The 144,179-nt window shown below is 34.0% G+C and overlaps 1 protein-coding gene and 1 long non-coding RNA gene across 5 annotated transcripts; one reads left to right on the forward strand and one right to left on the reverse strand.

Annotated features, from left to right (window-relative positions):
• Nucleotides 1-2,134: 2,134 nt before the first annotated feature.
• LOC143223497 (sestrin-1-like) lies at nucleotides 2,135-92,404 on the reverse strand. Of its 4 annotated transcripts, none has more exons than XM_076451561.1 (11): nucleotides 92,281-92,404; nucleotides 87,039-87,370; nucleotides 49,833-49,898; nucleotides 47,342-47,371; nucleotides 12,589-12,759; nucleotides 10,831-11,013; nucleotides 10,112-10,315; nucleotides 9,522-9,782; nucleotides 8,283-8,392; nucleotides 7,037-7,262; nucleotides 2,135-3,324 (listed from the first exon to the last, which is right to left on the reverse strand). In XM_076451561.1, exons 2-11 carry the CDS (start codon nucleotides 87,357-87,359, stop codon nucleotides 3,238-3,240), a joined length of 1,659 nt encoding a protein of 552 aa, XP_076307676.1. In that variant the 5' UTR covers nucleotides 87,360-87,370; nucleotides 92,281-92,404; the 3' UTR covers nucleotides 2,135-3,237. The 4 variants fall into 4 exon arrangements, with proteins under 4 accessions (XP_076307676.1, XP_076307675.1, XP_076307678.1 ...); XM_076451560.1 differs by having other exon boundaries at nucleotides 92,238-92,374; XM_076451563.1 differs by having other exon boundaries at nucleotides 49,833-49,915; nucleotides 92,238-92,374.
• LOC143223499 (uncharacterized) lies at nucleotides 78,630-102,464 on the forward strand. The gene is made up of 3 exons (XR_013012940.1): nucleotides 78,630-78,792; nucleotides 100,878-100,962; nucleotides 101,489-102,464. It is a non-coding gene; the product is annotated as an uncharacterized LOC143223499 (long non-coding RNA).
• Nucleotides 102,465-144,179: the final 41,715 nt, after the last annotated feature.

Here is a 144,179-nt window from a genome sequence, read left to right on the forward strand (position 1 = left end):
ACCACAATCAAGTTAATTACAGCCTCACAAGTAGCACGAATAATAATTAGATTTGGCCCATTACAGATGATCCCTTTCCCAGAACGTTACTTTAGAAATTAAAATTTGGCATCAAACATTTTAAGTGAACCTCCAAGCTAATATTATCTGCTTTGTTTTTCGTTTACCGTATTCTTGGTTTGATGTTAATGTAGTCAGTTTGAAGACAATCCTTAAAAAAACTCAAGTTGAAGTTAGAGATAATGAACTTTGCTGTTACTTTTATGATGCGAATACAACTGAAAGAGCAGTGCATCTTCAGTAGCAACACGTCTGGAACTTTAAACCTATTTGATCTGCATTATCAACACATTCACTATGCCAAATTTTGTTTGAAGTGTATGAACTTTGAATTTTCAAATAAATAACTGTAGTATTCTAATAACGTTTCATTTTTTTAAATTATAGGTTGCTTACTTTATCGACGAATGATTACTTCTAGTCCAAGTTTCAGTTTTTCTTTATATGGCTGAAGTGTTTTGATAGTAACTTTTGTAGTTTAAGATAGCTTAGTTTAAGTTCAAAATAATACATAATATTGTTTTTTAATAATTCGAATTACAGACTTCTTGTACCATTCAACCGGATTGGGTTAAAATACTATAATTTTACCAGTAACTTTATATTCTTCCCCATTAAATTAATTCCAATATAAAACATCAGTGAAACTAACTGCAGTAATGATATTATTCTTGATAGTTTTTGAATAGCTTGAAAGTTACTGAAGGTCATGTAGTTATCAAAGTCAGACCTACAAACTAACGTGGTGCAAGAACAGTTTAGAAAAGACATTTAAAATACACGAGTAGTTTTAGAATTAAGCATGGTGACGGAACTGTTAAAGATTAATAGGTTAGAGATCTTAAATATTTTGGGGAAGAATTATTATTCTATTTATAATTAGCAAACACGATAAAGAAATTTTTACAATGAAAATCAGACTTCATTACACTTTCCTTCGTGAGTAAAGATTTTTTTTGCTAAAGTTAAGTACTGTTTTCTTTGTTTATGACAGCAATTTCTTAAAAGCTTTCATTAGTAGATAATTAAAAACTTGCATCACAAACTCACAATCCACAAAAAGATTACACTTAACTACCGAGAAAGTAATTGTTTTGAGAGACCTTTTGGCAGCATTTTCTTGTACGTTTTAAAAAAACAACCCATTTTCACTCACATTAAGAGTAACTGGACTTAGGCGTTTATTGTTGTCCTCGACAAATTTATGCTGTTAAAAGGTGTCAAAGTGGCTCCAAGTATTATACATTTTTCCACCGTGTAACTAAAGAATAATTGCCACTTTAATATTTAACTACTACCATACATAATCATTAAATGTGAACCAACTGCATTTGATTTTTGAAACAAAGTCACAATGGTCTGCCTGCTGTGTCCACCACAGTGAATCGAACTCCAGAAAGTATTGTAAGTCTAAACTTACCACTGTCCCACAGAAGGACAAATTAACTGGAAGCTTCACATTTTACTCTAGCTCTTATCACTTGTTTTATTACTTGAAATTTAGAAAAAAACCTTAGAACAGTATCTTAATAAAAACTTACAAAGCAAAATAAATTATTTATTATCATAGTTACAAACCTGTAAAGTGGAAAAAATTAAATATTTTACAAAGTTAATTACCTGAAAGTTAACTAGATGAGAAAGACTACACTTCATTTATTTAGTTCCAGAAAGTTGTTTAGAGTAGCAAGTAACAATTTAAGTGTTACATTATATATGAATTACTTTGTGATAAAAAAAAAAAAAAAAATGATAATTAGATCCAATCTTATTTGCCCTTTATTAAAACAATGAAGTATAACATTGGGTTAGTAGTTTTTATTGAAGAACTTCTTGGACAGACATGCGACACAAAAAGATAGGACTGCATTGTAATTATCTACTTCTATTTGAAATCTGTAAACGTGTGCAATATAAAATTATTTTTATTTTAAATATTAAAACTTTTGTATAATTTTATTTACACTTGTCTTTTTTTCAAACCCCTTAAGTCAAGCTATAATTTTAAATTTTTAATGATACATTGTAATTTGTTGAATTTCTTGAAATTAAAAAAAACTAAAAATACACTAGATTTGTTTATCAATTTATTTTATTTCTAGTTTCACTGGAAGAAAAGGATGCATTATTTGTATGATTAGGTTCTATATCACAAGCATTCATGTTTATAGATATGAATTTTCAGCATTTCAAAACAGTTGTGCTCTATAATAGCACCTCTTCCTCCTTCATGCAATCAAACTATACATGAATGACTGCTTGGAAACATTCAAAAAGTAAACAAATTCTTGTACATAATTTTAAATAGAATAATACTAAAAACAAAGAACAGACAAATCATCACAATTACAGGAGAAAAAAGTGAAACAGCTGCAGATGCTAATTCATATATGTTATTTAAATTTTGTACTATTTTTAATTAACTGTTGCATGTGCTTTAACATTGTGGCTAATTTATTGCTTTTGTGTTATTTCAAGTTATTCTTCCTTCAAGAAATCTTAGCAAAAATCAATGTTGAAGCTATATGAATTGATCAAGTAAGACAATCACTTACTTTGATTTACAAATTTTTATTATTTACAGGTTTAAAATAGCGAGTTTCTGTTTACTAGAAAGTTAATAAAAATTAAGTATTTTAATATGTATTTTTACTGCAATAATTATTTCTTATGCGGAAGACTCGTTTGTATAATTTGCCTGCAAGCATAGAGCGTGTATTACCAAACAAACAGTCAACCTTCATCTCACTATATAGGAGGAAGATATCTATTTTACCTGTAACATTTAATCAAGAACATTAAAATAATACAAATAGATTACATACGCACTTTTAATTTCAAGACTAACTGCCTTTACTTTATATATAGGACTACTTCCTTGCCATGTAACATGCACACATACCTACTCACATATCAAATCATGGGTTAGAAGCTTCATTGTTTAGTTTATAAGATATATCTGTATATAATTTGAGCAAAGACATTGCTCCAGTAGCAATGTCAATGAAGGGGATGCAACCCATAAACGTAGAGGACGAACAGTGGTGTAATGGCAATCTTGTGTTTAAAACCCACTTTAAGACACATGACACCATAAAAATTATGTAATGTTCTCTAATGGTTCAGAACTATACGAAGATGATCACAGCATTCTTGGAACTACTGAAAAGAACTGTTTCAAGTCATATATCTCATGATAGCACGTAATGCATAGAGTAGCTCTGCTTGCATTCGAGCTTCTAACATCATAAGATTCACATGAACCTAAATAAGAAAATATTGAATCTATTTAGGAACAAAATACACAATACAATAGACAATATAAACAAGATGTACTTGGATATTGAGCTGAATTGAAAGTCCAATTTAGGTTATTTTATACTTAAATTACTGATAACTTGAGAATAATGAAATACTGGAGAAAATTTCAAAATATATAAAACATCTAGAAGAATTTATCTAATAAACATTAAATTTCCATAGTTTTAAAAATAAGTTACTTTTCATTCTTTTAGTAGACACATCCAAGTGTACTCATTTTAGTCTCTTAATAATAAAAAAAAAACTTAATAAGATTGTATCAACGTAAAATGTTATCACCCAGTTTGCTGGTTGTTTGGTGCCTTCCAACACAAAGCAACTCAGCTATTTACACTAAACTAGTAAAAACGTTAAAGTGAAAGACTAAAATGTAAAAAAAATGTTAAAACTAAGTAAAGACAAAAGAAAAACAATCAATCTGCACAGTGTCACTATCACCTATGATACTGTCCAAAGTCATGGATAAAAAACTTAGAAATCAAGTTTAAAACAGTGTTGCAATTCATAGTCATAACAGCAACAAAATAGAAAATACACAACTGTAACTCAAATTTCACAATAGCTGCACAAATTGATAGGTCAGTAAAAGTTAAACTGATGAACATGTAACTTGGGTGAGAAATCTTCCTCCCTCAGATCCTTACAGAAATAAGATAGCCAGAGAGTAACAGTAGGTTACAACATTGTTCACTCAAAGCTGACTGTCAACTGTCATGAAACTGAGTCTTGAATAGAGTCCTGTAGTTCATGTTTGGAACAAACATGATTGAGATGGCATCAGAGCAGAGACTTAGTGATATCAACAAGCTCATTCCTGCATATATCAACATGGCAAGGTATTCAGAAAAATTGGATTGAAACAGAAAATATACAAAAATGGGCAAGACAAAAAGTGCAGACTGCCAATTATGAAAGAGCATAGCTCACTAAAGAAGAAAGACAATCACAGGTGGAATGCTTTGGTAAGAATCAAAGCTTGGTAATATACTGCAGAGAAAGTTATAAATGGCAGAGATGAAAAAGTTTCTGAACAAACCCTGGACTGAAGAAATGTGGAAAGCTCCTGTGCATAGCTAAAGTTCCATATTGGTTTCAACATTTTTAATGCAAAGGCCCTGGTACAATCATAGACCAGTTTGGATCGAATGAGGGCACAATAAATTTTGAGCATAGAACATTAATCCACTCTCCAAGAAGTTTAAGAGAAGACATGAAAGATTTTTCAGTGCCCTTGCACACATGACATAGCTGTTTGATGTGCAAAATGAAAGTAAGCTTACAGTCAAAGATAAGTCCCAAGAACTTTGCCTCAAGGACCACAGAAAGAACATCACTGAAATGGAGACTGGGATCAGGGTATAAGCCCTGTTGGTGGCAAGTGAATACTAATGATTTGGTGAAAGAAATGGTAAAACTGTTTGCTCTGGTCAACTTCAAGTGATTGTAAGCAGTTTGAAGCTGCCACTGTAAACATCATATTCTACCAAGAGTTATAAGAGGTTTCAGTTGTTGACACAGGCTGGTTGCATCTACAGAAGTCAAGTAACAGCACTGATTTATGTTGAAAAGATTGACACTCAAGACAGCTCTGAGGAACTCCAAGTTCCTATGTAAACAAATGAGAAAAGGCCAAACCCAAATGGGTTTAGAATTGCTTGTCAATGTAAAATATTACAAATAAAAATGGGCAGATGCCATGCAAACCACGTGAATGAAAGTCCTGCAAAAATGTTGTAACTAAGTTGTGTCATAAGCCTCCTCAAGACCAAAGAAGACAGAAACAAGATGTTCTCTCAAGGAAGATTTCCATAATTGAGATTAAGTCAAATGAGGTGGTCCACAGTGAATTGCTATTGATGAGACCCACACTGGGTAGGTGACAGCAAGACAAGCATCAACAGTCCTCTTGGAGACCTTACAAAGACAGATAGCCAAAGTAATTGGATGATAATTAAAAGAAATGTTAGGATCATTCCCAGGATTATAAAAAGGTAGAACAATAGCCTTGTGCCAACCATCAGAAAAAATGTTCTCATGCTATAACTGGTTAGAAATAACTAGAAGAGCAAGAGAGGCAGGAAAGAGATGGTGCAGCTTCTAGTGAATGATATTTGGTCCAGCTGGTGTACTGACAAACCAATGAAGAGCATGCACAAGTTCCATCAGTGTAAAGGAACAATTATAATTATACAGGTGATCAGCCCAAAAGAAAAGAGGCTATTACTGTGCCTAAAATGGCTGGGGAAAGAAATAAAAGTATAGATAAGCAAAGCACACCCAGAGAGCATCAGCAATGTTCTATATGTCAGTGACTTCCTGTCCATCATGGGCAAGACAGAGGATGGGAAATACCTACCAATGACATTTGAATCTTTTTCCAAACTGATGGTAGAAGAGATGCTGATCATGAACTTAATCCAAGATTCCTTTTGGGCTTGACATCAGACCTTCTGAGCATGGGCATGAGCTCACTGGAAAGCAATGCAGATAGGAAGTCTGTGATACCTTTGAAAAGGTATACTAAGCTCATTTCTGAACCTCCCATAATATTTGCAGGTGAGAAACGTCCATGAATGAGGATACCACAAGAAATATGTTGAGGTTTTGAGTATAGAACAGACAGCTGCTTGAATGCATTGACCACAGACAATTTCCCTATACTGTCCTATGACTCACCTTCAACACTCTAAAGAAACAAGAGAAAAGTGAAGAGGAACAATAAAATAGATCAATAGTAGTAAAAAAAAAGACTGAATACGTGCATGAAAATAGGAAGAACTATTATTATTGAGAGAGTTTGATGAACAAGCATATGCTCCACAAAACAGCCCTTCCATCAATATAAGGACCATCCCAAAAAAAGGATTGTGTACAATAAAGTCCACCAATACAAAAAAAGGGATGGCAACTGTTCTATATAAGCATCAAGATCTGTCTGATTGTAAATATCTCCAGGAAATAGGCAAAGAGAAGAAGCAGTGATATAAGAACCCGAGCAAATATGGATGACTACAGCGTCCAAGAGTGTAATGAGTATCGGACAAGGTGGGTAACATGATGGTCAAACTAGCAATGCCACCCTTTCATGAACTCATCCAACACACCCTGTCATTCCAGTATAATGAAAACTGCCAAAAGATGATAGTATCAACAGGTTTGAAGAATATTTCTTCTAAAGAGAGAGATGGGATAATCAGAATTGGTCAATGCCTTAAATGCCATTGAAATTTATTTTGCAGTGCCTCAGACAACACTGAATCACTGGGATCCTCTTTTCACAGATAAATATGCATGCAAACATGCAAGTGGATATTCAGATCACAGAGAAAGTAAACTGAAAATACAGAATCTTTTCTGGGAGGTCATCTCACTATGTAAAGCAATCAACCTCAAAAGGTGTCATCACCTGAATAATACCCAAAGTTTCGAAAAGGCTTACATCTTTACAATTTCCCCTAGGAAAAAGAGACTTGTTATTGCAAAATTGTACTTTAAGTAACAGGGGTGGGGGGGGATTACAAAATTTGTGTTTGAACCATATGCCAAAAACTAAGAGTTTACATGAATCCTAACACTAGTAATTTGCTAAGAAACACCTCAATCCAATAATTTGACTCCTTAACAAAGATAAGCTGGCAATTAAACAATACAGTACCTTTTCAGAGTGTTTAAATTCTTTCATAACACTGTCATAATCACTTTTTGTTGTTCTCTCTGGGTAGCAGCTAAGAGTTTTGATGTAAGCTTTCAATGGTTTTTCTAAAAGTTCATTCACTTCCCTGTAATCATAGTCATCATGACGTATTCCGTACATGCACTGGATGTAATTCCAAATGGCACGACGAAATGTTGAAGTATCCACATTGTTTTTAAATCCCATTCTGAAATGGACAGCAGTAAAATCAGAAACTTGGCATTTTTCATTTCAAAGTTTGAACTGCAAACCCAATAATGATGCTCTTTTAAACAGTAAAAATAAATTTCTATAGTTTAAAAAACACAGAAGTTAAATATATCTTCTGAAAGTACTCTATTAGTGAAACCTTTGTACAAGTCTCAAAACAGAAGTGAAATAACTTTCATATGTTAGCAGAATTGTTACTTTTTCTTACTATACCATGTTGTCCACTTTATCTAAATTATTTGGTTTCCTTGTAATTGACAATAATCATGAGTTCTAGTCATTTAACATTTAAGGAAAGTTAAACTGTACAAAATTTGACAAGAATTAAGCATTGTCTGTTTTCTATAGGAAAAAAAACTCATTATTAAATTTTCAAAGTTTTGTTCTGAAGAAATGCGAGACATACTATCTTTCTTCAAATTAGTTTGCCCACTCAAACAAATCAACTTTTACCTGTGAATTACACAAATGTAGTTTGGTTGTCAAAGATAACAGCTAGCACTTAAGCTCCACAAGTCACACCATGTTATTTATTTAGTAGTAGAGCCCATGCTGTTAATAAAAGCAACCATGTATATCAAGTATCATCACCTTTTATTTTGATTTATTTTGTTATAGGTATTTTCTCACACCAATAGCTTAATATACATGTATTTATGGAGTGGTAAGGTTTACACCTTTAAGTTAGTTGGTTTCCCATTTCAAAGCTGGGAACTCTATACTTTTAGTTGGAGAAAGAAAAAGATGTAAAAAACAACAAGTTGACCAAATATGTTAACATCTGATTGGAAGAGGTAAATAAAAGGTAAGGAACCAATTTATTTCTTTGTTATAAAATAGAACTCTTCACAGCTCAGCTGCAAATGTGCACTAGTTTCCACCACCAAAAAGTAATCTTTACTTGCAGTTTAAGCTCTAAAAAATATGAGGATCTGAAATGGTACTTAAATATCAGAAAACAAATGTAAGAATTAAGGTCATGAAAATTTGCACTTACGTATAATAAGTAAGGTCATAAGTGATCTTGAACTTTTCATCCAGTATCGTGCCAATATCATTATAAAGTCGGTTAAGTAGAGAGTATCCATAAACTTCCCAAGAATAGTCCTTAAAAACACAAGAAACACGTACACAATTAATACTGGTAGGCTTCACACAGTCAGGACTTAATCCAGGTCCCCCTTCAAACAATTTGCAAGTAATGATAAAAAAGAGGAATGCATCAATTTTGATGTTAACAGCCATAACACATAGGTATGTGAATTTCTTAAAACATCTATTACCTTTGTGTGTAACATTACAAATGTTTGCAATCCATTACATAATTTTATAAATTATTTGATGAACTACCAAACCATACACTATTTTCATGGAAAGAAATGATACTGTTTTTGATAATTGCTTCACATGGTGAACACTGTCAGGTACTTTATTGAACTCTTTTACTGAAACAGATAGCTCTCATGTACAAAGTGCTTCTAGAAACATTCTTTTAGCATCTGCAGTTAATATGTTAATCCTCATAGATTACTTTAGTTCTTTTTTTAATTAAAAAAATTTAATTCATACAAAGTTAGGAATTCATTTTTCCCACACCTTTGTACACAATGTTTGTGAATTTTAGGTTTCAGTTTAGTTCAAAAATGATTTTATGATGAAATCTTCAAAGTTAACCATTTTTACTTCCTTACTAAAAAGAAAAAATGGAGTAAACTGCTGGAGTAAATATGAAATACTGTCTTATATGTGCAATATATTTATTTCAACAAAAGATAATATTGATGGTTTTATATTTCTTAATATTAACTATTCTTGTGGTTAATTAACTGTACAGGTCAACATCACTGATATTTCAAGCAGATTTGGAACAACAGCCAAACGAAAAAAAACTTCTCAGAGATAAACAAACAATCTAAATAACTAGAAGATCTAACACTGAAGAGAATGATGTGGGATAAAAACCAATTTATAAAATGTCAGTCTTGAAAGCCAAACTTCATCAGCAGAACACCCAGGACAACACATTAAAAATCTTGTGTAATAGTATTGGCTGCACAATGAATATCTCATCTCATGTGATCAGACCCACAACTGGCAAAGATATACATATCACACAAGGTTTATGCTATACAGAGACTTAAAATCTTACCTCAACAAGAAAACAGTCATACTGCACTTTATGTAACCATATTTAGATAATATTCAGGACACACTTCAAACATAAAAATCAAAGCACCTGGATGCTGAATGTTGGTATTTCAGATTCTTGTTCACGTTTAGTGAAGTCTTGATAACTAAAATCTGGGTCATCAGTGTACCTTAAGATGTCCGACTTGGAAAGAGGAACATTTTCATTGGCAGTAATTAGTTCTGCACTTTGGCACTGTTCTTTTTGAAAACATTTTAATTTTTCTTCCTGAGATGCCTCTTCATGCTGTTCTGAAATAGTCTTCATTTTTTGCATCAGTAGTTCAACACCCGCTTCAGTATCAGATGCCTGTAAATTTCAAACAGCATACTTCATCAAAACAAATTAACATAATACCTTAAGATAAGAATAAATAATTGAAATTTTCTGTTAATAGCAAAATCAAACACTATGTAGACATTTTTCCAACAAAACTGAATTAACATTGTGTTATAAATTATGCAAATATTTCATAATTTCCTATATAAATGTTTAGAATCACGTCTTGATTTTTTTATTGTTTAAACATTCAAGTTTACCAAAGATGCAATAGAGGATAAGTGTATTGTTTGTTACTAAGCACAAAATATTATTTCACCATAAAAATCTGCCAGTTTAAAATGCACATAAAAACTAACCTTATGACTGTTACAGCTATTTTCAGCTGACAGGTTGTTGGAAGTAGATGCACATTTTTGAAAGGTGTGGCCATCACTGGAATCGATCTCAGCACTTATGCCACATCCGAAAACAAATGTTGACAGGCAGTGGAAATGAGCAAGAATAACAATGGCATGAACAACTTCTGATAATGACCAGTTATCCTTTCCTTTGGTAAGTTTCTAGAATGAAACAAGTAAATTACTGTTTAGTTACAAATATCCATATGAAAATAAGCTGTACAAACTGAACTAGCCAAATTCTCAACCTAAACCATTTTCAGTTACAAATGATTTGCATGAAAAATATTTGATGCTAATAGAGAAAAATCATGATTCAGTTTATTTCTTTCAGTAGTATTAAACTTCAAGCAACTTAATAGCAACTCTTAGCCCTGAAAGCTGATTAAATGTTGTAACCCTCCTTAAAAACAAAATAAGTGACTGAAGGTGATACCTTTTGTGTTTTCTAAGCTAAAGAAACACCTATTTTAGATATCATCCATCCATCTATACACTTGTCAGATAATCAGATGCAGTAATGAAAAAAACATTAAATTAAAATGATATTAAATATCTTTTAGGATTTTTTTTAAAACAAGGTTTCAATAAAATGATTTGTAAAATCTTACTCTCCTGTGAGAATTCATCTTCCTTAAGGTAAGAGCTATAAAACACTTTTTAGGGTATTAACAAACCTCTATATGAGACTTGTTTATCAGCCAGGGTTGATGGGCAAGAATCTTATTGAGCTCATTCAAATTCTGCAGTTTTTGTGGCACCCAATCCAGACCATTTAACCAGCTTTTACTTCCACCTTGCAGTAAAAATTCTTGTTTCTGTAACCTCACCAAATGTGTGCAGCGATGTCTGGCTGAAGCCTGAAAAAAACAACATCACATCTGTTTGTTTTTTTATTTTACAGGGAAACATCAATATACAGGCTTACCTCTATACATAAAAAGAAGGTTAAGATGTTTTTGTATCTGAAAAGGAAAAAAAAAAATGGCATAAAGTAACACCATTTCATTAGTTCAAGCTAAAATTAACAGGCTGAAACACAAGATGCTGAAATGCTAGTGAAATTTGTTAAGACTTAAGCGAGCAAGCTCCAGGCAAATTTCTGACAAATATTTTGCACCTTCAAGTATGTTAATGTTTCAATGATAATTTTCATGATCTAACAATTCACATTTTGCCACTGTTTTGTTGTGCTTAACAGTTACTTGCTCTTATTTCTGTATTAGCATATTATTGAACACGTACAATATTAAATTAATACGAGTACTTTGTTGACATTAATCAGTAAAATGAGAATAACTTACTTCAAACCCAAAGAATAAGTGAATAAAGTTGAATACAACATTCTATACCTCTACTGTAGAAGACAATAGTTAAAATCATGCCAGTACTGTTCAACAAAAGTAAATGAAAGAGGTACAACAGGTCTACATATAGTGGCAAATACACAAATGATATTGGTACCAGTGAAAAGTACCAACTAATGAGTTTCTCTTTACCTGACGTTTTTTTTTTAACACATGTTCATATTATTTGGAAGTACTATAACAGTATGGTTAATGGATAGAATTAATTATTATAGGGTAGATGCTTTACTTTCTTACACTAAGTACATACATTCTTCACAGTGTTACCTAAAAACTCATCTAAGTGAAGGGAGCTCACAGAAAGTATACATTACGGACATGTTTAATACTGATAACTGAAATACTTGTTTTTGCAAGACATTAATTGATTATACAGACACTAAAATTAATCCTTTATTTTCAGTTTTGAAAAACAAATTCACCTTTGTTATTAACTTTAATATTAAGGTTCAAAAATTCACATTTACCATAAATCAATAAATCACTTTTTTGCCTATGCCAACAAACATCATAAGATGAAAACTTGATTATGAAAATAAAATTGAGGAATTTCACACAAAAGCAGGAGTTAGGCTAAAAATGGTAAAAAAATTTATGTACATTTACAAAAATACAACTTGTGAAATACATTCAAGAGTGGAAAAAAAACTAAACATGTTGTGGCTCACATTAACAACCTGAAAATATTGCTGTATTCCTACTCACATTAGTTTTTAATTATTATATATAAGAGTAGGAAATACAGAAAGTTAAGAAACAAAAAACTGACAATAATGTTCAGGAAGAAAGATTTGTTATTGAAAAACTAAAATCTAACAATACTACAAAATCCAGTTATGAACAGTACTTTGAACACACACACACACACACACACACACTTGAGTGAATGTGATGCACAATAGAAATTTAAAATTTTACGGTAAAAAAAATTTAATCAATGTATTACAATAAATTATAAAGAAAGTAGCTATCAAAAGATAACAGATTATTATGAGCTAACTTAGAAGACTGGACCTAATTCATAAGATTAATTAACAATAGATTAGAATAAATACCAAACTACCATACCATTATAGCAATGTAGTTTCTGTAATCATAGGGTAAAGGTCCATCACCCTTCAGGATGTAGTTCTGAGTCCGAAGAAAAGGATCCAGATATTGTGGATGAAAACCCATTAACTGAGTAATGTGATCAAGTCTATTGTTATGCAGAAATGCATCAACAAAAAGATCATGGGTCTAATGGGAAAAAAAAAAATTGTTAGTGCTAGAAGTTAACTGTATACTCAACATAACAAGTACTGTTAAGTTACATTTTTCATATTGTAATTTGTGTTAGCTAAAAAAAGGTGCAAAACAGGCCTACGAAGCCTAAAACGTTATTTTTCCTGTACATTCAAAGCTATATTATGAATAAGATAGTTGTTTGTTTAAAGATAGTAAATGATATAGGTAAATTATTTGAAGATAATAGTTGATCAGTGTTTAAGATCTATGCTTTCTATTTTACTTAGGAGATACTTTGTACAAGTTAGTTTTACATTAGTCCAAACATTTTAAAAGTTTTGAATGCCGTGCATTGTAGCCATACAATTTGCAGTAGCAAACAAGCGTAGAAAAACTTGTTACAGTTTTAAGGATTTAGATATGGTGTTATTTTCACCACAGTTTAAATTTGACAATGAAAGAATGGTATAACGATTATTAATACAATATTAATACATTAATATTACACATATTACAACAGGTAATATGATGTAATACGAAAACTTCATGTAAACAGAATGAAAACCAGTATTACAATTCCTACCAATGACACTTAAGTGCAAAAGATTGGGTACTTTTTAGAAGTACAGTTTTCTAACAAAACACAAATCAACATGTAATTGCAAACACTGAAATATCTTAAGATGAAACATGCAACTTCAGGCTTTAGTCAGGCACAACTCCTGTTAAACTTCATGTAGTTACTCAAAGAAAGCAACCATACAGTTTGTTGAGAATTCATGTTAAAATTTGTGTATGTTCAAAAGAAATTAACATAATTTTAATGTCTGGGATATCCACATTTTTAAGTAAAAACAATTTTATATTCTAATAATTAGATCTAAAACAACACATTTAGAATATGAGCATGTACCAAGCCATCTTTTAACACTACTATTTTTACACAAGCTTTTTCCAAATTAAATTTACAGTCCAGGTTGACAAAATCTGAAAATCTCAAAAACTTACTTTACAACCATCTTTCAAAAATTTTGAAATAAAAGAAAACTAAACATTTATAAGCCACTAGTTAGCAACACATCCTTTGCTGCTCCAACGTTTGATACTGCCATCTTGTCTTATAAAATCACACAAGATAGGGATTTAGTCAAAAATTTGAAGATGAGTAACTAGTAAAAAGAAAAAATAAATTTAAAGTCCATCAAACAAAGTGTATCGAGCTCTCAGAGTCACAACATATACAACGCTCTTTTATTGTTACTACATTTGAAATTTAAAATAGAATAAGCTTTAGGAGTTCCTTATTAATCAGAGACTTTTCTGATGTAAAATAGTGAAACTACATTTCTCTGCAAGTTTATATGTCTGCTCTACAAGTGGTGTATAAAAACAAGAAATGCTTCTGTTTCAATGTTAGTTTTTATCAGGTAGTAGTAATTTCAATACAAGTGTCACTGTATTCTGACCTCTTCATTTATACTGAGCACTTTTGGGAGTACTTTGTTCGTACCATTTATTTTATATTTAATACGGTCTTCCGTTTTGTGAAGAAAAAACGGTAACGAGTTTACCTAATTGAATAGTTGTTTACCAAAGTACGAGTCGGTAAGACCATGCAAAGCAATCTTAAAACGATGCAAAGGCCGGGCAGATAACACAGCCAATCAGAACAATGGTTCTGTTGCTATGGTTAGGGCAGACCTTGGGATAATCTGCTGTGAATAACACGACGTAGCGGTCTCTACATCACGCCACTTTCTCTGACAGTCGTTGACGGGAAGGGAAGAGCATTCACGTAAGATAAATTTGTGGCCTTGGCTTGAATACCTTCACTTTAAAATTGTTGTGTTATATTACTGTTGTTGACACGACCCAAGTAGACAACTGTATCCATTAAAAACACAAAAAAGCAATATTTTTAACCGGATGCAAGAAATAAAAACGACAAACGTGAGTGCATTTTAATCTGTCGGATTAAACTCAACGGTGGTGTTATAGAACATAAACATGTTTACTAACCCACTCAATATTGAAGTTTAAAATAATTGTGCACATGTGACTTCATCGTACCATGCAAGTTTAAACTTCCGCACAGATTTAAATTTTGTGACTTTTGAAAGTTGAAAAAAAATTACGAATACGTTACAGGTTTTTGGTTTGATTTTTAATTTCGCGCAAAGCTACTTAAGAGCTATCTGCGCTAGCCGTTCCTAATTTAACAGTGTAAGACTAGAGAGAAAGCACCAAGCCATCACCATCCACCGCCAACTCTTGGGCTACTCTTACCAACAAATAGTGCGATTGACCGTAGCGTTATAACGTCCACACGGCTGAAAGGGCGAGCATGTTTGGTGTGACAGGGATTTGAACCAGTGACCCTCAGATTACGAGTCGAGTGCCTTAACCACCTGGCCATGCCGGGCAGTTACAGGTTTATGTAGCATGTTAACAATAAAACACCGGTATTCATTCGCCTACCAGCAAAATTAAAATTTCAAAGCTGGTAAACAAAAACATTCTAGAAATGTTTGAATTCAAAGTTATTTTACCTGATAAGACGATTTTAAAATCATTAAATAAACCACAACCTACTGACTATGATTAAACATCTGTCCCTTTTTATCCTTATAAAACTTTAGTGAACAGCATAATAAAGCTGCAAATAAATCTATTATGCAGTGATACTTCAAATAAGTTCTTGATTGGGTAAAAAGTGTAATCAAAAATGGTGCTGCTAAAATTGTGACATTTGTTTATACTTTGTAAAACCCAGAAATCTTCCGAGAACAAAAAATGTTCAATTGCATTATTAGTTTAGTATACAGATTTAGGACTAACGTAATTCTAGGCTGGTCAAATTTCGAGAAGATTAATGCCAAAAATAAACAATAACAAAGACGTCAAAGTTGGGAATCAACGCATTTTTTAATCATTACAAGCTATTAATTACATAACATTCGCTTTACTCGCTACTAATTAATCTGGTATATTAAATTAGCTACATTAATTACTGGGTTAGTTTTTAGCATGATCCCCATAAGTTTGTTTTTTTTAAAATCAGAAGTAATTCGTGTATTTGCAGAAAAGCAACACAAACTCCAGTTGTTTATACCTCATTATATTTAATTCAGAATTTCCGTGCAAAGCTAAACAGTTATGTGTATAGCTATCCCTAATTTAACTAACAAATTGAAAAGAAAAATAACTAGTTTTGGGGCAACTGAACAAAAGCTATGAACCATGACATATATGTTATGCACGGTTTAATACCAAACCATCACAATAAACACTTGATACCGTATCACTGAGTAACAACAAAATGCGATTTGAAATATTAGGGGCAGTACAATATTCCAAAAAATATTAGCCACACGTACTAGAGGTTATTTCACTATTCTTAGTGGCAGAAATACCGCCCTACCGGAGGCTGTTTACGCTAGTATTCACAAATCACAGTATTAATCTTTCACTGAAAAAAAATTTACAAAGGATTTTTTTTAACTGGACATAAAACGTGTGAATTGTGGCTTTCATACGCAATACATTGCATCAAAATTATTCATTGTACAGAAATCAAATTCTTTATAGTGACAATTATATTCAATGTTCTTATTAAATGTGGCATCATTTATTTAAAAAAATTGAATATTTAAAATACAAGTTAAACCTTCCCGAAAGTCATGTTACTGTTGTAAGGGTTGTACTTAATTAAAAATTATTTTATTAGAAATAAATTGTTGCATATAAATATATTTTTCTAATTGTCCAAATTTTGAGCACTCAAACATGTGAAATATTTTATGGCTTTTTGTTTGTAAGGCCATTCAACAGATGGCGCAGGAGTTTTGGTTACATAAATATTGATATTGACGCTCGTCCACTATAATTCGAGAGTTGAACTTTTTAATCCTGTTTCTATAATACTATGTAACAGCAATAATGATATATAACTTTAACAAGATATTGGAATGATTACAAATACACTTTAAATAAAATTTTATTGGCTTATGTATTACCTTAATATAACGTTATAAATCAAACTACTGTGATGACGAGAAACCCACTTAAGTCTTCGGCATGGATGCTGTTTAAACTGGCGCTTGATTCTTTTGAAATGATATGCATCGTGTTTCTATTGCCGGTCACCATTAAAGTGGCTAATTTGCAGACAGTAAAGTTATGAATGTTATGGTAATCACACAAATGTTACAATTATTTTAATTTCACACAAGCACGTAGTATTTAACGTTTTTCTTTTAAATACAGCTAATTGTAATACCGTAATTGATAATTTCCTTTCAAACTTGAACTTTACAAAAAATAACTGAAGATTGCCAGTGAATAAACGAAAAGAGAACTTAGGAAGGTGTGTGTATCTAACGGATTTGCACATTATCAGTTGACCAGATTTCATTGGCAGAAGTGGTACATTACGCGGTTTTAGGACATAACAATTCACATTTTTTTGAATAAGTTGTATACATTAACTGTTAATAAAATGCGAACCCACTTTCATATGTCTGAAGTCATTTATACAGTATTGTTACATGAAATTTTTAAATTAACCTTTTTAAATTTTCCACAAATTTAAAGGAAAGTTGAACAAAACAGTTGATTATTACAGATGCTTGTTGACTAATAAGTATGACAAAAATGTAGTTAAAAATTGATATGGGACCTTCCTAAAATTAAGTTTCCTAGGGCTGCACAGGCCCTGATCCTCGAATTCACAGTTCTGCTCACTTACTAAAAACAACCGTTAGGGGTAGGAAGTGATATTACGACGTGCAACTGAAAGTTAAGTGAAAATACGTCACATCTTTGTAACTATTTGGTCCACCATGCACAATTTTGCAGTTCTTTGTAAACCAATATTGTGTCTTAAAACAACTAACTGCACGTAGGAACTGGGCTTACACAAAATGTTTCCTCAAAGCGTTACATATTACAACCAGGAGAGAAAGAAAAAAGCTTGTTCCCATGATGTCTCTAAAAATATTATTTAGAAATAGTAGTTCACAAAAACTCAGTAAAAGTTGCTTTTGGTCAAAATAAATATTTATTGATTCAAACATCTGTCAAAACGCCTCCTACATATGGTTTTATTACCCCCAAGGATATAGCCTCGAATAAAGGACAGTAAGATTTTTTTTTTTTTTACAAAATACTTAACACCCGACAAGAAAATAAAAATCACCATAAACAATAACGTGAACAGGTTACATTTGATTCACCTTAAATACAAAACGAATATTTTTCTACTTCAACACTAATGTTTATAAATCTGATAATTGAAGTTAAGACAGTTTAATATCTCAATAAATGAAATTTTCTAATAAAAATATAATCCCAATTTCTCATATCTTGGACAAAACGTATGTCAACCGTTACTAATATTCTTATTTCAGTCTGTTTGGGTATATCAAGTACGTCATCCTATCAATTGTAGTAATTTATCATAGGCACCAAACATTTCTGCATTTATTAAAAAGGAAACATTTGTTTATCAGATTTTCAAACGATGGTGATATGCTTAGGAACACATACGTATAACTTATGAAATGAAGCTCTAACCCTTTACCTTTATATTGTATGTTACATTTCGTACAGGTAATCCAATTTTAATTTACTGAATGATATTTGTAATTACTCATTTTAAACGTGACGCAACGAAGTTTAGGACATGAAAGTACGGTTTTACTGTGATTTTTTTTAAAGATAGAGAAGTAGTTTCATAATCAAATTTTTCGCAAGACATTTTGCTAATTGAATTTTGAACATAACTAAGTTTCTCTGACTTGAATAATAAATAGTACTTCACTTACACTGTTCGTCAGACCCATTGCCTACAACATTTTTCAACCAATAAACGATATTATGCTGGCTGGGTTAAAACAAACAGACGTTCTCGGCTGTTTGTTGTTAAGAACAAAACTAAACCTGGGGCTAATCGTGTTGTGCCAATCACGGGTATTGAAATCTAGTTTTTAGCGTTGCAAGACTTCAAACTGACTGCTGAGCCACTGTTAGCAGAAGTGATCAGAACAGTATTTATTTATATAAGCCGTTTCCATTTGATAGAACAGTTAAGTATTATCTAATCTCTCCACAAACACTTTTTGAAATATAATAAAGGCACATCAGACCGTAAACTGCAACTTAAACTATTCCTAATCACACACTGATAAGTACCTACATCTTATGAATTTTAATACACGCAAATTTGTAAATGAAAAGTAAATAATACTAGTATATATTGCAGTGTATAAACTTATTTGATTGATTGGAATTAAGCACAAAGCTACACAATGGGCTATCTGTGCTCTACCCACCACGGCTATCAAAACCGGGTTTCTAGCAGTGCGAGTCTGCAATCATACCGCTGCGCTACTTGGAAATTAAAGTATTGGAGTAAACAGGGTCATTTTATTGTTTTAAGCGAGAAGAGCGTAGCTTCTAAATTAAGATGTTGAAATTAAAAGTTCACTAATTTCCACGTTAAAAATAAATGCATGACAACATTTATAATACATAAAAAACAAACGTATTTAATTCAACTTTATAACGCCAAGAAAACGAATGAACATGTTAAAATATACATCACGAAATTCTTATTGATTTAGAAAATATTGAATTTTCTGCATATACAATAAAACAACAACAAAAGAAAATGTATTAAATGGTTATTTAATAGAGAAGATTGAAACGTTTAGATAAAATAACCATAACAAAATATCAAAAAGAATTGAATTGCGAATCATAACTTGTCATCTCTATTCGTTGTCGAATTTTCGTACATCAAAATTCACTATTTTCCTTTATATATCAGTTGCAACTTGTATACTAATTTGACACTATTAGTCACTCGTTACGTAAAATGTTAACAATACGTAATATAAAATTACAAGATAGATACCAGACAATAACTGTATTAGTAATACATTTTATCAGCTAGCACAAATGCATTTTTGAATTGTAATTATAAATTATGGCTTTTGAAATTAATATAAAATAAAACTTAAACTGGTACAGTTGTAGGTGGGCTAGATAATAGCACTAAAATCTACGATAGAATTTAGTCACTTAACAGGTACATTTTCCTTGAGTTGTTAACACAAAGTATTCTGGGGTAAAAAAAATAGTAGACTAGTCTTAAAATGTAATTAAAAATTTAAACATCGTTAAATAAGAAAGAAAACGATGTTAAACGTTGAAAGAAGTTCGATTTCGCCAAGTACAACTAAAATCATAAAAGTCTTACGGTTTTATCCCCAATCTGTCCCATTGTTGACAGTTTTAGGTTTTCTTGGAGCAATGTCACACTCAGTTCTGTCAGTGTTACCGCCAGCCAAAACTTTTGTTCAGATCACGTACGTAAGGTTCAAACGAATCAAATCGAACAGCAAGGAAACTTATCTAAATTAAAAATATGATTTCAAAAAGTGTAGTAATGTAGGTATTACAGTCTCAAAATATGGTCTGTAATGGTTATATCACGAGTAACGCAATTTATAAATATACTTCTTTGTTTCGTTACCTAAACAAATTGCAAACAGAATTTAACCCTAACCACGAACATGTAACAGAATGCCGGTAACTGTAGCCAAGCAACAGCGACAAACAGCTGAGATAGTCTGCTGGATTCGGGTGGCTACGAGAAGCCAATCATGACAAAAGAATTATTTATTGTAGCCAATTGGAGGAGAGATGATGTCAATGACTAATATTGCGTTATTTGCCTGGTCGATGTTATATCGCAAGGGGAGAGAGCAGTTTATTGGTGTTATTCACCGAAGAAAGCGTTATAAAAAGGGAAGTAAATATGTTGATTTCATTTGTGTAGACTGCGATTATATGATAACCAGTGACGTAATAAGTAATAAAAAAACACAGTAACGAGTAGCGGATATTGAATACTTAAAATGTTAAAGTTCGGAAAGAAAATAACCCTCCAAAACAAAAAATTAACAACGTAATCCTCAAGATAAGTAAACACAAATATTTTGACAAAACAATTTAAGATGGAAGATTGTTAGAAGTGAGAAAATAATGCCAGTAAGTAATAATTAAATAACTGACAGTCTTTCATTTAAGATCTTCAAGTAGATTCATACAAGCAACATTTTGTTAGTACTGTTGCAATATTGTTAATCATCGATTATATAACTGTAGTAACAGATTTGTTAAACGCAAAGATGCACAATATGGTATGTTTTCTCACAGCGGGATCGACTGTCTGATTTCAGTATTACAAGCTCCGAGTTGCAGTTAAGAAAATGAGTAGCTAAACGTAAGAAAACGTTGAAACAGTTCCAGTGCTTCTAGTAAGTGAGTGAGAGTGTGTGTGTTTATAAACTTTAATTTTAAACTACAAGTTAATCTTTAAAGTCGTGCGTGAAATTTGAATACTCGTCTCGTATCAGTTAGGTCTAACTTTTAAATCCAATTAACTGCATTTTAAAAAGTTACATAAACCTTCTTTACAATGGTTTTGGGCAAGTGTATTGCTTGTATTTAATTTCACACAAAGCTACACGAAGGCTATTTGCGTTAGCCGTCTCTAATTTAGCAGTTTAATACTATAAGAAAAGTAGCTGGACATCACTACCCACTGCCAACTGTTGGACCACTCTTTTACCAACGAATAGTGGGATTGACATCCCATTATAACGTCCCCACTAATGAAAGCATGTTTGGTGTGATGGGGTTTCGACCCTCAGATTATGACATGGTGATTTTCATGTCTTGGCATGTTTGGTTTATTTGCATGTTCTGGGCTCGGCATGGCCAATATACATTAGAGACCTTAAACGTGTTAACTAATTGATACAGGTCCATCACAGGAAACTGGAGACGCACACGTTGAGCTTTTGAAAGTTAAATGCTTTGTAATAACCTAATTAAGTGCGAAGTTCTGACGTGAGTAATTTAATTACGAGTTTTAACAAATTTTATTTTTTGTAGTTTTTCGTTGGCGACTGAAATGTCCACTATTCCCTATGTCCTATAGTCAGATTTTTCGTTTTCGAAATACACATCAAAATTGAATAAATAAACAAACTAGCAATCTCAAATGAAAAGTTTAAAGGGTGCATCTCGCCGGGCGTTCGGGAAACCAGCATACCCTGAAGGGATGCTCTCGTCTTTAATGCAAAAGATATATTTGAATGGGCACTATAACATAGAGCTCATTGCACTGACTCGGTGTCAAGATAAGTTTAGTGACTGGAAGATTAACATGTTCAAAAAGTGTGGGATACAACATTTGTTGTTACAGCACCATAGAAGAATCCTAAATATCCATTCTCCTAGAAGAGGTAGATTCCCAAATTCACTTCTAACGCGTAAATATGAGGGCTCTATAGTTAACACTGTTTTATTGTGTATTGATACACATGTCGGTAATATTAGCATTTTAAATCATAGCCTGGAGAGTGATTTTGAAAAATTTCAAATTTAAATCAAAACAATTTAACAATTTTGGTGTTAAAACACATCTTCGAACAATCTAGCTTTCGGAGCAATGGATCCTCGAAGTAACGAACCGTTACTTTTGCGTTTACGTGTATAAACAAATTCTTCGTAAAATTAGCATAAAACACCCATGCTCAGCTGCGAAATTCTAAAGTCTCCACCACAACATTTACCGATCAACTGGGCACCTGTGTTACGATTGCTTCCTCATGGGTGATAGGCAGTGTGAACACAGTTTCTAACTTTGTATTCACGAGATCCATAGGTGGGTCTATGATATCAGATTCAAGTTTGGCGACCCTTGACACCTACTAGGATTTAGTCACGCCTAAGACATTCCGAGCACGTTCTACCTCTGAAGGGCCCTTTCTTGATACAGATAAAATATACCCCGCGAGCAATCTTCAAGTCGTCTGCCGACTTTAGTCATGTAATTCAAACTTACAATGTGAATTAATAATAGCATATGACTGACTGATTTCAACAGTTACCATTGGCATTTAAACAGTTTATATATGTTATTTCATACTTAACATTACTGGTTTGAAGCGTTGAATTATCTAAGAAACTGGGAACTTAATATTTAAACAATAAATCATTAATACGGTTTAACGTAGGAAGCTGGCTGCGAAAGGTTTATTCCTCCCAAAGGTGGGTCAAAGGCCGTCTGGAAAAGTTAGTTACTTTCTTTACCAGTTACAATTTTACACACTAGTGTAACTGTTATAAGTCAATCAGTTTACACTAAAATGGCAAACATAACTTAGGCTTAACATTACAATTTGTTCTGTCGTGACATTAAAATGTGCATGCTTCGAATCACGAGATAAAATTATGAAACTGTAGGCAAAAAACAGCATAACATATGAACTATAAAAGCAAATAAAATATTTGCTACTCTTAAGATATTTATTCTTAAAACGGAACGTTTTCGAGGACCCTGCACAAGTACGTCTATCTACTACTTACCTAGCTTTTATTTTTCACAGTTGAACTTAAGATACCACTTGAGTAGAATTGAAGTAATTAATTAGGTAATAACTCCTCTAATGTTGAAGAGTTTTTGACGCAGGAATCTTCCCCTACCCCCTTATGCGCTAACTTTATTCAACTTCACTCCAAAAACCCAGGCCAAGTGATTACGTAACCCAGATCACTGACGCCATACTGTAGTCAATTTTTATTCATTGTTATGCTAATATTTTTAATGTCCGGATCATCACCCTTTCTAATATATTTATGTTGAATTTGAAGAGCAAATTAATTCTAGTTTTAATTTAATTTTGGTTTACGACTTAAATGAACAATGCTTCGTTGTTTTTGTTTGTTTTTTTGTACTGACACCATTTTACATAGAATTCAGACGTATGCATTTGAAATTAAATTGATAGTTCATTGTGTAACCCCGTATCCGATTACATGCTGATAAAAGGTTTTACAGTTTAAAAGTATTATCTCCACCACTACATAATGCTTAGTTCTTTTAAACGATAATGTAGTTGTCTCCACAAACACGAGGTCCGTTGAAGGTGAACGACCTATGTCTTGTCTTTCAGTGCTCATATTCTTTCGTCATAACAGTTCTTATCCCTAAAGCATATTTATGATATGCCTTATAAAAAAGCTCATTTTTTACATTCAATTCAACAAAGTCATGTCCAGGATATTAAGTCTGTATATTAGTTTTTTAATATTAGACTTTAAGGACAAACAGACATTTATGCTGCACGTTCATCTTCTTCCCCCCACAAAATAAGTCCTATGAATTTGGAGTTAAAACAGATAAACAGATTATTGTTAGATGAGTCTCCTAGGCGTGAGAAATTCCACGATTAATTTGACCAATATTAATACTTTTCCCAAGCTGATTCATAATATTCTTCGTATTATCGGTTTCTTCGGAGGTTTTTTTTTTTGTTTTTTACGAGAATCGCATCCATCTGGTGTTAAGTTATAAGGAATATTTTAAATCACATACTTAAAACCACATTAATATACACTCATACTGCAATTCAAGGATTCCAGTTTCCGGGTTACTAGTAGCATTCTCACAAATATAAACCACTCTTTCCTTTGAGATAAAGGTTTATGTTGAATAAATAACAATAATACGGAAATATATATGTATTTTTCAAATCATAAGCAACTTTTTCATACATAATATACATGCGTGGGTTTGACTACGGAGATGAACCTTTAACATTTTTTTATTATTATTATTATTATTTACTCAAACCTCCCTTATTTTTCGGACGTTTTTGAGATTTAAAAACTAATAGGATCAAAAGAGCATACAGGCTTTGCTTTGTGTGTATTAGTTTTGGGATAATATTTGGGTAAACAAGTTAGGCTAAGACTATATTCTTTAAATTGCTGATGACGGGGTTTTAATAAATGGTAGCTGATGGAAGATACGTCCACATAAACACGTTGCTAATACAATTACGTGTATAGCGAATTCCAAGCACGAAGTGCAACAACGAGGAAGATTGCGTGTCTTCAGCACCTAGCAACGAACGAAGACTTGTTTGCTTAAAGTTTTGTTGATAAATTGAATTAGGTAACGTATTGTTGTTCTCGGAAACGATTTACAGTCTAACAATACTAATAATTAAAATAGCGCTAACACCAGTTTGCGCGATGATCAAGTTTAAATATTCTACGAAATTGTTTCACTATTTTATAAGCTGCATTTAGTGTAACTCTACATAACAAACCTACAGCATTTTTGTTGTTGTTGCAAGATACAAAAAGCGATTTTCAGTGTGTAAACAAATACGAGAAGTTTAATAATCTCATTTAACATCCGTCAAAATTTAATTATTTATTTTTCTCATATCGAATATAATACTGGAAATAACCTATCTGAAGTTTTCATGTCTACATCTCTATAGGACTTCAATAAAGCATATAGACTACCGAAATAATAGCGTAAACCGGGATTTCCCAAACGAAAATTGAGAATAGTGATAATTGGAACACTAGATGTTACAGATACAAGGAGACTGGTGGGTGGGACGTGTGTCAGGTGTTTCGGTTAAAGTTGAGAATCGTCAGCGCGTTTCTTGTGCTGGCTGTTAGATTAAAATCTTTCGGCTGAATTTCGGATTCTGTTACTGAGTTTAGGTAATGTTTGCAGTTAATCTAGGTAGCTTTCGGTAGTAAAGATCGGTAAGCGATAGGCTATAAAAGAATTATTTAATACTGTGATGCTTCAACCTTTGCATGAGGTCGTTTGGCATGTTGCACGTGACCATGCAATCATATTCAACGAGTGATCTGATATAGGCTTTGTAAATGGTTGTGATGGTACCTTATTGGTTGTTTAACAGTTTTCTAAACTACGAATTAAATTCTGAGTTCACGACTTTGTATATTACAACGTTTCTAACATTAATCTTTCACTCATACAAACAAAGGGAAAAAAATGAGCACTAGATAAATATTCACACTGCAATTATCCGTGTTAATTATTGTCGATGTTTGTTATTTAATCTTAGAGAATAAAGAATATACATATTTATATCAGTTCTTTAAACCAACTGCTGTAACGACACGAAACAAAACATGAAATTACTAAAAACGACGCAAATCATGGACCTCTCAACGTTGGGGAACGGTTTAAAAACAGATCTGTGGACTAATTTATATATTCTAAGTGTTTGTACACCGTTAACACTCCTACGAAAAGTGGGGCCTAATTGGCCCCAGAGCAACTTGAAAGGTTATTAATATTAGGCTAATAAATTTGTATTTAAATGAAATTGCCATTTACTCGCATCAGACAGATATCCAAACTGATATCCCACACTCTTCAGCAAACTCCCTGACAGTCAGACGTCGATTTGCCCGCACCAGGGTGTTGATTTTGTCGACGTGTGGGTCGTCATTATGAATACGTATTCATTTCATGTAATGAAATCAAATGAAATGGCAATTTCATTTAAATACAAATTTATTAGCCTAATATTAATAACCTTTCAAGTTGCTCTGGGGCCTATTAGGCCCCACGTTTCGTAGGAGTGTTAATGTATAAACTTGAGTGAAATTATATTCACGAGTGTGGTAGTTTCGGTTTGGTTATTATTAATCGTTATCGTCTGGTTTGCTGGCTCGCCAGTTTGTCTCCAACAGTAAATTTAACTAAAATACAGTAAGGTTTGCAAGCAGTATTCGAGACAAATGTTACTTTAATTCAGATTCGTAAATAACAATCCAATTTAATAATAACACTTATATTACATAACATTATGTAACACAATTTTGTTCTTGGATAGTATGTGTTATTTCTTAATTGTTAATGTAAAAGTACAGAAAATGGCCATTATCCCCTTCAAACTGTGCTTTTGTGACCTGGTTAGTGAAATTTAGAAATTAACCTATTTTCTATGTATATATGGGCAAATTTGCTTATTTTCATTCACATAAGGTCTGAATAAAACAACATATGAATCAAGATTTACATGTATTTATACTAAAATTATACAAAAATGAACAAAAATGTTTAGAAGTGAGTAGTTTTTCGAGATTGATTTGCAACTGTAATGTAAATCACTTTCACGTATCCCCCAAATAGTCTCCCATTATGTTTTCGTTATACGCTCCCAGGTCACAAAAGCAAATTTTAAAGAGAAAAATAGGTCTTCCCATTTACTTTAGGCATAAGCAAATGGGAAAAACACTTTCTACCCAGGAATAAGAAAGAAAAATTGTTACACGAGGGCTGTTCAAAAAATACGCGGACTGACGTCATAAAACAAAATGTACTTTATTTAGAAGTTACAGGTCTGGGACCCCTTCAAAGTACTCTCCTCCCCAACGCACACTTATCCCAACGGTGTTTCCACTTGTTGAAACAGTCCTGTACGCTTCTTTTGTAATGTCCTCCAGCTCCTTCGTCGCATTTGACTTAATCTCGGGAATCGTCTCAAATCTTCTTCCTTTCAAGGGTCTTTTGAGTTTGGGGAACAAGAAAAAATCGCAAGGAGCAAGGTCAGGTGAGTAGAGGGGGTGGGGAAGAACAGTGATCGAGTGTTTGGCCAAAAACTCACGAGTTCTAAGAGCTGAATGGGCACAACTTTCGCAGCAACGCGGTGCATCTTCAATTTTTCGGTCAAAATCTCGTAACAAGATCCAACTGATATCCCACACTCTTCAGCAAGCTCCCTGACAGTCAGACGTCGATTTGCCGGCAGGGTGTTGATTTTGTCGACGTGTGGGTCGTCAGTTGACGTGGAAGGACGTCCAGGACGCTCATCATCTTCAATGGACTGTCGACCATCCTTAAAACGTTCATGCCACTTGAAACATGCCGTACGCTTCATAGCAACATCACCGTAAGCCGTGTTAAGCATAGCAAAAGTTTCAGTCGCAGATTTTCCAAGTTTAACACAAAATTTCACAGCAAGTCGTTGCTCCTTCAGGTCATTCATTCTGAAATCCGCCAAACTAAAAAATCGCACTTCACTTAAAACCGCGTAGCTAATACACAAATGAAGATATCTGCAATCGGGAAATGGCGTCGTAATCAGCTGATCTGTGCAAACCTAGCGATACCAAGCGGATTCCCCTGGAACCAACTGGAGCCGCGCAATTCAAACAGTCCGCGTATTTTTTGAACAGACCTCGTATACTCCTTCCCAGCATAGAATAGTTGCGGCAATGTTATACGTTACACACAGTTTTACCTTCATATTTATAGTTTATCGTTTTTAAACTCATTTTGAGTAAAACTAAATGAAATGACAGATAAGGAAAACGAAGATTTTGGTAGGCTGCAAAACCTGCTACATTATAATAAAGTCAATTCAAAACTAGACACGTGTTCTAGCAACAGATACAGAAATCTAACAAACTAGAAACCAATAGAAAGACACGTGATTTATTTTTGTAAGGAATCCACTTGAATGTTTGTATTTTTTGTGCAAAGTTACACAACGTCTATCTGCGCATGAACATCAATAATTTTAAAATTACAAACTAAAGGAAAGGCAGTTAGTCAATAAGTTGCCTGTCCAAATACTTGGATTTGACCACTCTTAGATATCGTATCTAGATCTTCAAAGTGCAAAGCGAATCCTTACAGTAACGGGACGTATGCCATGAATCACTTTGTTCACAGTCCGGACACTAATAAACACAAGGCCACTGATTTGTAAACCACATAACGCGCAGACGAAGTATTAAAAAACTAAAAAAAAGAACAAAAACACACGTCTAACGTATTTTCTTTTTTTGCATGTTTGTTTGGTTACAGGGTAAAACTACAAAAATAGGACTAGTATCCATAATTCATTCATCACGCGAAGGCAGCCTGGCAAACATCTATAAAAAGGCGAGTATCAAAATATCGTTGTATAGTGTCGCTCCATTTTTAATGTAGCGTTAGGCTTTCACGAGTAGTGATGGATAATTTATTGTGCATGATCTTATTCTTTTATTTGAACATCTGGTAAACTTTTACTCACTTAAAGTGTGTTGGACTAAGTACTTTTTAGCACTAATATAAACAAATAAGTTTTGTAACAAATATGTATTATTTTAAATTACATGGTGAACTATGTTCTAAATTATAAAATTATGCACGTCACGCGATACACATCTTAAAAAAACATTTTTCTTGCGATATCCAACAACTGCAAATCCTAAGTTAACCCCTTTCCCATCGAAATGACTAAAATACACTCATTAACCAGTAAATAGTTAATACAATTCACTACTAGTAGAACACTTAAGAGCCATTACTGCAAAAAACGAAATGCACACATTTACACACACATATATTAAACCCAGAAATACTGTTAATACATTTTGTTACAATTTAGTTGAACATTTAAAAAGTTTAGTTACTAATAGATTTACTGTTGTACATTTATTTTAAATCAATGTTTCAATTTTAAAATATACTTAGAAGTGCGTATAACGTATATTGTTAAAATGCATATTGTGAAATTCCCGCTCGTTCTATAAATTTGTAGAAAATTTTCTAGAGTAAGAATCAACAATGCACTATGCATGTTAAGTAAGATTAGCGATTGTCAGTATTATTGCCCGATAAATTTTCGAGAATCTCACAATGAATCTAAAGAGACATCATAAAAAGCAAGGAGACAGTATATAGTATACAGACTGCAGCAGACCTTTATTAAACTTTGGAAGCTACAATTGTGATAAACGCTTTTAATCGAAAAATATATTTGACCAGAAACATGTATAGATTTCGAACATTACGAACAGTTTAATCCAGTGAATTGTGAACTTTATTTCCACGAGAACATTATATATTTACCTCGGAGAAGAGCCAGCTTATAAACGGCGCGAGGCTAGCCATTAGAAGTGTAAAAATAAACAAAATTCGCTCCTCGTGAACCGTCAATAAAATAATCAGTTCTAGAACAGCTAGAAGACTGAGTATAGTTTGTAAAACGTTATATGTAAATTATTATTTGTAATAACCGTTTGTGTCAATTGTATTGTTTGTATATTAAAATAAGAAAATTGTGTGTATCAATCTGTTGACAAATATAAAGTTGATATATACTGATATTGAATTAACTTTTAAATTAAAATTTGACTATTTGAAACCTTAAACCGTAACGCATACAACATAATTCAGACTCGTCCAAGGTAAGTTACACGACCCATTTAGACTTTCCACTAGATAAGTAGTAAATTGAACGCTAGATTTGAAGGTTAAAGCCAAACAAAAAAAAAAAAAAAAACAAAGTGACCATACAAGTTATTCAATAATTAAACAAAACTACCATTCTTATAAAAAGAGTTATACCACGTCAACGTAAATATTAACAAATAAGGTCATATATATCGGCTTTATTAAGACTTCATTACGATGACATCAGCACTTTTACAGATATTTTTTATTTTCCTGTTATCGTAGTATGACAAACATGATAACTAGGGAAATTCATGGTACATATGACACAAGAGAACATCAGGTGCAACAATACTCAGGCACTAAAAAATGCAACAAATGTTCCAATGACATGTATGATTATCTTGTAATGGAGCAGTGTTACAAGGACAAAATGAATGATTATGACAATGAATCCGATTCGTTATGTTGTCATAAACAAAAATTACACTGACACCAACGATTTTGCAATATACTGTCCCCTCCTCCAAAAATCAAATTTTGCAGTTGTATTTTCTGATTCGTCCTTTGAATTAGTTCTCTACTCAAACAAATTTGTCTTTAGAAGATCAAGACAGAGAAACTGCATTTTATTTCGAATATTTGTATAAGAACATGCAAGGAATATTTACAGAAGGAATCCTTAATTTTGAAAGTTAGAGCTATTTTAGCTTAATATTCATTTCTTTAAATTTATAATGCACTAAATACGTTAATATTTAGAAACGTAATGCCTTAAAAACTAAGGTATAACTAAAGTTTTGCTACCGTAATATTCCAAACTAACGTCATTTGTAGGAGGTACGCACGACATACAAAGTATGCATATTTTCTACAGTTCCACGAGTTTTCGAAAATTTTTTTCTTATGACAGTATTTTATTCAATTATACCGGTAACGTCGCTCGACAAGCCTTTGGTCATAGGGACAAAATGTATTTCTTGAACTATAATACTTGAAGAGAAAACAATGGTCACTTCTTCCAGTATTGATAAAAAAGTCGTATGCAGGTCGGCTGTTCAACGTTAATCAATCTCGCGATTAAAACAAGCACTATTCTTTTTGTTAAAATATTGAACTTTTGTGAATCAAAATATTTTAAGTCTGAAATAAGAAAACTGGAACTGAAACGAGAAATCAAACCCATTATAAATAACTCATATGAAATACAAATTGTAAAGTGTTATTTCATTGCACACTGTCTAGTACCCTAACTAGCAAAGTAACTTAAGAAATTAATACATTTCATTTCCCTCTCATTCTCTTATACGTAATGTGAAAAAGTTAGATAAATCTTCCTAATGTGCCAAATCTTTAATTCGTATACGCAGCGAAAATAACACCATAACTGGGTGATTTTACATCTTTTACAAAAAAGCGTGTTTGAATTTTTACCAGTTCTACGAGTTTACGGAATTACGGGGAATTGGAGGTTGATCCACAAAATAACGTTTTTGATATTTTTGGAATTTGTTTTAAATTTGAATAGAGTTTTGAGTTTCTTGCGACATACGAGATATGAGATGTCCTGCAGTGTGGTTGAGTTCGCACTAGTTTCTAAACTATGAGCGAGAAAACCTGAACTATACTAAAATATCACCTGAAACACAACAAAGTGGCTGCACATGTTGCGCAATACAATATCTGGTTCCTCGGCTCTATACAGTAGTCGTATTTGCATATTTCGTGAACTGTGTGGATAGAAATAGCCCAGAAAAGCTCAAGTTGAACGAACAGGTGGAATGTTTTGGTCAACCCCTTAAATTTCGCTATATTGGCGGTATTATTAAAAAGGCAAATTATTTTGACAGTAACATTTATTTTAAAATTAATAGATTAAAACACATTATTGCAGAACATTTGCTTTTATGTCTCAAATATCGGAGTCGGTGACATCTTTATAGCTTCATCTAATCCCCTGAGAACAATCTCAGTGACTCGCAGACTGGGTGTTAAAGCACAGGTAAACTAGACTTACAAATCCCATTATCAAAAACAAACAAGAAGGAATTTTCAATAGCCGAGGCTGTATTTGGATATAAAATCGGTCAAGAGACGAGTTAAAAAAGTTTGCAGTTGAGAAAAAGCAGAAACTAAAAACTGAGCCGTTCTACGAGCCGCGACTACAAAACTTGTGTTCAGGACTCATTTGGACTGATCCCTATCCCTAGGTAGCGATCCCGTCTGTAGAAGTGTGAAACTTGAAAACGTTTTATGCCAAAAAAATATTCTGGAAATTTTTCATATGCCACTCTCCTAAAAGTTATTAAAACACAATTGACAAACTCGTGAAAATGTAACAATGTTCAAACAGTGAACAGACGGTTTTGCTAAGTATTGGGAAAAACTATTTTGAAACATTTATATTATGAGCAAAAACAAGACCAAACAAAGATCAAAAGACGCTGCATAAATTTATGTGATCCCACGACACCAGGCTATGATGTGGGATATAAAATGTCCCCAGAAGTTTAGAAGTGACTGGGGAAGTTGTGGGGATACACCGTCTATCAATCTCAATCTCCGTTCGCCAGCGTCACACGAAGAAATTCATAAAAATAACTTAATAGAAATTAGAAGAGTGAGGTGTGGGTGCTTAAGCCTACGCTGCCCTCCATTTATATCCCCCTTCGCTTCCTGTGGGAAGATGACTGCTCAAGAAAAAGCAATAAAAAACAACACGAAATAAGGTAGTACTACCTTAGGGGGTAAACAAGATAAATTTACCTCTTAAGGTTGGTATTCCAGCTGCCCATTATAATAGTAAGGCATTGAATGGTAGCACAGTAGACAAACTATAGTACAATAACATAAAATCCCAATCACAACCAGCTTATATATTAATGTTATAAGGCTCACCTTTAGAAAGCACTCAGATTTTTGCCACTTCACAGACACGGAAAAAAGTTTGAGCCTTCTATAATTTAAATACTAAAGATAAAACTCATGAAAGCAACAATTTGGTAAAATTATGTACAATATCAATCCAAAGATACATGAAGCAATAGCAACATTTGTCACACGTAGAATTTAAGAGAATCAAAAGATAGATTATATATATACATGGAAGTCAATAAACAGAAGGAAAAAGGGCATTTCAATTAATGTTGTGCATAAATCATCAATACCAGATAACGATTACACGTATTTAAATCTATATATATATATATATATATATATATATATATATATATATATATATATATAGTTTTATTTGTCCATTTCCAATGTGTATAAAGACAAAACATGTCTTTTCCGAGCGTTCTGTTGTCAAAATTTATTGGAGAAAGGTTCCCTCCATTCAAGACTAAACCGTTCAGTTACACAACTGTTTGAACGCTAAGATAATTAACTAATTTGCATAAGTTATTTTATTTTCGAATAAACTGAAGCAGCAAATTAGGGCTAACTGGTGTAGGACAGTGTAATACAACATTAAAAAAAGTGTACAGCAAGAGCAGATATACGTACAAGTGCAAGTTTCGACAAGAAGCATATTAAAAAAAAAGAAAAGGCGGACCCCGGGAAAATCGTCTATTTGAACAGGGAAGTGGATTACTGAAACTCGTGTTCTGATAATGTTCACTATGTCAAACAAACACCGTGTTCTACTTCGAATGCTAAGAAAAAACCTGGTGGATGTTGTGGTTGTGTACTTGGATTGTATAGTACAAAAGTAAAGACCTCGATTAGGTTTAAAATTGTGATTTGTAAAATTGCTCTTCCACCCTTTTGATAAACATCGGCTAGAATTAGGTCTACGAAAGAGAAGGACAAGGGGCAAGTTAATATTTTAATTACTTCTCTCAAACTGTCAGCTATTTTACACGTATAATTTAGTTTTAGCTTTAAGTTAAAATTAACTGCGTAAAGGTATAAAATTCGCGTCTCTTGTATTTCCTTTTATCTCATTTCATAGTTAATAATACCGGTGCACAACTGAAACATTTGTGGTAAAACTAAGGTTCTAGCAATGTGACGCAATAATTTTACTACTGTAAAAAAATCACCAGTTTATAACAATCTACACAACGGATGAGTGGTAAACAAACTTGTCATAAGAACCACTTCTAAAAATTACCAAGTATGACACTCGCGCTATGTAAACTACGTAAAGCATAATGCTCACGTTAAAAACTTACATTTGTATATATCCAACAGTAGTACTTACATAAATGACAAACAGAAGCTACGCACTAGCAGTTTTTGTAAATTAATGCAGAGTAAAACATCAAGTTGGTACAAAACTGAAAGAATAAAAATGTCACAAATTGCGCAAGAAAAACAATGGTACAATGCAAGTATTCATGTTTTTCATGTATATTGATCTTTCTTAGCATTACAAATAAGGTTTGATAAATAAGTATTGAAAAAAAGTTTGTTTTGCTTTTCACTGAAAACTAAATCACATCGATAATTGAAGTATGGGTTATATCATAGAAAAGAAATATCGATCTTGAAATGTTTAGCAAACTATCTACGGATTCCTGGGTGACAGACTAGATAGTCAAGCCTATAAGGGGAACAAGTAGACGATTTAATTTATGCACGACTGATATCTGACTGAAGATAAATGTTTCGAGATTGTTTTTGAGCACCCAAATAGCAAAGATTAGGTAAAAGTTTGAGTTTGTAAGTTTGAAAAATTTATCTGGATGTATTGGTTAAAAAACAACTTAAAGATGGAATGAACATGTAAAGAATAGGGAAAGTAATTCAGACAAGTGGGTTTAGTGTTCGACAACTACTTCACGGACCTGTTACTATCCTCATCTTCAGGAGATTACAAGTATCTGATCACATTCTGTTGGATGCCCGTATGAGGAGTCACAGCTAAACTCTACTGGTGCTTTAAAGTTTTTGATTCTACATGTTTATAAGAAATCGTAATTCATAACTTGGACTCGCTGGTTAAAATGATTTACTGATTCCAAGCAAAATTCAGATGTAAAATTTTGAAAAACAGCTATTTGGTGCAGCATAGATGCGATAGTGTGAACGCTCTTGAACAGGATGAAGATTAGACTAAAAGAGAAGAAAGTTTCTTTATTCACCTGTACGAGAATGTTTTAATGACTGTTCAACTTTCCAAAATGAGTGACGTTGTTCAATGTAAAACTTCTTTTAAAGAAAGATAAAAATCTGTTTCAAGAATGAAGATCTCAAACAAACTTGATTTTTTCAAAAAGATGCTGTTGCCGGATCGAAAAAGTTTGTTTTTGTTTTAAACAATTACAACGAAATCCATACCAGTACAATTACTGTTATACCACATAAATATATAAGAAGCGCTCGATTTCGTAGAAAAATTTATGCCTCTGTAACGCGAAAATTAAAGAAACAAAAAGTAAACAAATTAGGCTGGAAATAGTGTCTACATTATTTTCAAGCTACGATATCGTATTTTGGCTCCACTAAAATTGATAAATACTGTAAATAGTCAAAACATCTAGTGTAGGCTTAAAAATATCTTTGCAAATTCATTCAATTTGTTTTTGTACTTTGTTTCATATTTCCCTCTTTAAAGTTAATTTAGTTATGTTTAAGTTTTTAATGTTTATTTATGGAAAATAAAATCTTAAGCTGCATACGTGCATATGCATTCATTTAAGTGTTACATTTCAATAGTTTACTGCTGAATTAGCTTTTCTTACCCAACCATTATTCAATGAGCCAGTTGGTTTTGTGTCCGCGGTTTCGTGTAAATACGCGTTTAAAAAGCGTCGAGTACACAGGAAACTGTTCACAACAAAATCGTATTTACTACACTCACACTTTTTTTAAATAGGTCATGGGCATTCAAAGTGTTTCATACAATTATCGGAGGTTTGGTGCAAAATGCTCAGCCGATTTTACTATAGGTCGTAAAACAAAAAGATAGTAAAATACGCATTTATGATTTCAGCAAGGTACGAAAGTCAGTAAAATTCACTCATAAGAATGAAGAAAACTACTATAGTAATCTTTTTAAAAAAACTTGCCAAAATAGTCGCAGAAAATCACGGAAAGTACAAATGCGAACAAGAAATGAACTTTCAACATGGCAGTTCCCAACTGATGCACTGTAAGGTTACACAATTATTTTCCAAACGATACATATTAATAAAACACCAAAGATTTTTAACGGCGGTAAGTAAAGGACTTACAAAAATTCTTTACGGTGAAAAAAAAAACAAACGAAAGCACTAAATTTTAAAATGCCCTACGACACAATGAATACATTCATTACAAATGTTCAGTTTTCAGTGAAACATTCGTAGTCGTCCCCCCTCTCGTAGCGATTTGTAAAACAATAAATCAAAAAAAGGGATGGAATTTAAAATATATACATTATTTACTCTAATAAAACCAAGCGTTTCCAACTGGTATAAAGATGCTTAAATGGCTTCGAAGAGCTGATGTTGATAGCGAGGAACTTACAAAATTTTAGAGGGTGGAAATCTCAATATTCAAAATTAACTTAATTAGTCCTACAACCTTCGCAAAAGTTTGTTCAATAGCTGTGCATAAGATTTGGCAAAGTTTACTTAATCGTTTTTGCTGTAGGCTTCGGTGCTCCAATGGGTTCGAAAAGAATGTTTGCCAGTAGCGATGAACATATTGAAAGAATCTATCCTTCTCTTTCAAGAAGGTACATCAAGATAGTTCTACGGCCCGCACAGGAGGTATTTCAAGTAGGTCTGAATAAAGTTGAGTTTTATTCTCTGTAGGTTTACGGAATAATAATAGGAAAAAAAAAAAAAGTTTGTTTTTGCTATTATTTCAGGAGCCTTAGCCATTGGGATAAAAAAAAAAAGTCTGGTGTGTTTTTTCAAGAACAAGTTGCTTTGTAAAAAGATTTTTGCCTCATGTCTTATTTTCAGTTGCATTTTTTGTAAAATTACTGGGCGATCCCTATTATGAACCACTATGATACATGTACCGTGGGGGAGAAGCAAGAGTATTGCATTTGTTTCAGTATGCATGTCTGTGGGGATATGCAAGGCATTTTTTCAGTTTATTGATACTAACTGTGTAAGAAGTGAAAGGAGTAGAACCAAATTTTATAGGCACATTGAAATAAAAATCCAAAATTTTGCAGCGGGATGAATGTATGCAATTTGCGAATGTTCTTGTTAGGATAGAGGTGACCAGAGTAATTAAGTAGCAACTATTTTACCTGTCCACCAAAACAATAATTTTCAAGTTTAAAAAGTTGAGCGTTATTTCTGTAAGCACCTTACCAATGGCTATTAAAAAAAAAAAAAAAAAAAACTGTTTATTTCTCCTTCATGGTCCCTCCACTGGCTCAGTTGCAAGTCTGAGGGTTTATAGCGCTAATACCAGGTTTCGATACCCATGGTGGGTAGTGTGTAGCTCTGCGCTTGAAGGATAGTGTTTGAGAATTAAGCACAAAGTTGCACAATGAGCACTTGTGCCCACGAGTATCAAAATTCGGTTTCTAGCTCACTTTCACTCTACTAATTTCTAAATATATATATTAGTTGTTTTTTTAAATAATAATTAGGATCTCTTCAAACATTTGTTCATTATTACATTACATATAGATTTACTGAACATGTATGGTATACCAGTACACAAAACAAGTAGTCATTACTTACGTCAATAGTATTCTACATGTGAAGATTTGTTTTGAAAAACAAAACACTTGCAACTGAAACAAAGCCGTAAATACCTTGCACGTTCATGATAACGGTTACTAGGCAACACAGTGCACTTTTTATAGTTTAAGTAATTTAGATTAGAGGTGGCTATCCAGCTATCTAAATATGGCGTAGTATACACCTTTTTGCTCAAATTTTAACCACAGAAGTGAAAGCCCTTCAGTTTCCCCTTGTTGCACGCATAGAGGGTTTTATAATTAGAAACAGGACTGAAAACCAACTAAATTTTCTGTTATTTTATTATCAAGCATAAGAACGTATTTTAATTTTGGACTTGAATTATCTGTACGAGTATATTCGTTAGGTCAGGTAACGTTACAAATATGGAACTAGTAGCTTTGATGGTAATAAAATACAGGGATATACTGAAATGTTTCATTTTGCTCATTGTTTCCTATGGCTAAGTATCCCCCCCACACACACACACACACAGACGATACAACCTTTCCAGTCCCAAAGTAGAATTAGAAAAGCATTAACATACCGTATCAGAACCCTTTTTGGCATTTCTGGAACCCTACTTCCTGCAATAACTACATTTAAAAGCCACTTAGGAGCGCACGTTTGATTTCTGCAGGAAACACAAATACCACGAACGTCGTAAGACAATGTTGATAGCATTCGCAAAAGATGACCTCGACTTTACACCAAAATACCGAACCAGGTCGAGACAAGAGAGCTTGTGGTGAAGGTAGCGTTGACCTTTAAAAGATCCTTAAATTTTAAAATATCCAATAAAGTAGGAGTTCTTTCCCTCTCAAATTACTCCAGACTAACAGTGAGGGTATAAAACACACTGGTAAGTGCAGTAGCAAAACGTCTTTCAACAATAAACACTGTCCGAATGGACGTAGCCGAGATACTTAACTACTAAAGAAAAGAAATAGATACTTGTGTAAACTTTATATTGTAAATCTAAAGCCATTCTGCTCTCCTTTATAATTCCTCTTCCCACAGATGTCTTTTTCAAGATGGTCGTATACACAGCAAAGTCACGAGAACTGTAAATTTTATTCCTCACGTATTACACGTACACGTTAAAAATTATACTTAATGTTGCTTCTGAAAGTTTATTGCTAAGCTTACGAAATAGGTATAATTTGTACATTTATGGTGCACGAATACAACACTGTATAAAGTTTATTACTTTAGAGACGTTTTATAGCTCACATTATAGAATACGACCAAAATATAAAGGTCTATTTTGTAGTAACATATTAGGCTAGGTTAGAAGGCGCATATTTAAAGTGATGGGTCTAAGGCTGAATATATTAAATTCGAACCATAAGATAGTTGTGAAAAAAGAAAAAGAACAATGTTCTGTGACATCAACGACCACACAAGACACGTAAAACTACATCTTAAGTTTTCCAAGATGCTAGCAGATGGACGTCATAGTAAGAACGTTTCGAAATACTACAAACATGTATAAAAGCTTCACCTTTGAAACAATACACCGTGACGTTTTATACAGAACGAAGTGCTACTGGTATATGTGCAAGGGTCATAATTATGAAACAATTCAGAATCGTCATAACCGAAGAAAGTGCGGTTTGCAGCTTATAAAATAAGTGTTGTAGTAATTTTAGATACTACACTATCATCGCTTTAGATATTACCATTGGTGTTTGGGCCTCGTTAATGGTGTTAGTTACTTCATCAAATGGGCGAGCAGCAGACACCCTAAAAAACTAACACCTTTTATATAAATAATTAAATATGAACTCGAACAGCGAATCACAGTGAAGTTGAAAACTACTTGCAGGACTAAATAACTGAACCCATGACCAGATACGACGACGAAGAAAGAACCATACACCATCTTTAACCCTTAAACAACGATCATCAGCAACTGAAACTGTTACCTACAGTATTCCAACTCTAAGGATTAAAGGTTTTTGTTGTTAAGAACAAAGTTATACAATTGGCCAACTAGGCGAGTTCTGCCCACCACAGATTTCAAATCACGATTTTTTTAGCTTTAAGCCCCGATACTTAAAGAAAACACGTTCTAATCCATGTAATCAACCTAATTGATGACGTGTGAACCATTAGCACTAGCTTCAGCTACATAATTCTTGTAAGAATTGGTCGCTTTTAGAATTTAGAAGTTTAAGTGAACAATGGTTTCAGTATACGTGTCTAGAGTTGATTTAACATGCACAATCTATACAGTCTATCCTAAAACGCTTGAGTTCCCAATTCACTTTGGAATTATCACTGAACAAAATCTAGTTTAGTGAATTAGGCACACAATATGATGAGAGTAATGCAAAAGTGCCGTTTAAAGTAGTTGCGTTTGTTAAGCCTTTACGAGTACATTATTTATTCCAATATCCCTAAAATGTAAAGATGTACTGTGATATTAGCCTTCAAGATTTTCCCAGCCAATAACTTGAAATATCTAATATCAATAACAAGTGTCTTCAACTAAAATGTCAAAGTTGTTTACTTTTAAAAACACGGGAATTTGCCAACTTTAAAAAGGTAATTAAAATATTGTTTAACCACCTGTTAGAATAATGCTCATTGGTTAAGTCTTCATCATCACAAGATACTGAAGTTGTTTGTCGATTACAGTGCTTGGGATCAAAAACAAATTGAAGTTGATTTTATATTCTCTTTGATAACCTCCAATTGCCTACCATCAAACAGTCATATTTTGTTCATTCTGTTTTTAAGTTTAGCATGAAGGGTATCAGTTTTTTACCTATTACGAGGCGAGGTACTAAGAAAGAACAGAAACTACAGTCGAAGTCTAACTCGCACTAAAACGGATTATAGAAGAAATACAGTGAGGAAACTAGGAGAGTCTGGGATATCACGATTTATTTTAATTTTTCGTGCATTGCACTTCCTACTGATATTTTAATCTATTTTTGTTAAAGGAAAAGCAGGCCTACTATGCAACTTGAACCAAAAACAATATCGCTAATCAAATAATTAGAAGCGGAGTTTACTAGTACAATAATTCATAACAGCATCCGGCTACCGTAAAGCTGTGCGAAATCTAAATTGATTTGCAGTAATTAACAACAGTATGCAGACATTTAGATTAAAAGTATTAAAAATTTCATATTTAATAACACTTGTATCCATTCTTATATTTTCTTCACGGTCGCTTATGGCAAGGTGGGTTAAGGTGTTCTACTCGGAATCTGAGGGTCGCGGGTTCGAATCCCCGTCCCACCAAACATGCTCGCCCTTTCAGCTGTGGGGGCGTTATAATGTGTGGGTCAATCCTACTATTCGTTGGTAAAAGAGTAGCCCAAGAGTTGGCGGTGGGTGATGATGACTAGTTGCCTTCCCTCTAGTCTTACACTGGTAAATTAGGGACGGCTAGCGCAGATAACCCTCGTATAGCTTTGTGCGAAATTCCAAAAAACAGGCAAATAAAACGTATTTTCTTTGCTGCTGTTATTTGAAATCATGCACTGCATAACATTCTCTAAACCTAAGTTTCGCGGCCGAATCAATGTTCCGGAGTACTATATCGAAGTGTAGTCCTCGCATGTTTTTTTTTTTTAAAGCAGAATAAGCCACATAGATGGCCAGAGAATGTGACAACATACAAAATGTTACTGTAGGTTGTATACAACCTTCTATACCAACGCTTCCTATAGTGGGAGCCAAAGAATCCATGGGGGCCGTAAAGCTATTGAAGGGCCGTTAAAAAGGAGCGAAAACAAAAAATGGTGAATTAATTAAGTAAACAAGTCAATAAAAATTGTTGAATGAATTAAATGGAGTATATCGGAAGGAGAGGCCATTGTTTTTACTAAAGTACCGTTTTTCTATCATCATGCTAAAGAATTTGGGGGAGTGGTATTTTTATAGGTTGGTTTGTTTTTTTAATTCGCATCACGGGAGGCTCCGATTAAAATAGGTTGGGAACCACTATCCAACCGAATCATAGGTACACTAGTTTCTCAGCGTTTTATTAATAAACTAGTCCTATAATAGTTATTTGCAAGCAGAGAACAAGCCTTTTAATTATTTGTGTGTTGTAAAACGTTTCATAAATATTTCATGTAGAAATCGATCGAGTCGCACATTGTTAATCATTCGGTCACACGCTACAACTAGACGAAAACAGAGTGCACATTAAACACTCGTATTCAATAACCTCCTAACCTTCGGAGATCTTGGTCCCAACGAAAACCTGTACAAACATTAGTCATCAACAAACAAAACAAGTACGATATCACTCATGAAAATAAATCAGGCGATGGAGGGTGTCACCAACTCGCCACAGTTGCAGACGCAGGAGGGAAGCGCTGAACTAACCAATGAAAATAATCCATGCTGTTGCTAAGGCGGCTGTTGGAAGCTACAGTACAAGTTGTAAACAGATGGCAAGTTCAACGCATTACACGGAAATATACGAGCTATGCTTTGATACGGTGCGCGTATACACATGCATTTTCAGATATCACGGAAACTGTGAAGACTAATTTACCATCACATTACAACTATTTTTTTACGATCAAATACTTGTGTATTTTAATACTAAAATTTAAAAACAGCTAAAATAAAGAGACATACATAAAAAAGTTTCTATCCCATTTTAGCTGTTTTTATATTGTAAACGTTGTAAAGTGTAGGATACCTGCAATATTTACATTTATAAAATACATAATAGATTATGTATATAAAATTATTGAAGTTTCACTAATAATTAACTACATATATAAAACAATTAAAAATTCATGCCATTTGTCAATAAAGTACAAAAGGAGAGTTTGTAAAAGTAAAGATGTTTGAGGTAATAGCACCCAAAAGTTATGGATGGTATGTTTATCAGACACATTATAACGTGCGCAAAGTAACGAGATAGTTACCACAGAAGATCATTCGGGGATTAGGGTGTTGGGTGCTTTAGCATAGCTTTAATAAGATAATACTAGCTTTCACTATAAAAAGAGACTAGTAGAAAACAAAGCACATTTAGCAACATATAATCACTCATGGATATATACTGGATTACCGCAGCGAACATTTGTCGTAATACTAAAAATCAGCCCAGATCCTATAAAACCTCTCGAAAGTGTCGTATTACAAGTATACCTATTGTGGTATTTCTGTTGAATATTAAGTAAACGAAAGACGACCTAAATCTTTAGTTATATCGCGTAATGTAGATAAGCATTACGAATACTAGAAGGTCACTACAAGAATAAGGAATATTAAAAACAACCAAGTTACATGATCTAGATAGGCTACGGTTATTGTTGTTGGGGGTTTAGTATTATAGAATAATAACCAACTGATCCACCTGGGAGTTGGAATCACAAGCTAGAGACAACAGAGGACAAGGTCATACTGTATGTGTTACTGCGTTCGATTACCTACAAGGTCTTCTCCCTCAGAAATGTTATGTACTGATAACTTGACAAAACAAGCCATGAACTGCAGTAGTCATTTAACAAAAGTGAAATGAAGATATCACTGTAGCATGAGAAATTAAACCAGCTGGTCTTATTATGAGTTGACCATAATAGATATCTGTAATACAAGTTGTCTATATTACATTTGTCAGTTCGAAGTACACATTCTGCATACAATGTGTTATTAACAACATTAACAATAGTAATAACAATAAGAAGAATAACATATTATTAAAACAGTTAAGAAAAAGTTAACTGTACTTCTAGATTAGTACTTCAGGAAAAAGATGCTAGCACCATCTGTCGTCTGTTAATTTGATCTTTTCACTACAAATTAAATTATCCATTCAAGATAAATCACTTTCAGGATCCTATTTCCAACAAAATTACCCATTACTTAAAAACGTTCCTGAAAAAAAAAAAAATGTAACTACTAACAGTACTTTTCACAGATATCTTTGTACTTAAAATCTTAAATTATGCATTCCTTCTAATTTCTCCTTTTTTAAACAACAAATACAGGCAAATAATAATGAACAAGTTTCACCCATTAACGTCTTGACAAATTCACATCTACTGTTCATAGTAAACTGAACAACAGATTTATGAACTGTTTGTTCAATTTTTTATTTTCGCGCAAAGCTATATTAGGACTATCCGTCCATAAGTTAGTGATTTAAGACAAGAGAAAAGGCAGCTAGTCATCACCACCCACCGCCAACTCTTGGGATAGCCTTATCAACGAATAGTGTGACTGACCGTAACCTTTATAACGTCCTCACGGCCGAAAGGGCGAGCGTGTTTGGTGCGATGGAAATTGGAACTCGCGACCCTAATCACCTGGCCTCATTCCAACCTTACTGTATCAGTTAGTACACAAGTGTTACAGATCTAAAGCTACTGCTCACACATTAAGGTTTACTCTGTAAAAATGCAGTTACACCTTCATGGCCTTCCAGTAAGTCTGGTGTTTCTTTAGTGAAAGATAATTGAAGTATTGATTGTGTTTGAAGTTTCACCAGAGATGAAATAGAAAGAATGCTCGAATAAGAAGCCTAACGCATTCCTTTATTTTATTAAGTTACTACACACACATTTTAATTTATTAGCATTTTTTTTTTTCTTTATTTTTAATTTGTCTCTTTTTACTTTATAGAATAGTCACTTTCCTACAATTGTCTGCAAACAGTGAAGGGTGATAACATACGGGACATAGTGAACTTGAGCATCCATATTTCGCTCTCCTAGTTTCCATTCCTTTACTTTATGCGAGGCTGGCAAATGGAGGTTAAGTGGGATAGACGGTGTATCCCCACCGCAATGTGGGTCCTACTTCCTCAGTCACCTCCAAATTAGGGTACATTTTAATTCCTACACTAAAGCTTGTAGCCTGGGTTCCTTTCAATTAATGTAGCTTTTATTTAATTTATTTCTGCTTGTTTTTGAAGTAAGACGAACTCAGTTTTGTCAGTAGTTAATCAAGCTACTGTTCACACATTATAATAGTTTACTGTAGAAATAGAGTACCACGATCTTCTAGTAAGTCGAGTTTCTATAACGACAGCTAGTTCACACATTTACAATATCGTCTTCCGGTTACTCTGGCGTTTATTTAATGAGAGCTAGTTGGAAAACAATACCCATTCCCCCAAGTCCTTGAACACAACTTGTATATTTCCATACGAAGGCGGTAGCCAACTAATGTATCCTTTGTCAACATAACGACTACTTTTTTTTTAGTGTTTATTTCTAATAACTATTTAAATCTTATCAGCAATGTGACCTTCGGCGATGATGAGAACTGGTTAGGTTTATTTACGAGCATATGTTAAAAACAAGAACCACAGCTTTTACTTTTTTGTTAAAGTTGTCAGAAGGAAGAGCATAATAACTATCGCAATAGTTTATACGTTATGTTTTTTTCCTCTCCTAACCTCATTCGTAACAAGATTGATACACGTGCGCTAGGACATCCTATAAACTTGACTGTGAATATTAATGTGCGTTCCTACTGTATCGTAAAGATCCATGAAATATGACCATCAAAACCTTCAATTCTAGGCTACAGTACCATCGTATTAAGTTGAACAATTTAGTACTGATGTCTTGTTTGTATTAAGTGTTTAAGCACTTACTGCACTGGCTAATGAATGGTAAAAGTGATCAAGTTATTGTAGAAAGCTGTTCACCCATGTCGCCTGTATATCCCTACTTTAATTCAAAAGAAAAAAATAAGATGAAATTTTGCATACAAGTTATTAGACTCAAACTCAGTTTATATGGAAAATTCATCATAGAAAATCGTCAATTTGGAGTAAGGACTAGTCACTAACTTTAAGTAAAACAATTAGTTTTTAGCAACTAGTAATTACATTTGTTTTTACACCGTACTGAACAGTTTTTCGGAGTACACACTACTCTTCAGAGTGCGCTAATAAATAAGCGTCACTGAAATAAACAGTATTAATATAACGAAACTTTAGTATCCATTACATTATCAGTGGCTCAAATGCTACGTTAACAGTTGTGTTTTCAGATAGCTTCCAAGAACATCAGTTTGAAAATTAAAACCTTTTCACTTTTTGTCAATTTCAATTTGTTTTCCGTTGTTATTGGTAACCGCATTCACTATGACCATGTACGGCGTTTGTAAATATTTCTAATAAATTATTTGTACACCATTCTCATGTTACTCCATTCATACACTTTTTGATAGCACGATGATCGATCGTATATACCACCTTGTAACACTTCCTTAATATCAATTAGTGTTCCTACCCAGTGTTTCAACACCATATGAAAAACTAATATCCTCTTAAATTGTGTTTTTAATTTTTATCCCCCTTACATTTAAGGACTTAGCTTCACGGCTACACTTCCCGCACTCATTTTGTTATGCAACCAGAAACGGTATACAAGGGATTCGAACCGAAGCATCCCCCTTCAGTGTGATTGGTTTTTCCATCATATCTTTCTCACTTCGATCTTCCAGATATGTCCTACAATAAAGTCATCTTTGAACACACACGATCTCTGCTACAGGTCCATTTTAAAACACTTAAACACACTGCAGGCCTTGAAAAAGCAATATCAGTGCTCCATAAAAAGTTATTCCCTATTCGTCTATATCAAATGACGATGAAGTGTTAGGAAACTGAATATTTAACGTAATATTTGGTAGATCCTTCACTTTTAATTTGCCTCCTCATCTCTGGTAAACGTTTCTTCTACATACTTGAAACTGTCTTTAGCTATTTATGCATTAATTCGTTATTTATCTTAGCAAAAGTACTGTTAACACTATGAATATACCGATTAATTTAGACGATAGAAAATAAAAGTTCATTTTATTAAAGCACATAATACAGTTTGACTGTTATAGCATCTGGTATTAAATGTAGGAATTTGTGATGCACGTACACGAGCTTCTATATAATTCACATAAGGTATACCACAGTATAAGAGTACCGTATTTATATGCATACACACACACACACACATGATGCAAACTTACTCGGTGCAACAAAACTCGGTCACGTCCTACTATTAAAGATAATCTTTCTTGTAGAAAGAACGATAATGAATTTTTTGTTTTGTTGTTACTGTTTTTAATCTAAACGCGATAAGTTCAAGCTTCCAACCAAGTGCACCTATTTATATCGGAATGCCATAAAATGAAGGTTAAATCATGCTTGGGAACAAACCCATCGCATGATAAAAGTATTAAACACCATCTGTGCTCCGTTATTTAATGGCCATCAAATTTCGAAAATCGTATTTAATTCTTCTACGAAAATTCTCTCTCGTATTTTATAAAGATTGATTAACAACGCGTTTCGAAGTATTTAAAAATAGAAAGTGCGGAAACTGTACAAAAAATGACCCAAGGAGCAACGACCACGTGCTCATATTCAAGATACGATGCAATGCGAGAATTATTAGTGTAAGCTTTAATTACGATACAACATTCTCTGCTACACAGATTATGACAGATTCTAATTCAAAAAATAATTTTAACAAAATTAAACGTACTTTAACCATCCAAAACGTTACCTGCTAAGATACGGGCGCTATATTCAAAAATTGCGCATTTCACGTAGGCATACATGCATGGATATATGTGCGTACGTATTAACTAATCACGCAGGTTCTAGAACATATTGTTTAGACTTTTACCATACTGATCCTAGAACAGCTATGGATTAAAAGAAAATAAAGTAGATCAAAGTGCTCGGTTATTCCTACCCTTAAAAACTAACAAAACATTTCAGGCAACAATGTTTAAACCTAAGTGGATTCGTCTTCCAAAGCAAGTTAGCTTTCGCACTTTTTCTAAAAGTAACAAATTCGCACCATCTTCAACACTTTCCTTGAATAACCCTTTTAGAAGTTACGAAATATGGGAAAGTAATACTTACCTCGTTGTTGTCAGTTGATGGATGAATAGCCTAGAAACAAAAAAAAAAAAAAAAAAAAAAGTTAGTTTTCCAGCAAAGTGCTAAGTTTTTTAAAACTAAATTCCACATACGTTACACGGTGTAAATTAAATTGTTGTTGAAACAACTCTTATCTATACCTATTTCTCCTACAGTGAATGTAATATTAGTCACTTAGTGTACCTTGGAGATTAAAATTCACGATAAAAACTGTTTGAAAGTACTTTGTAATTGTTACTTAATTTTCAAAGTTTCTCTTTTGCCTTTTTTTTCTGACATATAGGGGCGATTTTATTTACTTCGTACATTATCACTAATAAATACAGAAAATGTCTCAACGGACTTGAAAACAATGGATGGAAGTAGTCTGATTTCACTTAATATCAGAGTTTAAAAAAACAAACAAACTACATTAAATACTGAAGTGAGCGAACAAAGATACAAGTCTAGAATTGATACAAGGCTTATAAAAGTGTACTTAATCAAGTCCTTTTGATCCAGACGAGAACTGATTAGCTTTCGCTTACCATTTGTCGGAACTGAACCTTTGCTTTGCGTGCCGACTTAAAATGGTTAGGTTTATACACGATACATCGCGATTGCGTATGCTGAGTGTGAATTCTCTAGATTCAAAATTATTTTTGTTATCATTAATGCATAGAGGAACGTGCATTTAACGTTAAGTGGAGTCGAAAGAATTCCACACTACGAAGTAACTATATATAAACTCATTTTTAGTGCACAGAATTTCTATTAATAGAGACAAACTGTTTTACCTATCTGTCTAATAATAGGTCTTAATTCCAATCATTACAATTATCAATATACAAATACATATGGTTTTAGTTGGATTACTATCGATTAATGTAGGGTAATATCCTCGAGATATACACATCAACGCTTCGAAAAGTATGCCAGTAATTTTGGTAGATTTCTCTCGTATGCACTTCAACACTGAAACATGTACGGATCAATAAAAAAAATTAAGCGAGATCAAACGTAACCAACAAAATCACTTAAGATTTGTTGTTCATTATTCCACCAAGAGAAACATATACAACATATTTTGTTAGTGTAGAGACTTCCCACGATTAAACTACTGAGAAACAGGTAATGTTTAAACAGTAATGAAATTTTTTAACAAGAAGTTCTGCATCTTTGAGATTTGCAAAGTTACAATAATTTGTACAGAGGGAGTTTTAATCAAAGATGTTTAATGTAATAAAAACAAAAATTCGAAATGTACTAGCCATTTTTGTTCATACCTTAGGAAAATTAACTTCATTAATACATATTGGCTACATGTAAAACGTATTTAAATATAATTGTTTATTAAACATTTGAGACAAAGGATTCACATACAAACAGAATCTAACCGATGTTTTCTTTACACGACGTTTTGGTAATACAAATACAATATGCTGAGGTTTGTTTTTTCCTTGCTTCGTTTTTCTCTCGAATTGAGAAATGTACAAAGTAACTTAAAATATTGTGTTTCTTATAATCTACAGTCACTATATTTAGTTGCTTTTGCGTAAAAACGTTTCTAAAATTCTTTGTTAAATAATAGAGGGCACCAGCATATAGTAAACCGTGTACTGTGGTAATTTTGAATTCCAACGTTAGAGAGTTTATATAATTAATAAGGGAGGAAGAGGTCAAATGTACCTGACCCTCCTGGGTATTTAATATCAATACCCAAATACGTTCTGCTGATGTCGTTCAACAATAAATACAACATTCTTCGCAATTAGAGTTAGCAAAGGAAGAGTATTTTAGGGTACAAATATTGTACATTTATTTATTTATTTATTACAAAACATGCCCAAAATAAACGTTTATTACTTGTACTTTCTATAACTAGAATTTGCTGAAAAAAAAAAGTAACAAACTACACATCACAAAAATAAGGATAATTTTTAGCGTTAATAGGCCTTTGTCTTCAACTCCTTTTATTTAACGTTAGTGCACTTTTCCATTGTTTTGTCTAGCCAGGTTTAGCTACTGAACAAGTATCAATAGTTTACCTTGTTGTAGGAAACTAACTGTTGGAAGATTCACATTTAATAAAGTTTGTGCATTCATCACAATTTATACAAAGCATTTTTATAGAACTGGATTTGGTTTGCTTTGAATTTCGCGCAAAGCTATACGAGGGTTATCTGCGCTAGCCGTCCCTAATTTTGCAGGGTAAGACTATTGTGAAGGCAGCTCAATCACCACCCACCGCCAACTCTTACCAACGAAGAGTGGGATTGGCCGTCACATTATAGCGCTCTCATGGCTGAAAGGGGGGCGAGCATGCTCGATACGACGGGAATTCGAAACCGCGACCCTCAGATTATGAGTCGAGCGCCTTAATCACCTGGCCATGCTGGGCCTGTTATAAAGTTGAAATATTATATGAAAAATAACAAAAGGCCGTAAACTTAGTAACAATTATTTCATATAACTGTTCAAAAAAACAACTAACCTCATCCATTGGAATAAAGGAACTTGGACCAGATGATAATGAAGAAGGAACAGTTACATGGCACATCTAAAGCAGAAGAAAAACTGTTAAGAAAACTATTAATATAAATTTTTATATATTCAAAATTATACACGTTAAAAAACTATTTCTGGCACAGAAATTTCAAAATTCTAAAATAACTAAACAAAAAAATTATATGGATCTGCAGTTTAATGCTTTAGATCTATTTCACTGTTAGCCATAAACGACAGTTATATTTGAGTTCAATACGATAGTTAAAGCACGAGTGTTAAATTTTGTATTTTTTGAAGCGATAATTTATAGCAAATTTGATTATTTTTTTTTTACAAATTATTTGTTTATTAATTTAATTATTGCGAATTGAGGTCACTTATTGGAATCTTTGATTTTTTCTCATTGCTTTAAGCGAGTGTATAATATTACATAATGTTTCAGTACAAAATTTCCAGGGCTCAGTCGGGTAGTTTATTATAAAGCGTTAAAGCTAAACTAACAATCACGTTGTCTAACTTCAGATTTCTCAAGCGAGTTTCACAGCTTGTATTGTAACAGTAGAGGTGAATAATTTTTTCTTGTCAAAGAGTATTCTAAAATAACTTAATTACTTTAATATCAGACCAAGTTAACAAAAAATGTTAACACAGAAATTGGGACTAGTTGCGCATACGTTTAACTTAATCCAGCAAAACTTTAAAATATTAAAAATAGTTTATACTACAACCTTCTTCAGGGACTATAAAAAGTCACTTTAACTCAACTAATACAAATAAAACCAGTAAGTTGACTTTCTTCTCTAATTTTATTCTCCATTTTCTTATCAATATAATTTCAAACATAGTCATGGTGGATGACCTTTGACAGACTACTTCTAAATTCTGTAAACCACAATTTATTTTTTTCAGTACAACAGTATTTCCCAACATCTGCTTAATTTTGGATTTCATCCTTTCTTCCAGTGGGAATTGTACATCCATACCACATCATTAATGGAATTCAGTTTCATCAGTATTGATATCTTTGCTATACAAGTCCTTCCTTGATAAAATTATGTACGGCTCCAAGGATGCTTCTTACTTTCTCTATACATTATATGCAGTACTCTGCCAAGTGATTATCCTCTGGATGCAAATACAAAATGTCCAATGCCACTTTGTCCAATGCCACTTTGTCCAATGCCACTTTACGTTCTCTTCCAAAGATCAGTAAATATCATTCCAGAGTTTTAAGTATCGGAGAAAGATCTTGATCGCGTTTTCTAATTTACTTTCCAATAAATGGTTAGTTGACTTAATTGTATGGTGGTATGTCCATTGACAGGAAGATAGATGAAAGGCTACCTGTCCTGGTCTTTATTTCAAGAATTCGACCCACTTTTGCAAACAAGGCCGATTAAAAGTTACGTTCTCGTTATTAGTGAAGTTACACAGACACCCACATCTTGAAGTGAATTCAGTTTTGTCGAGGAGCTTTCTTGATACAGTTTAATTCTTGGTTACGGACGACAAATGCTTGTGGCCATTTTGTGAAATCGTTCATCATAATGATGTATTCATTCCTACCAGATATTCTGTTGCACAAGATCAAACATATCAATAGCAACTCTTAAGTAGCGTTCCAACACAGTATTGCTGTAGCTGGTCAAGTCCTCTTTTGTAACTACTTTCGGTCATAATAATTGAAACAATTTACTCCGCTTCTTTACAGATCTCCCACCAACCAACAAATCGCAGTTTGTTGTTGTTGTTTACTCTGTCTTCTTAACACAAGTGCTCAGCCGTTGGAAGGTTAGAGAGAACAGAGTACTTTTGAATGTAAAGGTTGTGGAATTGTTCAACTAGTCATTGTTTCCATACAATGGTAACTTCAGTTTTTGTCATTCTTCTTGACCTTTTCTTTGATCATCTCTCATAACGTTTCAAATTCGTTTCGTGATCAGGATGCTATCTTGAAATTTAGTTATTTTGTTTGTACAAAAATAACCTTCCTTCCAATACCAATGTTGTAACATGTTACGTTTATACAGGTTCTTTAGTATTATTTCGTAAAACAATTCGTTATCGTTACGTAGACTGAACCTGGCATTGTTAATTTGTTTATTCAATCAAGTTTGCTCCAAACAACTTTCACTTTAATACAAGTTCTAGGCAAACAGTTTCTGTTTGGGTTTTAAAGTAAGCTAAGATAAGGATTCTTTCATAGTAGGTGCCTGACTTGTTGGCAGTAAATTCCACAATAAACGAATGCCACTTGTTTGGAAATAATATATTCAGAACAAGTTAACCTATGAATACAAACAAATTCGTTACACTATGGATATCAGTCGTATTTCAAACTCTGAATAGTTCTATTTATTGTTAAAAGTCCACATAGACGGATTCAATTGCTTTAGGACACTTGTCAAAATTAATCTGCCATCTAATACCAATGTTGTAACATGTTCTGCCTTAGGACAGGTTCTTTTGGGTTATTTCGTAGAACAATAATACTAAGTTCAATCGACGTAACGATAACGAATTAGTCTTAATGGGTGATGTTTTAAAGAAAGTTTCACAGTTTAATGGAAATAAGAGGAATAATTTGAGAAACTCACTTTAAAATATTACCCGTTATGATTAAGAACTAGCACATCTGTTAACATCATGTTTTCTTTTGTTAAGTGAATTGCACTTAACTTTACATTTTACTTGATTTCACTTCTCATTTGGTTGTCGGTATATGCCGATTATTAACCCTCATACACACGGTGGGGGTCAAAAATGGGTCCACTTGTGTTTAAGTTGTTATAGAAATATCAAACGTGTGACTTTCGGGCCTAAAAATGTACCTAATTTAATCTATACTAATAACATACTATACTAATACGTTTAACACGTATTTTATGCAAATGGGGTAATACACCCCTTGTCTAATGTCGAAATTCACGTTTTCCACATTGGGGGGTCATTTTTGACCCCCGTTTAAAAAACTCAATTACATTTCTGGTAAACAACCAAATAATATATTGATATGAAATTTTGTGTTCTGGAACATTCTAGAACACTATAAATGTTCTCGAGCATTCTAGAATATTCTTATCTACGTTGCATAGAGAGCCCTCAATCGATGATGAATCAGGAAAACCTGAAATAATATCATTCTATAACTCCACCAAAGGAGGAGTCGATACACTAGACCAAATAGTTAGATTCTTTTCCACAAAAAGAAAGACCAGAAGGTGACCAATGGCACTATTTTATAACATCATGATGCTGCCGCATACAATGCTTACCTTCTCTATTGCCAGCACCATCCAGAATTCGCATCAAAGTACCAAAAAAGAGCAAGACGTGAATTTCTGAAGTTGCTTACTGATGAATTACTGCCTGAAGAAGATACAAATGAAGTGATCCCTCCAAAAAGACAAAAAGTTGCTGAAGAGAACGTTAGGAAATTGTGTCAAATATGCACACGTGATTCAAGGAAAAAAACTTCTTCAAAGTGTATCAAATGTAGTAAAATGGCTTGCAATGACCATAAAGCAGGGGTGTGCAACAGGCGGCCCGCGGGCCACAACCCGGCCCGCCAAGCCATTTAGTGTGGCCCTAGTTGTTGTAATCTAACCATGTAGCCTGATCTGTAATCCAACGCAAATGGAATATTTTTTAAAAGCATCGATCCTACGGGATTCCCAGGCTTCGACTCGACAAACTTCTAAAATTATCTTTGCTAGAGAGGAGCAGGCCGAATTCGATTGGTCGGCCTCCTTAGGGCATGAATAGGTGACGTGCACTAGCACTATTGTCTACGACTCAACGTCATGTCCTGAACCTCGCCTTCGGCCGCTGGCGACAATTTTCCCTAACCTCTGCTGTCCGTCATTCATTATTGGTGAAAATTTTTTATTACCTTTTACAGTTACTACAAGAGATTGAAGGTAAATTGATTATTATTTAGCATATTGTTGTGACTTTACTGAATTTATTAAAATTTTTGCTTTCAGATGCATCTGATTCTATGTACAGTGTGACCTCGTTATTCGCGGGGGTTACGTTCTTTACCCTCCCGCGAATAGCGAAAAACCGCGAATATTGGACGCAGTTTTAAAACGTATATGTATGCGATTATATACTATATGAAATGCTTCCCAAACACTAATGATACTTATACTCATTGATGCAGTAATAATGTAGCAATATTGCATACTGTTATGTATTTCACTAAATTGTACCGTGCGTTACCGGGCTGTGCTTTGCCGTTTGCGTTGTTGGGGAAGCTGAGGCAGTCAGCCAATAGCAGTCTAATCTTGTTTGGTGAAGACGACAATTGATAAAACGGCTTGATTGAGTAAATACAACAGAAATCTCCTCGAAAAGCCCTTTCAGTCTCTGTGACCTACAAAACGCAGTTCGCGCATAACCCGCGAATGGCGAACCGCGAATAGGCGAGGTCACACTGTATTTTGCTATTCTCAATTAATTTAAGTACCGGAAGGCTATGATCGGGATGCCAATTTAGAAACATGTGTTTCTGTCCATAAGAGGTTCCATGTGTAAATAAATTCTATGTTTTTTTCTACTTTGCTATTTTCGTGAGAATTTTTGTTTTGATTTCAGGGCTAGTAAAATGTCAGCAGTTAAGAAACGAAAAATTGATGATGAGGAAAGGTTATTCAACAGTGAATGGTGCACAAAATATCTTGTTGTCCCACATAATCAAGGTGTTGTCTGCCTCGTCTGTCAAACTACAATTGCAGTCATGAAAGAGTACAATATTAAGCGACATTACGCAACTAAGCACTCCTCACAGTTTGATGAAATTGTTGGTCAGGCACGAAAGGACAAAATTGAACATTTAAAACATCCATTGAAAAGCAACAAGGTGTTTTACCACTTTCAAGAAAAATTCAGAACTGGTGACAAAACTGAGTTTTAAGCTTTGTGAATGTATGGCAGAAAAGGAAAGCCTTTCAGTGATGGAGAATTTATTAAAAATTGTTTAACAATATTCACAGAATATGCATGTCCAGAGAAAAATATTTGGTGGAGCAAACTAGCCTTTCCCGCTTTACTGTCTCACGCAGGACAAAAGATCTGTTCAGAGGACATCAAAGAAACTTTGAAGAGAGATTGAATTCGTGTGAAGCTTTCAGTCTGGCTTTGGATGAAAGCACTGATATCAATGACACATCCCAACTTGTCATTTTCATCAGAGCTGTTACTGCAGGCTTTGATGTTTTCGAAGAGTTTTTAGATATGGCAAGCCTTTCCTCCACAACCACAGGACAGGATATTTGTGAACAAGTGCCTAAGGTTGTAGAAAAGTTTGAACTGAATCCTTATAAATTATGTGGTGTTACAACAGATGGTGCTCCTTCCATGACAGGTAGGACAAATGGATTCACCAAGAAATTTCTAACTGCAATTGGAGCACAAGACGTAGTTGTAAGCCATTGCATTATTCACCAAGAGAGCTTGTGCACCAAAGTTCTGGATTTTGCAGAAGTCATGAAAATGTCGTCCAATGCGTAAATTATATTCGAACACGAGGATTAAATCATCGACAATTTAAAACTTTTTTAGATGAGCTGGACAGTGAGTATTCAGATGTTTTGTACTTCTCTGCTGTACGTTGGCTTAGTAGAGCTGCTACGTTGAAGAGATTCTGGAATCTGCGAGAGGAGATTAAGTTCTTCATGGAGAGCAAACGTCAGAATGTGGACTTCTTGAGCAATGAGAACTGGCTGAATGACTTAGCATTCCTCACAGACATTACACAGCATCTGTCTGATTTAAACTTAAAACTACAAGGGAAAAGTCAACTTGTGAATAAGTTGTTTGAGCATATTTGTGCTTTTGAGAAGAAATTGGAACTTTTCCCAGGTTCAGTTGAGAAGAGCCATATTGACCCATTTTACATGTCTTGCAACCAGGAAACTGGAATTTCCTAATCTGGATTGCACCAAATATGGAACCAGTGTACAAAAGCTGCGTGATGAGTTTGCAAACAGATTTCCAGCTTTCAGACAAACTGAAATTAGATTGAAATTGTTCGCTCAACCTTTTGAATTGGCAGTGGAAGACAGTCCTAATGATTGCCAAATGGAACTCATTGAACTGCAGGCTGACATGGACACTAAAAGGAAATTCTCTGAAAACAGTTTGCTAGACTTTTACAAACTCTTGTGTACGTGAAAAGTTTCCCAATTTGTCCCGTCATGCACAAAGAATTGCCTCCCTTTTTGGTAGCACCTACTGCTGTGAGCAATTTTTCTCCAAAATGAAGCTCATCAAAACCAAATGTAGAAGTCAGCTGACTGATGAACATTTGACCAGTCAGTTAAGAGTGGCAACCACTTCTGTCAAAGCTGATATTGACAAGCTCTGCAAGGACTCTAAATTTCAAGTGTCGCACTAAAATGATCACTCATGCAAAAATATAAAATATTATTGCTTGCATTTTGAGAATTTTTTTTAATTTATTGTGCATGTACACGAATAAGCTTGTTTTTTAAGTGGCCCCGCTTGATTGATGAAGTTGGTTATATGGCCCACCGACGAAAAATGTTGCACACCCCTGCCCTAAAGTTACCCAGAGTGTATGCATAAATTGTATAGAATAAATATTTTATCCAAATTTATACTTTGCTTATATGAAAATAAAGTTAATATTTTTGGTGGGGGTCAAAAATAACCCCCAGTGTGGGCAACGTAATATTTTTGAGTGTGTGTACTAGGGTTAAGGAATTCTCCAAACTACACGACGTGATGCTTTAACAATACTTAAGGTAACGAGAAAAGTACTGAAGATTCGAGTAGTGTGACATCAACATTCAGTTAAGCATCGATATAACTGCAAACACAACGAACGACTCCTACCACGTTGCATAAAACTTAACTATCTCCTTTAGATCGATAAACGTAATTAACTGTAACTAAATCATTACGCATTAGCTCACAAAATAAGTTAAATAATAACGGCTACTTTAGACAGTCTTCTATGTGCAAAAATTCAAAATAAATTCTTAAACTAGTGGTATATGCACTTAACTCACTCAGATTTGAACGTTTAGATTATTCAATTAATCGATGGAGTTATTAACCAGCTGAGATAACTCATTACAAAACTGAATCACGATTCCTTAACCTAAATCTATCATTCCTTTATGTGAACATATTTCACGAACCTTCTCGATTATAACACTGACGACTTAAACGAACATCAGATATAGAAATTAGAAGATCCTTCTGGCAAATATCTATGCAGTGTATCAAAATACAATAGTATTTAAGAATTATAATGACAGGATTTTTTTTTTTTTTTTTTAATTGAGTTCTTTTGTATTATGATTATTAAAAATACATTACCCTGGTAGCAACAATACATCAAAAGAAATTTTGTATCTTGAAATAATAATAATAAAAAACAAATCACCCTTGAAAAACAAATCAGTGAAGTCATTTCTTAAAATAGTTCCCAATCAGAATTTTTAAAAAAAGGTATTTTATCCATTGGTAGAAAAAACAATAAAATACATTCCCCTAAATGAGCAACTAACTACTTAAACAATCCCAGCAAATACAAAATTTCTCTCAAATATCTCTGTAATCCTCCGCTAAAGTTTGAGATTCGAATCCCACAACTGGTACAGTACAAGTACCCCAGGGTGGTGCTTTTGTTTAAAAGAAATATTCAGCAGAATATGCAAACACACAAACTAACAACAAAAAACACCGTTTGGATAACCTAGTCCTCGAAATAAACCGAGACAGATCATAAAGCCGTTGCATAAAAAAACAAAAAATGAGTTTCTGCGGATAGTTTCAAAAGATTCAAATTGTTTAATATAAAACTGCTGGTAGAACTAGAATACTTAACAATACACTCAACCTACTCTGAAATATCAGTTACTACAAGATGTAGCGATTGTTAACGACTGTAGAAGTCCAATTGTGTGACGTACATGTTCACGCATTATGGAAAGGCCAAGAAAAAAAAAACACAGGTAGGTAAGTAACTTTATAAATCTAGTTTCTAAAGCACATTTTAAATATTGCAAAAGTACAAAAAACATATTTTCCGGTTTAGTAGCTTTTATAATGTACGCGGTTTAATTAATAAATTAAATACCATTAAAAACGAACTCGCCCTAATTTCTGTCGAGCCATGTGTAGTTTAAGTTAACACTGAAAGTTGCTTAAAACTAAAGTTTTTAGGTTATTTGAGGAACAAAAATCAATGTTTCAAAACCACACTTGTTAGTAATTTACTGTCGTCTTTTGTTAGGAAATAAAAAGTTATCTTTTTAATATTTTGTGAGCAAAACGTGACAGTTTAAACTGTATTGTAATATAAAATGTCAAAAAACTTCCAGAAGTTTGTACTAGAAGGCATATTCTCTGGAAAAAATTCTCTGCAGCACTCACAGGCGATACAGAACTTTAAATACAAAGCGTTCAGAAACGTAACATCCTAATATCCTTGTGGTAGTATCCTCAAGTTACTCAAATTATACAATTTAAGTTTCAAAGAAGCACAACATAAAGCTTGGGGGGGGTGAGCAACGTTTTCTATAGTATTTTAAAACATGACAATGTAAAACTGAGTGTATAGAGTTGTACGGGATATAAACGTATAAGATTTTTGCCATTAAGTGGAAACAATTGAATGCAGTATCGTGAAGAAGTTAAAGTTAAGATACGTTACATTTTATACGACAGAAAACTAACCTGTAGGCTGGTCACCCCGTCTCATAGAAACGAGTTTCTTTTAAATTCACAAATTACAATAAACAATTTACTTTTTAAACGTTTCGAGTGTAATTACCGAATTTTTACAAATCGTACACCGTGTACTTGCATTTAACTGCCAAATGGCGGACTGTACTCTACACGGATAAATAATTTCCGTGACACATCAAAAGACAATTCGTAATTTATTTTATTCTCAAACCAGCAGTCCACGAAGATTTCCTTCATCCAAACTAGCCATATGGTTGAAGTGCAATAAACTGTAAAAGAAATTAAATTTTTTATCTGGCTGAAAATGGTTGGAATTCAGCCTGACTTCAGCCTGTATGCGTGTTTAATGCGATTTAACTTGACATAACGAAACAAGTTTTTTTAATCTTTGACACGTTAGGATATCAACCAGACTACCTCAATTTAAGCCATACACAACTTGTCTAAGATAGAAATAAAGATTTGTTGTTTATGTATTTTGTGTACGAATTTTTTCCAGACTTACTCCAAAGCCTGGAGATCATTATACTGATTTTACGGATCACCGATATCTTTGTGAATAAACAGTAATGTATATTGCCTATAAGATACTAGGTGACGTATGTATATAACAATAAGAAAAAACAAAAACTTTGATGTCAGTAATAGAAGTTGTCGCACAAAAACAAAACTTGCAATCTCGTTTATCCGAGACCGCATGTACAAGTTCTAGAAACGTCCAAAACAAGTGAAAATATTCATATTAGCCAATACAAATGGAATCGTCACTTACGATATCAGATAACTATCTCTGTTGGTGTTGTCGGAAAATACAGACTAAACTGTTTACTATCATTAGTGAAAAAGATGATCAAAACATTTCGAGAAAAGTTTTAAACCGCCAGGGAGATGCAGGTTATGAGCATTTAGATACACTTTAATAACCGACTTGGGCATCAAATATTTCAAAAGTACCCCAGCCTAAGTACTCGTAAAGAAAATGCGATTTAAGTTTTTTTTTCTTTCAAACATATGCGCGAGATACTGAAAAATTATAAAAGTCATTAATTTAACAGTAAGGAATTTCTTGTTAATAGGTCCTTTCAACAGTTCATAATATTGAAGGTATTTAAAACAAAGGTTGTGCAATCTTGAAGAATCTGTCCACTCTCAGGAAAGAATATCAGTATCACTATTCGATTTAATTATTCATTCAGAAACTTCGATGAAAAGAATCAAGGAATTTCCACTATTGTATACATTGCAACGTCATCGTACCATCAGTCTTTATAAACGCCTTAAAACATTGTCACAGTTTATTAAAACTGGGTGAAATAAATTTAAAAAAAAACTCAAATATACCTGCGTGTCTAGTGTCACAAAACAGACAATTAAAAATCATAATAAATTATGTATTTTACTGAGGGAAAGGGGGAGGGGAAGACAAGGAAGGGTTGACACCGAATAGCACTAACATAATATCGATATTATAAATAAATATATCTGACGTACATAGAAGTGGTGTCATGCGACCGCATGAACTGTGGAAAAAATTGAAATAATTTCTATTAAATACTAAAAAAACCGAACAAAACACGTCACACAATGCTAATGGAAGTATTTAATGGTTAAAGAATTTTATCTCGTTCTGGTTCGTTGCAAATTCGTTAAGAGCACAGCTTCAGAATGGGCTATTCGTGTTTTGAATCCCTTAAGGATCGAAACGCAATTTTTGCGTTTGAAGCTTTAAGAATTACCACTGAGCTAGTGGGCAATGGTTGCGTTTTTTTTTTTTTTTTTTTTTGCTAATAAAACACGAGATATGTGAATTTCAACTGCCTTATATTTTACATAAATTACAACATTAAATCTTAGAATCGAACAATACATGCAGCGTGTTCGAAGAATAAATTTTCTATACACAAAGCACTGTTATCAACCGAAACTTATTTTGAATTTGGCTTGTTATGACTGATTTGTGAGAGTATAGTAAAATAACTTGTATAATAAAATTTTAGTCATGTTTTATCTACCACATCCAGCGCCAATGAGGCCTTCCGTTTAAAACCAGGATTCTTAACTAGTATCAGGGTTGTAGAGCGAATTTGAAGCATAAATGTTGGTGCACACACACACACACACACACACACACACACATTTTCATTTGTACGAGTAGCACTTAAACAGTTGAGTAATTATTTGAATGTTCACTATATATTCAATTGTCAAATATTTAAAGATTTCAAAACGTACACCAATAAGAATATTATTTAAAACAGTTAATACAATGAAACAAACAATGATTTAGACACTAAAGAAAACCCCGTACTGATGATTTAATGATTCCATTAAATTTGAATAAAGCCCAGAATTTAGGTTTACAATATAAATGATACGATATATAACGATGACTATCGTAATTTCAGTATTTGTCTTCCCCACGAATTAAAATCTAACCGATTTAAGTAGTTACTATCACATTTTAGCGTAAAGTCCATTTGAGCAAGCCAAGTATTTATGTAACTACCGGTAAAAGGTCGACTTTAGTCACTGTGCAGTTTTGTCTGTTAATAAATATACAGGTGCACAGCGACTTTCCGAACACCCTGTACAACTTTCAACGTTAAATATCAAAACTGTACGATAAAGCAATATGTTAAGAACAACAATATGGAACATGCTAGCACACATGTAAAGGTTCACACTAATGTTAACAAACTCATTTTTAAAACTTGACGCTTGTTTTAATACTGTGGCACCTCTTTCCTGGAGGGGTTCAGGAGTGGGTAAAAATGAGGCAAAACAAATACGCGCTTCAACGGAAAAAATGTGATATGCAATACTATAGTATTAGATAAGAAATAAGACTATGGGAATCGAAACCAGGTCAGGTAACTCACGTGTTCAAATAATTTAAGAACGAAAGTTATTCTTTCAAAAGAAAGAATCTTCGGTTCATGCTAACACGTTCTTTGCTTCCAGACACCACACAAACTTGGTTTGCTTTTTGTGAATAACGTAACATTGCTATGTATACGTACAATATCAGATAATTTAACTGATACACTGCATTGAGCAATAACTGTGCTAATTTACAGAGACAAAATATTCGCGTCGTGTTTCAGTTCGTTTTTCTTTTCTTGACGAAAGACGGCTCTGCAGATATTAAGTAGCCATATTAACGTATTTATGCATATCATTTAGTCCTGTTAGTATACATAAAGTAGCCATATTAACGTATTTATGCATATATTTAGTCCTGTTAGTATACACGAACACGAAGTATAAAGTTCAAGCGACACATGCCCTTCACGTATCGTATATGTACCCATGTAAACACCAAAACACAAAATAAACTAAAAACATGTGGATAAAATATACATAACTGTTTATTTTGAGTAGTTTCCCAAACTGCGGCTTGCGACACTATATTAAAGATTAATAAAATTCAATTTTACAACAGAAACCTATTTAAATGTCATCAACATCACTTATGTTGATTATTCTAATGTTTTGGTATATTGTATTATACAAGTAGGAAGATGAGACGACAAAAACGTTTTTTTTTTTGTTTTTTTTTTTTATAATAAATAAAAGGGTTTGAGATACAACAATTTTCAGGAATACTGCACAGCAACAACATATGCTAGTAAATCCTGATGGTTTCAATGTTTAACATTAATAGAATATAACTATTTTTCGAGACATGCTCATTTTTAAAAAACAAAACATTTCCAATGTTTGTATATTACTAGCAGCTTCAGTGTATCAAAATCACGTTCCACAAATTAAAGGGTTTTTTTTTTTGGAAAATTATCTTCATCTGTATCTGTTACATATAGATATATAAACTGTTTAAGTATAGTGAAAGTGTTAAATATAGAAGCAACATTATCATTGATTTGTTTACGTAACAGTGTACGAATATGTTGTATAGTTCCATCGATGCGATTTGGCGCTTTCATTGTTGCATCATAATCACTAAATAAGTTTTTCTTTGTTTTACTTTAGTATTATTGTACTATGTTATCGGGTATCGTGTAAAATTGTTTAGGCCTCTGTAACAATCCATAAATATACATACAAAATATGGCTCATGAGAAAAAAGTTAGAGATATATCCAAATAGATCTCACTAGGTGCTTACGAGTTCGGCCATAAAGAAGGTATAATGGCGATTTTAAAGTGAAATTATTACAGATTTGATTGTAATAATACAGTAGAGAAAAAAGCATCGAATTAAACTGCGGCAATGAATGGTGTAACGCAAGTTTATTGCTAGCATATCACCAACAAATCACGTTTTTTTTTTTTGGAATTTCGCACAAAGCTACTCGAGGGCTATCTGTGCTAGCCGTCCCTAATTTAGCAGTGTAAGACTAGAGGGAAGGCAGCTAGTCATCACCACCCACCGCCAACTCTTGGGCTACTCTTTTACCAACGAATAGTGGGATTGACCGTCACATTATACACCCCCACGGCTGGGAGGGCGAGCATGTTTAGCGCGACGCGGGCGCGAACCCGCGACCCTCGGATTACGAGTCGCACGCCTTACGCGCTTGGCCATGCCAGGACCAACAAGTCACAGTAAAGAACTTTGAACGTTGTCAGGTTTTTGCGTATTAAACAGGCGATAGAGATAATTTTCAGCTTAAATCATTCATAAGAGAAAACATTTCAAAATCTAAGACACTCGTGATCGAATTCTTCTGTTATTTAAAAACAAACAAGATATAAACTTCATTTCCACTTGTTCATTTTGAGTTTTATCAATGAAAAACAGCAGAACAGAAAGCTTTGCGTTTGAACTTTGCGTTATTTATTCAGTAGTGCAAGTATTGTAAACACTAGTTACAATGCGAATTATTAAACTTAAAAAAATAAATTATTTTCAGTCGGTAGCTTTTAACGGAATTATGCAAATATGAAGGAGATATTGCAAATAATTCCACGTAGACCCCTCATAATCCGTAACTACTGGACCAGCTGGTTATGAAAACTTGCTATGTCAATTTCGGAGTTTTGTTTGCGTATAGGAGGATATAAAACAGCAAAACCTGACAAATATTTCATGACTGCAAGAAAGACTTTCAGTATTTTATTCAAATTTGAACAACTTTGGTATTTGTAGATAACTGCACCTAAGAGGTTTTTTGTGTGTTTTTTTTTAAAGATTAAAAGATGTTTAATCCTAAGTATCAGTGTCTTATAGCATTTCTAATACTGTATTATATATATCCTCTTACCTCTGAGCACCCTCATTAGCATCCCAGATAAAATAATTCGAGCCGTCTACGACTTTAAATTCCAAGTCGTAACAAAATAATGTAACGATCTGAAACTGAGTCACGAAATTAAATAATTGATCATTAGGTTATAATCAGTGTTATAAATCTCCCTATAGTTATCCTGCTGAGTTCTAAGCAGGATTGACATAAGTATCTTTCGGAGAGTTAAAAAGATCTAAAAATCTAAGTAGGATAACACAAATTAGGCTAAAGTAAAGAATAATTGATTTCAGAATCCTCCACAGTAAGTTGTTAGGAGAGTTAATTTGTTTGCGAAAACTGAGCTTATGTTTCGATGAAACATTAGACACGAGACACGGTCATCCATACCAGAAGTTAAAAAGCACGTTAAGTTGTTGTATTACGACTACTGGTGTTTATATTTATGAATATAAATGCTAAAATGTGAGCAATATGGGAACTGACAATTAAGAAAGTTTATATGCTTCGTGTAATCGATTGTTGAATGAACTTTACAATCCAGAAATGAGGTAGCGTTTTAAGCCAAGTTTCTAATTCAGACGTGTGTATTGTTTAGCCAAACGGACTTTTGAAGCAGTGTTGCTTGTACACTAACAACTAGAACAATCTCGAGCATTTAAGAAACAAGACAAGTAACAAAATTTTAGTGAAGAATTATTGTTACTGTGGTTTATTAAAAACAGAGTTAGCGATATATTTACCTGTCACCTCAGTTAGGTCAGTAAGTTTAGGAAATATAGCTTAAATCTAAGAGAAAAAATGATGTACGTTCGAGAGAAGTTAGCAAGTACTGAATGCACATCTATGAAATTAAGATTACGAGTCAGGCATCTGTAGAGATTAAGTGGAAGACGATTGCTGTGGTCATCGGCAAGTCTACTGGACTTTGCATTCTTGTTAACAGAATAATCCAAAACGAACCAACCCACCTAACAATAAAAACCACTACAGAACACATTATACACAGCACACTGTAACAAACATTTACTTCTAGTCACGATATTCAACATTTTTGTAGTTAGAAATTGATAAAATACCGATACTTGGTAAGGCCAACAGATCAAGGGAACTCGTGCTTATTTTTTGAATGCGTGTCAATTACACGTTTGGTACATTTACCAAAAAATTAAATTTATCCATACAAATATCCTGAAATTCCAGTTTGTTTTTTTTTGTTTTGTTTATAAAGTGCACTACGTCATGACACCTTCAATGCTAGAGTTTTTAAAACTAAATTATTCTATCAAAGTCTCAAACTTGGTACATGCCCAGTAAATCAAGCAGCCGTTTTTCAGTTATTTCCAGATTAAAGTCGTTCGCCAAGTGCAAGTTTATCTACAATTTCATTTCGCCACAGAAATACACATGTATTACTTTATAATTTCCAGATGCTTTGATATAGAATATCAAATATTTTTTGTATCACTTTTAGGCCACCTTATATTATCGTTTCTGTTGAGTGTTCTAATAAGAGGTTTCCAATACATTTAATGTGAAGTACCACTATGTTCACAAAAGTTGAAAAATAAACATAATATTACGTTAGTAGTGATATCTACCGATACTACAATAACCACAAGAACTTCTAAAAATCCATTTTATTTAAATAGATATGTTAATAACCAACTCTGAATTGTTCACATTGAATGCTTTCTAAAAGTGAGTTGTTTTTAACACTATAATAATAAAAGGCAATACGGAATCCTTCCTAATTGCTGAAAAACTTAGACTTAAGAAAGTACATGTACATCACAAGTCTTCTGGGTGAAACTGTTTATTATTATTATTATTATTATTATTATTATTAATTATTTAACGAGTTGTGTAGAAGACGAGGTTTTCTTCAACAGCATATAAATTAAATAAATTTATGGTGTACGTGTTACGTTAATTATATTAAAGTTAATATTAAACCAGAACTTTACGACATTGTGATATAGTATATTCAAGTTGATGCCAGTTTTAATTGCCACAGAGTTAAGCTTTTCGTGCCTTAATATTAAAACAAAAATTACTTTACCAGAAGTTCTGTTGATTTTTCTAGTTCTCTTCCTCACTTTGTTGATTCGTTATACGAGGGTCACGGGTTCAAATTCGCGTTACAAATATGCTCGAGAGGGAGTTATAACGTGACAGTCAATTCCACTATTCGTTCGTAAAAGAGTACCCCAAGAATTAGCGGTGGGTGGTGACGGCTAGATGCCTTCCTTCGTCTTATACTGCTAAATTAGGGATGAGTAGTGCCGATAGTCCTCATTTAGCTTTGCGCCAAATTCAAAAGCCGAAACAAATGAAATTTAATATTTTTACTACAATTAACCAAAGGATGGATTTTAAAGGTTATTTTCATACACGCCTCTGGTTTTAAATTGAGCAAATTATGCAAGATAAAATAAAAAGCTATATGAAGCGCTAAATGCATTTCATTTCAAATGTCTGAAGATGTTATTGGAACAACCGAAAGCTTCCACAAAACATGCTAATAACCAATTATATAGCGCGTTTTCACTACGTATAATATTTACTCCCTAGTAATCGGCGACAATCTATAAACAGTTGTTGCACAATAGATTAAAGTTATTAATCCCAGAACATTGTATTGTATTCTTTTGTACTTTAATATTTGAATTATGCTGTCAAACTCCGAAATCCCGAATCTTCTATTAAAATTAAGTATACTAGAACAATGATGTCATTCACTAAAACAGAGGACAAAAAAAAAAAAAAAAACAGTAATATGCTTGTTATATACCTTTAATTAAAAGCTGCACTGTTGAATCGAAGGGTTAAACGTTGCACAATCCAAAACTAGCTCTATAGCACGGATCGGCCAAGAATAGAATAGCTCTTTGAAGGACATTAAATCAATAGCGATACCTTCACAAATATAATAAGCAACGGATTTGTCGTTTTGAGAGATACAGTAGCTTTAATTATTGAAGGTTTTGTCGAGTTCCTTTACACTTGTGAAAATAAAGCGCGACTGGGTTCAGAAACAAAGGGATCAGCTTTGTTTGGTTTAAATTTCGGGCAGAGCTACACAAAAGCTATCTGCGATACGGTCCCTAATTTAGGGGTGTAAGACTAGAGGGAAGGCAGCGAGTCATCACCACCTACCGCCAAATCTTGGGCTATTATTTTACCAACGCGTAACAGGATTGGCCGTTACATTGATACGCTCTCACGGCTCACATGTTTGGTACGACGGGGTTTCAAACCTGCGACTCGGATTACGAGTTGAATGCCTTAACCACCTGGCTATGTCGGGCCCAGAAGCTTTGTTGTAACGACGTAATTGATATAAAAACAAAACGGGTATAACAGATGATGTTAAACAGATGCAAATGTTATGCACCCAATTAGAAACTATAGATCACTTTCAAATTCCTGAATGATTAATAACGTTTATTAATTATTATTGACGCTGGAACAATTTCGGTGTTGAAAATGCTGAAAGCCGTTGAACAAAATCGAAACTTCTCTGTATGACAGGAACCACGTCAAGCCCTCAGCACTCCTAGTTCCGTCAATTACTATCAAAATAAAGGAGCAGTTGGTAAAACAAAAGCAACAATATGGTTTAGAATCATGATTGTACGTGGCTTTTACGTTACCCACTATTGAGTATACCAATGTTGCAAAATCGAATTCAAATATGATAACCACAATAACAAAACTGTAGAAAGCTAAGAACTACTAGATGTTGTATTACAGGCCAAGAAACGTGCGAGATGTGGCCACGGAGGGAAGATAAGAGTTTGCTCCAACTAATTTGTTTTAAAATATACGGATTAAGCTGCAAAAGCTGCCCTAGAACTTGTGATAAAAGTGTCGCGACATATATTCGGTCAGTTTTACAGAAGCCATAAAGAAAGGCATAAAAAACAATTCCTAAGACAAATAAAAAGCAATCACTTATTCAATGGACTATAACACCAGAAATTCACGCACTAATAATCAAACGCAGACAATTAAGACGAACACACTATGTTACACCTGATCCACACATTAAAACAGAAATCAATAGAACAAATACAAAATTTAAACAAGAAATTAAAAAAGCAAGAGAAAACAATTGGCAAAACTTCTATAAAAACTTAGAAAAAACCAAGAACAATCCAAAAGAATTCTGGAAAAAAATTCAAGAGTATTGCTTCAGGCTAATCTACAAATCACATGCTACAACACATCACACACAACAATAAAATCGCAAGGACGGACGTAGAAAAAGCTGACTTATTAGCTGACTACTACAAATCCTCATTTAGCGACCTAAACTCAGTAGATTTTGACACACAACACCAACACCATGTCAACAACTTCATAAATACAAACCAAGCTTCATTCTCACCACGATTCCCCGGCGAGACACTAGAAGCATACTCAAATTCAATCAATAGAAAAATAACCATAACCGAACTAAAGATTAATATCAAAAACTTGAAGAACACTTCCCCCGGACATGACCAAATACCAAATATTATTCTGAAAAAAAGTTCCACTCTCCTATTACAACACCTCACAAATATCATGAACATTTCACTAGCGACCGGATACTACCCTGACAAGTGGAAAAAAGCCATCATAACCACGATCCCTAAGAAACAAACTAATAGAACAAATCCACATAATTTCCGCCCCCATCAGTCTGTTAAGTTAAGCTGCCTTGGCAAACTGATGGAAAGAATTATCTCCAACCGTCTCCTCCATTTTTGCGAATCGAATAACATCCTTCCAGAATCTCAAAATGCCTCCAGAAAAAATAGGCAAACAACAGATCACCTCGCACGACTCACCGAATCAATCTACAAAGCTTTCAACAACAATCAAATAACCATCGGGGTATTCCTAGATATCAAAAAAGCATTCGACAGCGTATGGCACAATGCCATCAAATACAAACTAAATCACCTGCAAATAAATTCCACGATAGTTAAATGGATTTCAAATTTCTTAACCAATAGAACAGCACAAGTAAAAGTCAATAAAACTATATCCAAATCATTTAATATAACCGCAGGAGTGCCCCAAGGATCAGTCCTCTCTCCACTTCTATACATAATTTTCGTCAGTGACATACCTTTTCCAAATCTAACATACACACACAATTCACAATACCAGACGACATCGCTATCTGGAGCACCTCCAGAAACCCAGTGATGGCCATGTCTCGCGTACAAGAATAACTAAATAACGTCTCAACATGGAGCAACAAGTGGAGAGTCGTGTTAAATCCAACGAAAACACAAGCAATCACCTTCTATAGGAAATTAAAGAAGCAAAGAAAAAATCTAGAAAAAATAAAACTATCACACGTAAACACAACCATTAACATGAGCAAAAACATCACATTCCTTGGCATCACTTTCGACACAAAACTAACATGGAAAAAACATATAAACAATATACACTCATCAATCAGAAAAAGGATTTCATATCTAAAGACTAACTGGTAAACAATCGAAATGCTCACCAAACACCATTATACAAATATAAAGGCTTACATCCGTCCACTAATAGAGTACGGATGTCAAGTAACATACAATATGTCAAACAACACACTCCAGAAAATCCAAGTTCAACAGAACAGAATATTAAAATCTGCATTCAGCCTACCATCATTTACACCAACAAATTATCTACACAAATTAGCAATTTACCAACAATAAGAGATAGAATAACGGAAATATCACTTAAATATTATCTAAAAGCAGAAAATAGAAACAAACTAACGGCATCACTACACAAATTATCCAGTGCACCAACAAAATACATTTCACCTTACAACATATTCTGGAATCACAAATTACACAACAAAGAATGTAAATAAATAAATCCATGTCATTAACATATATTCCTTTTTTTTCAGATACCGGGCACACGACAGGCAAAACTTTCGGCGCCTGTCCTGTGAAAGTGGGTTTTCTCGGGGCATTCCCGTTTCCCCCCCCCTCCCACAGCAAAAAACTTAAGCATTGGATTTATAGATCCCAGGCAACTTTATTGCCAGACCCTGAATCGCGCAGTTTGATTTGATTTTTATTCATGTTAACATTTGCTTGACTTCTTCCTTTCGGGACAGGTCTCGGCCTTTCTTTCCGGTGCTGCCTTTGCCTCCACCCAAAGAGTTAAAAATAATAATAATAATTAATTTAAAAAACCCAACAAAAAACAACTTATTCCTAATAACATTTCACGAAAGGGGACGAAGAGGAACCACAACATTCCTGAACACCCCAGTTGGAGAGAGAACTCTTCTGATTTCTCTCTCTCTAAACTAAACCCCTGCCACGTGAGTTTGCAGTTTTTTCAGTCAGTTAAGTATCGACGGAAAAGAAACGAGTTAACATCCACCCTTCAACTCTTGAGCTACTCTTGTCTGACCTAACAGTGGAATTCGACTCTGACGTTTACAGCACACCCTCGATCCCAAAGGTCGGAGTGTGGTTAGGATTAAGCGCTTTTACTAAGTAATATGATTGTCTGCGATTTCGTAGATATTTCAGTGTTCGAGTATATATATTTAATAGAAAAAGGGACACGGAACTTCTACAGTTATATTCCTATCACTTAAGTAGAACTCAATTCGTATAAGTGCGTTTCTTATTTGTTTTTAATTCTTTTTCTTCCTTCATGGAAATTAACGGAAAGCTAAAGCCGTAATTCACAAAAAACAAAAAGTTAAACTTCAGCAACAAACGAACAAATAAATCTGAAATATTAATAGTTGTGCATTTCCTTTTTTTTTTTTTTTTTTAAATAGATGTTTGCTACATGCGAGTTACGAATAATTATACAAACCTGAATATATGAAAGAATGTATGTAGCAAACTCTTAGTCATTGTCAGTGACACAGTTGCCATTTCTTTATTACAGCGTCCGTGCAGTAACACGAAACGAACCAAGAACTCAAGAATGAAAAGCACGTCGGGCTCGACATGAAGTTCATGAAACACAAACTCTGTATAACGAGAAGTCTGGTGATGACACAAGCCTTCCGTACAAGAAATCTGGACGAGAGGCTTAAGCCCTGCCTTCACAGCACCAGAAGCTGTCTATCATCCAGTTTGTGGGTCGTCCAATTCGTCTTAAAGTTTGGATACTATCCAAGTTCGTATTTGTTTATACAGCAGCTGAGACGTTGGAAGGTTCACTAAGCGATGGAAACAAAAACAAAAGTGCATACCACTTTGGGTTTATATATATATATATATATATATATATATATATATATATATATATATATATAATATGGTTCAACCACAGATGTCGAGACCATTAGAAATGCTTTTGTGGCTACACAACGATATTAAACATTAATGTGGGATTCCTATGCAGAAACATGAAATATTAAGACACCAAACTGACATACGTAATTCTGTGGACTTAAATGATACAGAAAAAATTGAATAAACGTGAATTTCATGTGATGCAAACAAGACCACGTGAGTACAATACAATCATCTGCGTAGTACGTTATACTGTTAAGAGCAAAACAAAATGTCACCAAAAGTGTTTAAAATAGAAAAAGATTAGAATGAAAAACATTAGAATCAGAGTATGAATACACGTCACAGTTGGTAGAAAAATTGGTATTTAAGAGCGACACTTAAATTATTTCAGGATATTCAGAGCTACACGGAAGACTATCCGACCATAGCTAGCCCTAATTAACAAGTTACTGGTCACGTGGTTATTGGACAGTATATCAAATATTAAAACTAAGGCGAGTTGACAGTCACTTCTCACACATCCTCGCACTAAAGTGAGAAATTTCCCTCCCCTTCCAGAAATAAGACGTAAACCACGAGACCTCAGATTTACAATCTTCGACGGTTGAGGAAAAGTTTGTGAAAATAGGCAGAAAGTTTTAAACAGCGACTTAGCGATGTATTCGAGATACTTAAATTTCTACAGATATACAACGGATTTAAATATTAAATGGTAGAGATTGTTTCGTTTGGTATTACAAAATTCAGTTACCTTTGAATTTAAAGTTAATATCAAGAAATAACAAGAAATGAGCAAAACACAGAAAATTGTAGAGGTTGAGTGGAAAGTGTTTACGTAAAATAAAATAAAAATAATCGCGACATCATTTAAATTCGCAAATTGTGAACGTTATGTAGCTTAATAAACTTGATGGAAGAAGGAAATTTGACGATTCAGTAGATGTAGTAGGAGGTCAATGATGGAAGTTTCAGAACAATCTCTATTACACGTTACTTAGCTTGTTTTAGATTAAAGTGATATTAGGCTATTCGTGATGTCCACTGTGGGAATTGTACTCTGGATTTTAGCGTTGTAAGTCCGTAAAATTACAGCTGTCCCAGAGGACCGTAAACGCTTAAAATAGTCCAAATAAACTGTAATAAAACCCTACGGCGACATAAAATGTACTGATAATTTATACGATATACGACCGTATTCGCCTTTTTAAATCGCGTAATAAATCAGCAATCTAATAACAAACTATACTGAAAAATTCTTTTCTGCAAAGGTCTTCCGAAAACTGATGTACTTTTGTCGTAGCTTCGGTTACTTATCAAAGCTTAGAATAAACACGAGGCCCTAGAGCAATGTCATGACATCAAGCATTATCAATGTGTGACATAAAGGCAGCAAAACTTGCGAAAAAAGATGTCACACAGTATTATAATTATATTAAAATAAGCAACAGCTTTACCTCATTTGTTTGTTTGTTTGCGCGCGCTCGAGTGCGTGTAAATTGTATGACAGATGTTCATGATATCCTATACATGGTATTTAATAACTTGTTACTTACTGCTTCAGTAGATTTTCAGATATCTAGTCAGCGGTTTTAAAGTCGTAATTGTTTAAAAGATAAGCTAAACATTTCAGTTAAACGCTATCATACCAAATATTTTATACCAGTTAGTAACAGATGTTTACATTTTGAAATATTAAATTTAAACTACTCCTGAACTTTACAACGGAGAAAACTCGTGCGTTTGCAATATAGAGGATTCTATGAAACCGATATTGCTGTTATTTTGTTTTGTTAACATTTATGTTGGTATTTAAAGCAAACTTAAAACATGGAAAATTTGGTTTAACGAGGTTTTTAAAAAGTCATACTTAGCTTTATTGCTTTTGTTTTCAAATGTGTGTGAACCATCAGCAGGTATAATTGTAATTAAACCAATTCCAAGATATTAAATATCACGGAAAAATACTGTTAAAGAAAATAAACCTGTAGACTACGCCATGTGTTTGCATACTAACCATTTACAAACTACGACGTAACACGATATATCTAAATACCTTCAGACGCCACGAGTTTTTTTTCCCCTCATTTTGAGACTTAAGATAAGAAGACCAGGAGTAATTGGTATGCTTCCTCTATAAATAGGTCTATTGTAGTTAAAATTAAAAATAAGTCCAGAAACCATATTCCATCATTCATGAGTTTTGGTTTAAGGAGTTTTTTTTACATTTCGATTTTAATCTGCCAGAGAAAACACAAAACAAAGATCGCCCAGAGAATTTTACGATAAATTCTAACGACTTATTCTTTTAATGTCAGAACGAGAAGTAATAAACTTTATCAAATTCAAGGTCTTCTGCTAGTAAAACCTCGAGGCTCGCCAGTCTTATTGTTATATAATAAACCTATCAAATTTAGCAAGATTAACAGTTCATTATATAGCAACAATGGATGATTGCCTTAATAATATCGTTAACAATACTAAGTTGTGGTATTCAATTTCGCTATAGTTTTGAAATTAAGTTATATTTAACACTACACTATTGTATAATATATATTATTTTGTGTGTGTGTGTGTGTGTGTGTGTGTGTGTGTGTGTGTGTGTGTGTGTGTGTGTGTGTACTAACACTTATTAAAGCTAACGAAGCACGATTATAACTAAATAGTGGTTATAGTATTTTATTAGACCAATTACATTATTTAAAAACACATATCTAGTCCTTTAAGAAGTTTTACGAATTAGATGAATAAGTATTTCAACCACACTATGTTCAACATATCCATTACGGTTATCACAGTGGTACTTGAGACAGACGCTATTTATAATATGAAATTGTATTAACAATAAACGTATGGTGTGAAGTACATTACGTTTGTATATGAAATTATGTAAAATGCTGTTCTCTTCTATCTTTTGTGCGTATCGTCTGGCATGTCTTCACCTCAAGAGGAGATTGGACTGGGATTAGTCGTCCCTTTTATAATAAAGTATGGTTGAAATGTTTGGTTAAAATTATTTTTTCATACGAAACTGTACAGCAACAATTAGAATGAAGTGTTTAATAAAACACCACACATTCATAAGCAGGAATTAATGTATTTAAAATTAAACAAATCTGTCAAGGTGCCATATCCAGTTTGAACGTTGATATCAGTTCTTTTGTACCTTTCAAAATCTCAGTCACACCGACATCCATCTTGGTTTATGCTACTAAAATCTAAAATCACACCCATAATTAATACCAGTCAATACGTTTCGACTGACCTAGTCAGTCGACTCAGGATATTTATCAAGTTATTGTACATATTAGTTCGTGTAACTTATGTCGTCAATGATTTAATATATGCCTTTTTTCACCCTATAAACAAACAAGTCATTCAATGTAACCAAGTTCCTGTGTCATTAATAGATTTCCCTTAGGCTCAGCTATCTCAACACACCCTCTAATTCTTTTTTTAACAATAAAAAACTAGTTTGTCATTTTTGCTTGATCCCATAGAACTAACCAGTTTTATAACACGTACTACAGCCAATTAAGCATGTTCTTCTCTAATCGCATATTTATAACCTCATTTTTTCTCGATAAAAACAGCCATATAAATTAAAAGTAATTCGATAAGCTGGTTAAAAGTCCTTGGAACTCTCTTTTTATTATTAATGAAAATATTAGCCACATTTATGTCAGAAAAATTAGAATAGCGAGCAGTAGTAAAACGCCCATAATTAGAATTAAGCAATTTAACTTTATGACCAGATTTATTTGGGTGAAAAAAAATATCCATTTAGATGGGTTTAAAAGATACGTTAAGAACCAGTATTTAAATGACTTTTTTTAAATTCCCTTATTATAACAAAGTATTCTATAAATAATAGTTCTACGTACACCTACATTTTGGGAGAAGTGAGAACTCAGGAGTAATAAAATGTTTGTCTGCTGTACAGTTTAATTTTTTTTTTTTTTTATCTTCACTACAAACTACTTTTACACCCAAGAAAAGCAGACAATTTTCTTTAACTTAAGTACAATTGAATACTATACCTACTGGGTATATACAAGGTATAACATAAAAACAACCAACATTAAAGTTTTGGTACTGCTAGTAGCCAGAAATTGACTACTGCTTCCAAATAATTCATATCATTTTGTAAGAGTTTTACATATAAACAGGAAATGGCGTTAATAATAATAATAATCAATAAAAGAAACAACAACGAGGGAATCATCAGTGGCTGCGGTACTTGAAATTGTCTGAGGTAAGATTAAAGTAAATTAATCTACGAGGCTTTTCTTTTAACAAAAAAAAAAAATTAGTTGTGTTTGTGCGCCAGCAATACTAAACGTAGGGCGCGCGTATACTCGATCCAGTATTATTACTCATCGGGATCTCTAATAGTCGACCCTCAAATTAGAATTCTTTTGGGTACAATTCCATTAAACAAAGCTACAAGACCTTCGGCGTTACCAGATACATCAATCGAAAGGATACGAACTCCCTAGTCCAAAACTGTAATTAGATCTTAATCGGTCAACAGATAACCGATCTATGAGCTAAAATGAAAAAAAAAAAAAAAAAAAAAATCTTGGTGCAATGGTTGATCAGTTTCTTAAGCCATCCAAACAATGTGCTGTTGCTAGTGACATGGCAAATAGGGTTTTAGGTTGTACCTGCAGAAATCTTGAATACAAAGCAACAGGTTATAATTTCATTCTACAGGTCTCTGGAGCAAGTATTCAGCATTGGTATCCTTACCTTAAAGGAAACCGAATTCTTGAATAAATTTCAGAAAAGGGTTAGGATTATACGGTGGATGAAAAGGTTATGGTACGAGGACAGTTAAGATCTCGGAATTATTTTCTGTTGAAAAAACATTAGAGGGGGTATGACAAGAGTTCAAGAGTGTTAATACAGTGTTGATATAAAATCGTTTTCGTACTTGGTGGTGGAACTATGGAACAAATTGTGGAATGATAGAAGTCATCTTACGATAAGAAAGCTTCGTTTTCCTAACAGAGTTGGTGGCCTTTGGGATGAGTTGCCTTAGGATATGATTTATGTAGTTAATTTGTGGAAAGGTTCGATACATATTTGAATAAGGGCCGATAGCTTTGAATGATGAAATTTTATTTTAAAGTTCGGTGAATAGGACGTCAAGACGAATCAACAGGTCTGTTCTCATTTACACTTGCACATCTAATCTATATTAATAATAAAACTCACTTCACACTTGACTTCTCGAAATAAGCGCCATAAAGGACAAATGCATTTATCCAGATAGAGCAGTTCGATTACTCTGCCCATTACAAGTTTAGTAATGGGAGGTAAAAGGGATCGTGTACGTGTTAGAGGAAGGGTCTAAAGTCTTATAGGGGTGGCGAATGTTCACAAATTAAGCCTGAAATAAAGACAGCGTGGGACTACTTGGTATCTAAATGTATGAATCTAAAAATATCGATCCAGTTTTAAAAAAATCAATTCTGAAGTAAGCTACTTTGTTAAATCAACGTTTTTATTAAAAAAACCTATTTAACAAGAGGAAAAGACAAAATTGAAAAATCAAATTTCAGTTTGTTATCTATACATTTCATATTTCAAGTAAATAGAAAAGAATAATGTTATGCTACACTTTTACTACTAAGCGACATGACGTTGTTAGAACGTAGTGTTGCAAAACTTCGGTAATTTTTCTATACAAATTCTTACTCTGAATTTACCAATTATTCTATGAATGTTACGAACTCATTTCATCGCCTTAATTCTGATTGGCTCACAAAAGAATTTACCGACGTTTGACTGCCTCGAACTGTACTTTTCTGCCTTTGTTGGTCAAGCTTGATTTCGCAAAATTTTAGTCAAGATATGAGAGGTTAGAGTATATTATAGCTTTGGGGCGAGGGTAAGACTCCATCTTTGAAGAGCTATAAGCTAGTAGTTCCAATATTCCTCACAGAATTAAACTTTCAAACTAATCCACATACGTATCGCATTGTAGCAAGAATAATATTCTCCATACTAAACCTTTTTGTTTATGAAATATATTACACTGAAAACATGCGATAGTTACAGAAAAGTTTATCGTATTATAGTTCTGAGATTTCATTACCAGGTATGTTACCATATTTCATTCGTAATTTCAAACGGTTGTACTTTAACAAAATTCACGTAAGAGTGAGATTAGAATTCTTATACAGCATGTCTGCCTTATTGGCAATTGGTAACAAATCTCTTTCCGCCTCAACTTTGGCTGCTACTTCAATGCAGAGCATCACAATCTCACAGTGTGTACTATAAATATGTACTTATAGAATTCTTAAACCTTACACAAAACTTTCAGTGCGGTAATAATGAATACTAGAACATGTTATGAAAGTTAGGGTTTGTTATTGATCATAGCATCCACCTCCACATTTTTCAAACTTAGTAACCGAGACAAAGGATAGGAACATCAGCTTGTATGAAACACCAACAGGTTTATTGCAGAAACAAAAACAGCTACATTTAATAATTTATCAACTGCAACAGAGAACAATCTGTTTGCTTTTGTTAAAACTTAAGCAGACAAACTACATATATAGTAGGTTGTCTGCGCTCTTCTCACCACAGATACAGAAACTTTGTTTCTAGCATTAAGTCCGGAGACATACAGCTGTGCCACTGGGGGACAGGTTTTTGAACGTCGCACAAAGCTACTCGAGGGCTATCTGCGCTAGCCGTCCCTAATTTAGCAGCACAAGACCAGAGGGAAGGCAGCTAGTCATCACCATCCACCGCCAACTCTTGGACTACTCTTACCAACGAAGAGTGGTATTGATCGTCATATTATAACGCCCCCACGGCTGAATGGGCGAACATGTTTAATGTTACGAGGACTCGAACCCGCGACTCTCGGATTACGAGTCGAGTTCCTTAACTACCTGGCCATGCCGGGCCTTACAGGTAATGGTCTGAAATACATTAAAGAGCATTTAAGGACGTAGAACGAGATCACTTAACTTAGAGCCAAGTGCATGAAATTTATCATGAAAGTATTGGTGTAGCTTTAAACTTAAACAGTTTCTGAATTAAGCCACTTTCTTGATGTTAGAAAAACACAAGTTCAAGAAGTCTTGATAGAAATGAATAAAACCCTATAACCCGAGCACTTTCAATAGGTGGACCTTTCTTCTTTAGAGGCAAATTGAAAGTGAAGTTACTTTGTTATATCATGAGGGTTTTTAATGAAAACAAACTTCTTTAAATCAACAGAGACATTAAGTTAAGGAATCGAATACTTTTCCAGATTTGTTGTCTACATTTTATTTTATACTTCCAGTACAAACTAACAATATTGGGTTATACTTTGCCGGCTAAGCAACATGTCGTAAGTCATTATTAGAATGTACTGTTACTAAAATGCACAGACTTTTCTATACATTAGAAATTAATGTAAATTTTTTTTTTTTTACCCATAAATTATTCCACGAATAAGCCACGATTTCATTTCATGAATGATCTTAAGTTTGATTGGCTCGCAACGGAATTTACTGACGTTTGACTATCTTGACCGCATTTCTCTGTTCCGTTGTTGGTAAAGCTTGATTTCGCAAGATTTATTTCAGTTCTCCACGAAATGGGGTTGGGTGGCAATACTTGTTTTTGACAGGATATGCGACAGTTTAGTATTGAACTTTCAACACTTATTTATTGGCTCTTTCAGAATGTTCAACTAGTTTCTCACTGAAAACAGATGAACCGAGAGGCAAAACGTAAGTTAAAAGTTTGATTATTTCGTGCATTTTCTTAATGCAAAGTTGTGTCCATTGAGTGGTTTTCGAACACCTACTTTTAGCATTGTAAATCCGAAGACTTATCACTGTACAATTGGATTATACATATCTGTTTAATAAATTTTTTATTTAAGTTTAATATTAAAAGCTGAGGGTACCAATATTCTAGCTATTTAATGTAAGGTTTAGGTATTAAATATATTACTTCGCATATCCATAAAAAACAGTTTCACAATATACAATTTTGATAACGTACTGCTACTTTATTGTATACCTACACAATAACGAATGTTACAGCAATTTATCTCAGGTTGTTTTCGTATTGCAAAGCTACACAATTGCTTAACTGCACATGCCCACCACAGGGAATTAAACCCTGGATTTAAATGTATTAAATCCGTAAACTTACGGACTACTCATTGGAGTGGGAATATCAGATTGAAACTTCTGAAGTTTCAATGTCGTTGTTTAACAAGCTTTTATTGAGTAGTTTTGTTTTGTTTTTTAAAGGGGAAAATATTGTGGAGCTTTTAGCTTATACACGATTATATTTATGCAACTTTGATTTAATATATTTCAAACAACGACAGTACTTGAAGCTAATATGCATTTTGTTTCAAGATAGATTCTTTCATTTCTTTAATGTTACTGTCACCATTAACAATACTGTGCAGAACGTTTGATATATCTATCATTGAGATTCTTTTGTATTGTTAGTTCTAAGGCTGATGTACTAAGCTAACAAATCTACAAAAAGCTGGCCAAACTTCGTGAAGTATTGGGTTTACTGTCGAAAAATACCATCGACAATGTGGGTATCAAACTCGTGAACCAATTCATTCTAATATCTGTAGTTAAAAACATAAGATGGTTACTTCGCTGTACTCGTTAGCTGGGTGGTTTTCAACTTCTCTCTAATTAGGTAGCTTGCTTCGATCAAAATGTTAATTAAATAATTCAAACGCAATTTGTTGTTGTTTTTTAACCATAAATTGAAATTAAAGATACGCAAGACCCAAGTTATTTGTTAACGGTTCATTTTAAAGTTAAACAGCATTTACGTGCAAACGCGACATTTTTCCACAACACAATCTCAACGTAACCAATTCTGACACTCGAAATACCGTCAAAAACAAGTCTAAAACTATCGTTATCACTGCTTGAGAACCAAAGTTTTTCTTGTACAAAATCCCACGAGAGTCGGTCAACATACATAGACAGTTCACGAAAAAACTCAAAATTGTACTTCTCACTGACAAACTGAAGGCACAAATTCCAAAACTGTTTAATCTCTTTTGAACCTGCAAGGAGTATATTTGTACTAAGTTCCATGTAAATTGGTCGAAACGAAGCTAAGTAATTGACCAAAATCCATAAAAATTATGGGTTTAACCAATGGATCCTCATTAAAATTAACAAAAAATGGACATACCCCCCCCCAACTTTTTATATGCACGTGTATAGGATTTGTATAAAGAAAAAAGTTACTGAAATACAGTAGAATAGCTATTAGGACACCCTAAAAGTATGCTTTATGGCATACTCACCCCTTCCCCATATAAGTACTAACAATGGGCAAGTTAATCATTTTTGTTTTCTCCTGTGTGGGACCTGCAACAGTATTTTTGTACCGAATCTCATAAAAATTGGTTAAAATATGGTTAAGTAATTGACCAAAACCTCCAGATTTGTGTTTTATGAGCTACGAATCATATAAAAATGGAGTCAAAATGCATGTTAGCTCACTTTAATCTTGACTGGTGTAAATATAACCAGAAAGGAGTCGCACACTTTCCGTTATTTGACCTTTAACTCAAAATCCTTAAAAAGGACCTGAATTAAAATAAATTCTAGGCGTATTGGACCAAGGTATAAAGTTAAATTAACTTGCCCATTGAAAGGCGTTTGGAAGAAAAAGAATAGAATGACTATGTTTTAATATTTATTCAGCAGGATTTGCATGTAATGTTAAAATTTCAGCTCTTAGAAATCGAGTAGAAATTTAAACATCGTATGTTAGGCTTAAAAAGAAATATTAGGGTCACGTGCTTCTGTTAAAACTCAAGTATCATTACTTTACCTTTTTCGTGAAGCAGTATAAAGAAGGCTTTCATAAGGGAGTGCAAGATCCAGTTTCAAGATTGGACCAAAAACGTTTAAAACATACAAAAACAAAAGAAGATATTAATAAATTCCAGATGACAAATCAATAAAACAAACAAGTAGGTGTTGAAAAACATGTTTTAGATTTAGAACAAATTAGGTGCAAACTTTTGAAACTTTCAAAACCAATTTACTCTGAAATATCCAAACAATTACACAGCAAGATAATAGTGTAGGAAGCATTTACGAAATGTTTCAAAATATGAAACAAACTATTAGCAAAGATACAATTTCAATATATCACGTTATATCTCTGCAACACTGAAATAATTAAAATGGGAAGAAATCGGACTGATCTACGTAATTTCTTACTTAAATAAAACCTACTCATGAACAGCAAGTTTGGACCTTACTAAACCATCTGTTAAAAAGTGCCAAACGTGTTAACGAGGGCTGGATTAAGTTAATCTTAACTTTTGTGGCGTGCGATATCGACTAATGAAAAAGCTAATTTCGTACTTAGATTTTTTTTAGCTTCAGTAATGTAAAATAAGAGCGAATTACACCTAAGATGTTAAGTCTGTAATATTAAATTTCTTAGCAACTTTAACACCTGAACTGTAATACATCATACAAGTTATCACTTCAAAAGATTTTTGCGATATTCCTAAACAAGTATTAATATACATGGCTTGTAAAAATAAAGTTGATATTTAAGAAAATGCAATACATGAAAGTACGTAACATTAGTGACGAAACATTTAGGTTAAATTAAAAATGAATTTAAAATATGGAGCTTTTAACACAATCTTAATCTCCACTTCTTGACCTTCAATAATGTATTTAATTCAAGAAATAACATCTTTTAAGGTAACTTTCACATCAGTCAGCAAGTAGACGCAACTAAGGCCTTCGCTCAACCTTGAACGACTTGGTCCTTGTAGACTCTCCTTCATTATATGACCAGATTTTACTGGTTGAAATTCCGATAACAAAAGTTAGCAACAAGCTTTAACTGTCATTGTAGCACCATGCGATACCGCGTTAGATTGCCTTAAGCAGGTTGGAAACACCCCAAACTTTGTGAAGTGGTGCCTTGACCTGTTTTAGGAATTCATTAGGTTCATCTGGCACGAAGCAAATATTCCAGAGCTACAGAATTATTAGAAATGTGAGTCACGAGGTTATTAATCATCTCAGTGGGTTGACACGTCCTCCGAGAGAAACTATCGAACCTCTGGTGCTCCTCGGATAACCCAAATAGTTAACAATAATACAATACAGAAGTTTGAGACTTGTTCAACTGATATGGTAAATTTCTGTCCGCTTCCCGCTGACATAGTAAACATTTGTCACAGTTACTAGTATTAACAATTGAGTAGTAATGAAGTAGTTTACCCTTCATATATGTAAATATTATGTTTTTATATACGTGTGCAAAAAACAATATTATTACAATACAATTATAAGAAGGAACCTGCGATACAGTAATATATTGAAAAAAACTTAAGTTAACTTTGAACCCGATAAAATTATCCAAGAGTTTCCAAATATTACTTATGATTATACTGACTATTTTTTTAATCGACAGGAGTAAGAAAAAAGCAAACGTCTTAAAATTATTCCCATTCTTTCGCGTTAAACATTTGCTTTCGGTAATGTGGTCTTTTTCCACGATAGAAGTGCCACTATCGGGTACAACGGTGAACAGTCGAACTACTATGAAACAAGTCTTCGAAGTTACCGTGTGTAAAGGGGTAAGGATTTGTAATAGCGGAAGGGAACGACGGTGATAATTCAAAGATTCTCAACCTTAAATGTCAAATATAAAATTTATAGTAAAGCTTCATGGAATACGACTTATAAAAAGGTGGGGAAATGTCTAATAAAAGTTGTAGAAGTTTATGATAATATATACAAAAAGATAGTTTATATTTAATTTTGATGAATATTCACTCATATTACGACTAATTTTCAGTGATGCGAACAGCCATGTATTGATTGATCCAGAATAGGCGTTGAATTTACTTACGTTTGTATTATCCCACCCCTCCAAAACGGTTTATAATGAAATGCCAGGCTTTTGCTTATAGTTTTACGTATTACAAGGTGATAAATATGCGCATGTGCAGGTGGGTATTATAGTATACAAAAACAAGGTCTCAAAAAAGCAAAAACATGCTGTACACACATCGCTTAGGCTTACCGTTTTAAGTTCAAATTTGCGTAGTGGTAAGACTACAGAACTACAATGGAATTGTAAAACAATTAAAATATAGGTTGCAAGTATAATAAACAGCATTAATTCGTCGTTTGGTTTGTTGTTTATTCGCTATGACAAACCATACTACTGGAAACTTGTTTTTGTTAGTTCTGCAAGTTTGTACACACACTCGACATAATTTACTTACAATATTAAATAATTAGGGCGAAATTGAAATGGCTGGAGGTTTATACCTACATGGCTTTCTCAAGTAGTAGTTCCAAGAACTTAAAATATTTAAATAAACAGAGTTGTTCAGACTTAGGATTTCTGTATTTGTATACATTTTTTCTTTGTTTTTAAATTGACTACTTACGTGTGGTGTGTTTTACAATTTAAATACTAAATACATTACGGGTAATGGTACGAGTAAAAGGTTTGTCGTAACTTGCTAAAAGTTACAATGTGTGAAGTGATATACAATTTTTTAAAAGAAAATCAGCGAAATATTGATCTGTTTGGGTGTTTTGCGATTTACTGTGCAAGAGGATTATCGTTTACGTAGGCATACTTCCATAACTGCGAGAAAAAACACACAAAAAACATTGAATAATTTTTCAGACGAGTTTGGTTTGTTCTGAATTTCGCGCAAAACTACACGAGGGCTATCTATATTAGCCGTCCCTAAGCTATCAGGGGCAGATTAGTCATCACCACCACCAACTCTGTGGCTACTCTTTTACCAACGAATAGTGAGATTGACTATCACGCCTCCAGCGGCTGAACCCATTTGGTGCGACGGGGATTCAAACCCACGACCCTCAAATTGCGAGTCAAGCATTCTTACCACCTGGTCATATGAGGTGTGGACACTTACTGCTGTTTTAAGACATTGTGACGCTTAGTTTGCACGATAATTTTTAAATTAATACTTTGAGGGAATGCAAGGATTACTGAAGCAGTGGTTATGTATAATTACCATTTATAAAGGTGCATGAACTTTGTTCTTTGCGCGAATAGCTGTGGATTTATGCATTTTATGGCCATTTATCACCTAAACTCGATCCTCTTATATTAACGGACTATATCAAAATATGTTATGTGTTCCCTTAACACATAACGGAATGTTATGAGAGATTAGGTTTTGGATTTCCTAGTATAAATATAATACACTGGAAGAGTAAAATATTCCTCCCTCCGATTATTACCTTAGTTTTGAGAATGGCGATAGTTTATTTCACTAAAAATAAATCAAATTCGAGTTTGTTAATGAAGCTGTTGGAGCTGATAATACGTTTTCTATTACTAAGAGGGGCCTGGCATGGCCTAGCGCGTAAGGCGTGCGACTCGTAATCCGCGGGTCGCAGGTTCGCGCCAAACATGCTCGCCTTCCCAGCCGTGGGGGCGTTATAATGTGACGGTCAATCCCACTATTCGTTGGTAAAAGTAGCCCAAGAGTTGGCGGTGGGTGGTGATGACTAGCTGCCTTCCCTCTAGTCTTACACTGCTAAATTAGGGACGGATAGCACAGATAGTCCTAGAGTAGCTTTGTGCGAAATTCAAAAACAAACAAACAAACAAATTCTATTACTAAGAGCTAAAATAATATCTCATTGCAACCACAGCATTAACTTTAATCAGAGAATAATTTCGCACGATACTTAATTACGCAACTGTAGCTATACATAGTGTACGTGTACTTGCGGGGACTTTAAAACACACCCACTTCGGAATGGAGTTAATGTGCGAAAGACGTGAAGTACTTAGACGTTTACAAAACACCACTAACTAACTTCACAGTTCAGGCTCTCGCGAGATGTGCATTACAGTAGTTATGGTGGATAAACATGCCTAGAATAATAATAAACTTGTTTAGAAATACTTTCTACGTTTTTTTTTTTACTTGAAAACCAAAAACCGTACGACAAAATGAAGGCGTTTGTATATAATCAACCTGCCAATCACATTTTGAGATGAAATGACGTAATGCGAAAATAAAAATTTGAGAAAGCAAAAAAGCGATTCTACTAAAACTGCAGACAAGTTTAATTTGTTAAAATAGTCATTGTAACAACGTTTGTTTTTTTTGGGATTTTTTTTTGCAAGTTTCTCAAAATAAATTCTTCCAGCAAATTTATCGAATTAAATCTCGGCCCACATATTGTATGCTTGGCTATGGTGCACCTTATAATGGCGAAATTAAGGTGTGACCAAAAGAGAAATTTCAGTTTTTTCTCAACTTTACATATTGTTGTCATTTTCGTCTACTTGACATCTCACTAGCCACAAAAATGAGTTTAGCAAGTACAGGGGCGGAAGCTTGCTGGGGCTGAAGTTACTCTAAAGTGGACCTTTGCTTCCCTGGTATCCCCCGCACCTAATGTAAAGTAACGCAGATAAATGTCATGATGATGATACGTTAAAGTCTGTTCATTGCGTAAATAAAGTATTATTGCGTACCTATAAGTTTTAGAGCGCAACCTCCTCACTTTTTTTTTTTTTTTTAATATATACGTCTAGTCTTTCCCAAACTGGGCGGTACTGCCCGAGTGAGTTTGAGATTCAGGGAAGGAGGAAGACAGAAAAGTTGAAATTTTCAAAGTTAAATTTGTTAAAATTAGACCATGATATTCCACTACTTTTTTCTTGACAATTAAATTTTGGTAAAATATTTTAATGATTGGTTATTAGAACAGGACAAGAACACTCATTGTTTGCTGATGGGAACGTTGTAATCGACAAGGTTGGAAAAAAAAAAAAAAAAAATGGTCTAATCGATCTAAACACCGTCATCAGGATGAGGCTGGCGTCACTTCTCGACAAACTGGGTTGTTGATATAAGCAGCATGGCTAGAGTTTGTTCCAAGACAAGTTTGAATATTTGGATGCATTTTCGTCAGATTACATTATAAAGAAAAGTAGGCTTACCAGATAAGGACATAAAACTGAGGATCATTTATTTAACAAACTAACTGTGTATTGAATATAAATCTTAAGCTAACAGTGGCATAGCTTCACAGGTGGCAAGTGCTTATTACTGAAAGGGAAGAAAACAGTCTGAAAAGCTTTTACAGCTACACAATTGTGCTACAAAACGTGACGCTGAGTAATTTCTAAAGTGCAGAATAGAACAAAGTAAATCTTAAAAAAAAAAATTACAGAATAACTTGCATCATTTAGGAAATGTTTCAAAAAGGTATACAAAATGCAAGTTTGAAGTAACAAGTTGACCTTAATAAACCACACACTTTAACAAATAACATTCCTCTGCAATATCAGATTAGAAATTGAACAGACTCAAAAGCAACATTAATGTTTAAATTTTCTTAACCATTTTTCATCTGTACTAATTAGGATTCTAAAAGAGACATCTACATTTAGCATTGCTAACAGAGATATTACAATACACTAGAGTTCACATTCTACACATTTCTCAAACCAAGAATATTAGTTATTTCAACACTGTATATGTGCTGAAGTATTTTACCTATTAACAACTAAAAACAGTTCACAAGATTATAATAAAGCAGATTTCACTCAAATGAAACTTCAGTCTCTAACTTCAGAGTTTTTTTTATGCTTGTATAAGCACAAACGCAGTAATCAGAGACAAGAACATATTCACCAACTAATAAAGTCAACCATATGACAAACAAACTCCCATGTGTTCATAATAGAATCCCCCCACCAACTCTAGACATCATACCAGAATAATTCAGCACAATATACATGATATTTAAATTAAAATGTTAAAAACACAGCCTACAACAATACAATTATTTTATATGCTAGTAGTTACAACTATTACTTAACCATGTTTTCCAGTTAAATAACTTTATTCTTATGATTGATATGCATGTAACAGAAGCATTCACAAAAAAATCCACCAAGAATTCAATATAGCATGCTTAAAACTTACCTCTAGCATTTTCAGAATTTCAAATAATTTCTCTCTCACATCACTAAATGGGCATTGATAGGCTAGCATAAGCAAGAATGGCAGACAGTCCTTCAGAGTCAGAGCTGCAAGGATTTTTTCATCCTCAGGGTCTCCATGTCTTAAATGAAATTTTGAAGTTACATAAATAGGGGTTTTTCCATTAATCCAAGACCTGAAACCACAATCTAGGAACTCCAAAGCCTGGGCTCTTATTCTTGCATCCCTTGAACAGAGAGGAACAAACATTTTTTGGACAAGTACTGATACCCGAGTCTGATCCATAGACGAGCAGTGTGACATGATGGCATTTTCTAAATAAATAAACAAGTTATTGATTATACAATTGGCATACATGACTACTTAATATTAAAACCACATTGATCAACAAAAAGAATTACCAATTTTTATTATTAGGTTGTCCACAAATAAATGTCAGAATTCTCACGATGACATTTAAAAGCTGAATATTGAGTAACTTATCGTTTGGGGGGGGGGGTTTAATCCAACATTTGTCAGTTACAATGACTTAATTGTCTGCTGTTTTAACTCTACTCCAAGTAAATTTTGTAACCCCCAAGGCAACATGGTCAAGGACTTTCATCCGATTTTCCTCTACGACTTCAAGCTTGGACGAAAAGCTACTAAAACTACACAGAACATCAACAAGGCATTATTAGGCCATGGATCTGTTACTGAACAAAGTTCAGCATTGCTTCCAAAAGTTGACATGGAGATGAAAATCTTGAAAATTACTAAAGGTCATGGAAGGAAACCATCCTTAGGTTAAAACATTAAGGGAAGCAGTTGAGACAGACCTTCACACAACAGTATGCAAGCAGAAAAGCTGGGCACAAGCAAGTCAAGCATTGATAATCACCCGAGTGCAACTGGAAAGACGAAAACGTTAGATAAGTGGGTTCTGCACTAGCTGACTGAAGATCAACAAAATTGGCATTATGAGATCTGTTAAGGATGATCCTTCAAAAGTTGAATGAATTGGGTTTCTGCCTTATCCACCTTTTTCCCTGGACCATTCCCCTACAGATTTCCATTTTTTCAAGTACTTTGACAACTTTAACAATAAATGCTTTCAAGATCAGGTAGCTGCAGAAGAAGCTTTCAGGAAGTTCATTAACCAAAGAAAATTTCTAAAGCAGAGGTATAAACAGCATTGTTACACATTAGCAAAAAAGTGTGTTGATGCAAATGGTGCTTACTCTGATTAAAGCATGCTTTAACAGGTTTATACTATTCCAAACTTTGCAGTTTAAAAACATTTATTGCTGGACAACCTAATACCATTACTCACCTAAATCTCCTAGACGGGCCACATTCACTAGAATACTTCTGGAATTTAGAGCTGAACAATTAACTTGATTAAATCAATTAAGGTTTTACAAAATAATTGAAATTATGATCCAATCTGTTAGTCACAAGAAATAAAGTCGTGGAAAGATCAACGTTTATAATTATAAATTAACCATTTTTAGTCAACTTAAAAAATAAAATCAATATTAGTGTTCAATTACTATTATTTTTTTTCAATCATTCCAACTATGCAAGTCTCGTATAAGAATGTTATTTCATTATAATTAAGAAGTACAATAATTAAAAAGTTTCTCCAATTTCCTACCTATAGTAGAAATAAATAAATATGAAAATGTTAATGACAAGGAAACCTAGATGATGATTCATTGCATTTGAACCAACATGCGTTAACTAATCTGTATGTATGAATTTATGAAATCACGTATTTGTTATCAATTTATTTACTTAGTGTAAATTTGCTAAGAAGTTATTCTACATTGATAAAATTTGGTTAACTAGTAAAAACAGAACTTTATCTGAAGTAACAAAACACTCAATATTAGTGAATCCAAAAACAACTTTCACTGCCACATAACAGAAGGACTTAAGCCAGTGATAATTACCAATTTATCGTAAATTTTTTTACTTTATCAAATCCTTTAGGATTTGATTATGTTCAGGAAGTACAAGATTCGAATGATGGATGCATGATGATTCAATATATTGAATAAGAAAAAAAAAAAGTTCTTACAAGTAAATCTAAAGTTGCTTAGTATTTTCAGTCAAATATTTTCCCTATACATTATTCAATGGTTATTTGAGGGTACATATGTACATTCTGCCTACATGTACAAATACAGCTTTCAAACTATCAGCTGTATTAATTGTTAGACAACTCAACCAGCACTATAAAAACAAATGAATTAAAAGTATAATAATGTCAATGGAAGAATGATACTTTTATTACATGTGGATTCTCTCTCAATGTTTTATCCAAGTTTAACTTTGTACATATTTATTGAAATTAAGTTAACAAAACTTAGAACTTTATGGAGACCACATAAACTGGTAAAAGTAACACTTATTTAAAAAAAAAAAAAATTGATTTTAATATAAAGCAAAACATCCTGTGTGGAAAAACAAAAAAACTCAGAAGAGATAATGCACTAGACAAAGAGAAAGCACAGTCTTCCTTTCATTATCATGAGATACGTAGCAATTTGGCAACTTTGATGGCAGACTGTTTGGTGGAAATAATTCAGTCTCATTTAAATCATTTTAGAAAAAAAACTTGTGTATCTTTTCCAACAACAAAATAATAATACTGCATTTACCAGTAAATATTTTTCAATAAACTTCTGACTACATGAATTTTTACATCTTATACAGTTAGCAGGACCTTTGTATATGATACAGCAAATTTATTATACCAGTCTAACTAGAGGTACACAAAGCAATTAAAAAAAAAAAAAAAAAAAAAAATATATATATATATATACTAAATTTGTTCCACATAATATTAATATTTTACATCTGTATGCAAAAATTCAGAAAAGAAACCAATTATTAAATACACAAAACGTAACAGAATGTAATATACGTAGTTAATTTTTAAAACTAAGCATAATTAAAATAAAAAGATAACAAAATTAGCTATACCAAGATCCTAAGCATTTATGTGACATTATACATTCTCCATAAAAATGTACTACCTAAAAGTTATTTATTATTATTTTTTATTCAGAAAAAAAAAATAACTGGATACAACCATTTATCTTTTCATTTAAGGTTAGCAACCATATCAAAAGCTTTTATTGGATAAGTATCAGTTTATGACTGATACTTATTATAGGATCAGTCCCAAGTATTTCTTTGGCATAATTCATTTCCATTATTCTCATTTTTGCACAGACCAAGGAAGTGCCAAGTAAAGAGGTTACAACCAACATTGTTGGAATCATTGAGAAGAATCACATTTAGTAACAAGTTCTGTGACTTCAAGACATAAAGTCCAATTTAATATCAATTTTATTTTATTATTATGATTAATTGTTTGTGAAGCAACTTAACACATTTAATTTGTTATAAAGCAAGCAATATTACAGTACACAAATTATTTAAAGGCTCAGGTGCATAATGTAATTGTATAAAAGTATAAACTTTTTCTCTAAGAACTATACAACTTTACCAAATATGTTGAGTACTACTATTAATATGATCTTAAAAGCATGCTTTCACAACTTGTCATTGGATCCTAGAAATTTAGGAAATTTTAATCTATTACTTAAATCTCATTAAAGAAAAGTGACATGCATCTGAAATTACATTATTTGAGACTTTCCTTAGATTATTTCATACAAAATATTACCTATTGATTACAGTAATGTTGATATGAAAATACTATATTGGAAAGGGATAACTATTACAAATGAATGTTTAATTTACAACAAAAACAGATACACTATGTGATCATTTTCACATAGGGTATGGTAAAACAAGATATTTCTTCATCCAGAATTTCAGTATTGTTATATTAGAAATACTACTCTTGACGAGTACACTTGAGTGGTTGAATAACACGATATACAGACAACAAGACCATTTGGTTCTTAAAAAGGTAGTTTCTATACTATTCCTTTGGAAAAGTAAGGCAAAAAGTAATCCATTATTTCCCAGAAAATCATAGATTCTCTTACTAAATCTCTTATGAAGTGGTGGCTTTTCCCACTGCTTATGAAAACTCGTTCCATAAACTAATCTCCCCATTGGAAATATTAATCTAACAGTATTTCTCTAGATCTTGTACTTGTTAACTCTTATCCTACTTCCTTTGCAAGTTCACCACATACACATACAAAATCACAGGCCTTTATCTTATCGGTCTTTCAAATAATTTTGTAAACTTTAATAAAACAGTTGGTACCCTTGTTTTCACGAGAGAAAGGTTGCGATCTCTCAATCTTATTTCATGATACAGGTCTTCCGTCACACAACTGATTTACTAACGTCCTCCTTTTCCTAGATGACTTGGTATTATGAAATTAAGGAGCAACAAAATACATGCCTTACATTTTTAAGCCTATATTTATTTTTTTAAACAAAACCTTTATTGTTTATAACCTGAAAGTTTCCCTAAAGTACTGTTGCATGTGCAAACAGGCGAATTTTTTTTTTTTTTAAATATAAATCTTTGTTGGCTAGGTGCTTGAATGTAAAAGGGTATGCTTAGCTTGAAAGGGATTTTTAGTTTTTTCCATTTCATAGATTTAAAATCCAATCATGGCTGAAGACTTCTTTACAAAAATTTTCTATCACTTTTCTTTATCTTGCAACTTAGTTGCATGATATTTCTAATACTTATCACTAATAGTATTATTATTATTATTATTATTATTATTTACTATAAATAATATAGAGAATGGTACTTTACAGTTTATTACGACACAGAAACCTATGTATATGTAATAATATTACGCCAAAGAATGAAACAATTATGAAATGCCACCAGTTAGTGGTCTTTAAACAGAAACAAATGTGTTGAAGTATCTCCAAAGAAAATACACAAATTTCGTCGTAAACAACTAAACTCAACAACCACGTGCATGCAATGCAAGTATCATAAAACTTTCAAGCTATACCCCTACAGCAACCACTACTACAAGTCTCTCAAGTCCCGCTCATATGATACATTCAATTTGCGAAGCCGATCAAATAGTTTAACTAGAACTTAAAAATAGCCTTTAGTTTCTATAACATTTGTAATTTTTATGAGACAACTTTCATCTCATGCTAATTTTAATCATTTTAAATTATTAACACCAGTTACTTAATTGTTAATCAAGCAAATAAATTTCAAATCATGAAACTTACGAGAATAACTTCCTTCCTCTCCAGTTTAACTATTCGGACTTACTTGGTGTACGAGATATAAATCAGCTGGCATAAGCTCCTCCTACTCCGATGATTTCACAATAAAGGCACTAGATGGCTCTGTTTTTCGAACTGATCTTATGAAATCGTTGGTTGCTCAACGTGAAATGTACTCAGTAAACAAGACAAAAATAAAATCTAAGAAACTTAATTGACATAAGTTATCAAACTGTATTTTATAGGTTAATCACCATCACTGTACATAAAGTAAGTAACAACTTCTCTTATTACCCACAAATTTAAAACTATGCAATTATTTAATCATATTTCATGGAATAAATGAGGCGATAAAACAAATATTTTTTACTATAACGAAATTTGATGCATTTTCAGTCTAGGTTTATTTTATAATATATTTCTGTAGTACTACATTACTTGATTGAAAATCACCAGTCTTACCACTCGTGGTAGAACATTCACTCGTTATCAAGGTACTATTCATTAGGATAACATGTGCACAGTTAAAATAAGCAAGTTTACAAAATTTTAGTGCTCATGTATGAACGTGAAATGAAAAAGGACACTTGATACAGTCAGTGCTTGACATGTTCATGACGTGTGTAAAGACGAACGTGTGTAGAAATATAAACATATTTATACATTAAACACTTACAACGTAGATAAAGAGGTGAAACAATTTATTAGAAAGTTTTACACTAATTCTTCTTAAGCTTTTTCCAATAGTTTGTTATTAAGAGTTTTTAAAAGTAAGTCAGACTTTGTATATGATAAACTAAATGTTTCAAAATAATAGAAACTGGTTTAACAGATTGATTATAATTGTTTAATGTTACTTAATTATCAATAAACACAATAAACTTACTGTTAAAAATGAAAATACTACAATAGGTATACTTCTAAGCAATATGCAAATAAGCAATAAGTCACTAGAAAACACAAAAACATTACACTACGTAAAAACATCGTCTCTCTCATCAGCAAACAAAATATATTATTATAGTCGAGCTCAATAGAAAAAAACACAATTTTCAGCTACAGAACCACAAATGCAAATGCAGTACATCTGTTATAATTTCTTGAAGATTTAAATACCTACTAACTAAACGATACGACACCAATAGATATCAGTGACAAAAAAAAAAAAAGAAAGAAGCACTCAATCCAGTGTGATATACTAGATCTATGTATGTATTCACTAACATCAATAATCAACTTTCTAATATTCGACGTAGGAGATTCAAACAATAACCATTTACCGATATGGAATATATTCGGTCTCTCATCACGCTGAAATCATTCGACGCACACAAACAGTTTAAATATAAAAAAGCAAACTGGAAGAAATGTGACTTCACAATAACAGAGCTTTTCCAACATGAATCCATCAAAACAGCCACTAGCAGCCTGTATATAGACAAAAACTGTTCAGGAATCTGAGAGATTTTTTATAAAAACAGCAGAAAAAACATATTCTGAAAGTATCAGTAAACAATATCCAAACCAGCTAGTAACGAAACACTGACATAATCATCATAATAAAGAAACGAAAAAGATCAGGAAATGAGTGTATGACAATCGGTGACCCACAAACTAAAACTTTAAACTATTGAATTCACAAAAATGGAACATATTCTGTACACAAATAAACTCAGAAACAGATTCCAAAGTTTACTGGTTCCATATGAAAAAAACACAATAAAGTGAAACAAAACAGCTACCACCACCTGTCCTGCATTTAAACATAATAATAAACTAGCATACATGAATAAACAGAAAACACACTAAGAACAACTCTGAAAAACTTTCAAAACATCATGACTCAAACATGATAAACCACTTCATGAACATAGAAAATAACATTGCACAACATAGTTTTTGCTTTTTGAACACTGTTGGGTGTTCCTTATAGAGTTTTAGCTGTTGATCACGAAAATCACATCCAAATTTGCACATCACGTACCGTTTCATCGAAATCTTCAGTTTTGTCATGTTTTTTCTAACTTTTGTGTCCAAGAATTTTCGTTTCTGTAAGAGACCTATGAACAATGGTTTTTTGCAGTCTGGGCATGTCCAGCCATGAAATCAGGCCAGGTTGGAAGCTGTTCTGTATAAGTACGCAGCCCGGGCATGCCTTGGCAGGCCGGAGCCAGCTTGACGCTGTCTCAGCAGGCTATAAAAGTGGCTTGCATACACAGATGCTGTTTATTGGATTAATATCGACCTTATAGTGTGTTCGTATTGTTTCAGAATATATCATTGCCTCAGTAGCACTGTAACAAGTAAGTTAGATGTTATAGACGTTTTACAGGACGATTGGTGTCGGTCAATATGTCTCGTCAATGTCGTAACAGCCGCGATACATTTTGTTATATTTTTGGCGAGTATACACTTGTTCATCAGAGACGCTCAATGACTGCTCTTGTGAAGAAAGCATGTCATCTGTACTTCGGTTGTAAAATTGGTGATCAAGACCAGCAATGGGTGCCTCATATTTTTTGTGCGACATGTGCTGTCTGTCTGAGATCTTGGCTCAGAGACACTCGAAAGACAATGCCGTTTGCTGTACGATGATATGGCGAGAACAGAAAGACCATGTGACGGACTGTTACTGTTTGACTAATATGTCTGGTTTCTCTGCCAAAAACAAGAAGTCAATTGAATACCCTAATCTGCATTCAGCAATGACACTCGTGCCACATGACGACAGTCTTTCAATTCCGAAACCACCAGAGGAATGGACCTTATACGAACCAGATGAAGAAACTGCAATACAGGAAACTGGCAGTGACATTGATCCGGATTTTGAACCGTGCTCCTCAGGTGATCCACATCTCATAACACAGTCAAAATTAAACGATCTGGTCAGAGATTTGGGTCTGGCAAAAGCAAAAGCCGAATTGCTGGGTTCGAGACTGCAGAAATGGTGTTTGCTGTCACCAGGTACGAAAATTTCTGTTTTTCGAAGTCGCCAAGATGACATAACCAAATTCTTTGTACAAGTTGACAGTCTCTGTTTCTGTGTTGACATCGAAGGATTGTTCTCTGCTTTGGGTTGTGACCACGGACCGCAAGAGTGGCGTCTCTTTATTGATTCATCAATGTTGAGTCTCAAAGCTGTTCTGTTACACAATGACAACGTTCACCCTTCAATACCTGTTGGCTATGCAGCACACATGAAAGAAACCTACGAGAACATGGAAATGTTGCTGAAGCACATCCAGTACAGCAAGTACAACTGGAATATCTGTGGAGATCTGAAAGTCGTTGCTCTGTTACTGGGACTGCAGTTTGGCTACACAAAGTACTGTTGTTTCATCTGTGAATGGGACAGTCGTGCCAAAGAGTCACATTTTTCTAGACAGAGCTAGCCACTCCGTAAAAGTTAGTTCCAGGACAGAAAAATGTGGCGCATGAACCGCTTGTCGACCAGGTAAAGAATATTTTGCCTCCTCTTCACATAAAATTGGGACTTATGAAGAATTTCGTGAAAGCAATGAACAAAGAAGGCGAAGGTTTTCGTTATTTAAGACAGATGTTCCCAAGAATAACTGAGGCCAAGATCAAAGAGGGCATTTTTGTTGGCCCTCAGATCAGGCATGTTATGAGTGACAAGCGGTTCGAAGATCTGTTAGTTGGGCCGAAAAGATTGCCTGGAAAGCCTTCAAAGACATTGTTGACAATTTTTTTGCCAATTACAGAGCCCCACATTACATTCAGCTGGTATACAAACTTTTCAAAGCATATAAAACAATGAAGTGCAACATGTCACTCAGGATTCATTTCCTCCACTCACATTTGGACTTCTTCCTCGCAAATCTCGGTGCTGTCAGTGACAAACACGGTGAAAGGTTTCACCAGGACATTGCAACAATGGAAAAATGATATCAGGGCAAGAAATCCGTCAGTGGTTGCTGACTACTATTGGACACTGCAACGTGATGCACCAAACATTGAATACAAACGAAAATCAGAAGCAAAACACTTTTAACTATGTTGAACTTAATAGCGTATTAGAAACATAAACGCAATTAAATACGTTATTGCCGGTAAACAGTTAACTGTCTATTTCTCAGAGTTCTTACGTGATGAAGCAAAACCAAAACTATATTTGTGCATACCCACCAGGTATCTGTCACAATCAGCAAAAACTTTACAGGAAGCAACACTTCAGAAAAAATTGTTGTGCAATGTAAATATACCACAATCAATTGTATATATATATATACATATATATACTCTCAATACAACAACAGAAGTGGAACACGATTACACAAGAAAACAATACATCAGACCTATCACAGTAACAGAAATACCAGAAAACATTAAACTTTAGAAAACAAAAGCTAGGACAATAAAAAATTCAAAACACATTACTCAAGAAAGGCCCTCTGAGACTATTAAAACATCTCACATCTTTATTCAACTTTTCTCTAAAAATGGGATACATACTAACCAAATGGAATGGAAATAGGTCGATGTGTTTTTATGATTCAAAGGGAAGAAAAATCAGTAAATAACCCTGAAAATTACAGATCATAAGTCTGATGAACAATAATAAGACTCCTAACTTTCCTTGAAATTAAATCGATACTTCCGGAAAAACAAAATGGCTTCCAAAAAAAAACAAACAACAGATCATCTTATAAGATTAACGGAAGAAATAATACACAGCTTTAATAAAACAAACAAACAAAAAATACACAGTCGCATGCTTCCTAGATGTTAAAAAAGCATTCAATAAAGTATATCATAATGAATTTAGATACAAACTGTCCAATTCTGGGACTCTCCAAAGAAATTATTCACTGAGTTTTTAACTTCCTGAAAGATAGGAGGTCAGAGTGAGTGTTGAGCAACTACTCCAAGTGCTGCACTCCGGAGGCGAGTGTCCCTCAAGGAGGAGTTCTTAGCCCTACACTGTTCATCATGCATGCTAATGACATTCTTCTTAACAACCCAAATCACACTTTTTGCTCACAGTTCGCAGATGATGTTGCAATCTGAACGAGTGCTCAAATTCAACAACAACGACATACAATAAACTTTGCCTTGATTGTGATAACACGTTTACCGAAACTAGTTGGCTGTAAGTTATATTAAATAATTTTAATTATTATCGTTCCAAAAAAAAAAAAACGTTGTTTATGGTAATTGTTACTTTAATATACATTATATAATCACTAATTAACGGAACAGAGTTGTATTGAAGTAAGTAAAGAATTAAAATGAATGCACATAAAACATAAGTCATTCACAAAAGGAAACAAGTAAATTAATACCACAGGTATATCTAGACGGAAGTCTCTTCCAGGTAGTAACATTAGGAAAATTCTTAGAGACTATAACTGACTCAAATTAAACTGGATACCACACAATGAGAACCAGGATTTGGAAAAAAAAATCGAGTTACCATAGAATCCTGACTGGCAACAAACAAGGAGCTTCATTAGAAAACATAGTAGACATTTACAGAACATACAAAAAACAGGCTTATAGGCCAAGCATGGCCAGGTGGGTTAAGGCGTTCGAGTCATAATCTGAGGGTCGTGGGTTCGAATCCCGGTCGCGCCAAACATGCTTGCCCTTTCAGCCGTGGAGGCGTTATAATGTGACGGTCAATCCCACTATTCGTTGGTAAAGAGTAGCCCAAGAGTTGACGGTGGGTGGTGATGACTAGTTGCCTTCCCTCTAGTCTTTCACTGCAATATTAAGGACGGCTAGCTTTGCGCGAAATCCAAACAACGAACAAAAAAATGGCTCTGTACTGAAGCAGTGCATATGTACATAACGCGTGACTGGTGTGCTGGAGTGATCTGTAAGTAATACATAATTTTATATTTAATTACATTATATCAGTCTTATTGGTTACAAGAACGTGTTTACAATAATATGTCAGTGATTTGTTAAAGCATTATTTCGTTTAAATAATATTTATGTATAGTTGGCTTAATCCTCTTACTTGGATAAAAATCAGAAGATGTTTTTTGAAAGATTTTATTTTTCATTGGGATTCGATCCTTGTTTTAGAACATGAAGGATCAGGTTAAGCGTTAACCTCTCTAAGGAAGCGCTCTTTTATTTGTACTGAACCCTATAATACAAATGAATTAAAGGGATTGTCCAAAACGTTAATAAATAGGATTATTACACTGCTGCATTACAGTTTGTTAAACTTTATCCATTGTCCGCAGTTTTATTTAAAATACCCTTTTCGTGCCATGTCCAGTTCTTGAGGTGATATGAACTCGTATACTTTCGCTAGAATCATTTGTACAAGGTTACATTATTACTCGTGGTCATAATACATTTTCCTTTAGTAGTCATATACACACGCACATAATCTTATTTTTACACACAACACCCCTATCAAATATAGCTGCGTTTGTGTCTAGGAGCCACATAGTCTATCACTGTTTAACCTGTAAGTTTCTTATTTATGATGTATAGAGAGGAGAGACAGTAAGAACATGGTTCATCATGTATCGTGTAAGTCTCTAGTTTGCTCATCAGTTCATTTTTATTAATATTTTTCTTCTCTGATAGTTGGCATGTTTAAATAGTTGTGTAGAAATATCGAATTTGTTGATCTTGGAACTCTATATGATTTCATTAAAATATAGTTCTGTATTTGCTATAGTTTGTTGATGTGATTGTTCTGAATTTCGCGCAAAGCTACAAGACAACTACTTGCGCTAGCCGTCCTTAATTTAGTAGTGTAAGACTAGAAGGAAGACACGGCTAAAAGGGCGAGCATGTTTGACGTGACAGGAATTCGAACCTACAACCCTCGGATCACGAGTCAAACGCCGTAACCACCAGGGAATGCCGGGCCTATCTGCTGTTAAACTCAAAACTACAGAATGGGCTATGTATTCTGCCCATCACAAACCACAAATAGAGAAAGCCGATGTTTAGTGTCATAAGATCTCAGGTTTACAATCAGACCGAATTAAGTGAGATAGATTTAAACTTTTTATTAAGTACTACTTTGTGTTTATACTGTAGGGACAAATAAATTTCATGTAAATAATACAGTAAATATTTTTGATCACTTGCCAAAGCAGTTCTGTTTAAAGAAATAGTTGGTTGACCGTTAACTTTTGTAACTAATATATTGAAACAGCTTAACCGGTAAATAAGAAATACTTTAATTTCATACTCAAAGAGGTTTGGTTTGTTTTGGAATTTCGCGCAAAGCTACTCGATGGCTATTTACGCTAGCCGTCCCTAATTTAGCAGTGTAAGACTAGAGGGAAGGCAACTAGTCATCACCACCCACCGCCAACTCTTGGGCTGCTCTTTTACCAACGAATAGTGGGATTGACCGCACATTATAACGCCCCCACGGCTGGGAGGGCGAACATGTTTGTCGCAACTCGGGCGCGAACCCGCGACCCTCAGATTACGAAGCGCACGCCTTAACGCGCTAGGCCATGCCAGGCCCTATATACAACCTAAAACGTACTTTAGGCAATACTCAGTGAAAATTATTTGAGCGCAAATGAGACCAAATTTGTCTTTTTTTACCCTACTTGCAATTTTCGAAATACATTTGATATCAAGGCTTTGCATTCCTAGAAGTTCAAACAAAATGAAAAATGAACCATATGAGCTACACTGACATGCATACAAGTGACTGCCCCTTGGCAAAGTTGAGCTCAGAGACCTTGACAACACAAATCGCGCCGTTATCCACTATGGAATGAAAGAAACTCTTACATTTTATAAAAATTAGGTAACAAGTCATAGAACGATCAGTCTTACTTGTCTACCTCCAACTGCAATTTATTTTCTTATCCAAAATTTTATTGATATTGATCAGAAAAAAGATCCCCCTCCCAACATCACGTAACGATTGCTTCTAATGTAACGTTTGGTTAAAGCATGAGGCAAACTACTTTGTTGAGACTTGATACTGGTAGATATCTGTGTGCCTAACTGGTCCGCTTGAAGGTTTAATGGTATCCTGTTTTTATTAACGATTTGTAATATGTAAACAAATTGTAATTTGTTTGTTTTGAATTTCACGCAAAGTTACACGAGAGCTATATGCACGCTTGTAATTTCAGATGTGTACCTTCACAAGGAGACTAAACTTGTTTAGTGATTTTCTTTTGTTCTTAGGTATTCAGATTTGTACTTAGATAAAATGCACCATAAGAAAAGTTTGGTTTTTGAGCGCAGATCTATAGAATGGACTATGGATTCAGATATCGAACTCTGAATTTTAGTTTTGTAAGACCTCAGGTTATTGTTGAACTACCAGAAGGCACACTAAAAGAAAAAGCATTTAAAATATGTTTCCAGTAACATACGTTTTCATTGTTAAAGTCTAAGTCAGGGCATAATTTGAGAGTCGTGGGTTCAGATTCCCGTCACACCAAACATGCTCGCCCTTTCAGCCGTGGGGGCGTTATTAGGTGATGGTCAGTCCCACCATTCGTTGGTAAAAGAGTAGCCCAAGAGTGCGGTGGGTGGTAATGACTAACTGCCTTCCCTCTATTCTTACACTACTAAATTAGGGACGGCTAGTGCAGATAGTTCTCGTGTTGCGCGATAATAAAAAAATAATTACGTTTTTTGAAGACATTTTAAAAGTTTGTTTGTTTGCAATTTTAGGTTTGTTTGTTTCAAAATGAAAACTTAATTACGTCAGGAAAATTACTTGAAAAGAGTGTTTGTTTCCACGTGAGAATCTAGTTAGGTAGGTACTTTGATAATTATAGTTTGTATTTTTCAAGATGATAAATTACACATTATTGCAAAAACTTCGGCACTTTATTCCATAAAATTGGCGTCTCATAAGAAAGAAATGGTTCTGTTTCAATAAAACAATTTCCAAACACGTTTTTCAGTCGAATACAAGGGACTAAAAATTTTCAAAAAATGACTGGAAAATCCAAAAGACACACTTATACAAAATATAAACATTTTTTTGTCCGAACACAAAATGAAATAAAAAGATGGTTTAATTCATGTAAAGAAAAACATAGAGTGATTGCTCACAGCTAAAATATCGTTCAATAAACTTCTTGAATATTTATAAAAATTGGAGAAATTTTGGTGGCCGACATCATTTGATTACCGTATTCAAGTTTCATTATTATAATTTTTCTCAAAGTATGCATCTTATGCTTTATCAAAGTAACGCCAAATTTTTGTAACAAAGTACATAACTTTTGCAAAACTCTGTATTTGTGAATGCAACATCAAAAGTTTGTTTGTTTTAGAGCTAGAGTCCGTGATCATGAAGGTGAGACATGTCCTGGATCCACTGAAAGCAACGCTTAATCTTAAGAGGTCTGGGGCATGCCCCCAGAAAATTAATAACATAATTTACAGTTGCTATATAAGCCTCTCAAGTGTACGCACGTACTCCTGTAAGCCAGAACAAACAGAATGTAACCTGTTTTGAGTCAACCGGTTTACCAGAGTCACTTACTCTGTTCCATATCGATGTATTTATGATGATATACATGCTGTGTGTGATATAATAAATATAGCAACTCAAAATAACAAGCGTTTAACTATTGTAAATTTAGATCTTGAAAAAGCCTTTGACCACATAAATGATAATTATTTTAAAAAGATATTTAGGGAATTTGATTTTGGTGGGAACATTATAAAGGTGGTTAATACAATGCATAAAAAAACACCATATTTTATGTAGTTCCTGGGTCGATTTCAACTTCAGCTATTCTATTCAAGAGAGGTGTAAGACATGGAGATTCGATAAATGCGTTTTTATTTACTCTAACAATAGAACCTTTCTTTTATAATTTAATGAAAAATTATTTTTTATGGTCAATATCAAGTCAATTGTCATCAAAGACTCATTCTCATGCTCAGGATGTACAAATTTATATTAGATAGGAGTCAGAGTTTAATGCCATTAAAAAATATAATAAAGAAATTGTAAGCATATTAGGAAACGATTACGAAGAAAAATCCCTTGGTTTGTGGACTGACGTTTGGAAAACACGAGTAAAAAATAAACCAAGATATGCATGGTCGAATCACGGAATAAAAGTATTTGGAGTGTATTTCGAAAATTCTTTGGTATGGATTTAGAAAAACTGGAATGAATTGAAATAAAAATGTAGCAAACTTATTACAGTCTCAAAATGTTTCCAACATTCTTTATCATTGAAAGTGAAAAATATTAATTCTTAATCAAAATATTAGTCGTTTTATGTGGCACAAATTTCATATATTACAACCGTTTATGAATTTGACAAATAACTTTCAAAACATTTTTTATATAATTCGTTTTAGGAAAAGTTCACTTGGTTAATATAAATATTTTCTTTACCTTTAGAAGAAGATGGATTAAATGTTATATCCTATAATGATAAACTATTGTTTATGATTTATTACTTCAAACGTGTACGACATAAACCAACGGTCCCGGCATGGCCAGGTGGTTAAGACACTCGACTCCTTATCTGATGGTCGCGGGTTTGCGTCCCCGTCGCGCCAGACATGCTCGCCCTTTCAGTCGTGGAGACGTTATAATGTTACGGTCAATCCCACTATTCTTTGGTAAAAGAGTAGCCCAAGAGTTGGCGGTGGGTAGTGATGACTAGCAGCCTTCCCTCTAGTCTTATACTACTATATTAGGGACGGCTAGCGCAGATAGCCTCGTGTAGTTTTGCGCGAAATTCAAAAACAAATAAACTTATTTAAAAAAAAACAACAACTGTTTTTTGACAATTAAAAAAAATAGTTTGGTTGCTTTAATAAATAACATAAAATCACCCATGAAGGTGACATAAATGTATTGTAATTACTTACTCTTTGATAACTGGCATTTGTGTCAAATTATATTAATATTTCATATCAGTAGGGTCGGTGGGACGTATTTTGCCACCCACCCCTCCACGAATTATCTGTGAATCATCTCTAAGCAGCAGCAGTGTTGTGCTCCAGGTGAACTCTTTACCATAGAATACCGATTCTACCTGACGAGCAGGTTTTTACTTGGTCAAGGAACAGTTGGTAACCAGAACCAATTTTTTGACATTCATTTTTGATGTTCTCACAAACCTGTCAACCTCTTAAAGTGTCCTCTGCCGGATCATGCCGGCATATTAAAGAAAATTCTTGTATTGAATTTTTAAAATTATGCACTTATATGTTGTGATACTGGCTACTAGTTTTTAATTTGTCATATACTATATATACAGAAGGGTTATTAGAATGTGCTATTTCAGAATTGGATTTCAAAACTCTCCTGAAGTAGACCCCTGAACTCTAGCATCGTGAAGGGAGAGGGTCTCCTTCAAGACACACACACACTCCAACCAACACGCGTTTCTTAGAGTTACGCCAGGTATCACACTTGTAAGTTCACTGTTTCTTTTTCGTGCCAATATTTCTTTGTTGTCACATTTGACACAACTTTCTAAACAGATGTGAAACCTCATATTTCAAGATGTGACAACTGATGTTGCGAATTTATGTTTCACAATGAGTAACTAAAGTTCACCATTTTCTTTCTCACTAAAATGGGAACATTCTCTGTTGTTTGTGCTATTCCCTCCCTTCGTTACACCAGAAACAGAATGAAATAAGCCAAAGTTCAAGGACCTGGGCAGATAAATAAGATTTTAAAACAAAATATGTGAAATAACAAGGACAAATTTACTTGTTTACAAAACAAATCTTTATTAACATTTCAAAATAGAACTATAGATCTTAGACGAAAATAAGGGCAACGACCATAATATAGACAATGAAAAGTTCAAATCGCCATGATTAGGCTTCATATTTAAATTGAAGTTTGTAATTAAGTAGCAACTTCAACTTCCTATGTGAAAATAATACGTAGAATATATTCTGTTGCTTTTAAAATTAAATAAGACAATAGTTACAGTTTCACAAAGATTATAGCTTAACATTTCATTACTGTGCTATTTTTCATTAAAGCTGATGAAACAAGCCAATGATGGTGGTAATGTATACATTTCATCAGATATCAAAAAGTAGAGAAACTAACTAATAGGTGGCCCAGCATTGCCAGGTGGGTTAAGGCGTGCGACTCGTAATCTGAGGGTCGCGGGTTCGCATCCCCGTCGCGCCAAACATGCTCGCCCTTTCAGCCGTGGGGGCGTTATAATGTGACGGTCAATCCCACTAATCGTTGGTAAAAGAGTAGCCCAAGAGTTGGCGGTGGGTGGTGATGACTAGCTGCCTTCCCTCTAGTCTTACACTGCTAAATTAGGGACGGCTAGCACAGATAGCCCTCGAGTAGCTTTGTGCGAAATTCAAACAAACAAACAAACTAAGTAATAAAATTAAAAAGTAATTTATTTATTAACGAAGTTATACACAGAAGTAATTAGTTTAGGCTGTGGCTTAATGAATCAGACAACTAGACTGGATACACCTAATTGAGGCAGTGACCTTTGACAGTGCAATCTGATGAAGCAAGGGTGAAGCAAACACAGTTGTTTCGTGGTCTTCAACTACCATGGCGACGTTTCTCACAACGTGGACGTATTTAAATAATGCTGAACTATTAAAACTAAACTAAGTATAAATATGTGATTTATCGATAGTTAAATCAATTAGAAACATAAATAATTCCTTGAGATATGCTAAAATTTATAAATGAGTCCACCCCTCATTGTGTGTACTAGTGTTTGAAAGGATTATATATAAATTTATCGCCTCTATCTGAGGTATCGTTATTTTAACGTTAATATTATTCAAATAACAGTCTGTTAGTTTGTTTTTGTTTATAATATTTAGTCTTATTTAAATTTTCTCTCAGTTTCTTCTGTTGTGTGTGTACCAATGCAATTACATGAATGCTTACAAAGATATCAAGATGTTATTTATTGGTAGGATGCAAACACAAATGACTAGTGTTTTATTTGTTTGGTTAGTAATGATTCACTCCGTTTTTCTGGTACCTTCCTGTTTTTTTGTTTTTTTTATCCCTAGCACTGGTGCCATCACACAAAACAAGCAATTGCTCTTCATGTAGACTGACACCGAGTTTAACTGTGTCTGACTTCAACAAAAATGCAGTCCATGTATCTAAAAGAAAAACAAAATCATAATATTTCTCAAAGGTTTATTGAAAAAATATGTCTAATTATGTAAATTTATAATTTTACGTGGGTGTTAGATCTTCTAATGTAGCACATCAATTTGCAATGATCGAGAATATCGAACAGTTTAACCTTCATCTTTAATACATAAATAAATACAACAATAATAACACAGGCGTAGCGATGTGGTACAATAACATACGAATATTAAAAACAAACGTATTTTAGGAAAATTTTTTTCACATGTTTAGTTGGTATTGTAACTCGCAAGAGTTACTTTCTACGACTATCATTGATGTTTTCAGAAAACACAGGACAAAATAAACACTGTCCCAAATCTAACTAATAACTCAGTTGAGAAAATGTAGAAGCTGACGTATGCAGTTAAGTATAGAGTTACGTACCACTATGAAACTGTTCATAAATATTGTGTAGTGTGAAATCTCATTTCCCAAGAAATAGCCATCAAATATGTGCACGTACTAGGTCAAAAACTTAAATAAGTAAACATTGAATACTTTGTGGAAAGGTGTACTGGAATGCGATTCTAAAAAATACTAATGTTATTACGCGAATGTTTCATGTTTTCTTATAATAATAATATAAGGCTGTTATAGAGCATGTTGTATGTTCCCAGGTTAATGGGGACATAAGTCTAAGTTTTCAGGTTAAATCACTTGTTGCTCTTCTGTTTGAGTTACCACATTTACTTTGGTTATTGTTTCAAACTTTCATTGTGTTACAGTGATATTTGTTTGTGGTGGACAGAGGTTTAAGATGTAAACGCACACTGTTAGAGATGTTCAAATGATAAAAACAGTAGAAGCACAGAGACGAGTGGTAACTCGCGAAAATTTATCCAAGTCCATAGTTGAAAGATTGTGTATACAGCATCTTGGCATTTTGAACTAGTTTTTTTTCATTCATTTGACTCTCTGATACTTTGACGTTGTAAATTATGACCATGGAAGGATACTTCCTAAGATCACTAGGACTAACATGGTAGAGGAGAAATCTATGGTTTACTGATAACTAGATCACAGAATGCATCTAGAACTAGTATAAGTACTCTCTTAGATGCAGATCTTTCATCAGCAATGATCGAAGCTACGTCCACGTTCTCTCTTTGACCTCAGGATCACGAAGATGATAAATGCTTCACTGGATTATCCTGGACATCTATAATACAACTTCTAATGGTTATTTCTCGCGAATTGGAGAACAGAGTAGCAAAAAATATCATAATGCCATCGAGCAGCTTGAATATCCCAAGACTTATTGGGATCGTTTCTATAGAACACCAAGGCACTCACTTGTAAGTAAGAGATTGAGAGAAGTGGTAAGATATGTGAGCTGGACAAAGTTTGGTACATTTAATTGTAAGATTGTCAACTGAAACAAGTGACTTCCAGTTCCAGCAATAAGGTGATGATCCAAAAACGTATCTGATGGCTGAAAACACGGAGGGATGTAATGAAAAAGTGTTATTGGCTGAAGCAATGCCATCAATAGAAATCTTAGGACTCAGGACACAAGTCTTATGTTTGAGCCCCATCCAATTCCACAGAAATTTCAAGTACATTTTTAACCATATTATTTTCCCTAAGCTCTTTACAGTAAATTTATTAGTATTATAATCACGTAGCTTGTGCTTCGAAGACAATCCCTTTGCTGTAAAAATAAGAAATTTAAAAAATTTACATCCAAAAGGAAGAAAGCAAGAACTCAAAAATGTTCATTAAAATATTGATATTTTTATTGGTTTGTATATTATAAACGTTATATTCAAAGACAGCATTATATATGTTCAATATCAATATATTATGACATAATTTCTAATATACCAGCATGACTTACGTAAAAGCTATCGTGATAAAGTAAAACAGTTTTGTGTACTTTGCACATGATTACCTGTAATAGTAATATAACATCTTTACACGTGAATCTTCACTGTACTACACATCTAGTAACTTGGGTGCAATATCTTTATTAAGGTGAGTAGATAAATGATTGTTGTAAAATAAGCCCGCCATTACACACTTAAAACAAGACATAGTAAACCACATGCTTACCAGTTTTAAAATAGTTCCTTTTACCATTAAATAAACTTCATCTGCTATTCATGCAATCATATACGGCAAAATATTATCTCAGTTGTGCCACACCCCTATTTCACAACTTTCGTGGATATTTTGATAAAACTATCCTCTTCTTTTCCTTTCCCAGTGGATTATGGAGTGAAGTAACCAAGCCTGAAACAAGTTACTTTGGTATCCTTCAACTCTGGATGGTACTGGTCACGAGGAAAGGAGTACTTACTTCAACTATTGTATGTTGTAATCAGTAGTTACAGATATGTCTGTATCCTGTGTCACACATATACACAAATGCATGTACCTTTCACAAAAAACGTAGAAAGTTTTGGCGACTAGTAATGGTTCCCATGGCACTTGCTGATTTAAACTAGTGTAGTCTAAGTTGTATTTGATCACCAGTTTGGGTGAGTGTAGCAGTCAATTTACACCTAATATTGTGGTGACTGGTTCATAAAAGTCATTGAATGAGCATTATATGACCCAAGAACACATTTTAAAAGAAATGTGGTAACGCCGCCTAATGCACAAAACTATACTATGGTGTACTGTAGATGCAGTGTTGTGCAACAGAACAAACACATGTGATGCACTGTAAGATATACTGCACTTGCTTGAACAGAAATCTGCCTAAGCACGGGTGTTATGCCAGTGCCAGTACTAGTCTGTAGTTATGAACTTTGGATATGGTATTTAGTTTTGAGCCAGAATGTTTGGTAATAGAGACAGAAGTGACACATGCTAACTGAATAGCTGAGAACAAACCTGTGATTTCTAAAGTCAGTCTCCATCTAAAAAGCATGCAAACAATATGAATTAAAACGGGTATAAACTATAGAAACTACTTAGTGAGTTTTTTGATGTGTTTGGAATAAATAACCAGTTACGTTAGACAACAATCATACATCATCTTATGAATACAGGTGACGTGTATCCAAGCAAACAATTACTGTACGTATAGCGAATGCTGAAATCGTGAAGGTGTTAAACGATGGAGAAATTTAACATATAGAGAACGCACTCTGTAGGGGTGGTTGTCAAAAAAGAAATAAAAAATGCCAAGATTTTATTTGGATTTCAAATGAAAATTTTCGATAACAAATATGAACACATTTTCTTTACTAAACATTTGTTCGGTACACTAGGTATGGCTTCTGAATATAAATAAGATGATCTTGAAAACGAAAGTAGATCTAATGTTGTCTTCAACATTGAAGAAAGACTCTATGAAAACTGCATCATGTCATTTTGCCTGTGTAATAACACTTTGAAGTGGTTAATTTAGCTTACACTTAGATAACTGGGAGAGATGTCTCATCTATGTGGATGATGTTCCTCTCTTTGGTTGCAAGCCACAGCCGAAAACTCAAGAATGATATTCTAGTACTTGAAGAATGCAAGCTATAAATTGAAATTAGAATAAAAAGTGCTCATGTGCAATGATTGCAGCAGTCCAGAACTGTTTCATAGCTTCTGACAAATGAGAAATATATGGCTTTGTATTATATTTGTAACTGGTCGTGGCAAGTTTCTTAAAGATAGTCATTTGACTGACTACACAGACGTATGGTATCAATTACCTGTGTGGACATCAAAGTTTGAGATTGATTCCAATCCTTGAAGTTTGACTTGATCAAAATACTAATGTTGGCTTATCTTTGATTTGATTTTCTATTCGTCTTAGATACAGGCGTCGAAAAACATGAAGTAGACTCGGTTTGGAAACAAGTATGTAATACTATAGAGCATGTGACCCAATAATCAAGTAATTTCTTGAGTACTCTTGGATATTTCTATTTATTACGGATGAGTCTCCATTTTATTACGTCATGTACGTTTCGTGTCACTATCTCAAATAACCTGAACTTTGAACTTGAGCTTAGTAGTTAATTAAATGTTAATATATGTTAAATTTATGTTATTTGCCAACAAGAATAATATACACAATTTCCTATTTTAATACAAATATATTTTAGTATACAAACATGAACATAAAACAATTTACACTAATGGTTAGTATATAGCTGTTATAAATGATGATTTACATACAAGAGTTTTACAAACTTACAGACAACAATAACTCTTATTTGCGGTTTATAACTAACTATTTTATCGACGATCCAGGTTCACGACAAAGAAATTAATTCTGAGTTGATATTTTGGCATCTTGCTTAAACCAGCTCGGCTTGATTGGTCTCACATCACTTACAGGTTCAGTTCTAACCGATGAAGATATTTAATGTCCTCGTAGAAATACTAACGCCCAAAGTTATTCACCATGTTATCCTTTACTCTGGTAGTTTGATTGAACGGATGGTACAAACTGTCTGATGTATGCTTGTTAAGTTTGTGAAGCCTGACAAAACTGAGATGAACATCTATCATACGTTATGATTGCAGATGGGAAACAGTTTGTTTATCAAACCTACTAATGTCCGTGTAGCTTTGCGCAAAGTTCAAAAACAAAACAAATCTACTAACGTTTAGTGAATATGAACAACTTCCTGTAGGATTGTTAAATAGAACTGACATTTGGATTCAACTATTAATCATCGCTGGGAAATTAGGCATATCACTATCCTAATGGGGCATTACAATTCTTGTAGCGAATACTTGCAGTATTTTTCTGGTATAAACTTCTTGAGCAAATTCGTAATATTGCATGTAATGTAAGTCACGATTATAGCTTCATGTTGTGTCGCGATACAACAATGTGACTACTTTTCATTAAAATTGTCAACAATTACAAAAAGACACACTCGATCCGCCTCTTGCCTGATGCGAGTTATTAAAAAAAAATCCATTGTTAAAACGAAAGGTTTGTTTTTTTAATTTCGCGCAAAGCTATAAGAGGGCTATCTGCGCTAACCGTCCATAAATTTAGCAGTGTAAAACTAGAGGGTAGGCAGCAAGTCATCACCACTCACCGCCAACTCTAAGCCTATTCTTTTTACCAACGAACAGTGGGATTGACCGTCACGTTGTAATGCCCCCACAGCTGAAACGGTGAGCATGTTTAGTGTGACGGGGATTCGAATCCGCGATCCTTAGATTACGCGTCGAGCATTCTAAACGCCTAGCCTTGCAGGGCTCAAAACAAATGTTAGCAGGTTTCTGTACAGTTGGAAGTTGTAGTTGAAACCAGTAGTGTTATTCGTGAATTGGTGATTAAACAGTGTATTTAAACTCATTTTACTCTCAGAAATGCCACGTAAAGCATTGTAATCCATGTAAATCAGTCCAAAATTCAAAACAAACAAATAAATCCTTCCTCTCCCAAGATTGGCATTAAAATGCTAATATCTTCAATTTCTATTTTCTTTTATTCTGGAACCCTGATAGTTGTACTGCATCTAAATAACACCAGATGTACGATGCATTAAGTTAAGGTTTCCGTAATCCATGTAAGTCAATCCTTCAATGATCTGGGAACAAAAGATGTTGTTAATATAACAAATAATTCTTCTGACATACAGCTTCAAACGGGTAGATTAAAAATTGTTTTATTATGATGTCATTTCATCGCAACAAAGAGATATGATGACATTTAGCATCTGTTACACGTCCACGCTAGTGTATTAAATCAGTATGAAATAATATTAACACTCACCGAACGTGATCAGAATAATAATTAAAATAAATATAGAATCAAGTATCTTCTGTCCACCAGGTAGGTTTTCCAGTTCAATAACAAAATAATAAGTATATAGGTATAAAATATTAATTTTAGGTGACCCACCTCAGGAAAAACACACACATTAATATCAGAAATACATCTCAGACAAAATAGACAAAATCAAAGTAGAATCAATATAGCAAGTTAAACTACCTTAACCATTTATATAAGTTTACATTTATTTGTGGTGAATTGTTCCTGTAAGTAGTTTATCATTAAATTACATAGTCTAGTTTCCTAATGTTAATATTTCTCTGCACTTAATGTACGTACATCATCCATAAACATTCGAAACGCTAACAAAAAAAAAAGAACAAAAACATGTTACAGCAATATTTTTCTTTTTGATTGGACTAAAAAAATAGTTCTTCTTAGCTCTATGTTGACATAAATTCACAATCCGAAAATATGGACAAATAACAGCAGGAGAAACTGTGTAAAGTGTTATTATATTATGGTTAGAGTCAAACTTTATTGTGCAACAACTGAAAACTCATGTAAATATGCCACATATGAAAGCTTTATCTCTAGTCAGTTGAGGTCAGCTAAATATTGTTTGTTTTGGACACGAGATCGCAATACACTTACATATCAAAGGTTAAGTTAGCTTGTGTCCTTATGACACATCTCGAAATCGTTTTATCTAAAATCTACCAGTAGGCTACGCATACATTCAGATTTTGTTGATTTTCTACATAATTCTATACTCGATTCGTAATCCGAGGGTCGCGGGTTCGAATACCCATCACACCAAACATACTCGCCCCTTCAGCCGTGGGGGCGTTATAATGTTACGGTCAGTCCCACTATTCGTTGGTAAAAGAGTAACCCAAGACATGGCGGTTGGTGGTGATGACTAGAGCTGTTCTCCCTCTAGTCTTACACTGCTAAATAAGGGACGGCTAGCGCATATAGCCCTTGTGTAGCTTTGCGCGAAATTCAAAACCAACAAATAACTTCTTCCTCTCCCAAGATTGACGTTAAAATGCTAATATCTTTAATTTCTATTTTCTTTTATTCTGAGCTCTGATAGTTGTACTGTATCTAAATAACACTAGATGTACGATGCATTAAGTTAAGGTTTCCGTAATTTTATTTTATAAAACAATCTGTACAAAAAACAAACTCAAAATTAGTCGCCTAAGAATTGATACTGAATAAGTACCAATTCTTAGACTACTAATTTCGGAAGAAACACCGTTCAATCTGCTACTTCTGATACGAGAGTTGGTGTGGAACGTGATGATTATGAAGCTTTAGTGTGTGATAACAATTTGGTAATTTGATGTAGTTCTCATGAATCATTTAGTCACAATTCTTAGTTTCTACCAAGTGCGGTGTTGAAGGAGAACTGTTTAGTCTTCGAGCATCCCTGGGGCTAATATTTCCTCAGAAATACTAATCTTATTCCTAAACAACTACTAGAATTGTGTGTAGTTCTCATGAACATCGTTATTCATTTGTCGAATGTATGAGACCAAAGGGTCCATATAGAATGTTTACATAGCGCAATTAGGTCGAAGTTTGATCCCACTTGAACATGTTTTGTGAAAATTCCATACATTGTTAACTACTATCTGTGAAATTCCATAAAAGGTCGAAGCAAGAACTTTACAATCTATAGAAACACCAGGTAAACATCTTAATGACAATCAGTTCATCTGAACAAGGCTTGTTTCAAGGTTTCTCCACAGGTCACACAAATTCTTGTGTTACTTCCCTTTTTTCAATTGCTTATAATAAATAAATCAACGCAGATATATCCAATTTTCAAGTCGTGACAAGAGAATGGCTGTATATACAAATAATTTTATTCTCTTCAAACAGGATACAGGCCTAGACAGACTCTATCATTGGTTAAAGCACACGAGGAGTGATTTTTGTCCCTATTTATACAGGCAGTTATTCAGTTCATATTTTGACCAGAATTCTATTATCACACGTGTATAACAAAACACATGTTGATTGATTGTCCAGGAATAATCCATTAAAGTGATATTGTACTTCCAATTTTACGTCAAACTTATCAAATAATCGTCCAAAATGTTTTGAGTGTTTTTCTGAGTCATGGAAAATTATGCAAATAAATAGTTTTCCTGGTGAAATTTTAAGGTTTCAAACCAAATATTTCTATATGTTGTTTTATAATACAAAAATTAACATTTTTGTCCACTTGCCTTAAACAGCCACAATTTTCTTAATAATGAATTTAAGATGTTGAATTTCCACATAGTAATTACTAACGTAACAAATTTAAAACACTGTGGTCATTAAATATTGTTCAAATTGATTAAAGTTGGTTAATAAGTGTAAATCAATTACACTGCACAGTAAAAAGTTCGTCACTGCAAAAAACAAATAATTCCGGCCAATTTAACGGCACTGATTTCAGTATTTGTTCATCACCTCTAGAGTTTAAGCGATTGTAGTATCTCAATATTTTATGTAAATTACCAACAAATCAACTCAGTACAATAGATTTGTGATGTGAAAAATAAGTTTATTTGGACAGTTTAACGGGTAAAAAAATATATTTTTGATAACTTCTAACACTGATTGTATCGTATTGGTGTAAACTTCCAAATACATTATCCATATAGGCTCTTTATTATCGATATAACACATTGAAACACTTTTCTCTCATTTCCACTCTCACATGCTCTGCCCGGAAATCACGAGACTCTCACGTGCTCTGTTTGTTAGAACATGTGATAAGTACTTCGATCAAGCATAAAATGGTTACAGTCAGATTCCTCACTCACTCAGACCGAGCAAGTTAGATATGCTGATTACGCTGCTAACATGCTTTTTAAGACGAAACCTTCATCTACGCCAGTCAGGCCGTTAGTACCGCCGGTAATCGTCAACGATCTACAGCCGTACCTCACGCCGCTTCAGGTCGCCACGTTGATCGCCCAAGCCAAGCCAGAGGCAACCATTGAACCGTCCAGGACCCGAATCTTACGCCGAGGCGGAATTCTCATCCAACCCGCTACTACCGCAGACCACATTTATCTGTGCTAGCCATGGAACACTGAATTTAATGTAAGTTGTTCTCCTACTAAAAGTCCAGTCAGTCTGTATTCCTCAGGGGCGTCGACCCATCAATACAACCAGAAGAAATCAAACAAGCCTTAAAATCCCAAATCCAAGCCAAGGTATATGCTGTTCATCGAATTTTTTCTAAGAACACTAACCTTCCTACGTACTTCATGAAAATAGTGACAACGTCGAAGTACAGTCCTGACTGTATTTTACGTGACGGCTGTTATTATCACATATTTCATTTTAGAGCCAAACGCCCACATCGTCGACCACTTAATACTGGTTCAAACAAAGCACCCAGACATCGAAAAAACCCAACGGACAACCTCCAACATGAAAATACCGCAGAGTCCAGTTCTAACTAGAAGAAACACGAAGATAGATTCAGAAAACTCGATCCAGAAGTCGTTAACTCTCACTGTTAGCAACACGCCAAGTTCCAGTCGTTCAAGAAAGAAAAAGGACAGTTCATGCCAGACTTCAATCCCAGTTCCACAGAATTCAACAACCAGCCAGACTCAAACCATTACCAAGGTAACCATCGACGCGACAGTACAAACTGAAAGACAAACTACCTCCACGCAGAAAACTCAAACCAAAATCTCGAGAAGAAACAAAGCATCGCAGACCTGTGAAGAACAACTCTCTGAAGAACAGCCATTTGTTCCACCACCTGGACCACGTCTTTCACTTCCCCCAATGGGCTTCAAGTGTGAAAACAATTTCATGACGAAGTTACCACCTGATCTACAAGACCGCAGCAAACAGATTCTATATCTACCAATCTCATAGTTCATCAGTTTTGTTTTTTTTTCTTCTTCTTCCCAGCTACTTCCGGGCACGGTCTGGGTAGATTTTTCGGCGCTCAGGCCGTGAAAGTGGGTTTTCTCAGGGTACTCTCGTTTCCCCCCACAGCAAAAATCTCTGGCATCGGATCTGTAGGTCCCAGCCACATTCTAAAAAGGGCCGTTCATTTGGTCATATTTCAACCAGCCATATTAAAATTTTAAATCTCTTCGCCAGCCGCCAGTGTACTCCGTCCTCGGGCCAAGGTCTGGCCCACTTCACTTTTGCTGATCTCTCCAGTTCTCCCGTCTTGTCTCTTACTCACAAATACCCCACTCCTCCTTTAAAAAAAAAAAAAAGGACAAAAGTAAACGAAAAAACCCATGGATATTTTAACATTTGATCACGAGAGGGGACGAAGACGAACCAGAGCGTTCCTGAACACCCCAGTTGGAGAGAATTCTTCTGATTTTTCTCTCTCTAAACTAAACTCCTGCCACGTTAGTTTGCGTTTGCCTCGCTCACTCAATTGGTCACTTCGCCTCGCTCTATGAACAGTGAAAGAAAAAAAAAAGGAAAAAAGTCTGGTCTTCTTCCTCACATCATACAAGTAATGTAGTCAAATTCTGCAAAACTTTATTTTTCAAAATCTTTTAAACTCCAGTTCTGAAAATATAATTTTTATATATTTTAAAGAAATTTATCTAAAATGCTGGTTACTTCCAGTTAAATAAAGTAAAGCTCGAAAGTACAAAAAAAATTATCCAAACAGTTTGTGTTACATTTGTGGAAAATTTGTTACAGTTTCACGAAGGAAAAACATCACAACGAGGTAAAGGTACCTTACTACCACTAATTTGTATGTAAAATTCGTGACCAAATAAAAAGTTTGGCTCAGCATTTGTGCTGTGCAGTTTGCACATATAGCTTCACACAGTGGACGAATAAAAAGCTAACAAGTGTGCCATTTGCTGTTCCCATGATAAAATGTTAAGACAAAAATGATCTAACTGACTGTTATTTTCGTATGACTGGTGTTTCTGGATATTTAGGGAAAGCTAAACAATACATTAAACATTCAGATACTGGATCTGTTTGTTTGGAAATTTCGCACAAAGCTACTCGAGGGCTATCTGTGCTAGCCGTCCCTAATTTAGCAGTGTAAGACTAGAGGGAAGGCAGCTAGTCATCACCACCCACCGCCAACTCTTGGGCTACTCTTTACCAACGAATAGTGGGATTGACCGTCACATTATACACCCCCACGGCTGGGAGGGCGAGCATGTTAAGCGCGACGCGGGCGCGAACCCGCGACCCTCGGATTACGAGTCGCACGCCTTACGCGCTAGGCCATGCCGGGCCTGATACTGGATCTACAATAAAATCAGTACCTCATAGGAACGATTTTTCGGTGGCACGTACACACACACACACACACACATACAACACACACACCAGCGAATTTGTAAACAGAAGAGTTATTCTGTGAAGAAGACAATGGATCATTTTCATCCTCTTCATCTAGTAATTCTATTCTTATGTTACATCACCGTAAACTACTTCGTCCGATCACACAAGAGCTAAATGATCTAATTTGTGACTTGTCTCTATCAAAGCAGCGTGGGAAACTTCTTGGTTCTCGTTTACAGAAATGGAATATATTAACTCCAGGAACAAGAGTTAAATTTACCAAAGTCACCATCAAAGTCTTGTTTCTCACAACAACATGCACGGCACCTTATGTTTCTGAACAAGTTTTGATACACTAATGGAAAATAAAATAGGTAATGACCATCATCCTCAAGAAACGGACATTTTATTGGCTCATCTAAAGCGAATCTAAAAATTGTACAATATTGTGCAAAAATGTTAGGACAATAGAATATTTTGTCATTCGTCTAGTTTTATGGTACTAATTCTTCCACGTCATTAATAATTGTAAATTTCAACACTACGGTAATGCTCAGTGATCCCTGTTGACAACTGAATGAACCACGGTGAAAATAATTATTATTCTTTAGAATTCCCATACACTTGTACCAAGAGCATGTAACAAGAGTTCTACTTGAATGAACATGCTAATCAACTTTAGGGCCTGAAATAAATGTCATGGTAACCAATGCAGTGTCTTAATTATATAGAAAGAAGCTAACATATGACATCGGTATATGCTACAATAAATCAATTTAATAGCAGTTCAGAAATAAGTCTCGACAGAAACAGTGTTTAACACTATATACTTATTGTCATGCTGCGGTCCAAAAAGCGTAGAGAATTGCTAGTAGAGCAAAAGGTTTGCATAGAAGCTTTATGTGATGCTGGTTGGACTCTCTGACAAAATGCTGTAGACTTGAAATGCTCTCCAAACACTGTCAAGTACACTCTAGGTCATAAGACCAAGATATGTAAATTTCAAAGGAAGAAACAGAACACCTAAACCCAATGATAATGATGTTAAGAATCTTCGTTTTTGCACCCTTCGGTACAGAAAAAAGACTGCCACTGATCTCAAGCGTGAGATTAACGACCACCTACCAAATGGTAGAGAAATGTCCAGATTTAAACTGTCAAGAAGGCTCAACATGAATGAAATAAATGTTTGGATTGCAGTTACAAAAACTTTTACTTCAGTATCCAAGTATTGTCGAAAGACTAAAATGAGCTGCAAAGTACAAAAACTGGACTGTTAATAATTGAAAAAGATCGTTATGGAGGGACGAGTCTCTGTTTGAAATGTCTGGTTCAAAGCGTAGATTGTACGTCCGACGGAAAAAATATAAAAGATACTTCAATGCATAGCATCTACCATGAATAATAGTACATGAGATATTGATTCGTCATGGTATACCCAGTGGTTTGTTTACCATTAGTAAAGGATCCTACTATCAAGAAGATAATGACCACAAACATTCATTCATCAATACAGAAATTAGTTTGCTAAGAAGGAAACTGCTGGAATCATTCAAATGATGCAATAGTCTCCACAGAATCCCATTCTCAGCCCAGCTGAAAAGACCTGGCAAAAACTTGACAAATCAAAAGTCACTTTGATTGAATACGTTGCAACTATGCCTGAAAGACTATCTGCAGTTATTAAAGCAAAAGTGGGACACAAAATATTAACTGTTTGCTGAATTCAAGCACTACCACTGAGCTTCTCTTGTGCTGGGCCTGGCATGGCCAAGCGCGTAAGGCGTGCGACTCGTAATCCGAGGGTCGCAGGTTCGCGCCCGAATCGCGCTAAACATGCTCGCCCTCCCAGCCGTGGGGGCGTATAATGTGACGGTCAATCCCACTATTCGTTGGTAAAAGAGTAGCCCAAGAGTTGGCGGTAGGTGGTGATGTCTAGCTGCCTTCCCTCTAGTCTTACGCTGCTAAATTAGGAACGGCTAACGCAAATAGCCCTCGAATATCTTTTCGCGAAATTCAAAACAATTTCCAGTCCCAATTGTGTTATTAGAATAATTTAATTTTTTGATGTTACAATATTCTACAAGGTTTAAGCATATTCATAGAAAATATTCTGTACTCTTTATTTATGGGAAGTGAATCTTATTTGTCCCAGTACAATATTCCAACATCAATAGAAGAAAACTTAAAACATTTATAAATCACATTTCATTCAATTTACTCAACTAAATAATAGAATAATAACAGAAGTAGAGAAAACAATCGCTGCCATTCTGATGCGGATAAGAGTTATCTTCGATTGAGTTGATTTTCAGTTCCTTATACTTTCAATATCTTATTGTAAAATTTGCATTTTTGGCCAAGCATCTCCACGTTGCAACAATTTTTCACACTGATATTAACTTGAAGGTATTTCTTACATATTTGAAATGACCGCTGTCGTTTTGTTTCTGATAACTTGATATAAAGTGAACAAAAAGGTCAAGGCAGAGTGTGGTAAGTTAAGAATTCTGTTTTGGTAAGTCTTTGAAATTATGTAAACATCTCTTGTTTATTTTGAAAACTTCGTTTTCCTCTTTCGTATTTTGTGTTTGTAATATTCCATGAATCAGCATATACGCTTCGAAACATCCACTTATCAAAATAATTATGCAAGGCGAAACATAAACACAAAACCTACTATAATTTTTTCTTTTTATACTAATAATTTATAGAACTTAAACAGGATCAACTGTATTTGTTTACCTTATTATACTCGATGAGGCCTAGCGCAGAATTGCAATATTTTAATGGAATGTTTGTTTTAACAATCTAGAAAATGTGAAACTTTAGGGGTGCGTTACCATTTTGTTTGTAGCTAAGCACAAAGTTACATCTCGGGCTATCTGTGCTCTGCCCATCGGGACAATCGAAACCTGGTTTCTAACCGCATACATACCGCTGTACCACTGGGAAGATGCTTCGTTACACCAGATGTAAATTTTATGGTTTAAGTGAGTACAGAGAGTGCTTCTTTGTTTCCTTCAAACTATAAAGTCTTAGAGCACAATATTAAAAACAAGCTTAAAAAATAACTACACAAATTGGTAATTAAGATTTAAGGCAAGATCCTCAACTAAGAAAATCTCTGAGGAGAGCCCCCACCCTAAACGAGACAAGGGAATCTAAACCAATAATACAGGTTAATTTGAATTTTGCAGAGGAGCATACAATTATAAACCTGGGTTCCCGAGAACTAAAACCTTGAACTTGATATTTAAAAGTGCAATATTATTTATAACTTAAAATTGTGTTTTAAATAACAGAGTGAATTCTTAGGAAATCTTGAACTTGTGCGTTTCATATTAACTATACGATGAACTGTGGGTGTCTTTGGTCTAAGACAAACAAAAGATAACTTACATGATAATTGAAGAGTACAGCATACATAATAAATGTGCAGTGATAAACTATACCTGCGCATATGTTATTTTATAACTTATTCATTGCCACATACATTGTTGCTATGGGAAAAACAGGTGAACATCAACAGTAACAATTTACCTTATTATAATACTAAATCTGCAAACGTATATCCGGCTGCTTAAAGACCTGGTGCAATTTCTGTATAGCTCAGGTCATAACTGATAAGGAGGAAATGCCAACCAAATAATTTCTGATATCAATGACAAGGTAAACATTCGTCAAAAAATTGAAATGTGCCTCATCCATTCTCTTGATCCGACTGTATATTCTTACAGAATTATCGATATAATCATTAGAAGAAGAGGTTCTTACTATATGACGTCAGTGTCGACAAGGCAGCTAGTATTTTTAATGCAGCAAATGAACGAGTATGAGTCAAGCTTGTCTGAAGGAGTCTAGACACCTGCCAATAAAAAGTATTTTCAACGTCTGAGAAGAGGAAAAGTGTGATAGCTGGAGTAAACAAGACATTTTATAGTGAACGGCCCTGCATGACCAGGTGGGTTAAGGCGTTCGGCTCGTAATCCAAGGGTCGCGGGTTCGAATCCCTGTCGCACCACACATGCTCGCCCTTTCAGCCATTGCGACGGTCAATCCTAATATTCGTTAGTAGAAGAGTAGCCCAAGAGTTGATGGTGGGTAACGATGACTAGCTGCCTTTCCTCTAGTCTTACACTGCTAAATTATGGACGGCTAGCGCAGATAGCCCTTGAGCAGCTTTGTGCGAAATTAAAATAAAAAAACTGAACAACTGAAAATGAAACTAATATGGGTACGTGCAATGGAATTGGCATGTTCACGTGATACTGATACATAAAAGATTTTCAAGCACGAGTTAGCATCAGTACCGACAACCATATTTTTTGAAGACTGGGAGATGAAAATCACAAAGTTGAAGTCCATGTTTCTAAAGAAGTTTCAAGTGGAACAATTAGCTTGTTATTTGAGATTCCAATGACCATGAGAGCTGATGGGTATACTGTCATGTGGATCATACACTGACCATCCAGTGAAACTGTGCAAACTGTGTGCATAGTCACTGCTTCCATTATTGCAGAGAGTAATGTACTTTGTCTTTAACAGGTTTTATGAATTTAACACTAAAAGTGCCACCAGGAGTAGCCATGCATGATCACAGACCAGCAGAAGGAAGCTCCTCCATTCATGTTCACCTCTTCCATCACAACAATTACACTGACTGTACCATAAAATAAATATAACTAATTGATGTAATCTGTCCAAATGTGATAAGGTATGTCAAAGATTAGCAGACAGCTATCATTTTGCACAATTATGGCTTTATCACGAGTGGGTCAGTTGTCAGTCAAATAGAAGTTAGAAACGGATGTTCAGTATATGAAAACAAGTCACAAAGAGGCTGGTGTTATTGTGCAACAAATAGTGAGCATTCCCAGTAAAGGAACTAATTGTATTGCAGTCGTATCTGATGATGCTAATGCTTGCGTTTCTCACACAGAAGCGCATGAAAAATAATCTCATATGTACTATAATGATGGAGGAAATGAATACACACTTGAATATTGGAGAGACTATAAAGAAATGCTCTCTGATCACTTCATCACTCTTGGCAGCCCCTTCTGCTCTTCAAATACCATCCAATAGCCTACATGTGGGATATTAATAAAGCTCCAATGGTCAAGCTACTCCATCACATCTAGGCAACCTGAAAGTCATTTTAAAGAGGTAAAATAATTTGTAGCTTTATGTTATTCTTACGAGGCCAACATTGATTAAATGTCTAACGTGCATTACGAGATGTGGCTAAAGAAGTAATCTAATCAAATCCAATACAAAGTTAAAATCTCTGCCACCAACATCAGAAGCATTTGCAGAATATGGAAAAGTGCTCATTTTTGAACATATGTATGGAAGACAACAAAATCCTTAAAATCCAGATCTAAATCAACAATAAGGTATGGGACAAATTATAAAAAGTACTTTGTACTATTGATAATGATCAGAGAAAGGTCTGCAGTGCAACACTTTGACAATGTCAAAGTTCCAACAATTGCAAAAACAAAACAAAGTTCATTAAATGTCACATTTAAAATTCATGAGCCGCATCACTTTCAATCTCGTTATAACTCTTGACAAAAAAGTACCGCGTTACTGGATATGCCAGAGTTAGCACCCAGTCTAGACCACTTTTAATTTCAAGTGTTGACATGTTTCTCCATTTGCATATTGGTAATATATTTTTCAAGGCTATGAATCTTAAAAGGTTTGAGTGTATCCAGCCCTTGATTAGCCATTAAGAAAAATAAGCACGTGCTCAGAGCACCAAGGGAAGGGGGGAACCACAGAGTTTTCCCCCAGCTATCATGCCCTTAACTCTTTCACTACAACACTCAACTTTAGTCGATTATTTCGTAATTGTCTTTATCTACCGTGTTCGACTTTACTCTGAATTGTTAAAAAAAAACACGTTTTCTTTGGTTCGGTGAGTGACTAAAGTTTCGAGAAACTACTAAACTGTGTATTTGAAGTAAGAAGTCTTTGATTTGCGAAATATTACTGTAAAGTGCAGCACAAAATGTTGATAAAACTTCAGGTAAAAGACGGTCTGTGTTATGATGTCTGACTTTGAAGATGAAATCATTCCTTTTGTTGTGGCTGTTTATAAGAAATTACAGGCAGTGGAACTGTTTTGTTTTACCTTTTACTGCTTTATTCAGTTACATCTACAGAAAAAAAAGAGTATAATACCACAGAAACACAAGTCAAATGGTGATAGACGTGCACAGGGATGTGGCTAGTTATGTTTTTCGACTTCTGTTTTCGAATGTTATATTTTGGTTATTGTCTCGTTTGTTTTAGTTTTATTTGTGCTAGTACTGCATTATTCATGTGTATTTTATAATATTTTTATGTGTTTCTAACTGAAGCTTTTCTGAGCCGTAATTTTTTTGGCTTCAAACAACTTCCTGTAAAAAACCTCCTTTGTGTGTGAGTACATGTTTTGAAATTTATCATACCAAGAAAATATTTAGAAAGGAATTCCACTGTAGCAATGCCATCGTTCATAGATTACATGTAATCTATAAGAGTACTTGGGCATGTGTGTATTCCCTTGTGATTATGTAATAATATAAACAGATTTGAAGCTGAGATTTACTTAAATCACATTTAAGACAGGGCACTCTTGTTTTTATCCCAACTTATAAACAGCCAACAAAATTTTGTCAAATATGCCATTTTCTCCTTACTTCTTCTTTGATCCTGACATCATAATGCTCCGATCCAGCCCGGACCTCTGGTGATAGTTTTTATGAAACAATGACGACAAACCTTTAAGTGTAATTCAACTATTTTGCAACTATAAATTCAGATCAGTATGTGTTCTATTACTTTTCTAAAAAAGCTCAGAAAACAATTGACTGATCGGAGCAGTCTATAGGCGATAATTCGACCTTTTAGGTCAAATTGCGTAAGACTTTGACATGCACAACAACATGATTCTTAACGTTGCTATGCATACACTATACTTCTAGTAGTCGGTACTGTGGACTATTCCCAATTTAAAGCAGTCGTTTTGAATTTGCCTTCGGATCCAGGCATGCAGATAAAGTTTCAGACATATGCCTGTTTTGTTGATTTATGGTTTGTTGGATCATCTAAAGTTCCCAGGTCAAAACTGAGCTCAGAGTTGAGGTTACAATTCATTCTTCAGATATTTGATTAGGATTAAGGTACTCTAGCCTAGGCCTAACCCAGTATTTAGTAGTTCAATGTACAGTACGGTTTACTATTGATTATATGTTAGGTATGTGTACTAGTATAGAATGATCGCTGTGTATATAGGCTACTACAGTATGTGTTGCTAACCACAAATTGTTTTGAAATGCGCTTTCGCTCACAATGGATTTGCATATTACCACTGACATTGCTTCTTGCATACAGCTACCACAGCAACTACCTTAATGAAACTTTTGCAATGACTAAAAAGTAATTCTCTTAAAATGGATTGAAGCCAGTCTTGAACCGATTCGAGACTGGTTTCGAATGGTTTTCAACCAATCAGAATCCAGCAAATCAATAAAGGTATTTATGAATTCATGTTTATGTGCTGATGGACCTAGGTCCTAGGATACCTTTCTGACAATCTTTGTCTAGATGTAGATCTAGAGTTTAGTATGTTTGTTTCTCTTATCAACGTTTTTATTTATGAATTTCAGTATTTTTCTAATCGTTATAACTATATATGATCCATATTCTTCTGTAACAAGATTGAAGTTGAACCAAGCTACACACCTTCAAGTACCATTTTGTCCACTTCAAGATCAGAACATCATGATGACGTTGAGGTGTCACAAGCTTGCTCAACTGGCACAAGTCTCACAAATGATCTCACTTTGCCTGTAAATTCTCCTGATATCTCTAGTGTTAATGTTGATGTAAGTTGCTCTACAAGACAGTCTGAAGTTGAAATAATTGCTGAAAATGAAATTTACTGACTATGGTAAAATGCTTCAGTCTACAAAAGATGAAGAAACTGAAGCAAAAGATCCAAGGTTGTGGCTCTATTTTTCTGCTAATGATGTGGCTTATTGAACTGCTTGTAGACCCACTGGCTGTCAACACCGTAATGGGCCATTTGGCAAATCTTGCCAGACTTTCAGTAGTGGCAAACCAATGAGATACTGTTCGCAAAAACTTTTCTTTGGGATAAAAGCCAATGGTGAGCAATACAAGAGAGAGTGGTTATTGTATTAAGTATTCACCATCAACAGGGTCAATTTACTGCTTTGTTTGTAAACTTTTTTCTCCTAAATTTTCCTTTCGTTTTGTTGAAAGAGAAGGGTTTAGTGACTGGCGAAAAACTATTGTAATTGATCATCATGAAAGAAGCACAACTCACCGAGCCGTAAACATCTTTTATTGTATAAATTTAACAGTTTGGGTGTTCATCAACACCTACCAACAACTCTTGGGATACTTTTTACCAGTGAATACTGGGAATGACCGTCACGTTATAATCTCCCTGGAGCTGAAAGAGCGAGCATGTTTGGTGTAACGGTTAAAACCCGCGACCCTTATATTACAAGTCCTGCGTCCTAACGACTTGGCCATGCCGAACCATTTATATTGACGTAACCCTAAATTCCCATTAATAAAACTACTCTGTTCATGAAAATCATTTTCTAAGTGAAAGCTGAGGATTCGAATGAAATTGCGAATTCTCACTTCAAATTGTTTACGTTTTAAGAGATAAGTAACAATTATTTCATGTTTGGCTCGTATCCCTGACTTTTCTTTCCAGAATATAGCTTTACACTTGTAGTGACCCATATCGGAAGATTGAACATTTTCCATTAAAATATCTTTTGTATCCTGTACTCTCATATTGTTTCCTTCAAATCCAGTTGTGCATCTCCGACCTGTCCAAGTATAGCTAAAATTAGTAACTGAGTGGATTTGTTTGTAGTCGGCAGGAATGTAAGGCGTTACTGCATTGTCTCCTTAATGGGTGTATAGATTCACATCTTTCACATCTTTACGAAGTGAAACTCCTTTTTCAAACACCGGACTTTGTGTTTGAACAGCAAAAATAATTAATACAAGTAAAATCCCTAAAGATACCTCCATTATTCTATATTAATTCGCTCTGTGTAAAATATGATGTGATAGGCTTAGTTGACTTTGTAATATACTTGACTAAACTTCCGAAACATTTTTCTTACAATAATGTCGCTGATGTACAGTCATTGTTGAAATTCTCACTTGGAACTTATTGTCAAACAATAGGGCCCGGCATGGCCTAGCGCGTAAGGCGTGCGACTCGTAATCCGAGGGTCGCGGGTTCGCGCCCGTGTCGCGCTGAACATGCTCTCCCTCCCAGCCGTGGGGGTGTATAATGTGACGGTCAATCCCACTATTCGTTGGTAAAGAGTAGCCCAAGAGTTGGCGGTGGGTGGTGATGACTAGCTGCCTTCCCTCTAGTCTTACACTGCTAAATTAGGGACGGCTAGCACAGAAAGCCCTCGAGTAGCTTTGTGCGAAATTTCCAAACAAACAAACAAGTCAAACAATATTTAGTGCAATACATATCACTTTCTTAAAGGCTATTCAGGTAACAATACTGGTAAAATTATACTTCATATCGAACAAATTTGAACTTCATAAAGTTTTGAAATTTATTTAGAAAGTTTAAAAGTTTACAGTAATGAAATCTGATGTTTTTGCAACAAAGACAATTATTGTTTGAAAAACTCTGTGTTTATGAATAAGTATGCAATATCAAAAGTGACCTAGAGGTGAAAAATTGTTCTGTATCCGAATGTTCTCATCCACCAAAATAAAATTGGAACCAGTGGTACTAGTGAAAGTGGTTACTGAGACCTAAGACTTACATATATAAGGCATAACATTCAGTGTACCATTCCTAATGACATACAAATTAGAACGTCCATATAAGATGATCATTAGTGAACCATATTTTCAACTTGTCATTATTAATGTCGCGTTCTAGTTAATGTAATATTATAAATATTTAACTGGTAATGAAATATTGGAATGCGATTATACATTTAATAGTAATAATCATACTTGGTAGAAAGCAGTATTGATTTTTTATTTCCATTTAGTCTGTATGAGGGTGATTATTTACATTATATTTTTTCTCCAGCACTAGATTGTTTTCACAGTGAACAATATGTCAATCAGTAGATATGTCTATATAATTACAACTTAAGTTCATGAATTTATAAAAGTTAAATATGTTCATATGTCTTGAATACCAATAAGAGACTCCGATGAACAATTTTTACTTATTAAAATAAGCATTTGTGTGAATGTCTAATGATGGTTTTAACTACAACACTTCCTCCTGTCGTAAATAACGCTGATAACTTATTGTGTTGCTTCGTACGACAAACAAATTAAAAGAGGAAAACCCTTTTAAAGTGACATGAGCCTCCCCTTTTTAGTTTAAGTTACAACTAAAATAGGAGAATAAGTTTTTTGGTATTTCGCGCAAAGCTACTCGAGGGCTATCTGTCCCTAATTTAGCAGTGTAAGACTAGAGGGAAGGCAGCTAGTCATCAACACTCACCACCAACTCTTGGGCTACTCTTTTACCAACATATAGTGGGATTGACCGTCACATTATAACGCCCCCACGGTTGGTAGGACAAGTATGTTTAGCGGACGCGAACCCGCGACCCTCGCATTACGAGTCTCACGCCTTACGCGCTTGGCCATGCCAGGCCAGGAGAATAAAAGTATAATATTTGGATGAAAAAGTATTGATTCAATGTAAAGTTCACAATAATAGAGGTCAAAACTGAACAACTAAAGAACAATTATGATAAGGTTTTGGTTGTTCTTGTAGACAGATGGTCGAATTCTCCATCTTTGCTGTTTTTCTTCAGAGATTGACCTTATCATGAAAAACACCACAAACAGACTAGTTATTATCTATTGAAGTCTAAAACCTCTCTACTAATGAAAGAACATGCACGTCTGCTAACATACGACATAACAAACCGTATTTCGATATTGGTGGCGGGCAGAGTACAGACAGCCCATTGTGTAGCCTTGTGATTATCTGCAAATAAACTAAAAACCTTTCGGGATTTTCGCCCTATAATACACAAAATACTATCTCGCATACTCTTCCCTCATTTTGTAACTACATAAAAAAGAGAAAGTAGCTAGTCAACAGTACTCATAACTAGCCTTTAGGTTATCCGCGTTTAAAAAAATAGTGTAATTTGACAGTAATTCTTTCAATGTAACCACAATCAAAAGTGTGGAGCACATTTTTGCAGCAACGGGATCGAGCTAACAAACCTAAGATTCACAGTCCAGATACGGTAACCAATAAGAAGATACACAGGGGACCATTTAGTTTGGTTGTTGTTGTTGAGCACAGAACTATAAATTATGGGCTTTAACCACTACAAGGATCGAAACCCAAATTTTGGTGTTGTAAATCTGCAGAATTACCTCTCAGTCACTGTGGGCCGGAAACAGTTAAACCGTACATTTATATTTATTACCAACGTATATATATTATGTATAAACATACAGACACACATTCTAACACACATATAAACATATATATATATTTAAACTTTCAGAAGCAGTTCATATTTAGCTTGTATTAAACTGTGCTCAAATTAAAATGTATTTTTGGCAACACTGGAACCATATGCTGATAAATCATGAGAATACTGAGATGAGAGACTGTTTTGCTACATCCGAAACATATCCAAAAAAGGAGCAGGGGGTACTGATTTGGTTTGTCGTTAAACTAAAAAGGGTTATTTTTTGTGTGCCTTCGATTATCAAGAGGTCAGTGAAGCTGAAGGGTAGGAAATCAAATTCAAGATTTTAGTTTTTTAATTCTTCCGTCTTGTCGCTGAGATATCGAGCAGTGAGTGACGTTGAACCTTTCTTAACTTCCTGTCATTCATTTGTAAGATTTGTTTGTTTTAGTTGAAAACCACTTTCTGGAGAAAAGAGTTATACATCGTCAACGTGGAACGTAGTCACTGGGTCTGTGTTTACTTTGGTTTAAACAGAAAGGAGAATATGTTGAGGTAGTCGTAATGGGTCAAACAAGACGTTCGAGAAGGTCTGTAGTTGTCAGAATGTGTACAATGTATCATGTATATATTATGTTCATTAGTGTGGTCGACGTGTGGAAACAAAAACATGTAACTAAATTTGGATCCTATAGAGATAATAATGGTATATTTCTTAATGATTTTGTTGCGAAACATTTTTGTGTAAATAATGTGTTTAATAATTTGATTCATAAACATTAGTATTAATAGCAACAGTGTTAACAATAGGTCACTGGTATTTGGTACTTAGTATTTATTTTCAGGCCATAAGTATAAATACAGTGGTTTTAGACCAATGTAGCAGTTAAGTGCTCATGGTTTATTAGATGTAATGTGTGGGTTTTATTTGGGAACATAATACTGGCATATACTTTTAAGGAAGCTGGTAATAAAGATAAGCAATTTTAATGTAGAGTTTATAGGTTGGATGAGAAGTTAGAGACTCGCAGTTAACGAAGAGACAATAGCTAAAGACAAGTGTAGACAGTGGAAAATAGCAGCAGGATTTCAGGAAGAGCTTAAGCTTTAACATCTAAGTGATACATCAGATAACAATAACTTTCAGGAAGTTAGAGAGAGAGTACTAGTAAGGTAAAAAGTAGTGAATTTAGTTATAATGAGTCTAGTGTATTATATAACAAATATCAGCCCTTGGCTTTTGCACATAAGAAACTACTGGATAGAAAGAAAACCAAATGGTCAGAGAAGGATGTTATAGTTATTGGTGATTCCTTCATAAACCATGTGGGTACAATGACAAGTGTGGTAAATAGGGTAGAAAAGAATCAAATTATCCTACCCAGGGGCACTAATAGAGGATATAACTAACAAAACAGAAAATATGATAAATGGGGCTAGTAGTTATGTAGTTAGTAGATAAAGGGATTAAAAAATGCTATAATTTAATTTTGTAGAGGATACTGCTCCAAATTAATTAACTGTGGCAATAAAGTTATAAATGGGTCACTAGGGCTAAATTACATGCTTAACTTTGTAGGTATGGATTTGCATGTTGACTGGTTGGACTTGTGGAATCAGTTCAGTGGAAGAAGAGAGGTTTATTGGAATAGAAAGTAAACATTTAAATAGGGTGGGGGTTGGTGTATGCTAAGGCTATTAACTCCAGTTGTAAGAGAAGATTTAAACTAGGCCTAGACAGTGTTGAGGATGAGGAAAACCTAAAGGGAAAATGGATAAGAGGCAGAGAAAAGTTTAGCATAAGAAATAAGCATAGACATAATTACCATGTTAGGCTTAATTGCTACTATTTTAATGCTAGAAGTATGAGAAATAAAATAGATAATTTTAGAGCTTTAGCAGAAATGAAGGATTTTGATGCAATGAAACAATATCTGAAACATGGTTAAACATAAATGATTTTTATATAGAATTTCTTTTGAAATAGAGGTTTTCTGATTATTTAATAGGATAGAGTGTTAAAGAGAGTGGAGAAGTGTGGCTTTGTATGTAAAATGTGGGTTACATCTTGTTGAAACTGAGGATATTAAAGATAATAGTATGGAAAATAAATCCACTTGGGTCTCTTTTAGTAGATATAAAGGGAAAAGCTTTTTAGTGGGAATATGTTACAGACCAAGAAATGATACTGATAAAATTAGTGAGAACCTTTACAATGAGATTAAAACTACAGCTGATAATGAAGTAATAATTATGGGTGATCTTAATTTTCAGGTTTAAATGTAGTGAAAAATGATATAGGCAAACTGTGAGGGGAAATGTTTTTGTAATATTCCTAGAACGACTTTCTTCACCAATTAGTCAAGAAACCTATTACAAACAATGTTACTTTAGACTTATTGTTAACTTCAAATACAGAAATGATCAGGGGGATAAGAAATATGAGAACATTTGCAGGCAAATTATAATTTCTCTATTAGGTTCATTGTTTTGCTGCAAATGGAAATAAAGAATGATAATATTTTGGTTACAGTTTTGGAAAAAACATATTTTGAAAGGATACAACAAGAGTCATCTGTTGTGAATTGGTCAGACAAGTTATGTGGTGACACTGATCAGATGTAAAAAATTTTTCTTTAAAAAATATTTCAGTGTTCAGGATAAACATATTCCTTATAAAATGAAGAGGGTAAGTATAACTACAAACCAGTTTGGCTCAAAAAGAGGTTGAGATAAAATTTAAAAATTTGTGTGTTTTTCTAATAGAAAAGGCATATTAGGCTATTTGCTGTGTTCACCAAGAGGAATTGAATCCCTAATTTTAGCATTGTAAATACAAAGACTTACTTTTATACCAGTAGAGTAGATGATTAAAAAAAAGTGTAATGAATTTAAGATATTTAATTTGACTGGTATGACAGGAGACTTGTAGAAGATCATAAAGCTGGTGAAATAAGAAATAAGGACATCAAAAAAAAGAAGGTAGTGAAAAGATTGGTTGCAACTGAAAACATTAACAGTGAGGATTTTTTTAAGTACATTAAGGGTAAACAAAATGTTAGAATGAGAGTAGGATCCCTTTGTGGGTGATAAAGTCCAGTAGCTGATCATTATGAAATGCCTAGGATAATAAATTTGTCTTTTTTCTTTGATTTTTATATACTAAGATTTAAGCAGTATTCCACATCTTGAACAGTTGATAAATGTAAATAAGATTGAAAAACATTAATGATATAATTTGGAAGATTACAAAAATGATAAATCTCCTGAGCCAGGTAATATTTCCACAATGTTTTTGAAGGAAGTTAAAGGTTGTATATGTGAGCCACTTACTACTATATTTTCTCAATTCATAAATAGCATGCAGAAACTAGAGGATTGAAAGTTAGCTGAGGTAAGTTATCTTCTCAAAACATGTAATAAAACTGTCCCACTAAATCTAGACCCTTTAGTCTTGCATTATTTATGGAAAAAGATTTGTAAATTCTAATAAAAGCTGTTTTGCAAAGTCATTTAACAAAGTTTAAAATTTTATTGGATAGTTTTGCTAAAAAACATCTTGCCTTACAAATCTTTTGAAATTGTTTGGAAACATTATTCTTTACACTAGATGAGGGTAAGGGTGTAGATTTGGTGCATTTAGATTTTTAGAAAGCATTTGACAAAGATCCACATAAAAGGCTTGTAAAGAAACTTATCTCTGTATGGGGAATACGTTAACTACTTGGATAGAAGAGTGGCTTGATGGGGAAAGAGCAAAGGGTTATTACAAATGGAGTTCAGTCAAACTGAATTAATGTTGTAAGTTGGGTGTCTCAGGGTTCAGTCTTACGACCTCTGCTCTTTTTTTGATTTACGGTAGTGGTATGAAGAAATAGTCAATAAATTACTTAAATTTGTTGATTATATAAAGTTATTGGTTGTTGTTGCTTGTAAAAAGAATGCTGCTAGTTTGCAAAAGGATTTAGATCATTTAATGAGTTGTACAAATAAATGGCAGATGGGTTTTAATTATAATAAATGTAAGATGGTTTTATGTGGATTTAAATTTAACATATAAGTATAATTTGGATGGTAATAAACTTTTCAATGTCATGAAAGAAAAAGAACTTGGTTTAATGATTGATCAATCTCTTAAAAACCATCTAAGTAGTGTGCTGCAGCTATTGTTAGGGCACGAATAGGGTTTTAAGTTGTATCTATAGAAATATTGAATACAAGTATAAATAGGTTATAATTTCATTGAACACATCTCTGGTTTGATCAGGTTTAGAATATTATATTCAATTTTGGGCTTCTTACCTTAATAAAGGCATTGAATTGTTGAGAAGGGTTACTAAGATGGTGGCTGGAATGGAAGTGTCATAATAGGATAGGCTGAAATTTCTTAAATTGCTTTCTCTTGATAAAAGAAGTTTCAGGGGGATCTGAGGTGTTGAATATTTTAAATGGAGTGGATTCTGTTGATACATCATATTTTTTTAATATTTAACAGTGAGAATAACAGAACTAGGAGACTTTAATATAACTTTTGGAAGGGTTGGAGTCATCTTCAGCTTAAAGTTCCAGTTTTATAAAAGGTGGTTGCCCTTTAGAATGGGATGCCTTCAGATGTTGTAGAGGGGGTAAATTTAAGTGAGTTTAAGAAAAAAAGATTGATAAGTATATGAATGATAATGACTGGCTATAATCTTTTAAAAATAATTTTAATTTAGTTTGGAGGATGGAACAGCCATGATAAACCAATATCTAAGATGCTGTCCCAAAATATTATGATGTCATTTTGTAAAATTTTTGTTGTAATAAAATTAATAAATTGTTGAAAAGAAATGCCCAGGTTATTTTATTATAATCATGCTACCACATATTCTTTAGATCAAGTGAAGCATCATAACAGAAGTTATCTCTCTTTCTGGATTGAGTCTTCCATAGCTATTCTGCCGAGAATTTTGTGGGTGTGATTTTGTTTATTCACCAATAAAATCCAACAGAAAATTTTGTAGGATGTAATAAATAATACAATTTTCATAATTCCGTATGTACAAATACATAGATAATACAATTAACAATAAAACAGCTATTTGAAGTTTCAATTTTAAATAACCATCAGACGGGGGGACAGCGATGATCAATGTAATGTTAATGTGTATTTTCTAATGTCTTTCCAATTGGAATGTGGTAGAATTATCATGAGTATTTTGTTGTTGTTAAGTCATTTACTTCTGTGATGTCTTTAATTAGTATTTCCTAATGGTTCTTCCGGATTATGAACACTCCTGAAACCACCAACACAATATACACACACACACACACACACAATTGTGAAATCTTTGTAGTAATTTTTCATGGTTAGTTTGTTCTCTCTACCTCACTAAAATTCATCCAAGAATATCTAACCTGCTTTGTTCAGTGAGGTTTAACAGGAATATGAAATAGCAAGAAAAATATAATCCATAAATAAAAACTACAAAATGCTTGAAAATATAGATTGAGTTAACCAATTAAAATTTCTCCTACATTAATTATCTTATTCTCGTGAATCATTTAACAGTTACAAATGGTAAAACTGATGTTTTGTCCCAGTATTCTCTATTATTTTCTATAGATAATTCCCAAACTGACAGTTCAATGTTTCTCACATGAAACATAATGGTTATATTGAAGGTTGCTCAATTGTTTTTGGTATAAAAAATAATGACAACGCATTGAAGCTTTTTATATTTTTTTTGTCACTGCCTGAACTGCCCTTAAAGAGTGGCCCAAGAATTGGAGGTAGGTTATATTCAATAAATAACTTCCACCTTGTTATCAGTTAAAAATTTGGAATGGCAATGCGGAAGTAAACCATATATAGCTATGAGTGAAAAATACACTCAAATATGTATTAATCGGTCTTTTTACCGCAGATCAGTGTAAGTATGTATTTGTATATGAGTTTAATCTTAACAAGGGGTTATCTGCGATATGCCCACAATAGCTATTATACAAACTTTATTTTTGAAACCATCTTTTTTTTAGCTCAAAGAGTATAACTGTTAAAGAGCAATTTAAAAATGTTATAAAATCTTTTCAGATACGATGTAAAACATTTAATACATTTATGATATAAAAACGAATTGATCATCCAGGTAACTTTTATTTAAGTTTAAAATGAAAGAAAATGCTGACTGGCACGAGATTAAATAGCGTATACACCAGCTTTGCCTAGATATTCGGTAAGGAATCTACTAGACTGAACAAGTAATATCAAAATACAATAACAGTAACTTTTGCACTTTGTAAATTTTGAATGTTAATAATTTCATCCTTTCGACCTTTGGTATGGCAATCATCAGTTAAAAATGGTTGTTATTGTATTTTGAAATTATCTGTTACCTTATTTTCTGAGGTATTATGGCATGATACTTTCCATGATAGTTTTGTTTTCCATGTAATAAATTAACTAGAAAATAAGTTGAATAAATAAAACTTTTATTTGTCGTTAGATTCGTACCCACGAAATATATTAATGAGCTAGATATTTGGTGAAGCGACCTCTAACGTGTTTATTTTCAAGAGTGGATTAAAACAAAATGAAGAGTAACAAAAATAATTTTTAAAGTTCATACATCATGCTGTGTTGTATCCTACAGAGTTTATAATTCTTCTCGTGATTCATGGAATGTGCACGTTAAACTAACGTCACGGGAGTACAAATTACATTAAGCGCCTCTTAAGTGGCATCATTTTAGTGTTTTCTGACTGAGAGACAGACAGATAACACACTACAGTGTAATAGTGCAAATGGTTAAAACAGATGATCCCAAAGGCCCTCTTACACCGTAATAATAATGAAGAACTGCTGTGTATTCGGAGAGCGGTTGAGAATTGATATTATATTATTAGTATTCTTCGGCGTTTTATGACATGAGTGGGGTTTGATACATCACGTGGGGAGAAAACAGTTGTAGTTAAAGTGCAAATTGTTGTTTTTCTTTTATATTAATATGGATTAAAAAGTTGAGATATTCAATTAGTGTTATGCCACACGGATGACAGTAAAAAACATAAACAGCACTACATGGTTATTAAAAAATGTGTCTCTTAATGTCTAAAATTTGAACCAAACTGCAGATAAATCCAGAAAGTAATTTCAACTGAAAATATCAGTATTAATCTACTGAGAGACATCCTAGAAGGGTCTGGAAAATTATGAACTCTTGACCTTTAACACATTTCTGTCTAAATATATGATAGTCTGAAACAAAACAAAAAAAAACCCAACTAAATATCCATCGTAAGTTAACCTCCCTCTACATATAGAATCTCAGAAGTTTTTTTTTTTCTAGGTCACAAGTGTCATGAAAAAGACCACGATAATAATAATACCATTGTGTGAATCAGATAATAGTTATGGTACAAAGAACACTTTTATATAAACTTGACCTTTAACAAAATATTATCATCTCACCAAGTAAAATAAATCTAAATAGTCAGTATGACTTGCAGTAGTATCAGAAAACGCACCCAACATTCTCCGCAAAGACCACTTACCCTCCAAAGTTTTAGTATTTAACCTTCATCAAATAATACGTTATGAATATGATTATTTAGTCGTGTAGTCAAAAACATAGATTTTTAGAGAGTCATAAGAAGGCCATGGCCTGACCACTTTTTAGTACCTAAAATTAATGAATTCAAACTTGTTTCTTGTAATGCAATACAATACGTTGTATGTATGTAGTATAAAAATCTAGTAACCTACTTAAATCATAAAAACCTGGTGCTTACAAATCGTCACACACACTTGTTGTCTTAATATAACCTGATCGTCTGGATCTGCGACGATTTTGTAGTTTCTCCATTTCACGAGGTCGATAAATGTGTTCCCTGCAGAAAATATGTACACCACTCTTGGCTGATATTTGTAAACCCTGGAGTTGCTAGGTCCGGCATGGCCAGGTGGGTTAAGGCGTTCGACTCGTAATCCAAGGGTCGCGGGTTCGAATCCCGGTCGCACCAAACATGCTCGCCCTTTCAGCCGTGGGGGCGTTATAATGTGACAGTCAATCCCACTAATCGTTGGTAAAAGAGTAGCCCAGGAGTTGGCGGTAGGTGGTGATGACTAGCTGCCTTCCCTCTAGTCTTACACTGCTAAATTAGGGACGGCCAGCGCAGATAGTCCTCGAGTAGCTTTGCGCGAAATTCAAAAACACACAAACAAACCTGGAGTTGCTTCTTGGATGAATTTTCGATTTTTTTGTAACTGAAATAGAAACAATAATTACAAATACTGAATTTGTTTTGGTACATTTACACAAAAGTGAATTTCTTCAAAGAAGATCTATATTTATTTATATAAACTGTTATACTGATAGATCCTGGCCTTAGTTTTAGTGGCTAATAACTTTGATAACATTGACAAATATCAAGATTCACCAATTTAAACAAGTTCAAACTCAAACAATTATTGTTCAATCAATTTGACAGTACGAGTAGTGTCTCAACAACTACTAGATCTGCTGTATACCAGCTAAACTAAAGAGTCCTGATATTACATGAAATACTTCGATAACACAGAGTATAATAGTAGATGTGATGTAGTTTAAATGTTCCTGTCTACTTTCATTCAACAGTTACTATGTTACCTACATCCCACAATAACATTTCCTAGAGTAAAAATGGCTCCAAAAATGTATCGGGAAACAAGATAGTTGAAGTTTGTCCTGTGAAATTGAACGTGTTTGAACATTTACATGCTGGTATAAATAGCAACTGAATATTTATGTTTATTTCGGGGTCACGTAAAATATGTGTTACCAAATTCGTCTTCCTGATTTACAAAAAACAAGAATTAAAGGTCTAGATAAAATTATATTATATAATTGAAAATCGACACTTAGAAGGTATTGAAGACAAAGATGACATGGAAGGTTACGTTTAGCTGGTCCGGCATGACAACGTGGGTAGGGAACTGAACTTATAATCTAAAAGTTACGAGTTCGAATCCCCGTCGTATAAAAAATTCACACACTTTCACCCGTAAGGGAACTTTTAATTCACGGTCAATCCCACTATTCTTTGTCTAAAGAGTAGCCCAAAAGTTAGCGGTGGATGGTGATAATTAGCTACCTTCAATTTAATCGTCCGCTGCTATATTAATGACAGTTAACTTTTCTATAGCTTTACACGAAACAAACAAACAATTATATAGTAACAACATGTCTACTTGATAGTAACTAATACACATCATTGATATATATTCTTCAAATTTATCAATATATATGTTCACCATGGTGATCGAAAGAACTATAAAGAACAATATATACTCTTCAAAAAAAGAAACGCAAAAGGCAAAATATGAGACAAATTGTTAACAAGTTGATTCCGGGTAGTTCTGTATGACATGTGTGAAATTTTGCACATTCACTGCTGAACATCCAAAGTTTGCAAAGGCGAAGTTCACGCTCACTAGTTGATGTTTAGCGTCACTCAACGTCAATAACGAGTATGCCCCCCGTGAGCATCAATAACTGCTTGGCATCTCCTGCCCATGGAAGCGATGAGATGACGAATCACATCCTGTGGAATGGCTGTCCACTCAGCCTGCAAAGCTGCTGCAAGCTGAGGTAGAGTCTGCGGTTGAGGTTGTCGCCGTCGCAGACGTCGGTCCAACTCGTCCCAAAGATGTTCGATGGGGTTTAAATCTGGTAATCTGGAGGGCCAGGGAAGAACGTTGATGTTGTGGTGTCTCAAGAAGACAGTGGTGAGTCGGGTTGTGTGAGAACGGGCGTTGTCATGTTGAAAACGTCGTTGACGTTCACCATGATGGGTTGCACATGGGGCCTAAGAATCTCGTCGACGTATCGCTGAGCCGTAAGATTCCCTCGAATGTGCAAAAGGTCTGTTTTGGCATTGTAGGCGATGGAAGCCCACATCATGGCGCTGCCACCACCAAATCTGTCAACATCCTGGACACGATGTCTGCCAGATCGTGGACGGTCATGAGTTGATCCATGTTGTTGGTGACGATTCCATAGCCTTGGGATGGTGCTTGGGTGGACATTCACAGCTCTGGCAACATCTGATCGAGATTCGCCTGCTTCCAATCGACCAATGGCGTTGTTGCGTTGTGCTTCAATCAGTCTTGGCGTAACTGTATTGCGTGTCGGTGGCTTAAAACTGAGCTATGGAAACCGAGAACCCGTCACTTTTATAGGGATTTTGCACATGTTGCACTTGCAGAACATGCAGATCTCTCAAACAAATTTATTGGACACGCATGCGTTTTGGCGAAAAATCCGATGTTTTCCTCCGTTTTCAAAGTGCACAACTTTTATTGTCATTTTGGTCTGACAATCAGTGCCTTAACACGTGTAGCATCACATACTCTGAGGTTGTAACGTTATTATATATATTTCTCTTTAAAATAAAAAAAAATATCCCTTTTGCGTTTCTTGTTTTGAAGAGTATATAATATACCTTAACTGATATGCATCTTTTTCAAACCGAACGTGTCTTATTTGATTTAGAAAACATATGAAAACGTCTTTATAGTTTCAAAATCTTTATACAGTACTTCACAAGTTTTCTAATGCAGATAGCTCTCGTGTAGCTTTGCGTGAAATTCAAAAACGAACAAATAAAACACAAGTTTTCGTAACGTCATAAATGCTACGTTTGGCTGGGTTGTTTTGAATGTTGCACAACGCTACACGTGGGTTATTTGTGCTAATTGTCCTTAACTTATAAGCTATAGACTAGAAAAGTAAGGCTTCTCACCAACATCACCCAACGTCAACTACTGGGTTACACTTTTACCAACGAATAGTGAGACTGATCATCATATTATAACATCCCCCCCCCATCACACCCCCGGCTAAAAGCGTGTTTGGTGTGATGGAAGTTCGAATCTGCGTCCTGCAGATTGCGAGTAGAGTGCTCGGGGAATCATTTAAGCTGAGAGTCAGGTTTATTTCAAAATACATCCCTTGAATTTAACCACCTTTGAAATAAGTGGATGTTCTGGTACATTATAGAGTGTGTTATCTTTGATACGTAAGTAAACGGTTGCCATTGAAACAGATGAGGTCTTCTTGAGGCCAGATTTTAGAGTTTTAGTAACTCCCACCTGGCTAACTTCACTGTTAAGAGGCTTCTAACTGATATATTTATGAATTATTATACACACACAGATCAACATACGTATGTGAGATGTAAAGTGAACTTTTTTTTTCTTTTCAGGGAGAAAACCCCGATATTCAGAAACTCACTATTACATTTTATTACAACTTTATACCCACCAAGAAGGCTTAGCTCTTAATCGAACTAATTAAAGAATGTAACACCGTCTACAGGTTAAGCCCCTACATAGTAGATGGGTCTTTTATTAAAGTTTAAAATCTTACAAAATATTACCCTAACTAACCTAACCTCCTACTGACATTCCATTTTATGCCACAAATTACTATCATCTAAAATAACTTGAGCATTGACATTAAACGCTGAAATAAAATAAACACCTTATTACCTAACCCTGAATAACTTCTGTTTTTGTTTTGGAATTTCGCACAAAGCTACTCGAGGGCTATCTGTGCTAGCCGTCCCTAATTTAACAGTGTAAGACTAGAGGGAAGGTAGCTAGTCATCACCACCCACCGCCAACTCTTGGGCTACTCTTTTACCAACGAATAGTGGGATTGACCGTCACATTATACGCCCCCACGACTGGGAGGGCCAGCATGTTTGGCGCGACCCTCGGATTACGAGTTGCACGCCTTACGCGCTTGGCCATGCCAGGCCTAAATAACTTCTACTACAGGAACAAAACAAGGCATATACGTTGTATCCCATACGAATGTATTAAGATCACTTCATTATATTTATAAATCTTTGTACGCCAGCTCATTGTTATATCAACCTAATGTGATTCTTTACTCAAGCATTAAAAGGAAATTTTACTTGTACCTTACGTTCGAGGTTTAATTATTAGTTAATATGTTTAAAATAAACAAATATTTTACCCTATATTTAAACCGATAGATAAGATATGATAGATATTAGATGATATTAAACCAACATATAGTTAACAGAGACCTGAAATTTATAAATTTGAATGTTGACGTGGAAGAAACTGTAATGGACAGACAGAACGTGATCTAAAATATTGTTTACAATAAATGTGTAGAAGAAGTAAAAATAATGACAATTCGGCCATAGTAGACTATTTACAGCAAACGTAATTAAAATATTATCAGTGAAAGTAATCATTGTTGGCTTAACCTTAAGGTATTAGAGCCTATGATATCCGTGAAACACTGGAAATACGTTTGTTTGTTTCTGAATTTCGCACAAAGCTACTCGAGGGCTATCTGTGCTAGCCGTCCCTAATTTGGCAGTGTAAGACTAGAGGGAGGGCAGCTAGTCATCACCACCCACCAGCTACTCTTTTACTAACGAATAGTGGGATTGACTGTAACATTATAACGCTCCCACGGCTGAAAGGGCGAGCATGTTTGGCGGGGATGCGAACCCGCGACCCTCAGATTACGAATCGCACGCCTTAATACGCTTGGCGACGCCAGGCCCTGGAAATACGAAAGAATAAAGAAATATAATTCCCCGTCGCGCCAATGACCATCCTGTCTCATAAGCCGTTTGCAAGTTAGAAACATTTAATCATTATATGAATCGTAAATACCATTATAAACATTGATAATAAAAAATCAGTTTAAAAATCATGATAATAAACATTAAATAGATTGAAGTATTTCTAAACAGTTAGACTGTTGAACCAATTAGATGTAAACTTGAAGGTTAATAACATTACAATTAGAAGTTCGATCCCATTAGATGGTTTTGCACCTAACAATAAACAAATTCTACTGATAGAAACTTTATGCTTATCATAATAAAAATATCATAGATGGTTTTCTCACCGTGACAAATTCCAATGGAAACGAAAATAACATTACTACCATGGGAGCTGAAATGAAAACAATAATATAATTGTTTAACACTATTATTGTTAAAGAATAACTATTTTCATATAAAGTGTTGAGAGAATTATTTGTTTAGAAAAAAATATTTTATAATAAAGACGTTTGAAATTGCATCAGTTTGGTAATATTTAACTACAGGCACCACACTTTAAATCTTTTGTATTTGGAGAACGTATCGTTTAAATCTTTATGAATGCTAAACGTATTTTTAAACAACAGACATAAAAGTTGGAAACATTAGCAAGAAACGATGATAAAAAATGAAAGAAAAGTGACAATAAGTTTAACATATCAAAGAGAAAATATAAAACTAAACATAACTGATAAAGAACATATAAACTAAAACTAGTCAAACCCCTTGAAAAAACAACATCAAATCCAGTCAGGGATACTAAAGAATAAAAATATGACCAAGTACGAGAAATATGCCACATGTCAAATACCTGAACTTCATATTAAACTTATAGTGCAAGTTTCTTCATTCGCTATATAAGAAGTGAACTTTAATCGAGTTACATAAATAACATGAGTTGTCAATGACCCTGAAAAGAAGTTGTAAAGTTATTTAAGTTAAGCGCTTGCAACAATAAAATATCAAAATAATTTGATAATCATATGAAGACTTTCATGGTGTGTCTGATAAAACGTGCGTCTGCATGCATCTAGTGAGCAAACTTCAGGATCTGCATGTTAACCTTTTGGACAAGGCTTACAATTATATGATCCAAAGTAGTTGCTGTAATGATTTTTAGGACACTGGACACATTCCTTTTGATCGTCGCTTTTGAAGTTCCCAAACGGGCATGGATCTCAAAAAATGAATAATTTGTAAGGTACGTATCTAACAGCATCTTAAATACCAAAATGTTGATAATAATAAGTGAATTAAATGATGTAATGAAGTTACAATTGACAATAAAGCACAGAGTAAACATTTTATAGAATTATTATATGTAAGGAAAGAGGATTATTATTCTGTTTCATGACTAGGCGTTTTTGGATATGAATTATGTATTGCCCATATATATTCAATGCCTATGTGTCAGGTTTGTTTCTCTCTTATAAAAAGCACTAAACAATGAAAACACATCCCAATATTTTTCATAAAGCGACCCTAAAATATTTGAAAAATGTTTTTTGATGAATGATATTTCCCATAATACCTTTACTTACGTGGTTAAGGCACTCTATTCACAATCTGAGGATCGTGGGTTCGAATCCCTATCATACCAAACATTCTCGCCCTTTCAGCCATGAGGGCGTTATAATATGATAATCAATTTCACTATTCGTTGGTAAAAGAGTAGCCCAAGAGTTGGCGGTGGGTGGTGATGACTAGCTTCCTTCCCTCTTGTTTTACACTACTAAATTAGGGACAGCTAGCGCAGATAGCCCTCGTGTAGCTTTGCGTGAAATTCAAAATAAACCGAACAGCTGTCTATATTTTCGACATAAAATATATGTAAATTTATTCTGAAACATGACCCAGTGAATTCTTGAAAACAAAATAAAAAGAATGCAAAAAAAGTCATTAATAAAGAATATTATAATATGGACAGGCCTAAACATTATAACAAGTGAATAAAGAACAGGTGTGATTGTGTCCAAAGTAGTGTCTTCACAGCTCAAGATTCTGACGATAATTGTGAGAATATTAAAAAAAAAGTAACAATTTTATGTTAAAATATGAAAGTAATATTTCTAAAACACAAGCTGAATGTATAAAAATCCAGTTCAAATTGTTCAGACAGAGCCGTCCTTTATTAACAACTGTTAAACAAATAGCATCAGCTGCTGTTTCTGCTCTAATACAACTTTTCTTAACCGAACAATGAGATTGATTAAGATGGTTAAAATACCCTGCAGTTAAAAGCATGGAACGTGTTCAGCGACATATTGTTGCTTGAACCTGGAACCATCTGATTAGTAGCCCTAATGTAATATTTCCTTTTAACTAAAGTCACCAAATTCTAATTATATGTATCACTTAATGTGTGTATTATGAAAAGAAATGTTGTTGTCTATTTATCATAAGTTACTTTGTGTCTCTGTGAAAAGGAAATTCAAATTCATAGTCAGTTTTTATCATCCTCTTGTGGAAAATCTGTTTAAAGAAATAAACTAACAAAAACAATTTACATTGTTTTAGTAAACGATTTTAAGTTCTGATAATTTCAAACGTATGTCTAGTTGATTAAGAGTTTTCTCTTTAAACTGATATAAATCCATATTTATACGAAAAGAAATTCCCTTTATATTTTACATAAATAAATAAGAAAAATCTCTTTCCATACTTATATATTGTTTAATAATATATTTTCTAACAAGAATGATCTCTTTACACCTGAACTCCCACAGAAAAGATTCATTTCAATCGTTACTAACTAAATTTAAAAGAATTGTCTCAACAACAAACAACATCTAAAATACAAATGTTTGTGTAGTTTCAAGACTTCCATCAAAATGTCCGAATCTTCCAATGAAGACAAACTGCACCCAAAACAAAAACTAGGTTATTTGCATGAGTATAACTTTACGGAATACGGTTGTTTACTCATCAACAATGTCTGGGAACAGCGTGTACTGAGATATACTAGAGAAGGTTAAGCCTTCAGGATTTCCTTTTACATATTAAAATGAATTACATCTCATCAAAGAAACTTTGTCGTTCTTCAAAAAAGATCATTTTCTAACCAGCAAAACAATCGACCAAATACACTGTACAATTTCTAAAGAAATTACTTACACAACCCAGAAACACTATATAGTCCATACAATGTAAAACATACAATCACCAATATGTAGGACAGTCCCAAATGACTCTTGGACAGCGTTTCAACAACCATAACATTTCAAACTAAAGTTCGCTGAAAGACAAAAGAAACTTATTGGATTGAAAAATTAAATATTTTTAGCCTGTTTGAATAAATCTACGTTATGAAACCAGTGGTTTCCTGTCGATTAATTCGTGCGCTCGACTCGTAATCTGAGGGTCGCGAGTCTGAATCACCGTCACACAAAGCATATTCACTCTTTCTGCTGTGGAGACGTTTAAACGACCACTATTCATTAGTAAAAGCATAGGCCAAAAGATGGCGATGGGTGGTGATGACCAGTTGCCTTCCCTTTAATTTTACATTGCTAAATTAGGGACGGCTAGAACAAATAACCCTCGTGTAGCTTTCAAAACAATTAATTTGTTCTATGTCAGAATAATGAAGTTTTTAAACTTGTGCTGTATGAATTGTAAGTTTCTATCCCTAATATTTTGGTAGGTATCATCTACTTATGATATTTATATCTGTTTAAAATGTATATTTGAAAAGAAGAACAGTCTCATATCTCATACTTATTTTACTTCATTAAAACTCGTCTCCCGTTAGCACAGCGGTAATTCTA

Source organism: Tachypleus tridentatus, chromosome 8 (assembly GCF_004210375.1).
Source record: "Tachypleus tridentatus isolate NWPU-2018 chromosome 8, ASM421037v1, whole genome shotgun sequence".
Lineage (NCBI taxonomy): Eukaryota > Metazoa > Arthropoda > Merostomata > Xiphosura > Limulidae > Tachypleus > Tachypleus tridentatus.

Coding starts and splice junctions, on each gene's coding strand:
- LOC143223497 (XM_076451561.1), bottom strand. CDS start 87,359: ATGTCACACTGCTCGTCTATGGATCAGACTCGGGTATCAGTACTTGTC. Junction 49,899..87,038: donor AAATTCTGAAAATGCTAGAG/GTAAGTTTTAAG, acceptor CTTCTGCTTTAG/ATGTGCCATGTAACTGTTCC. Junction 7,263..8,282: donor TATGACCTTACTTATTATAC/GTAAGTGCAAAT, acceptor TGTCCATTTCAG/AATGGGATTTAAAAACAATG.